Source organism: Manacus vitellinus, unplaced genomic scaffold (assembly GCF_001715985.3).
Source record: "Manacus vitellinus isolate BGI_N305 unplaced genomic scaffold, ASM171598v3 scaffold_7_pilon, whole genome shotgun sequence".
NCBI lineage: Eukaryota > Metazoa > Chordata > Aves > Passeriformes > Pipridae > Manacus > Manacus vitellinus.
In genome coordinates, this window is record NW_021940813.1 from 3,498,227 (window position 1) to 3,642,405 (window position 144,179).

The following is a 144,179-nucleotide window of genomic DNA, read 5'->3' on the forward strand; positions in this document are numbered from 1 at the left end:
GAGGGAGTTTAAAATTATTAAAATGGAGCTTCTTCTCATGGGAGAGAAAGCCTAACATCCTTGGCTGTTGGCCTTCTAAACCTGATATAATTAAGTCCCAGGAAAGCTCCTTCTCAGCAGCAGAGGGTTTGATTTTAATGAATAATGCTATCTCTTTAAAGACTGATGTGTCTCTGCAATAGAGGTCTTGGCTTTATAAAATGTGGCCTTGGAGAGCAGAACCCACTTGAACCACAACCTCACCACAGGCTGTAGCTGGATGATGCTTTGGTATAACAAGGGCAACCTGTGGAAACATGTTCCCTTTGTACTTCTCTAGCAATTTTCCCCTTTTCAGCAGTAAATACTGTGACAGACAGACACCACAATGCTCAGAGCCAGCAGAGCTTGTGGAGTAGTTACACAAGCTGCTCCAGGCAGAGCCAGCAGTCTGCCACAACCATGACCTTAAATAGCTTTTCTTTCTATGCCAATTCAAGCCATGCTTTGACTATGCAGCAAATCTGGCTTCAGGGCTACTAACATAGGAGCAGAAATGCTGTGGCCACATAATGCAAAGCATTGATCCAATATAAATTCACTCTGCCAACTCAAATCTGCTGAAACAACACCAAGAGGTTATGTTCATGCAGGCAGGATTCGTACTGTAGATGTACTCACACCACATGTGCTCATGAAACAGGGATCAGGAGCCAGCAGGAAGCCAGCGTAGACCCATGGCATGTGCATGGACTATCTGAATAGAAATGCAGTCATTCACCTGTGCCAAACACATCTTGTCTGTAGTACTGTGTCATTCAACAGTGTCTTAACCAGCATCACAGGTCATGGGGGCTCAGCTTCACTCCTCCTTAGTCTGGAGACCCTGATCAGAAGAGACAGACATTCTTACCCTTACCCTTCCCTTCCCTTTCTTTTCCTTCCTTCTTGCCTCTCCTCCCCTCCCCCTTCCTCTCCCCTTTTCTCTCTCATTTTAATTTCCATGTGTTTCTGTCTGCCTGTATTTATTTATTTAACACAAGCCCCTCTTTCCCCACGAGATGATCAGGCACTGCTGTCTCTCCCACCACCAGTAAGTAAAAAAAAAAATCAAACTCTTCTGATCGTTTTCACTTGGACTAAAACATTGGCCTGAAGAATTACTGCAATGGTATAGTAACTGCAGGGCATTTACAAATATTTAAAGATTTATCACTTACATAGAGTCACTTAAGTGATAGTAACCATCAAGCACATAGTTCAGTGCTTTCATTTTAGCAAAAACACTGTCTTACATCCAGAATAACATTAGCATAATTTCTTGAAAGAATAAACCCACTAGCACTAATCAAAGAAAAAAAAAGCCTAAACCCTAAACAAATCATAAGATATGCATAGTTCTTCAGATGCAAGTCTTTGTACAATAAAAAAAACCCTTGAGCAGTAATATTGGAAACATAACTCTGCACCTAAAGGCTTTTTATTCCTGATGAATTATTTAATCACAGAGAAAAGAATGATCTGAACAGGGTCCAGCAGATCTTCTTGTCCTCTTTAGAGGTCCTGCAGTCTTTCCCTGTTAGGTGGCATTGGTATTTTTCTTTCTGCTGCCACTGCCCCTTCTGGTTCATTCCCTTGTTAGAGGAAACGTGTCTCAAATGTGATTGAGAACAAAAGTTTCTCAGCACATCTTGGAATGAAAAGTTCAGTAGTGTGGATTAGGAAGACACAGTCATGTCCCTTCTTATCACACAGATAGGTATCCCACTGCTAAGTCCAGCTGTATAATACTGATTTATACCCTTGATTTCAGAAGAAAAAGGGAGCAAATTCAGTCGTAGCAGTCTGGAAACATTTTCCACCATCGAAATACTAAAAACCTATTTTGATGACAGACTTGTGTCCAGTCACATTAATATTTCTCCATGCAGACCATTCCCCTGAATAAATATTAACTTTTCTGCTCAAGCATCAACCAATTATTCACATAAGCCTCATTCCTAACATAATGACACTGGCAAAAAAAAAGATAAAACACAAACCAAGTATTTTCAAATCCATCCTGGCAAACACTTTGTGTTCTTTATGGGAAGATTTGCTGTGGTTTGTTACATTACTGTAGTACCATTACTTGTTATATTACTACATTTGGAACAGACTGTCAGCAGCAGATGGACTATTACTGATATGCAAGTAGGTGAGATACAGTGGCTGTGCAAATTAAATCATTGTTTGCAGATCTCTGTGCTGGTTTCTCCTCGGTAGAGGGCCATAACTAAGTGGTAGGAATTCCTCAATATTAAATCACCACTGATTTTTTGTAATACAATATAAAAAGTAATGCAAACAAGAATCACTGGCAAATCAAGGTTGTGAAAGCCATTTCTATGCATCATTAGTGTACATATTTACAAGAAGATACAAGATGCACAAGGATTTAGCTGTGAAACTCCCATAGGGGAGACATATGTGGAATAAATCTATGTACATCTTACTGCAAATTTACTTAAGTGTTAGGGTAACTTTATGACTTAAATTTACATGTAGAGTTTTAGTGGCTAGATCTGGCAGATTTTAAAGCTTTAAATTAGACTGGAGTATATTTTTTGTCTCAAACATGCAGCCTAAATAGTATTTCCCTCTACAGCTGGCTTATTAACGAAACTATGCAAAACAGAGCCAATTATGAGTCTTTTTCTTCCCTGATGTTGGTTGCAATGGGGTCCTCTGGTCATATCCAGTCTGTAACAAGGAAGAGATGGGATCAGCCTGTGGACAAACAGCATCCTCACAGATGGTAAGCAAAGCAGCAGCACTTGAGTAGGCTGTGCATCGTGTGCTTGCTAAGATGGGGTACCCAGCCAGAATGCACAAGCAGCCCCTGCTGAATTCAGTCACCTACAGGGAAGGGAAGGCAGCTCGGTGGTCTGGCTCAGGATTAATTATTAGTGTTTATAAATTGCCATCACACACACTCATACAACTGGGGAAAGGTGCTGGCTCGCAGAAGTGTCAGTAAATTCCTGCTGTCTCTTCCACCTTCTCTTATTTGTCTTCTAGAATAACTCTTGAATAAGTTTTTTAGAGATTATACCTTCATGGCAGCTTAGCTTGCCATCTGCCCTTTTCTCTACATCGCTCAAAATCTGAATCCCAAGATGTAAACAAAGAAAGCTGGGTGGAGGGTCCCAGTGGATCGTGGGAAGCCGGGATGAATAGGCATGTAGGCAGCACAGACACAAACACAAACACAAGCCTGAGCATCCCTCTTCATGTCAGAAAGTTGTGGAAGTGGCTCATCACTGATAATGCCTGCACTGCTCATCTGGGTGTGAGCACCACGTCACGATGATGCAGAAGGCGGGTGCAGCTGGGAGAAGACCATCTCCCTGTCTTTTATCTCAGTCAAGAAACAGCCCAGCTGTGAAATGCAGCACTGCATGCCTCATTGTCCAGGAGAAGGATGCGGCCCTGGGAGTCCAGCACAGCCAGTGGCAGTGGCCTTGAATCCTGGTGGAGAGCCCTGAAAAGTGTGCATGGGCATGTTGAGCAGTGAGTCACAATCACTTTGTTTTGTCTCCTCTAATGGGCAGAGATGATCTGTAGGTCTTCTGCCTCCCACTCTGACCTCTAACTGAGTCAGAAAGCTGACTCTATCGGCCTCCTGCAAGCTGTATCATGGGGGAGTGATGACAGCCATCTTCGTGATAGTTGAATTCTTCTCAGAGCCATGGTAACAACACTCCTAATTAAGGGACACAAAAAATGAGCAGTCTCCTCCTCCCTGACTTTCATATGCACATGTACACACACACACACACAGAGAAAACCCAAAAATTAATGATGCAGCACTCCTCCTGACCTGAAGGATATACCAGCTCTGGAGAGTGAGGATGCACGTGTGGGCCACCTCCAACTTTCTCCCTGCCACAGTGTCTGCAGGGTTTCCCAGAGCCACATGGCAGCAGGACTGTACCAGTAGAACTGCATTTCCACAGACACACTAGACTGAGTTTTGCCAATGAGGATGCACCAAACTGTAAAATTTAGCATCTTTGCCTCTGTAATTTCCTGTTGCTTCACCTGCAAGGTGCTCAGTCAAAGTCTGTCTGGGAAGTGACTGCAGGGCATCATCACTGAAGGGGTTGAGGTTTTTTATTTTAACTTCCAGACAAGGGGAATTAGTTCTGTGCCAACCAAAGTGAGCCAGGCTCAGTTTTTTCTTATCCCTCTGGATTACAGAGTTGGGCAGATCCTACAGAGGATTTTAAAGTGTTTACTTTCTCCTTTCTAGTTAACATTTTTTAGTATTGTTTCTACTGTAACACAGCCAGGCTCTGTCCCTGCTGTAATGTGCTGCACTAGATGACACCACAAACTTCTTCATCCAATGCAGACTCCATGAACTGAGACATTCTCAGGTACTGAAACTTCTCTACCCTCACACAGAAATGCAACAAAGCCCACACAAGCTGTAGTATGCTGCTTTCTTCACTTCAGTCCCACTTTACGTAATCATCACACAAATTTAACCCCCCAACACCCCACACTGAACTCAGGTCATGCCTTGTTTTTAGCCAATTCCAGGCATCAAATTCCCTTTTCCCATTTTGATCACCCTCATATATATCTTGTCCCTTCCTAGGGTGAATAATTAATTTCACCAGCAGGCTCCTGCCTGTTTATGCCGTACATCCCATTTGAAGTTAATTAGCCGTGTTAAAGTTTTCAAGCTAAAAATAAAACATCCCCAAAGATGCTATCTCTGCCCTTAAAAACACTATTTGTGCTGGCATGCACAAATTCTCTCTTTTTTTATCATGACTAGCCAACGGGCTCGTTTCCTCTCTCACAGTTTTCACCTCCCTCTGAATTTGCATCGCTGCAGGAGCCCAGGGGCTGTTTAACACACCACAGCTCCCCTTAGCCAGGACCTTGTTGTGGCAGAGCACAGAACACCCACTCAGCTCCAGCAAGTTCTTATTCCAGTGAAGCCACGTGGGAAAGTGATTTCCTGGAGGATGATGTAACTTAGTGCTGCAGTGTCAGTTTTGCAGTAAAAGCAATCACTTTCTGACAATAGTTGGGGGGGGTCCCTATTAAAAAAAAAAAAAAAAAAAAAAAAAAAAACAAAAAAAACAAAAAACCAACAAAACCAAAAACACCATAACTGTTATTTTGAACTGTTGCAAAAATAGAACTCTCCTCCTAAGTTTCTGGCATTTGAAAAGAACCCCGAATGGCTCTTTTTCTATGAAAAATCGTTCATTTTCCATAAAGGTGCAGCACATTCTTATTATTATTAAAGAAGATATTATAAATAATATAATATGTTACCATTCAAAACCTACAGTATCCAGCATTTCAACACTGACTATTATGATATTTGGAGATACTTGGGCATGTACTCCATTCTAAACACTGGGGGGAAAATCCACAGCTTTTCCAGATAAATCAAAACTAACTTCTGGATGACACTTAAATAATTTAAGGTTCTTGCCTTAGCCTTATGAATATGGGTAGGATTTTTCAAAATGTAGATGATATCTGCTGTATGAAAGGCCATTCTGCCTCAGGCAGAAAGTCTATTTAGTCCTGTCTCCAATAGCTGCTTTTCCCAAAGGAAGCATAAGAACAGGACAAGGACATGTGATACTGTCCTCTCATATTCTTCCACTCTCCAACTGTTTTCAAGTAGAGACAGTTGCCATGCTGGAAGTGCTTTCTGTTTAATTAGTAACACACAGTGAATTTATTTCATGTGTATTTGTCCAGTCTTGCCTTGAACCCGTGTCAGCCTTCAAAATCTCTTGTCAGGTTATCCCCAGCAAATAGGAAAGTTGACTATTTTTTTCTTTTTCTTCTTTTTTTTTTTTTTCTTTTTTGATTTGTTTATTTGTTCAATTATTTTAAGGAAAGATTGGGATCTAGTAAGAGAAATGCATCGTCAGGGCTTCAAGGACACCATATACTGTGAGAGCTGGAAACATTAGAAAATAAAGAAAGAACCTTTTACATCACAGCATAAGCCAACTACTGACCTGTGAAGTCTAGAAAGAAACTGGACTTGCAATCCATTCCATAACTCTGTACTGACCTGTCTCTTGCAGTTTTGTTTGAGGCACTTGGTGCTGGTCATCATCAGAGGGAGGCCCCCAGATTACACAGACCTTAAACAGGAAAGTTTCTGTGTTCACATTCCAACAGTTTGTTTTACTTATTAATTAAGCGAAGAAATATGCAGCTTTGACAAATGGTTGTTTCCCTTCCAGAACTAAATTTCTGCCATTCAGACAAGCAAGATCTATTGACTTAAAGTATGTTACTTCTCTTACTAATCTGTGGCAGGGAAGTGCACATATCTTCCCATACTTGCTCCTTTGTCTGTGTGTTTTTGAGCTTTCTCCAATCCTGCTGGCTGTTCTGGAAGAAAAGAAGCCCTGATAAAGCATTTTTAAACACTAGTATCCTCTTTGCTCCTTTTTTTTCCCACCTCTCCCTCTTTTTTTGCTACTTTGGAACAAGGAACTGCCCAAAGGCAGCTGGGGCTGGGGTAAGTCTTTGACCTTTGTTTTGCAGACACACATCAAAATGATTCCTGCTCCAAAAATCAAAACTTAATTCTCAATCTTACTATGTAATAGTAAGTAGTTATCTTACTATGTAATATTCTTACCAGGGGACTAACTTAAACATGCCACTGGAAACACTTGGATAACACTTAGGGTAAATTACAGGATAAATGCCCATACCTTGTATTTCCTGCGTGGTCTGACAACCATCTGCCTGACTCTACGTGAAGCAGCACACTCATGGAGGGGATTTTCAGGCACAGGTTTTCACTGTGGATGATCACAAATGCAGCTTCTCACAGTGGGACCTCAGGGGCAAAATGTTTTGAGGTGCCACAACTCAGCCAGAGACCAACTGAAGGGGCAGAAGCTCTTCAACCACTGGGTTTCTTGAGGTGGGTATTAAAAACCTAGAAGGCATCAAAAATGAAGGTGTTTTAACAGTTCTGCTACTTAATTATCTCTAAATTGGCAGTATTAAAACTCATCTGCTCCACCAGGTTGCTGTAAAGGTTAATCAGTGTCATTATTAAAGTACTTTAAAAAGGTAATTAATCAGCATTTTTATTTTTACAGCCAAAGCCGACCATCAAAAGAAATTTAAAAGATACATGTCATTTTCCTGGCACTTGCCTACCATTAATTCTTTAGGAATATCCATTTCTCAGGACTCCTGCTTTTTTTTACCTACATCAGAAATACTCAGTTAATGCATGCCCTATCGTAATAGTTACAATTTTGTGTCATTTAACACATTAAGTGTCTGCCAAACTCTCTCCCAGGCTTACTCTAAGTGCAATTGAATTCAAATTGAAGCAGCTGAAGCACTTCTGTTTGGAGCAATTTCTCTTCCCTTTTCACAAGGTGAGTGAGTGAGAAATAGCCAGAGAGATCATCGAGCTGAGAGAAAAACCACAATTTCTGTTCTTTTGGAAAATTCCAATATTTTGTTGTTTGTCTGGTGTTTTTTTAATTTCTGATCAAAGGAAGGGGTAAGTAAGAGAACTTTCTGTGCGACAAAAATGCTCCTTAATTCTACTGTAATTTCAGAGAGCTCAGATGAATTATTCAGTTTTTGAGAAATATCAAGTGGTGTAATATTAGGAGGGAGCCAGGGGTCTCAAGGAAGTTGTACTACATCCATAAGGAAAGCTGGGAACATGAATTATGCCTCCTTTGAGGCACCTGGACTTCGGTGCTGAGCACAAAAAAAAATGGCTCCCTTTTCTCGAAAAAAAAAGTAAACACTGTGATTTGATATGAACAGCAATGTAATATTTCACTTTGATGGCTTAAAGAAAGAGTAAATGTTTTGGTCTAAGTAGAAAATTCCCTTTGGACACTTTTACATTTCTGTAAAATCTTTTTTTTCGACAGCAAAAGGACAAACATTTAAAAGAATCAATCTAATGAAAAGTTTTAGAAGCTGCCAGCACAGAACTACACAGGAGGGTTTCCCAGCAGCATTCAAAAATTTTAGCCCTTAACCCTTAATCTTATTCTCTACAGTGTTTTCTACTGAAAGTTATTGTTTAGGAAAAACTTCTGTTTTCATAGGCATCCATTACTTCTGGCACAGCTAAGTGCTGAAAAGTGAAACTGTGCAGAATCTTTGCAGTACAGGAAACAGAAAAAGCTACAGACTTGAAGTTGTCCTTTCTTAAAAAGAGCTCTGGATTTGACCTGTAGATCTACTGTTGAGCTCACTCAGCAACAGGAAGATTTCAGCTATAGCAAAAAACATTGATTTTCATAAGTAACTAAAAATTAATTGACAATTACAAAGCTTATTGACTTTTTAATAGAAATTTTAGAGGTGTTTCAAAAACCATCAAATAGAGACATGAAGATTTCTTTTCAAGCACTCCAAACCTGAGATTACCACAATGTCTCATAGGAGCTGTGCACTCAGGACTTTGCCCTCATTCAGTTCTGTGGGTCAGGATCTTGGACTGGGATGGGTTTCCTTCAGTTTATCAGATCCCAACTTTTTGGAGATGAAGCAAAGTGAGTTGACAATTAGTAATTTTAGAATGACATGATGAGAGATAAACTGTCATCACAGCTCTGAGGGTATGATGAGCACCCTGTAATTCCCAAAGTCATTACAACAATCTGTTTTCTGCGTTTGGGTAGAAATTCCCCTTTTAAAATATGAATTTCGGGGCATATTTCTCTACAATTCTTCACGAAGAAATGGTGTTTGCAAAAAGATCTGTATTATTAAAAAAAAAATCTATTTACTGTAGGAAAGTTTTATGAAAGGAAGATGTTCAACCAGTCCTGGTTTTGATATGACAATAATTTCAGTGTGCTTAGTGTAAGCAGCCTTCAGACTGGTGCCTTCACTATGCCAACCTGAGCTATTCCACATAAATAGATAACATTCACTGACAACAGTGAAAAGGATGGAACAAGTGATGACACCTCTTCTTGGAGGAGATGAGTGTGGGTGTTTATTAGCAGTCTGTGCGTGAATTCAGTAATGATATACTCTGTGTTTGCTATTAGCAAAACTCATATGGGAGCCGCTCAGGCTGCTCCAGCTCCCAGCACGAGCAATTCCCACGCGGAGCTGTGGGACAGAGGCAATGGCCCACATGGGTCGAGGGCCCGCAGAGGAGGCACCTCCCTACGGGAGGAGGAAGACACAGAGAAAGAGCTTGGCAGGGACGTGGGATCTCAGAGCAGGGAAAAGGCAGCAGAGCATGAAATAGGAGCACAAAAGAGCAACTCTCATGCTCAAAGTCTCAGACTTGCCAGACCTGCGCAACAACCAATCACTTGTGTTATTCCCATTTGTTTTCTTTAGAGGTGACTGAGAACATAAGCAGAGGTGAAGGTCAGCACTTAGGTACAAACAATCCCTGCCCTCCAGGTCTCAGACGGTGAGAGGCCAGACACATCAGTCGTGTGAAGAGAAGTTGTTCCTTTAGAGACCACAAAGATGCGCTGATTCACACCGCTTGATTTCCTGAACACTAATTTCTTGCGGGAGAATACCTGAAGTCTTATTCCTCAGAGACTGAGGGAAGGGAAACTTACACCTTGTTCACAGGGCAGTAAGGGCAGCCCTGTTATCCTTCATTTAAGCTTGGTCAGAAGTGCTGTTAAATGCCTTTCCAAACAGCCAGATGAAACACAGTCTCTGCTAAGCCCGTCTTCTAAGCTCTCTAAAATCAGTGATGTTTAACATGGCTAAAGGAGCAGTATTCAAGAAGACCTGAAATCTCTCCACTTAAATTCTGCTGCAGAGACTGGACATCCCTCCAACTGTGTGTCTGGGTCCAGTTGTATCATTGTTCCTTCATATTGCTTTATTTTAACTTTTTGGTCTCCACTGTCTCAGTCCTCTAAACTGAAATCACTGAGCCTTCTGGGTTTTGGCAGAGGTAGCAATATCAGGTGACAGTCTCTAAACATCTATTCCCACGCACCTTAACTAAGTGATTGCTCATGACACTCACTTCCCCAGTGGATTACCCCTTTAGTTTTTTTCAGGTTTTTTTTCCTGTTAAGGATTGCACGGCAGTGTTCAGATATGAATCCTGTCCAACAGGGACTGGGGAGGAGGGGTGATTTAGCACAATTCTGCCTGCAAACAAGGACATAAATACTATTAAAATAGAGCTTAGCTATCTCAACGTAATGTCCTACAACCAGTTTCTGTTTAAAATAGTTCCCAGTAGGAAACTATCTCACTGCTTGACAGATTTTGACTGAGCAGTAGCACCTCCAAAGGAGAGAGCTGGGGTTTTGGGAGGCCAGGGTAGAGTGACAGGGACTGAGCCAGATGGGCAGGCTGACTACATCATTGCCCACCCTTACACCTGCCTTGAGAAAGGCAGCTCAGACCTGCAAAATACCCTATGGAAACTTGACCATTCTCTTTTTTCGGTTGGGGTTTTTTTGTTTGGTTGTTTTTTGCGGTTTTTTGGGTTTTTTTTTAATAAAGTAAAATAAAAATATTTTAGAAGTGGGTACTACCTCCTGTAAGAGGAGCAAGCTGCATCACCCTTCTCCTGTCACTCACCTTCGGTGCTCCCCTCAGGAAGAGAGCAGCAGCCATGGATGGAGCCTGGCATGGAATGACAGCCTTTATCTGTGTCTCCAGCCCCCTACTTTGCCATTGTGCCAGTCCACAGCTGATGTGACCCATGTGTTTGACTCACTGCCTTCTTTTGCTTAGCACCCTACGCATTTTCTAAGGATCATCTAAGGACAAGTATCATATTTCTCCACTTTGTGACTCCATTCTTGGATTTATCATAGATTTATTTTTTTTAAGCTGAGGATGAACAGCTGCCTTCTAGTAACACCAGCCCCATGCCAGACTATCTCCAGCACTCATTCCTCCTCGCTACTGACCCTTCTCAAACGTTTCAGGGAAGTACTATTTTGCACAACCCTCTCCTCTCTCCTGCTCCCCACTTGATAACTAGGCTACCTCAGGACAACAGAGCTTTAAGACACTCAAATGGGAAGCAACTGATATGTCTGCCCTGCATTTAACTGGCAGGGTGCAAGAGCAAGTGTTTGTCACAGCTTTTGTAATCTCATGGTTCCCTCCCCAACAACCTGCCCAGAGCCAGCAGACTCTCTCTGAACAGCCCTCCCTAATATTTATATATTGATCCTACTGAATTTTACCAAGTCCAAATTCAGCCTTTAAAAAACCCTCAAACTTAGATATTTACTGTCAAAATCTGATCCTGATTATCTTGTTTTCATAAGATTTTCACCCCCTATTGAAAAGTGAACTGGGCTGGTTAGCACACCTGGAAGCAGAGTCAGCACCAGGCTTAGCTGACCATATCAACTTGAAGCATTTGCTTTCTTTTTGGGTTCTTTTCCTTAAAACGTAAAATCTTGCTTCCAACATCAACATCCCTGTTGTTGCAGTTGGTCCCAGAGCCTCCTTTTCCAGCTGGAGAGCTGATGTTTCCTGAAGCACAGCGCTGTGCACACTCCAGCTTGCTCGTTACAATTTACGGTTTCCTCTTCCGCAGCCCTGGGCCACTGCACAATATAAACAATAGTTGTGTCTTGAAAACCATCCAAAACAAATGGGTCTCGCTGCCTGTGCTGCTCTCAGATCTGTAAAGAGAGCTTACTGTGTGCACAGTTGGTTTAATCCTGTGAATAGTCTGGAAAGTATGATATAATGCTCACTTCTTAGTAATCAGTCCTTTGTTGGAGTCTTGCTATAGAGAACTTACCCCCAGATTATTCTTTGCTCTCTGTAGCCTACTGAATAGCTGAGATGTATTTCTAGAGCTTCCTTCCTTTTTCTTTTCCCCCCTCACAGTAAATTTAACCATCTAGGAAAGATAAAAAAAAGGAGAAAAAAAGAAAACAAGGAAAAGCAAATAATCCCCCTCCATCATTATGAGTTGGCAATGCAGTGGTAATAAGCAGCTAGAGCTGGAGTCAATATTTGCCAATATTCTGAACATTCAGAGACATGCTGTGCACCTGGGATTTTCACTAATGTTTCCTGGATACTCAGATTTTTCTTTTTGCCTCCAGCACAGTTTCCTGCTGTCTGAGTAAACTCCTCAGAGATGCTGTTTTTGCAATCTCCTGTGTTTTACAATTCGATGGCAGTTTATCACTCCTTTGAGGAATCCACAGTGGAATACACTGCAATCTTCTGCTACAGGGCTGTCAGATGTGGGATCTTCTCTACAACTCAGAGCATCTGGTTTGCTGACCTTGCCATGACAGAACCTCAGGTCAGAGTGGAAGGATCTCAGCGAGAGATTAATGCCTCCATGGAAGGGTAGGCTGTAATTCAAAGGAGTTGACCTGAGAGAATAATCTGAGAAAAGAGTCAAGTCAGGTTAAAGACTTACATTTTTTTTCTCAAATCACTCTAGGTCATATACAGTCAACAAGATTTATTTTGAGGTTGTCACCTGGGGTTTTCTCCTTCTCATCTGTTTTCTACTTATGAGAGAGACCCTTTTGTACAGGAAGCAGACTACATATGAAACCCTGAGGGCATGGCTTTTCAATGTGTATTATTACATTTTGCTGTATTTCCATCATTCTAGTCTACAAGGTTGCCTTATTCTTCTATAAAAGATCTTGATCTATCTCTGCATCAACAAAGCCTCCTAATTTCCTTAACAAATATCCATTCTTTTGTGCCAAGGTAATCTATACAAGACATTGAAATTTCCTTCTCAAAAACAGTCCCCCAGTCCAAAAGTTTTCAAGAATTTATTCGATCAGATGAAGGAAATTCCCACTGGGACTACCATACAGCATCAAAATGCAAGGGATATGGGATCAATTATTCTGACTATTATAACTGAAAAAGTTGAGTGTCTGTCACTAAAGCAGCCTTTGAACAATGGAGTAATAATCCCATTCAATCTGGATGATTCTCCTTTCATTAAAAGACTGTTATATGCCTTCCAGTACCTGCTTTATTCCCTTATAAGCATTGCACATATCCTTCAGCATAACTAATAACTGCTGTGGTACCATGTGGGAAAAAAAAAAAAAGACAAATCCACTTCTTTTGTTGTTTAAAAAAGAAGTTATTTGACCAAAGAAATATGTGAGGCAAGTCAGCTCCGAATTATTTTCCATGAAATCAGATCGTATTTCATGATTTTATCTTCATGTATTTGAGTACTGCCCAGGTGGGCAAGAAGGCCAATGGCATCTGGCTTGGATCAGCAGTAGTGTGGTCACCACCTCTGGAGGTATTTAAAAGATGTGTTGATGTGACACTAAGGGACATAGTTTAGGGTGGACTAGGCACTGCTGGGTTAATGATTGGACTTGATGATCTTAAAGGTCCTTTCTAACCTAAATGAATCTATGATTCTATTCTTTCTTTTAAAACTTGTTCTCTTAATATTTTATGCCACTGGATTCAGACTAATGGGCCTGTGGTTGCTACAGTCACTTTTTCCCCTTCTAGTGGTGTAGACATGGTGATAGTACATTTACTATTTCCTACTTATATGGCAAAAGCTTTCAACTTCCTAGTTTCATTTAAGATTGTCTTCAGCTCCCATGTATAAGATGAATGATGGTCAGTCCATTTGATCCATCTGCATTAACCTCCGTGAGTTTTAACTCCATTTTGCAAATAGTAAGTTTTATTTTCTTACACTCACTCCACTAACCAGCATCTGTGCACAGAGTTACTGAAATGGAAACCTTTTTCCTTCTGAAAGATGAGGTATTCATTTAGGTGTAGGACCATAACATCCTCCTGGGAAAATGGCCCCATTCGTTTTTCCCTTAATTGGTTTTCATAATCTCAGATGCTGTTCGGCTATTCCAATACTTTATGATCATTGAGTTGTAGTTTTCTTTGTTGATCATTCCTTTTCTCTACTCCTGCAGGGGTTTTTTTCCTACAGATTTTTCTTCCGTGAATATCCAACCAGGAGGTTTCAAGAATTACTCTTTCTTTGCCCTTGCTTTGCATGCAAGTTCCAAAATATTTCTCCACTCCTGTAAACAGGAGACTACAGTGAAGTAGAGGTTTTTCCAAAGGGTTTCTGCAAGGACTGGTCCCTGGACTTAGGGTTTTGAGTAGTTTTTTCAGTCTGGATAGAAAGAACAATTTGTGATGACCCCATCCTTAAGGGGAAGGAAGCACCTTATCTTCAACATATGAAGATCACAGGAAAGTAAACAGATAGCAAACAAGGAAGAGGAAACAACCTGATAGAATTAGTGTGATCCTTAGATGTATAAGCAGAATAAATGTAGGGATTTTGTATTAAATTTGTATTTGGAACTGATGATACTGCTTCTGAATCCAGTTGTGCTAGAGAATATAATGGAAGTAGTGCATATGGGAAAATCTGATAACTTCAAGAATGATACAGGACTGGAAGATTTTCCTTTTTGTGGTGACTGACTTAGGGTAGAGCCAACCTGTGGGACACACGTAGCTTCAATATCTGAGAGGAGTGCAGAGCCACAGCTATGAGGCTTTGGCATACCAGTGTCTGCTGGTGCAACAGGCTATGATGGAGAACGGGTCTGGACTTGGGACAACACCTTGTGTCTTTCTTCTTTCTACTTTGTCCTGCTTTTTCAAGTCTTAGTGCACTTTTGCCTCTGTCCTTCTCTGCATTGATCTCCCTTTCCAGAGAAGAATCATTTCCTCTGTTTGATCTCCAAAGGATCTCTGCCCATCCAGATAGATGCCTCTGCTGCCCATAATGTATCTCACTAGATGCTACTGCAGCCTCCCGTACAGAGGACTAGTTCACCCTCTTGAACTCCTTACAAGCTTTGGAAGTTCAGATTCTCACCTTTTCAAAAACAGAAAAGAATAAGTGTCAGCTGCTAGTAACAGTCTTTTAAAAGGCAGAGGTCCTCCACGGATTCTGTGTGCACCAGGATTTTCAGTGTTCTGAGATGCCACGAGGCAGCTCCATTGATCATCACATAACCCATTAAATCATTTATTGTTGAAGTCTCTCTACAAAATCCCTTTTAAAAAACAGAGAGTATTTTGTATTATTTATTACAAAATCCTCTTCTGCCAACAGCGAGACTCACTTCATACAGAACTTCAATAATGGTAAACTAACTGATTTACTGCAAAGTAACTGATTTACTGGAATACCTCTTACATTTTTAATAGCTCTGTCTGTGTGCCTGCTGTTATTTGCACCCTGCAAAGGCGGTAAATTAAATACAGGACAGATGTTCTGAAAGCTGAAAGGAACACTACAGTTTTAATGAACAGCTACCTGTCTGGGACCTCTGCTGGAAAAAAAAAAAATCCTGTTTTTACGCCACTTCTGATGAATAGTGTTTAAATAGGCTAGAAAGGATTATAGCTACTACTGTTGTCATGGCCATTTTGAAAGGCAGACCCCTGACTGGTGATAAACAGGGATCTTTTCCAGCAGAACAAGGGTGTATCAAGACTCAGAGATTAATTTTGTTCTACTGAAGATCAAATCTGAGAATTCATTTTGGACAATAAATTTCACACCTTTTTCAAGAAATAGCCATCTCAGATTTAATTATGTTTTTATGCTCTAATGCCCTAACAAGAGTAGTCAATTTTCTCTTCATAAAGTAGACACTTATTCCAGTGGACTGGAGTAAGAACATACTTACCCTTTTTGTAGCAGAGAACTGCTGACCATCTTCATTTACAGAATCACAGAAAAAATTAGGTTGGAAAGACCTCTGAGATCATTGAGTCCAACCTTATTCAAAGTAACTAAAAAGCATCAGAAGTTTAAGTTTAAATAAGCCTGTAGGAGAAAGTAGAGTGTCGGTACTATATGGTACAAACGTGCAACAGGTCAAATTCAACCTAAGTGCTGCTCCTCTGGATCCCATAGCTCAGTTCAAATTTGGCTTGATGTACTGGAAGTGATGGGAATCAGCTGCAGACTGGTAGCAGGGATTACTGTTTATTCATGGCTCACATATTCTGCACAGTGCAGTGGAAGCAGTTAATGCTATCTGATTCCTTGAAATTCAAGGCATTACAACTCCAAATGTGCCAGATTTTGAATGTGTCCAGCAAGAATAAACAACAGACTGTTTCTACTGAGAGCTGGAACCATTCTGAGCAATACATGAGGAACAGGTACCTCCCAGCCTGATGGGAGTATTTAAACGGTCACACTGTTGAATTTGGTGGGTTTTCCCCTCTGTAAATCCCCTGCAAATCTCATGGACACTGCTGCTTTAGGTGCTTAAGAGTTCTGCACATAAAGCCCCATGAAAACAGTATCTCCTTAAACTGTTTTGTCTCAGCTGCCTATAGACCCTCTTTCTAACCCCATTCAGTTCCACACATGACACATGGATTTCAATTCAAGCAGCTTAATCTCATTTTAGAAAGTAAGTCCAGGCAAGCATGGCAGAGAGCTGCCAGAAGTGTGGATATTTCTCTTTGCATTTTGATATAAGCCTATTCCAATGACAGGCAATTCCACATGAAGGTTTTGCTTCACAGGGATACATACTGCCATACTACTGATGCAAAGAAGGTCTGTTGAAGCAGGCTTAATGCTACTCAGTAATCTACACTAGGAATTACATCCTTTTCTTGTAGCTGCCAAGTCTCTTAAGCTAATGAATAAGGAAGGAGAACAAAGGGGAGGATATTAGAGCATTGGTTTGTTTACTATCTGACTTAGAACTTGTAGTTAAGGGCTGTGTAAATAAAATTGATAGGGATCCCTTCCCCCAAGAGGTAAGACCAAAGTTTTAGACAAGAAGGAAGACACACATGATTATAGACAGGCAAGAAGAAATTTTTTGCAGTGAGGGTGGTGAAACACTGGAACAGGCTGCCCAGAGGGGTGGTAGATGCCCCAACCCTGGAAACATTCAAGGTCAGGTTGGATGGGGTTCCGAGCAACCTGATCTTGTTGAAGAGGTCCTTGTTTATTACAAGGGGGTTGGATTATACGGCCTTTAAAGGTGCCTTCCAACCCAAACCATTCCATGAATCTCTGATTCTGTGAAAGCAAAAGGAAACAGGCAGAGAATACCAGTCAGTCCATAAGCAGTGCATCCACAGATGAACCATCCTCAACCTTTCATTTAGCTCACAAAATGATAGCAAAATCCTTTTCCCTACCAGCACTCTGCAGGAATACTGTGATCACATATAAACATGGGAATCAGGACTCCATCCTTCCCACCAGCCTTCAAAAGAAGTCAACTTAATGTGGTTAACAACTCACACTTAAATATGAATGAATTGGAGCAAAATGCAAACCTGACAGTTCAATTATAAAATATGTCAAGGTCCTCCAGAAGTGATTAGCCCCATAGCATTGAATACGGTTACCAGAGGCATGGCTGACTAATTGGCAACATGGCATTAATTTTTAAATACCAAACAGCATCTTATTGATGTGGGTTGCTAAAAGGACAAAGTGTAGCATTTGGTAACTGGTGGCACATGTATATAAAGAGTTCATCTGTAACTTGAGAAAAAAACAAGTTTTTACAGCTTCCTGGCAGAAAATTACAACTTAAGAAGTTATCAGGACTAAAGCCTCCTTTTTGTCCCTGATGAAGGACTGCTAGCTGGCAACATGGTTAATAAAGTTAAGATACTTTTAGTTAGCCAAATATATATATATTTTTTTTAATGTAAAATAGTCTTTCCAGATGCTTGAGAGAGACTGTAAGGGTCCCAGCACAAGGGAAGTTGAAACAGAGGAATGGGTCACTGGCTTGGCTACCATGGAAATGTGGTAGCTGGGAGCTGTTTAATTCCACTCCTTCAGTTGTGTTTATGATTTTATTTTCCTATAGAAGCATCTAACCTGAGCTTCCTGACATGTAGGGTGGTGCTGTCCCTCCCTTTAGGGAGACCCTCCACGTACATCATCCAGACACAAAATACAAGCAATCTGGAGAAACAGAAGGGGCACCACATCTCTAATACAAGGGTAACACTGCTACTGTTGAACTGTTTAACAGCAGGTCTTTCCAAGTGCTCTGCCTGTGTGAGGGGTGCAATAAGTCATGAGAGAACAGGGGGAAAGTAAGGGAATTCCTCTAATGAAAATTATATAGGATGTCTAACAGCTGCAGCTATGAGCTGCATCTGCACTTGCACTGGAGGGTTTCAGGGGAAGGTGTGGTGATGTCCCACATTGGACAGGGGCTTCAAGTAGTTTCTCAGCTCATCTTCAGTGGCAGCATCCACACCTTCACAACATCAGTGTCATCCAAATGCCTGTCCAGGAAGATGTAGTAGATGAGGCTTTGTTCAGACAGCTGGAAGAAACCCTGATGGAAGAGTGGTCATTGTAAGGCCACTCAATTATCTTTGAAAGGTTGGGACAGCCAGGGAAAGGTCCTCAAGGGCTGGAGGAAGGTGTTCTAATAAAGCAAAGAATAGACAAGTATATGTATTTTGCTATGATATAACAATTTTTTAGTATGTTTTCATCAGTGTACATATATTTCTGTGTGAGAGCGATGGTAAATGAATTTCTCCAGTCAGCTGGACAAACACTCTCCCTACCCAGCAGCAACTGCCACCCCAACACATGGTTATAATCCTGCCCCTGATTATAACACTTTGAGTCTGGTAGTTCGGCCAGTTTTCAGTCCATCTCTTTGTCCACTTCCCTAGTCTACACTTAAACAGGAACACTTAATTCATGTTCCTGTGGCAACACAGGAATTATTCTCATATTTCAAATTTTTAAAAAGTTTAAATGTGAAGTATGAGTACTCATCAGCTTATTTAAAGTACTTGTTTTATACTTTCATAACTGCTAATAATCATTCTTGTCAAAATAAGTTTCAGAAAGTGTAAACCTTTCATACTGTGAAACAGGTGCATTGTAAACTAGAATCAAGCCTGTAGTAATTGCTGAATAAAGTTCTTTGCAGAAACTTATTTACCCTGTTACTGTCCATGGGCATGGAGAAAATGGCTTATATTTATTAATTATAAGCAGCACACAGTCATTTTTCTAGTCTGCTTTCTGGATTGCCTTCTTTTAAATATACAGTACTCCAGTTGTGTATTGTACACACAACCAGCGTTTGCAGTTAAAAACTGGAACAAATACATGCTTAAAGGCAAAGTTATTTTTATAGAAAAACTGCAGGGTAGAGTTAAGGCTATTTATTTGACACCTGGAACATACACATTAGGATGTGTTTAATTTTTCTTAAGTGTTTTCTAAATTCTTAGATTACAAATCAGATTATTTATTTTGGGAATGATCACAACAGTAATTTCATCTTTCACTATTAAGGTACTGAATTGTATTTTTAAATTAAAACTCTGTTGATATAATTTGTTATCATGAGATTTATATATAGAAAACCTTTCTTACACGCTACTGCCTAGCTTTGACTCCCAAATCTCTGATGAAAAGAAAGTTTCTACATACCTTTTGAAAGAGGAACTTAGATATTAAACACCTTGGTAAGTTACAGCCAGGCTCAGAACAGGATTAGGTTAAAAAATGGATTGTATCTATTAAAATCAAAGACTGGTCTGAATGCATACAAACTTTTTTTTCCTGTTTCTTAGCATATTTTTGGGGGGGATTGGCTATGGATTTTTCTTGTTAAAAATCCTGTGATAAGCACAGCAATCATGATCCTCTGCTTCCAAAGATTCAAATGGAGGAAGGAGTTCAGAAAAAAGGGTCCTGGCTTAAATAACTGAAAGTGATGCTTCTTTCATAAGAATGGTCCTTTATGCAACCTCAGTTCCATAGTCTGGCATTTCCAATATAAATTATTTTGATCAACATATGCCATAAAGAGCAAACACATGCAATGGAACTGACAATATGACGACAATGAGTAAAGCTCCTTGAAATGAGACTTTTGTGAGGTGTGATCCCAAGATCCCAAATCACTTCAGTGAGACTTTATACATTATGGAGAATGTACGATACTATAACATATGCTGGGAATTTTTAGTATTGCATCCAACAAAACAAAACAGAAAAAACAAACCCTTTAAATATTAATAAGAACCTCATTTACTAAGATGTCAAAGACATATGAGAAATAAAAATTGAAACACCTGGCAAAAAATGCATTAAAACATAGTGACTGAAAAGAACAAAACAAAACATAGCAAAGCAAAAAAGGAAATAAATAATGGATGAATTAGTGGTTCCTTCTGCATTGTTAAAAACACAACAGAGGATCAAATGACATTAAAAAAAACCCAAACATAAAAGCTTCTTTCTGGAAGAAGTGTCAACATTCTCAGAACCCATCTTTAATACAGCAAAAACATAAAAAGGAAAAAAACCACAAACAAACAAACAAAAATTCGCATTGCTTATTAAAGAAGGTTTAGAAGACTACTTTTTTCCTTCTGGGTTGATTTTTTTGTCAAGTTAGTAAGCCTATGGGGTTAGAAAAAAATATCTTTGTTCACCTAGGGGTTGAAATAGGTGGGTAAACACTGTATAAAACGCAAATTAAGCAAATACATACAAAATATATGCAAAAAAAGAGAGAGAATTCTATAAAAGCTATTCATCTTGCATGCAGTCCCACAACAGTGTTAATGTTTTTTGGTATGTCTGGTGATTTCCAGAGTGATGTTTGCTCAGAGAGTGACTGATGTCCCTCACCCCTCTGTTTTCACTTTATTTGATTCTCATAGCAGAGTCGTGGGGTCTGTTACTGCTTTTATTAAGGTCTCTGGGAGTTTTGCCATCTCCTCAGGTTTCACTTTGATAAGAAAAGATTGGGCTCATTCTGCTGAAACCCAAACCACGAGGAGTTTCCAATGTGATCTTTTCCACACAGTCATTTCAGTACCTGGGCACCAGAACAAATGGAGGAACACATAATCCAGTCTCTGTTCTCACTGGTGAATAGCTGTGTGACAAATCCCATTTAAAAACGACTGAAATACCTAAATCAGAACTTTTTTTTCATCCCTATTATTTCTGTGACAGGGAGGTTTATTGGTCAGACTGACAATTATAGTGAACTTTATTGCCCTTCTGGAAATGAGGAAGGTCTGGGAAGGTGCAACACTGCAGCCTTTTCTTGTGCCAGCAGGTCAGATGCAGCCATCCTCTGCTGTGCTCTGGGGTGATTTGCTGCTGCTAAAGCAACCAGCACACCAGACTTGAGGCTTTTCTCCTATTCTTATTCCTCTTTGCTTCCGAGGGAAGGATTCAGCTGCATAAATGTATATGAGATTTTAATTGCTGTTTGGACGCCCCATCCAGCCACTGGCTGTATCTCCAGAAAGTATGGCTTGGATGAAGATCCATATAATGTCTCCCAGCCCTCTGCAAACCATATATAAGGGTATCTGAAGTGACCCTACATGTTTATACTTGGGCAAAGAAATTGTGCTGTCGTTGACAAAATTACTTTTTACTCTACAGTTGGCTCTTCCCAATCTCCAAGAAAGACCTTGCACATGGAAATTCATCAAGACTCAACTTTTGGTTTCAGCTGGCTCAGATGGAGCTGTCTGGAAGATTATGATCACAGGCAGTCTATGACTTACAGAGTAGGAATCAGGACCCAGAACAGGAATGGGAATCTAATAGAAGCCTGTGCAGAATATGGGCTGGGGAGCAGTGATTCCCCAGTCACTTTTCCCTGCTGGTTAGGCATAACTGCTGGAAGTTAAGTACTTGAAACCTTTGGGTGCAACAGAAGTTAATTTTAGTTGGAAGCAAGAGATTGCTACTTTGTCATGAGATCAAATGGTTGCATGTGGTCAGATTCATATCAAATGTAAATTATTTAATTATGGAAAAGAATTGACTCCTTTTCTATCTAGCACTTGCAATCACAGCAGCTGTGATATCAGGCTGAAAGATCTTTTGTTGTTTTCATTGTCTCAGGTTTGATCAGCTGTTGAGATCTCCTTCTAAACAAAAATGTAGAAGGGCATATCAAATCAGGTCCATGTAAATAGACATACCTATATTTGAAGGGACAAAGGGGTTGCCGTGGTAGGCAGTGTTGGTTATAAAACCCTCTGTGTCACCAACAAAGACAGACCCATATGTCCCTACAGAGCATTAACATTTATATGTTCATGGGGCATAAGACTAACATTTGGGTTTCCTCAGGGAACTTGGGAGCTTCTTGCTGACTGATCTCCTTAACTGAGCTGCTGAAAGCCTTCAGAAGAGCAAGACAGGCAGGGGATTTGGAAACGGAAATAAGTGAATTATCCACAGGAGTGGAGGAAGGTGGCCTGCTGGGAAGGTGTGGAGGCAAAAGGTAGTCATAGTCTTTCCCTATGGGAGAAAGCTCACTCACCTTTAAACACCTCAACTTCTTGAGAGTGGAGTTGTGCAGTACAACTCTGAAAGAAGTATTTTTTGTGACAGATACACCGAATCTGTTGAACTGTTTCATAGAGGAATTTGTAATATCAAATACAACTGCAAAGCGTATTTACTAACAAAAAGAACAAAGTTGTCTGCTTGCAAAGTTAACTAAAAGTCGTGTTTTGTGAGTAGGTTTCATACATCACTGTGAAGGCCAAAAATGGAGAAAAAGAATTCAGATTACATAATGAGCAATGGCCATTACTGCCTCTGTGGAAGACAGTGATGGACAGCGGTTATGTGCCCTGAGGTGGGCCTTTAAATAGGCTTCCCTCTTCATAGCTGCTCAGAGGGTTCTTTCTTCTGCTTTATCAGGAGTCAGCTCAATCCAAAACCTTAATGCATCCCTTAATCAGGAGCAGCTGACAGAGCTCATGAGAGGCTGCCAGGGCTTGCCAGGAGTCCATGATTCCTCTAAACTCTCCCTACCCAGCAGCAACTGCCACCCCGACTTTCCTCAGAGGATTTCTGGGATCCCCCCACAAACCCAGAAGCAGCTACCCAAGGATCTAGAAGGTCTCAAAGCACATCCAGAAGTGCTGTGTCTGTTGTCTGCCTCACTTCACTCCTCTCAATTCAGTCTTGTGACCCAGCACTACTGCCCAAGAACAGCAAGGAGTGGTCCATATCTGCCTCAACCACCCCTCCAGATTTTGTAGTTCTCTATCTCTGAACATGAGGGAGGGATCTCTGGCCTTTCACAGAGACACATTTGGGCTAAACATTGAGCTTGCAGAAGCATAAAGCTGGAGGACCTGGATTCCACATGGAGTAGTTCCCAATCCAGATAGCAGGACAGGCAAAGGAAGAAGCATCACCTCTGCTTTACAGATGGCCAGCTGCACCATAACAGGAATAACCAATATGAAGGTTTAGGTAAGATAGGAAGGGTGTAGGAATCCAGTGAAGAACAGCTCAAAAGCATGTTATGCCACTCAGCCTGAAACATATTTCATTTATCTTGTTCATTTGTTCTTTTTTTGTATTCAGACAAGATTGCTAAGTTAGCTCATAAACTTCACAGGTATATTTACACAATATATCTTATGTATATAGAAACATATTAAAAGCTACTTCAGAAATACCTTCCACGTATCTCTGTTTTCATTATGCAGTGTCAGTCTTTGTTATCCTTTTGCACTTGTCATGTCTAAACTCTTAGAAATCAAAATTGGTTGGCTTGGCAGTGAGGGGAGAACAGCAGATATTGTCTGCCTAGACTTCAGTAAGGCTTTTGACACGGTCTGTCATAAGATCCTCAAAGAGAAGCTGATGAAATGAGAGACAAATGAGCAGATGGAGAGATGGACTGAAAACTGGATGAACAGCTAGAGAGTGGTGATCACTGACATGATGTCTAGTTGGAGGCCAGTAACTACCATTGTAACCCAAGGGTCAATACTGGGTCCAGTCCTCTTCAACATCACTAGTGATCTGGGTGATGGGACGGTCTGTACCCTCAGCAGGTTTGCTGGTGACACCAAACTGGGAGTGGCTGGTACCCCAGGGGGTTGTGCTCCCATCCAGAGAGCAATGAGCTGGCAGGAACCTCATGATATTCAATAAGGAGAAGTGCCAAACCATGCACCTGATGAGGAACAACCCCAAGCACCAGCACATGCTGGGGGCTGCCTGTCTGGCAAGTGTCTTTGCAGAAAAGGCCTGTGGTGGCCCTGGTGGGCACCAAGCTGAACATGAGCCAGCTGTGTGCTCTCGTGGTAAAGAAGGGTTAATGGTATCCCGGGCTGGCTTAGACAAAGCCTTGGCAGCAGGTGGAGGGAGGTGATTCTTCTCCTCTATCAGCACTGGTGAGGACACACCTGGACTGCTGGGAACTGCTCTGGGATCATCAGTACAGGAAAGACATGGAGCTACTTGAGAGAGGCCAGCAAAGTGCTGGCACTGTGATGAAGGAAGTGGAGCATCTCTTCTGTGAGAAAAGGCTGGGAGAGCTGGGATTGCTCAGCCAGAGAGGAAAAGGGCCAGAAGGGATCTCACTGATGTGTACAAGTATCCAAAAGGAGGGTGCAAAGAGGACAGAGCCAGGCTCTTTTCAGTGGTGCCCAGGGACAGAACCAAAGGAAGTGGGCACAAAGTGAAACAGAGGAGGTTCTACCTGAACACCAGGAAATATTTTTTCACTGAGAACTGGCACAGGCTGCCCAGGGAGCTGATGGAGTCTCCATCCTTCAGTAATCAAAAACTGCCTGGACATGGTGGCCTTGCTTGAGCAGGAGGGTTGGATCCAGAGGTCCTTTCCAATTTCTGTGATAAGCTATTTGACCCTAAATTTTGCTTGAAATGTATTTATTAATCACCTTTTTCGATAGGAAATCTCCCTTTCAGAGGTTTTAGAACACAAAAATTAAAAATATGAACTTTGTGATTTTTTTACACATTTCTGTTCAATAATTCCTACTAATTTCCTCTAAAAAGGTACTTAAAAATTAAATGATTCATAATTTTCAGATTATCAGACCTTGAAAATTTTCAGGATATCAGTTTTCTTTCTGCTGCACAAGGAAAAAAATAAATATCTCAAAACCTCCTCTGGGATAAAACAAATAATTTCCTTCCCACTCCCTATCATTGAGTCCTCAAGTGAAATACTGGCACCAACAGAATCAACAGAAGATTACCACTAACAATCGCCTTTAGGCAAGGCAATATCCTTATGGATTTTATTATGCTCTCCATTTTAAGTATAAAGAATTTATTTTTATACTGATAGAATCTTTCAAAGCAGTGAGCTTTCTGAAGTTCAGGCTCTGTGAAGTTACTAACATTTTTAATTAATGCCATGAAGGCACTCAAATCTCTTTTGTATAATACATTGAATTTAAATAAGTTAAAACAACAACAAAAAAACCCCCAATCTTTCTAATAATTTCTCATTCTCTGATTCCCATGAATTATTAGCAGACAGTCTGCTATATATGATAAAAACTCTATGGTTTTATATCCACCAAGCCTGCCTTTAGCACCTTTGGATGGGGCACAACTTCCTCTGTCTTCATTGCCAATGTGCTGAGGTCTGTTGGATGTTACTGTACATATTTTGAATAGGGATGTGAAGTAGAATTCAGTATATTCTTGAAAGGATAGCATTCAGTCTTCATGCTGAATTTTCTGATGCCAGGAGATTCAAATTAGGCTCTTCAGGCTATTTTAACTTTATTTTTGACATGTAATATAGACATGCAAAATAACACAGTGTTAGTTATCTTGTCACAAGGACTGACAAGATCACAAAGCATATGAGCTAAGTGGTGTTTATCTCCCCACCCTTACTCACTAGGGAGGGACTGGTAGGGTGAAAACCACAGCTAATGTTGGGTTCAGAGACCATGACTCAAGGAAAAAGATTTGCCTAATGTGGGCCTCTGGCTTATTGAATAAAGAGACTGCAACAGGTAAAGAAGACTTAGGAGTGAAAGGGAGACAGATTGTTGCAATACACTCCCTGCCCTCATAGCAAAGACATTACATTGTGCAGACAGACTGCCTGTTTAAAACAGTGGTTGTAGTGCAAAATAAATATTCAAAGTCAACGCTGGGCATGTAAAAAGAGGGCCTGCAAGGTGACTGGACACAATTTTCCAAGAGAAGACATTTGAAAGGTGCTGTGTAATTACATATGAACAACAAGAGAGTGTCTGATTATTTTTAAAACCTTACAGAAATAGGCTTTGGAGGACCATATGGTCTGCTGCTCTAAAACACTACTGTCTATTTTGAAACAAAGGTATATTCTCAGCCCTCCTGTTGAAGAATATATTGGGTGCTGGGTGTGCAATACAGCTCTTCTGTCAACATACAGAAAACATAACCTCCTAGTGAAAGAACCATGTGAGAGGTAGGAAATGGAAAGCACCTGTTGCAGCACATAATGCAGCACAACCCCCTGCACCTCTGCAGGCACCACTCACAGCTGGATCCAGGAGGACATACAAGAGTCTCTGGTACTCAGAACTGGACAGCAAGAAGAAATACAGCCCTGCCAGCCTGACTCGAGGTCATGGAGCATCTCGAGTGGCACATGCAGGACAGCCAGGGAATCAGGCTCAGCCAGCAGGGATTTGCAAAAGACAGGTTCTGATTGACCTACCTGACCTATTTCTATGACAAGGTGACCCGCTCAGTGGATGAGGAAAAGGCTGTGGATACTGCCTACCTGGAGTTTAATAAAGCCTTTGACACCATTTCCCACGGAATTCTCCTGGAGAAACTGGCTCCTCATGACATGGTCAGGTGTCCTCTCCACTGGGTAAAAACCTGTCTGTCCGAGTCCAAAGAGTGGTGGAGAATGGAGTTACATCCAGCTGGCAGCTGGTCACCAGTGGGGTTCCCTGCAGCTCAGTCTTGGGGCCACTTCTGTTTTATGAGGAGCAAATGAGGGAGCTGGGATTGTTTAGCCTGGAGAAAAGGAGGCTCCATGACAATCTCATTGCTCTCTCCATCTTCTTGAGGAGGGAAAGCAAAGGGGGAGGGGCTGATCTTTTCTCCCTGGGATCCAGGGACAGGATGCATGGGAATAGTCCACCAGCTCTATTCTGCTGCTCCATCCTACTCACACTTGTCACCTGTTCTGTCATGGGGCCCCTTAAAAGGGCTGCTGTCTTTCAGCATAAACTTTGTGTTTCAGGGGCTCTGCATGGGCCACAGTTTCTTCAGGAAATGTCCAGGTGCTCCAGTGTGGGGACCTGTGACCACTGGTGTGGATCCTTGCTCTATTACCTGGAGCACCTCCTCCTCCTCCTCCTTCTCCTTCTGCTTCTCCTCCTCCTTCTCCTCCTCTCATATTGTTGGTTGCAGAGCTGTTCCTTCCTCACATTCTTTTCCTCACTCTTCACTCTGCCAGGCAGCATTTTGCATCTTCTCACACAGGCCTCCTCGGCAGCTCCAGCGCTGCCAAGCCTGGACACCTGGGCTACAGACACAGATTCGCTTGTACCAAGAGTGACCTTCTCAGCTGCCTGGGAGATATAGACAACACTCCCACTTTGGAGGAGGAGTGCAGGAAAAAATCAGGAGGTCTGTGGAGGTCTGTGTATACACGGCCATCTCCCAGCAGCCATCAAACTGTGTTCAGGGGTGACTGAGCCTCCAGCTGTGGTCAGAAATAGGTAATGTGATAGCCTTGGCAGAGCTTTGGGGTTCACTTGATGGGACCACACTTCTTAAAGGAACAGCCCAAGGAGAAGCAGCAAGACCCCATGATGGAACTACTGATTTCAGCATCTTTTGAAGCAACTTGAGTGGTTTTCCAAGACATGGGGAAAGATGTAGGGAGGAGATGTCAAGAACACCAGGAAGAGAGAAGACAGGGAGGTGTTAAAGTGTCTGAGTGTAACCACTGCAAATGTAAATTGTAGTGCAAACTTCATCTCTCTGTTACAGAAGGGAGATGGAGCCAAGGGGTATCACCCGCAACACAGTCTTGCCCAGACACTCAGAGACACAGGATTTCTTAACACAAACAAACAGTTTTATTAACATATTTACAAAGGGCAAATCCCTCCTATGCCTCCTGGAAAGGGGGCATCACAACTGGGAGCAGGTGCAGAGGCTGTGTAGGAAGCAGGCTCCTGTTGGGCTAGTCAGGAGGGAGAAGAGGTTTTCAGGCAGATGTTCCTCGTGACCACAAGGTTGTCTCACTGGCAGATCCACTACAGTGTCCAACTGGGGTAAAATTGGATGGATGGATGGATGGGTTTAGAGAGCACTGGGGAATGGAGTTACATCCAGCTGTCAGCCAGTCATGAGTGGGGTCCTCCAGCTCAGGACTTGGGTCAGTTCTGTTTGATATCTTTATCAATGATCTGGAAAAGAGGATCAAGGGCACCCTCAGTAAATCACAGATGACACCAAGTTGGGCAGGAATGCTGATCTGCTGGAGGGAGGCTCTGTAGAGGGATCTGGACAGGCTGGATTGATGGACTGGGGACAATGGTAAGAGGTTCAATAAGGCCAAGTGCCAGGTCCTGCACTTGGGTCACAACAACCCCAGGCAAAAGCTCCAAGCTTGGGCAAGAGTGTCTGGAAAAGGGTCTGGGGGTGCTGGTTGTCAGCAGCTGAACAAGAGCCAGCAATGGGCCCAGGTGGGCAAGAAGGTCAATGGCACCCTGGGGCCAGCAGGACTAGGCAAGTACATCATAACCCCTTGCAATCACTTTGTTCAAGGCAGGACACACTCTGTAAAGGCTTGAATTATCTGCAGACTGCTCAGCTGTATTGAAGGACATGCTGGGACTGCTCTGTCAGTTTGTTCTGCATGCTTATACTTTTGTGCCTCTTTTCAGCCGTTTCTAAATATTCATATTGTAAGTGTAGAACAGATCAAGTACTGCTGATCACTTTAAAAGAGATAGCAATAAGATCACCCTGCCCTTTGCATAAAACCATAGCAACCACATCAACTTGCAAGTCAGTGAACTATAGGAATAACATAAGTCATTTTAAGGTCAGATCTTAAAAATTCTAAGAAAGGGAGCCTGTTAAATTCAGTGGGAAATTGAAAACCTGAGGTGAACTAAAAGAAGAAAGGGACCAGCTCCTAGACAGGCTATGTAACTGCAGGCATTGCTAACCCTGCCATTACAGAGTCCTGCCTCAGCAACTGTGAGAGTCATTCCCAGCTTGACTGTTCTTTTGTATGTGCTTAAGTAGAGCATGGCAATGGAAACAAATGTAGTAGATGTCACAATGCCTTCCAGGGTCTGTAGGCAGCCTGTGCAGCACCTTTTAAACAACTCTCTCACCCCAGGTTTTAAAGCAAGACCTGCCCATTACATTCCTCCTTTAACAACACCCCCACTGTAATTTCTGTCTGGCAAAAGAAGCCACAAGCATCAACATATCCAGATATGCTATGTGGCCTACCCAATTCTGGGAAGAAAACCTGGTTCTCTGTGTCTCCAGACCACATGTGTGCCCTGGACATTTCAAAGAGGAAAAGCAGTCCTTCCTGAACATGCAGCTGAAGATAAGCAACAACTAGAGGACAACAACAGATAAAAGGAAACAGGTACTGTAGTGATAGGACATGGAGTAATGGGTTCAAACAGGAAGAGGAATAATTTAGGTTAGATATAGGGAAGAAATTCTTTACTACGAGGGTGGTGATGCACTGGAACAAGTTGCCCAGAGAAGTTGTGTATGTGCCATCCCTGGAAGTGTTCAAGGCCAGGTTGGATGGGACTCTGAGCAACCTGGTCTATTGAAAGTTGTCCCTGCCCATGGCGGGGGGTTCAGAATTGGGTGATCTTTAAGCTCCATTCCAAATGAAATGATTCTCTCTGATTCCATGAAAAGACAGAGGCAGACAATGTCTCACGGCTGTCACATCTTCCTCTAGGAAGCAGATCAGCAGCTGATCAGTCCTAAACCTTAGACCTTTGACCTATACTATACAGTTCTCATCCTTAGCTCTAGGGTCAAACCAAGATATTTACAATTCCATGTCACATTATGCTGAAAAAGAGCTGTTGCCATATGAGATAAGCATTTTGAAACTACCTAAATGGAATTGAAAGATGACAATTAAAAATAGTTTAACTATATTTTGTCAATCTAACAACCACAATCCACTCTGTGCAAGATACTACATCTCCAACCAAGGTGTCGAATCTTCATTTAGAGTTTATAACTGCAACAACCAAAGGTATTAGTTCACGTGGTCAAGTTCTAAGTGTTTCCCATAGTGCAATACCCTGGAAGGATATTCCTTTGGCACCATGGAAGCCAAAGGAAAGAGAAGAGGAATGAGAGTGTTCCCTAGAGCAAACCTAGCGAGTTCACTATGGGCTACTCTCCTGCCCACCCACTACCTGCAGGAGGGTGGCACAGCAGGACAGTCTTCAAGACAGGGAGCCACAGGGGACCCCACAGGGCTTTATCAGCCAGAGCCCATCTCACCAGAAGGCAAACCTGGAGATGGTGGCCAGGCCCAGCCAAGAGTCCACATGGTCACGCAAGTTCACAGCAACAAGAAGAGTTCAAGATCAATGGAGGAAGCAACCTTATTAGCAACTCCTAAATAAAGACCTTTTAGTGCCTCAGGACCCTGACACTAAGTGCAGTTAAGGGTAAAATTTCTGCAGCGATTTTTGCCAACACTGTGTGCAAGTAACACAGAAAATTGTATTTTCCTAGCATATTCAGCGCATTTTTTCACCCCAAAGGTGGTTGGTACAAGTCATGCTCTATTGTCAGAATGACTGTCAAAAGTCATCCAGGAATAAAAAATTCTTTTTTCTTTTTTTTTTTCTACTTGGAACACATGGTTTGTGAGCAGGGAGAGCCAACAAACTATCATATTCTGGTATAGCCCACCTAAATATCAGGTGCCTGGGTTTTTTCAACAAAACTCTACTTTTATTACTCAGTAATTTATTAATTTGAGGTTTAGAGCCTACTGTCTGCATGTTCCATGTTCCTGCAATATTAATTGTTTTTTTTAGATAACATGATTTTTTAAACACTCATTTTTCTCAAAACTGCTGCTCAGATAAAAGAGCAAAACCAAAACAAGATGTGAAGGGGGAGAAAGAGAGAAGCTCTCCAGGCAGTAGATAATTTTTGCCTTAGCTCATTAGTAATTCAGAGAGGTTTTTAACTCCTTTTGGATCTCGTTCTTTTCTTTCTCTAGGATCTCTTCACTGTGTAGAACACAGCTCTAGGATGTTAACTGGTCATATAGTGTTGTAGCAGCAAACTGTTTTCAGCCTCATTTTTAAGCTTGTGTAACCATGCTTGCTGCCTGTGCGTCTTCTCCCTCTGTCCCCAGTTACTTTTGGAACCTTTGTTTCACAGTCACTGCCACATTTGACAGAACTGGACAGATCAGCTTTCCAGACACTCTTGCCCAAGCCTGGAGCATTTGCCTGAGGTTGCTGTAACCCAAGGGCAGGACCTGGCACTTGGCCCTGTTGGACTTCATACCCTTGTCCTCAGTCCATCATTCCACCCTGTCCAGATCCCTCTGCAGAGCCTTCCTACCTTCCAGCAGATCAACACTCCCACCCAAATTGGGGTCAGCTGTAAACTGACTGAGGGTTGACTCAGTCCTCTTTTCCAGATCATTGATAAAGGTATTAAACAGACTGAGCCCTGGGGAACCCCACCGGTGACCAGCTGGATGTAACTCCATTCCCCATCACTCTTTGGCCCGGTCATCCAGTTTTTTACCCTGTGAACTGTACACCAATCCAAGCCAAAATATATATACTCCTCTACACACACCATATAATAACCCCAGGAAGAATAAAAGTGCCCATGAACACTGTACTTCTGGTGCAGGGCATAAAACTAAATGGTCAGGCTGAAAACGTCAAGATGAACCAAAACAGAATTCCCAGAGCTGATTTCCTCACAGCACAAAGGTAATAGAAAGAGAAGAAGAAGATAGTTAGATTTGCACAACAGTTCAGTTACTTCTAAAATTACATTGATTTCTATGACAATTTGTTTTATTGACATTGATAAGTTTTTCCTGGTCACCTTGAACTGAATTGCAACTTCATTCACAGAACTAGCAGCAACCACTACAGTTATATACCATGGGCCAGGCTCTCAGATGGTGTAAATCAGGGTAACACCAGGCCTGAGAAAGTTTATAGTTGCTGTTCACCTCTCTCTGTGCTAACTGTGGCTTCTCTCCTTGTGATCACAGTGGTATCAGCACCTACTTTCCTGCCCATATTCACATTTTATGGAAATACTGGACTACTGAGTTTCTTGGCTGGTTTGCTTTATTTTTATTTTTAGGCAGTCAGCTAAATTGTATTCTGCTGTTTACTAAGCAGCAATTATCTTCTGACTGCTATTGCTAGGCAAAAAATGAGCCACTCTCTTGGAAACTGTCTCAATGAAAACATATCTGTGAAGGATGCACAGTTACAGTTAATACCCTGGAAGCAGCAAAACCCCCCGCACAACATGCACAGGACTGTCCTGCTGGGATGGCCATGCCATCTACCGAGGCCCTGAAGAGCATGAAACTTCACTGCTGTCACCATAATGTCATAACCACCCAATTATCTCCTTACCAGGAGGCCTGAAGGCTTACTTTTATGCTCCCTTGTGGATGTTTCGCACCAGCTGCAGATGATTAATCCTTAAATATGGATATTAAGATCCACCTTCTGTTTCTTAAATAGCTTTAAGGACTCACGCAGCTATTCAGCTTATCTGTTTCGGAGCTCAGTTTTGCACCAGCCTTAGTGGAGTCTCCATCTTCATACTGCAATTACTTCCTAACAGACTTGCTAATTCAAGTAAAAGAAGTTTGATATGGCCCTTCAGATTTCCAGGCCAGTTTCTGATCTGTTTGTGGAGATTTCCTGTATCCATTGTTCCTAATCCCTGTCCCACAAGAGCTGACTTTCCTGTGACAGCCTGAAAATTACCTTTTCCCTGCTGCAACTGAATTCCTCTCTGAGTATCCCAGAGGATCACAGGAACCTTCTTTAAGACAGTAGGTGCAAAATAAAACCCTTTAAACTGGGAAGGCAGCACTTAATCTACACATAATAGGAACTGTTCAATTGACTTTATCAAGTCTTATTTGCTGATACTTGTCCTTTATCTAGTCAATATTTGTAATGTGTAAACCTGCCCTTCTCAAACTTTATCTAACGCTTTTCCAAACAATTTAAGGTTCATGTGTCTTAAACCTATGATACATTTTCTTCACAGGTTTTCTGGAATCTTCTAGAACGTGCTAGAGCACACACTGACATCAGCAGTGAAAAATATTCCTCTGTTAGCACCAAGTGGGCAAGCTCTGAATCTAAAGGTGCTAATAAATGCATAAGCCATTTAGCCATGGATGAAATACATACCACACAGGATCTGGTATCTTGAAAAAGGTCACCTTTCATGCTGAAGACTTCTTCATGGCTTTCTAGGATCTCAATTCCAAAAATGCAACCATGAAAAAGGAAAAATTAAGTTGAAAATATGGTTTTCATACAGGTCATTGAAGCTGCTTTTTTAGTTTTGTTAGATTGCAAGTCCCATGTGCAGCACAGAACACAGTCAACTGCACAGTGTACATATAATATATTATTGCATGCACTAACATTATATAGCATGCAATAATGAATATATGCCATAAGTAATTCTACCCATTTGTTACTGTAATATGAGTCTAGTGTACACTTAAAATAATACTTGTTATTTGTGTTTTATTCACATCTGAAAGTAGGAAAAAAGTACTGTAAGGTGATAAATTGCTGATAATGAATGACTTAGAAGTAAACAGCTAAGATCTCCCTAAAACATTCTTGAAATCATTTAAGAATTGTAAGGGAGGAAGGGAAAATGCACCAAAACCAATGATAGATTCGAGGCAGTGGAGAATAAATCATTCCTCATCTAAGGGTATGAAAACCTATGGAAACCTGAAGGAGCTCTAGAAATCACACTGGCAATATCCCTGGAACAAAATATTAAGGACAAGAAACAAATTTTGCAGGGGATGTGCAACAACATGTTTTATTCAAACAACAGCTACTGTTAGAAAAAATGGTCAAGCCTTTGTGCACACAAGCCATACTTCAAGAGCAGCCTAATGAGTAGTATTACAGTCAGCATTACATGTTCTTGGAGAAATACTTACTATGAAAGAAGAAAAGAATACCACAAGTTCAGCCATTCGTGGCAGTGTAGCTGAAGTTGGACATCTGAAGTGTGTAAACAAGCCCCTTACGTTTTTTCACTGATTACAGGAGTTTCACATCATACAGCTGTGACTCCCTTCCAGAAAATATCTTCTAATTAGCTCGTGTATGTCTTAAAACTGCATGTTATATGGGCAATGAGACAGAGGAAAGGTAAATTAACAATGAATCAGTCTTAGCATGGCCCACTGAGTTACAGCGCATATCTAATACAGGGCAGAAGTGTGTCTGATGGGGCCTGTGATGACATGGTGCTCCTGGCCTGTCCTGCTTCATGCTCCAGCAACCCCACTTGCCCACAGTGTCACACAAACTGTGTAAAATCTCCACCCTGTGCCACACAGTCCATTCTCTGAGTCATTCTGTTTCCCTACCTCCTGCTTATGCCTCCTGAAAGCAGTCACAGAGGAGGTACGTAGCAGTTGTCCACAAATTTGGGGCAGAAATAGATGGGACTAGAGGAGTAATATGTTCTCTCTCTCCCAGACACACATACTCCTTTATCTTACTCATGTGGGTCTCCTGAGAAGGAGGAATTAAAGACCCCTTCATAATTCTTCCTAATTTTGATTGTTTGCAACCAAAATTGAATTGAATGCACAAAATCCGTTTACATTTCACAACTGAAGTCAGCTGCCCCCAGCAGACTACCCAGAAATAGGAAGGAAGGGCAACATCTGAAGCACTGTATTGAGTGCCAGGAGCATTTCCTATTTAAAAAAAAAAAAAAAAGAAAAAGAGAAAATTTTCTTATTGCTACTTAAAAAAAGCAAAGAACTTGCAGAGGCAGAGCTTCTTAAGCTGATGTAAATCACCACGGTGTTTCCATAGCAAGACAGGTATTTCCCTATAGTTCCTCTCTTTGCCAGAAAGCACTGCTTAGGGATATTAGAGAGCAACAAAACTAATCAAGAATGTCCTCATTTTAGAAGGTCCACAAAAATAAACAAATAAAAAAGCATCCAGCTCAAGCATATGCTCTGTTCTTTCAAGGACATTCACTCACATGCGATTCCCCATCTTGAGCTCCCCCTTGCAGCTCCCCTTTCCCTTCCTCTCTCCCCATCTTTGGAACAGGAGGAGACTCTCTCATTCAGAAAAGCCTAATCTTACAACCATTTTAACCCAGCAGATACAGGCACCAGCTCATGGTCTAGGAGAACAGAAAGTCTCTCTCCCCAGTGCCCTACATTACCCTGAACAATTCTCACAGGAAGGAGAAGTAGCCTTTCCTTTGAACAGGATATTCAGTAAGTCTGGGAAGTGTTTTTTCCCATCTGGGGACTTAGAGTATCTCTGCACAAATCTGCTTGGAAGCTGAAGTCCAACCCGCCTTTGTAGGGGTCCTTTCATGACAGTTTCCATCCATCTGGGAGGGCAGGAAGAGGCATTTTCTCTGCAGCTGCTCCCCATGAATCAGCTGGCAGCCACCGTGCCCATATTCTTCCTCCAGGACTTTTAGGACGTGGCATCCACAACACTGTGAATTTCTAATCATTCAGAGAAATCTGAAGCTTTGTTCCCAGTCAACAGCCTGTCCCCTGGCAGCAAGAACCTGGGTTTCTGCACTTTTGTTGTATATTTACTGTAGGTCACTGCTTGTAATTTCTCAGTCCCAGTGCTCAGGCTTTGGTCCTCCACAATGTCTCGCTTTTCTCACACTTCGCTGACCTTCTGTGTTTTATATTAGGCAATCAGCAGGATGACAAATACGACAGCAGTCTCCAGTTCAGCCTCCTGAGTGTTCTCAGCCAATACGCAAAAAATGTAATGACTTTTCTTTTTTTGTTGTTGTTTTTAATAACATTATCTGGATGGCGGCTATGGGCATCTGTTGAGCTTGCCATATGCTCCACATTTCCATATAGAAAGATGATGATGCTAATACAATAATTAGTTCAATAGCTCTTGCTTTATGGTTTAAAAGGAGTTATTTGATGTGCACGTACGTAGGTCCAGACCTGGAGCTATTACACGCAATTAAAGCCTCATGCACTTGGGCACACAGGACAGTTAACACATAGGAGCAGCAGATTTATTGGTGTTTTCAACCTGGTCATAAAACTGAATCACTGTTTGTCTCCAGCTTAACCCCCTTACAATTGAGTGGCTGAAGCAAAACTACAGACGAATCTAATAGACTAAATCTCTTCTTTGAAGAGACTGTACATGTCCCAGCTAAATTAGATAGGGCAATTTTCTGTCTCTGGCAGTTTTCTGCTTTGCTTTATCATGCACTGCTGAGTGTCTCAGGGAAACCAGAACACTGATACCCTTGTGCCTGCCCCATAAAATTACAGATATAAACACTGGTCCCTACTTCAACTCTCTGGGACAAAGAGCATCTCTTTGGCTCATGCTGTCATTGTGAGTATAAACAGCAAAACCTAACACAGAACTAGAAAGAAATGTCATGGTGAAAGCTGGATATACCAACACAGAAGAAACACAACATTAACTTTTTTAACAGTACTGGCTATTTATTCTTTGATTTTAAAATCTGCAATTCATAAAAAGCTCTAATGTGTAGCAACAACCTTGTCTTTACCTGGCAGTCCCTGTCCAAAGGACCAACTTTCCATGTTGACCTTGGCAGTCCCTTGTCTCTATGGACCTGCCTGACATTTACTGGATCTGACCTTTGGATTGACTTCCTGGCTTGACCTTGAATCTGCCCCATCACCACGGGCTTGCATGGTGATCTGGAAACTTGATTGAGCCTGCTCCCTTGCAGAGGGCGGTGAGATGGGGCCTGGCTGGTGAGACCCTGCAAGCCCCTACGGAGACTCATGTGATTCTTTGCTTCCAGGGAGCTGCTGGCCCTTGCTGCACACTAACATCATCACTCTCTGAACCAATGCTACAGTATTTCCTTAGCTAGTAATGAAAGCAGAATTGCTTCTGGGGTTGAATGAAGTCAAGCAGAACCTTTAACTAAGGGGAGTGAAAAAAAGCCGCCAACTGGAACTTAAAAGGGGAATGCTGCCAAGCATAGAGAGTGTCTCCAAGCTTCCCAGAGCATTGACTTCCATAGCAGATGACTTCACCTTGTTAATAAGTGTCCAAGTCAGACTTCTTCAGAGTCGATGATCAAAAACGGAAAATATTTGTCATTTGGTACTTGCACCCTTTCACGAATGTCCCTGGTTCTGAAATTGGCCAGCACTTAAAGGAATAAGGCAGCAATACTGGAGAATGGGAGCCCCTTGGTGTGTCTTAATCCCATCAGGCAGAATGATGAAATGTGTAGCTGAAGTGCAGCGGGATTTTAGCTGGATAAAGAGTTAGTTTGGTTTGATTTTCCCGTGTTACCACTGTGTAATCCCCTACTCTCTGCAGAATGATTTGAGGCCTGTTGTTTCCTCTCCAGCATTTGGGGCTGGAGGCCAGCAGTTACATTAATGAAAAATGTATCTCAGATCATCAGTCATGTAAGGTCACTGCCACCTGATGCTTCCTGTGATCTCTTTGAAGTAAAATGGTTAAGGCTGCATTTCAGCCACCTCTAGTGTCCACAACAGGGGAAAAGTTACATTTTAAGACCACTAACAATTTTCACAACTTAAAAAGGAAATTCTGGGAACTAGTAACAGTTGCCTTTCCTTCAGTGCCTAGAATCAGAAGGTTTAGCTTTCAGATCCTTTCTTTCCTGTATCTTACATAAACTGAGTCATGCCAGGGGTGTGCCCCGATGACCCATTGACTTTATTGCCTCAGTCCTGTGGTCAGCTCCGTGCTGCACAGTATGATATTGGTGGTTTGGAGTTCTTCCTGCAGAAGAGGAAGGTAAAACAAAGCATCTGTTTCACTGCTGGTTGTGACTCTCACTGGAAATGTGCCCATCCTGCACCAAAATCACTGTCAGAAGGCCACATTCAATGGCAATTGTGGAAGAAGGGGATACACAAACATGCAAGTACTTCATGGGATGGTTTATCATTTACCTACTTGGGGGAGCCACCAGAACAGGGCACAGGGGTGGTCACAATTTAGAGGGCACAGGGCTACAGATGGCCCACAGGCACTGGGAAAAGCTGACATGGGGACACTGAACAGAGAAGGATTTATTTGAGTTTTGCCCTTTTAAAATAAAGAAGCTTTGCAGGATTATCAATCAGATATATTGTAATAGAGTGTGGGCAGACCTATAGGGATATTTAGCTATTGACTGATAGGTTGTTGCATCCATGTGAGTAACTAGGACTCTCTTTGTTGCTAATAATATGAAAGGTTACATGGAAAAAATATCCTAACTCTGAGTTGTTAAGTAATTTGGAGATTCACTGTCTAGTCAATGCATTGATTTGTATATAAGTTGCTCATAGTTTGGTATCCTTATTAGAGTTGCAGTATTTAGGACAGAAATATCAATATTTTCACTAAATATTGTAAGTTAAGTTATTGTGCACTGTGTTCATTTTTATCTTTTCTTACTATGTTGCATTTAAAATTGCTCAGTACTTGAGGTTATGAAGCAGCAATTTTTGCATATTTTTGGTTCTGTGTATTAAGGCATAGCTCAGTTTTGTAATTTCAACTTCCAAAGATCTCAAAAATCACATTGGCTTTTACGAGTTCTCAACGCCTCTGAAAATCTGGTCATCCTGAATGTCTGCAACTACATTTTAATCAGATATTTAAGCCTTTATGGTCAGCGCGGACACCACCTTATCCAGCTCAGGAGGAATCATTTAAAGGTGTCTCCTGACTCCCTGTTTCTGAGGCAAGGAGGGATTATAATGAGATTGCCCACCCTCCCTTTTTTCTCCTAATATTTCAGTGTTTTGCAGAAAAGGGAAAAGATCTGCAGTGCCAAGTTTTCCTGAAGGCCCTGCTGTCAGAGAGGATGTATTTTTTTTCTCTGGTATAGGATAAGCTCGCCTCTCCTGTTCCTCACTTGTGCTTCCAGGCGCGCAGCAACCATCTGCCTGAGTGCAGCCCTACAGCAGCAAGACCTGTAGAATGCAAATAGAAAATGCAGCAAAGCCTCACAGAGATGGGATGTTGTGAGATATGTTGTCATGACAAAGCTCTTTGAAAGGGGAATGCAGCTCTCACATTCCCTGACATGGCCTTCTTGGACCTGCTCTGGTCTTCTTGGACCTGCTCTGTCCAGAACATTTCAGGCCAGGGAGTGCAACCCAGCTGTGAGTATGTCTTATGTGGTCTCCTCTATCCGCTAAATGGATGAGTGTCTCCCAGCAGGCACAGAGAAGCACTGCCCTCAGCTTTCACACACCTCTCAGCTCCCAAGAGACCTGGTTCCAACATTGGAACCACAGTCAAAAAGTCAGCACCCGGACAACTTGATGCTCCACAGGTGTGCAGAGGTAGGAAACACAATAAAAGGCCTTTTGGCACAGTCAGTCACAGTACCCAGAGCAGTTTCTCCCCCTGTATCATCATGGGTATAAAATCCCATTCTCAAGACCTCAGTTACACACATGGCATTCAGATTTCCACAAACTGGGCCATTCTTTACTTCCCAAAGCAAGGTGCATTCCTCAGTTGTTGATATTGAACCTAAAGGTATTCCTTGAGAGTTGAAAACATTGTATGAAAATATCTTTACCGATATCTTTTCGTGGATATTGACACGCTCTACTTCCTTCAACTGGTTTTAACCAGAGGATAATGTAGTGTATTTCTACAATACCCACAAGATACTAGACGATGAAACAGCAAGCTGGAGGAAGAAAAATAGAGAGATCCAATAGCTGACATCCAGGTAATTCTGTCACATGTGCACTAAGCACAGTTTTGATTAAACACAGCAAAATCTGATCTACAATATGACCAAACACTCCTCTGGGGAGAGGTGAGACTATTTGAGCTGTTTTAACATTTTTGCCAACACACAGGTTCAGTGATAAAATGGAAGTATTTGTAAGAATGTAAGAAAGTAAGAATGTCAGTTAAACCACAGCTGGTTTATAAAGTGCTTTGGTGTGCTTCTGCACTAGGATCAACTTTCTGAAAATAACTCCAGCTGCAGATCTGGACTATGTACCTGGCTGGGAAGGGCACTTTCCCTCAAAAGCAGCTTTCTGGCTGGGCTGCAAGCAGAGAGCAAACCTGAGAGCCTCCTGGGCACACCTCTGTGAAGCTGCTAGAGAAGATTGGTTTGAAAGACTTGCTTCACCCAGGTTGACCTAGAAAATTAGGTAAATCATGTAAAGCAGTTTTTTGCCCAGCTAAGCATCCTTTTGACTTTCCTGCTATCTGTTAGCTCTGTGCCAAGCATGTCTGCTCTAGCATTGACTCAAGGAGGGAGAAAGCAGACATTCATTAAAAAATAACTTAGACTCACTTTAAATTCAACTTGTACTTCCAGAGTGAAGTTCTGAGCTGGAAATACAGAATCAGCATTTGTGACACAAAATCAAGGAGATTTATTTTCCACGAGGAGCAGAGATGATGCTACATTCTCACTTCTTCCCTGTGTCTATCAATCTTGAATTGTCTGAGAGTCCCCAGTCCACTAACTGATCAAGCTCAGGAGTGGCTCATTTTTCTGTAGGCCTATAGCTACATACATAGCAGCATTCTCAATATCATATGAGGGGTTTTTTAAGCAGCATTTGAAGAAATTCATGAGTCACCAGATGATACCCTTTGAACAATGAGAGCTTTATTCACCAGTAATGTAAAAATACAGCCAAAGCTCATAAAATACACTCCACAGAAATCATCTGAAAAAGCAATAAAACACCTCTGCAATACATTTATTTCCTTGACTGTCTTTGTCTTCACACACTTCAAAACAAAGGAGTCTTTTTTTCTTGCAGGTTACACTGTTTTTGTCTCCATGTCTGATTGGCCTCTTAGCTGACAGACCTTGAGTTTTCTGCATTTGATTCAATCCTTTCCAGAGAGAGGGACTGACATGATTCCTGATGTGGGCCTGGACTCCCAGCTCCCACTATACTTCATGGCGTGGTGAAGCCAAAGTTTTGATTCAACTCCACTTCTAATAAGTACTTATTAAAGTTTGCTAGCACACTGCATTTTTTAGCTGTTAGTCATGTTTGTCAAAGTTTTCCTTCTATTATGTCTGTTAAAAAATTCAGCCAGTGCATACAATTCTTTCCCAGGTCATGGAGACCACGAGTGGGAGTTATGCTGCAACCACTAAAGGGGTAATTGGACACTCTTATAATTTATGTTTTCATTGTGGCAACAAGGACAAATCATGGTTTAGGAGTTTCACAATCTTGCAATTGTGACAAAGAGATTACCCTGTAAAATATTCCACAAAAACCTGAAAGGAACTTGAAGTCAGATTCAGTTCAAATTTCAACTAGATAAGCCAGATGGAAAAATGAAAGATAAAAAGGGGAGGCTGGGGGGCAGGGGAGGGAGTAGAGGGACAGGATGCCAGCATATTTCCTCCTCAGTTTGATTTCTGGCAGAAAACAGTTAAGTTTTCTAATATTCCAAGCTTTGGCACATTTCTCTTTGCTATTTCTCTGCATTTATCATCGTATTACTAGTGGAGTCACCCCAATTACCTGTGTCTGGAAGCCAGCTGGCTCTACTCCTGAAAGACCTTATCCCTCACATCTCCAGGCATTCCCAAGCCACTGCAATCTCTCTTAAAGTCTGGGGGAGGGTAGGTTTCCCCATTGGGATCATACGTATATCACATTTGATGGTTGAGCAAACATTCTTTCCAGCATGAAGAGGCTGGGAAGAGAAGAATGAAGGACAAGACTCTGGCCCCCCTTGAGTCTGTGGGAATGCTGCCATTGATTCAGGGGGGCCAGCATTTTAGCCAGAGCTTTCCTGCAAAACCAGCATTGGTGTCACATCTTTAACATGGACATTACACAGAAGGAACAAAAGGAGGGAGATGCTCTTCCCTCAGCAGTGGTCCCTTCTCAAACAGGACCTATGACAGGAGAGAGAAATTGCTGTTTATCCAAGGTTGTTATCCAGGGAGGTTTCTTACCCCAGAGCACAGCTCAGAAAAGCAGAGTTAGCAGCACTGGTCAGTGGTGGGAGTACCAAGAGTTACTTGAGAGCCTGGGACAAGGACAGTATTTCAGTCCTCCCCTTCCCTGGCAGCCTCCAGGCAGAGTCACACTCCACCCCTGCCCACTCCTTGCAGGGCAATACTGACCCAGCAGCTCTGGCTCTGAGGGGCCACAGCAGCAGGGAACATCTTTTAAGTCTCAGAAATGCTGCAGTTAACCACAACCTTCTGGATGGCTCTTACCATGAAGACACAGACCTTTGCTACACATCAGAGGTAACCACGTAACCAGTGATTGGCACAAACCACTCCAAGGGCTTTTAACTCCCAAGCACCTGTAAGAAAGTCAGAACACAAGTCTCTGGAATCAGAGACTTCAGCCTTTAGGAAATTTTTGATTTAGCTTCAAAACCTCTGGCCCATCTTCAGCTTCATTCTGATTGCACCCCTTTCATCCATGAGCTTTTGAATGTTTCCACAAAGCAAACCCACGAGCCAGCAGACCAAACCAGTCAAGTGCATGAAGTGAGCAGCAGCATCTGCCATTAGAGAATGTGTAGGTGTTAAACAACAAACACCACTGAATCTACAAATAGCTTTTATCCTATTTGCTGTATGTCATACACACAAAGAAGTGCTTCTGCTTGATTTTGTTTTTATAAAGGATTAAAAACAAATTCTCACTTTAGCTCGCTGAAAAAATAGGGTCAGTATCTTCGTTAATCACCGTTCACAGCCTGCTCCATCTTTGATCAGAGCCACAAGGCTCAGAAGATTCACTACAGCACACCTGCAGATGACATCGTATTTCAGGTTAGCAATATGGTACAAAGAAAAATGCACCTCAAATTAAATGTTGCCCTCGAGATACACAACATAATGGATGTGGTATTTTCAAGCTCACAAAATATTGAAAACAAATATTTTTATTTGTCAAATTGATTGTTAAAGTACTTTATGATCAGTATGCTTTCAAACATAGTAATAACATTAAAGAGGGTTTCCCTTCACATCTCCTCTCAGTGTCTTTGCAGTTTGAAGCTAACTCTTTTCCATGAGTCAGTTGTCCAGCTCCCACTCCTCTGAAGTCACCTGGTCACAAAGTAACACACTCTCTGGCTATAGGATCTTTCCAATTCCAGCCTTATAGATAGTCAGGCATTTTCCCTACAATACTATTCCCATTAACCTTACGGTGAAGAGTAATCTCCTGCAGAGTACTCAATTTGACTTGACTGCTCTTCTGAAAACATTTTTCGTGAATAGGCAGGAACAAAAAAGGGAAAAGAGAATTATTACCACTGCCTCTAACACTGGTGAGGGCACCAAGTGAAACCTGCAGATAGCAGGTTCATGTAGAACCAGAGCTGGTAGTTCACGGAAATAAGCTTTGGAGTCCTTTTCTGTGGGACACTGAGAGTGCCTAAAACTTACATGAGCTTTTCAAAAAGGGATTAGGTATATTCACCAGGAAAGAAATTCCATGAAAAAATGTCAAACAAAATGTTCTCTTCACAAAGTGCACTGCTACCTTGAGTATGCTAATTCCAAGAAAAAAGAAGAGAAGCCTATGCTAATAGCAAGTTATCCTTCCTATGAATCTTAGTAGGTATTAGAGAAAAAATATCCAAAATGTATCCCTGATTTAATAGTATTTCATTCAGATCTGACCGAAAAGTAAAAAAGAGAATGCCATCTGCATGATTAAATATATTTGCTGCAGGAGTATTTTAAGAGGCAAGGGCTAGCATTAGTTTCTTGCATTTTTATATCTGAACATATTAATTGCCCTTTTATTATATTTGTTCAATAATTTTTACATTCACCTTTAATTATATTTTTTTACTGCGTGATACTGGGATCAAATTTAGATGAACTGCTTTAAATGAGAAGGATTATAAATTCTGGCATATGGCTGGAACATTAAACTGAACACTGTTCTTTTAACACAGAAAACTTCTGCCTGGAAAATCTATAAAATGCCAAGAGAGCTCTTTCTCAAGACAATCAGTCTGTGAGTGCTTGTTGGAGTCAGCAAGAGAGGACAGTGGGAGCTAATGACCACATCACCAAGTGTTTTGACCACTTCATCCTGACTGCCAAGGTTTTCCACATTTTGTCCCTCTCTTCTTAGGGGAAAGAAAACCCAAGATGAATTCCAGACTTTTTTAACTACATGGATGGTAAAACTCCTTCAAATACAATTTTTGCTTTTGAGATAGGCTGATAAACACGTGCTGCCTGTAGCCAGTGGTGTTACCAGCCCTCCAACCGGTAACCTTCTCCATCAGAGTGGGATGTCTCAGAGAGGAAAACCCCATGCCCCCCTACCAGTTGTACAGCATCCCTCAGTCCCAGGGCAACACTCACATTAAAAGGGGACACAAACCATCCGTCAAAATTCAGAAAGTGCTTCCTAATCAATGTTAGAAGAGGTTGTTCACATCTTAGTTTTAACACAAGTATTTCTTCACCTTTTTTTCCTTCTTTGGCGACAACTCAGTCTCTCTGTCTTGCATAAAGTGCCCATGGCACACAAGTCTTTCTCCACAATCAAAGTTCATCACACTCCAGCTCTTTGCCTTCCAGCTGGGAAAGCTCACTTCCCCAGGAGACAAAAGCCTCACCCCTCTCTGAGCAGTGAACTCTTTGCCCATGAACGGTTACTAACTCAACATCACACGTGGCCTGAAGAGGTCTGAGGCTTTGTAGCACACTGGATGTAAACTACAACAATTTCACAGAAGCAAGAGCTCTTAAAAGTTTCATGACTAGTTAGGAGTCTTATTAATTAAACATGAACCATGTTATTACAGCTCTTGTACCAATTAAGCACTGAATTGGTGCCCTGCTATACAGAGTGACAACACCGTTGTCCTTTGGAGCTTACATCAGTGTTTTGACTTATTAGTTTGGTTGTTTAATCCAGATTTTTAAACATGAAATTAATAAAAACTGAAGGCTTCCATTATGTAGCCGTAGCACTGGCTACACTTACTAATTCAATCACTTCTCATGGGCTTGTACTAATTATATCACTTCAATTTTATTTAAATGCCTTTGAAACATTTTGATTCAGAAAGGAAAAAAAAAAAAGGCACAACAAAAGAAGAACTTTATATTCAGCTCAGTAATGCATCAGGCTCCCAATTTGACCAGCACTCTAACTGCCTGCTTTGAAATCAGCAACTTTTCATTTTCAGCTTTACCCCAAATTTTTCTGCAAGACATTTGATGTTTTTTTCTCTGCAGGGGAGGCAGTGGGTTGGACACAATATATATGATCATTGATTAAACAGTAGCATCAGTTTCAGCTGAATACAGAAATCTGAAGCCAAAAGAAAAATACAATACATTATTGCGTGGGCTCATATGATTAAAATTCCATGACTGGCTCCTGGGCTTCAGGTAGGAGTAGCTTCCTGACCTGGTATTTTCTCCCTGAAGTTATGACAGTTTTTCAGTTAAGGAAGAAAATAATTTATTTTCCAGTGAATTTCCTTTCTATGCCTTTCATTGCCCCTGCTTTTTCTACGTGAGTTAGTAGAGGCATGGTAGGCAGTACTGGAGTGATGCTCATGAAAGCTGTAGTGGTATGAAGGACCCATGACAGTCACACACCAACAAACTTTTCTGAGTGACCCTGAGAGCAGGGAAGAGTCAAAGTCTGAGGCAGTTTTGCTTCCACAGAGGCCAGGAAACAGCAAGAACATCCCTCTGCTTCTGTGAGCAGAATGCAGTCGTTTGGCCCCTTTTCCCACTGTTTTCTTCATGGCTGCTGGGATCTAATTTTGGTTTCAGCTCCAAAACAACAAGAACCTTTGCTTATCAGAAGAATAATTTTAAGGGTTTTGCAAGGAGTAGCTGAAGTGCCTGTTTCCACAATTTCCACCAAGTGCTATCACTTGACAAGGGGTTTTCAAGAGGCATAAGGGCTGATTCTTTTTGGTCATATTCTTTTGGTACAAATCCAGGATTAAAGATACCTATCCACATTTAGACAAGAGACTGGCCTTGTAGTCTAAAGAGGTACCCACTGATGTAAAGTCCTCTTTCCTTCACTTTCCCCTGCTCATGTGGGGTGCACAGCTCAGCCAGAGCATAGACACAGCTCTTCTAGACTGAGCTGGCAGCCCACCTCAGGGAAGACTCATAAACACCAAATTAGCTACTGCCAATAACTGTGCTAGACTGTATTTTACCCGCTACTTATACATCTGCACCTCTGGTCAAGTAAGGGAACTCCTTCCACAGAATATTCATACCAAGCCTGTCACAGCTACTGACCTAGTCCTCAGAAAAAGTTCTAACTATTAGCCATTTTATGTAGTGCACCTCTTTAGGAGGCACAGCAACTCCCATCCTTGTAGTGGCATTTGTAATGGCCAGAATAATCTCCAGACATTCACCTGCCTATGCCCATGAGAGGTGACATGTCCTAAATATGCACAAGATTCCCTGCATGACAGTTAGGGCAATTAGAGCATCAGAGGGACAGAGTGCAACCCACAGCAGGAGCAGCAAGGATCACATATTTCCTCAGACTGCAACAAATACCAGGCCTGAACACCAGGCAGGAGTCAAGATTTCCAGAGCTTCAACAGATGGGCTAGTCCAGTGCTTATCCACCACTTCAAATCTGGGACTTCTCTTCTTAAAATTAGCAGGCTGTCTTGCTTAGGACTGTCAGAGCAGTTCATCAGTTTACAACCAGCAAAGATCATCTGAAACTTTGAACATTTATTAATTACTCTTCCGCAATGTGTTCATTTGGCATGTGTGTGGAAATGCCCATGCATGTTTTTCCTTGACCAGTGTTCTTGCTTTGCAGCCATTCCCACAGGACACGGGTAGAGAAACTCTGGTCCAATGCAGCTGAAGTGCAAAGGAGAGTCAGCTGTGTGATCCCTGACAGCTGTTTTTCTACACCACCAAAAAACCTGCTGGGATTAACAGTGTGAGCTGTCAAATTAGAAGGAATCAGGGTGTCTCTGTTGAGGAGATGAGAAGTTTTTATTGCATTTTTTTGGGAGCAATCCCACTGTCCAATACAGTACTCCAGGTACAATAACCAGGAGATTTTAATTTAAAGAAATAAAAGGAGTAAGACTGTTCCCCTACCACGCAGATATAAAAAAGACAATTTCACGTCTGGATGATTGACTCCAATTTACAACAATCTTGTAACAATAATCATTTCAATAACGTGGCTTGCCAAGGGTTTTAGGGCAGCTAACTGAATTATAGCAAATCTTTACAATTACAACGTTTGTAATGAATGCAGTTAGTGAAGCCTCAGCGGCCTTCCCTTATCATTTACCATTGACTGATTGCTCGTTGGAGGAGGCCACCCTTCAGCAAAGAGCAGTGGAGCAGCACACAAACCAGCCAAGCCTCAGCTTCACGGCTTCAAGGAGACAGAGCTGCAGGGGTGGAGGGCATGTGTGATGTGCAGAGGCTCCCTGTGCCACTCTTCACCATTTCTGCTAAGGACTGTCTGGAAACTGAAAGAGGGTAAATTTATATCAGATATTAGGAAGAAATTCTTTACTGTGAGACTGGTGAAGAACTGAAACAGGTTGCCCAGAGAAACTGTGGATGCCTCATCCCTGGAAGTGTTCAAGGCTAGGCTGGGTGGGGGTTTGAGCAACCTGATCTGGTGAAAGGTGTCCCTGCCTATGGAAGTGGGGTTGGAATGAGATTATCTTTAAGCTCCTTTCCAACTGAAACTATCCTATGATTCTGTAATTTATTTATTCCTGCTCTGGCTTCTTTTCTTCCATCACCCCTAAGCATCTCCACACACCCAATGAAGAAGCAGCCAGTTGTGTTGCTGCTCCTTTGCACAGGGCTTTGTTGGGAAGCAGGACTGGCAGGAGGCAAGGGGGCCAGCTGACCTGTGAGGCCTTGTTACAGAGAGGGTACCTTTGGGGTAATTCTGTAGCATAAAACCACCAGAACAGGAGGAAAAAGCAAGTCTGCCATTTCCTTCCACGCTGGACTCATTGAGGGTCCTCTTGAGAAAATACTTAAGCCACTATTTTCCCTTTATGTGCTATATTCTTGTTAAAGGGCAATGCCCTAGGGGGATGCAGGTGTCCGTGCTCATGACGCTGTGTTTTGGGCAGAGCACAGGGCTGCCCACAGCATCCAGTTCTTACTTTTGCTTCTCTGTGGTTGTGTTGCCACCAGCAGAGCCACAGGCACGGGTCACCTCTGCAAATCTCTGCTCACTGTCTGGAGCACAACAAAGCAGAACAGTCCCAGCCTACAGGGAGGCTGGAGCAGAGAGTTCCTCTCCTATTCCAGGTGATGCCTCTTTGTGCGGCACTGACACTGCCTGAAGGGGAAACCAGACCCGGTTGGGATCCTGGGGGGCATCTGAAATGCATCCTTTGGATATGACATAATTTCTCCCCAAGCAAATCCAGTGTCTTTTCAACCTCAGCCAATTGAGTTCATGACTATAAGAGGAAAACTAAAAAGCAACCAGAAATACGTTTTGTCCGTGACAAAAGTCGTCAACAGGAGACTCACATGGCTCTTCCCTCCTTAACATGCTGAATAGTCCATGTCCCTGTCATGAGGCCAAGTCAGCTCTGTGAGAGACCCCAGCACCTGTGGGTGGCCAGCCTTGGCCAGCCCTCCTCACTGAGGCTGCTCACTAAGGCTTTTCTGAGCATGCAGGAAAGATCTAACGTGGAAATCATCAAAGCAAATATGTAAATGTATATCTACATTGCTGATATCCCCAGAACTTGTAGCTGAGGTTCCTTCACAGTCTACAGAGATGAAAAACAGCTTTGCCTTATTCAGAGGTGGCTTCTAAAACAGTTGAGAAATACTGTACCCAAGAACTGCCTGTTTCTCCAGTCTGCCTTATAGTGAGCCCAGGGGTGATTGAGGCTGGGGCCGATACCTATGTGTGACACAGTTAAATGATGTGAACTCAACCCAGCAACTAAAAGAAGTTCTTTGTCTGGCACCCAAATGCCTGCTCAATGTACCCTGAGGTGCACTGCCTGGTGCCTTGCAGCTGCCCTGGCTGGCTCTTAAGAGGTGTATGAATTTGCTTGGCTACAAATGCACCTTGTGGCATTACTACAGCAATAAATTACACTCTGGGCTTCTGTCTGGAATACACACGTTAATGTTGACTTCTGCAAGCAACCAGTGGGAGCACAGGTCAGCAGAGTCTCAGATTCACACTACATTACAAAAATCAACCATCTTTTGTCTTGACACAACGTTCAGCAGTTCCAGCAGCAGCCAGTGAGTTCACACATGCTCTCACCTGTTTTTCCTCATGAGCATAATATGTGACGTGTGACTGTGTCTGAGACTTCTAAAACTCAGTTGTCATTACACAAATAAACAAGTAACAAACAAAGCAAGGAGGTTTTAGGGAGTCCCCTGTAGTAGTACTGCACCTGGTCATCTCCGTGCACTTGTGCTTAAAAGCACAAGTTATGTCCTGTTGAACTCAGTGGGATTTTATAACTTAGTAGTGGAGTCTCACCTTTTTCATCACTGGCAATGAAAGTCAATGCTTCAGAAATTCCTGGTATGCTGAGACCACCATTTCTCCTGTTGATAAATAGTCTTTCACTCCTCCTTTACGTTGCTTCATGTCCTGACTGCCTCTGACAGCTGCCTCTGATTTTGATACTGAACATTTCCTGAGAAAGCAGGCAACTTTTTCTTCCAGGTTTCTGGAGCACCTGACGTGGTAATATTGACAATAATAAGGATTCCTACATTTCCAAAGGAGGTACATGGTGACATAGAGATATCAGCATCCTCCTATAAGGAGAAGAGCTGAAAGACCTGAGTGCTCCTGGCTCCCAGCTTCAGGACTTGCTTTGCTACTTTGCAGTATTCATCATTATAAGCCTGGGATATTTATTCTGCTGCTCTGGTTTCTTTTCCGGTTAGAGTTACAACTAATTCGGTCAGACAAACCTACAGCCCCCGTTAAAACTTTACTCTTCTGCCCTCACGACTTGACTCTCAGGGTTCTTGGCAGATGGAACTCCTCATACTCAGTCTGCAGACAAAGCTTGGTTTTCCTAATGTCAGTACAGCGAGCCAAGGCAGTTCTGCATTGCGCAGGTGTGCAGCACCCTCGAGAGAGAGAACAAAGAGCTCCCTCACATCCGTGCATGTTATACAACCATGGAAGGAAACAAAAATACATCCCCAATAAAAATTAGGAGGTCTTTTGTATTTGAATTATTCAGATGGGAGTTTGCTTTTAAACCTCGGGCTCGAGGTAGTTTTCTTCCACAGCATGGCCTACATTCAGGATATTGAATATATAACTATATGTACAGCTGAATATATAACTGTGCTGAACAAAGGGGAGAACTGGCAAAGACCTGCCACTGAATTTCCTGCCCCAATTAGCCCTGCTCCTGCGTGGTGCTGTAATTGACTTCTGCTCTTTATTAAATGCAGAAGCACTTAGTCCATTGCCTCTGCTCCCAAGCTTAGCAAACTACCAGCTGAGCCTTTTCTTAACCCCCTCAGAGGAACAATAAGGCAGCAGTGTGAGCTGCAGCTCAGCCCACTCCCTCCTCTCCTGCGGTGCATCCACGTTTTGAGGAGAATGGTAGAGCCTATGTGGGGTGTGCTCTCAGAAGCAGAACCAACACTACCAGCTGCCCCATCCTAGTCACAAACACATTTTGTTTTACGGGATTTTTGCGCAGACTATCTGAGTTGCCAGAAGACAAGCTATGTGTTTGTGACTCCAGCAGGAAAAATCAAAACTCTCATTCTAAAAGCAAAGAAAATCTTGTTCCCTCCGCTTCTCCCTGTTAATAGCAGCTGCATTCTTCCAACCATTTCTGCTAAGAGAAATCAGACTTCATACTCGAATGGGTAGAACCTTCACCAGGCTTTGCTCGCTGGCAAACCCTCAGCAAACTGAAGAAACCAAAATTTCATTTATTTGAAGGACTTGATGTATACACACAGGTCTGAGCAGCACTTTTTCCACTGGGTGGGGGTACCTGTTGTGAAGAAGGGTACAGATACTACAGCTGCCAGATGAACCATCAAGGGCATTTACTGCAGGCCTTGAAATTGCTGGACCTGTTTTTTTTTTTTTTAGTTAGCCATGATTTTGTGACTGAGCTCTTCTGGCCATTCCACATGAATGTTCAATCAAGCAGATGCAACAGGTTGTGTTTCTAAGCTGAATATCCTTGGAGATCTGAAAAGTAAGCCAGTTGTTTCCAGCTGGCTGTTATAGTCCAGCCCATCAACCCAGTAATAAGAGTTTGGCTCTTCACCAGCTCCCATATGTGTCAAAATGACCTGAAGTATCTTGTGAAAGGATCGCCTTCCTTCCTTGAATGGATTTTTCTTTTTCCACAAGGATGTTGTTAATTGAAGAGAGGGTAGGAAAGGGATTCAATAGCAGTGAAGAAAAGCAGTGAAGTGATGCCATCAAGTACAACAAGCCTTGCCACTTTTCCCTCCCTTTGTGAATACTGGCTTCAGAGAGACAACTTCTCATACACCTGGTTAAGAAGTACCTTTGGTAGCTCCACAGGATTCATTTGTCACCTCCCATCACCAACAAAGTTACCTGTTTGTTCAATAAGTTCAGAGGAAAGGTCTAAATATGCCCAAACTACATGCAAAAGGATCTTCAGAAGTTCTGTACGTGTCAGAAGGGTCTTTTTACTCAGCAGGCTGCACTTTTCAATACTGGGAGTATTTTAATAAAAGATACTCTGTTCAGATCTGCTATACATAAAAAGAGCACTCCAGGGTGAAAGATAATTAAACACCTCAAGTATCACTTTTCTAATATTCTCATTTTTCTATGCATATTTTTCTAAATCTCATACTGAAACAATTTGAAGAAAATATAAAATAAAAAGTTTTATTTATTCTTTTGTCAAAGAGAAACTCCTGGTCTTCAAAGCATGAAAGGATTTTTCTACAATTTGTCTACTAACTTGCATATCTATCAGATTTGGAAAACTTGTATACCCCTTCATCATTTTCTATTTTTCTGTAAGAGAAGCATTCAAGGAAAAAATTCCCAATAGTCATGTTCAAAATCTGCTCCTGCCCATTCTGTCAACATATTGATTTTCAACATTTTCCTATGATCAATAATACTGAAAACAGAGAAAGCAGAGAGTAACTCCTCAGAGACATTTCTTTTTTCTAGTGCAATGGAAAACATTGAAGTGTTTTACTTCATCCCGTCCTAAATTAAAAATAAATAAATAAAAAAAAAATCAGTAAAATGGGTCTGACTATGTTTTTGCCCGAGACCTCCTAAGAAATCATATTCAAAGCCTTTGTAGAACATTTTGACCATTTGCTGCACTATTTCAGGTGACCCACAAGAAGTTTATTTTTCCCAATCTGTTTATCATGTGCTGCTTATTGGTGTGCCCCTGCAGACACGGGCTCTTCTTTACCTCCAGCTGCAATCTCCTGGGAGGTGTGGTCTGCACAGCAGCCCCTCCCAAACCCCCAGCTCCCCAACCTGTGCCTCTGCAGGGGTTAGAAGTGAATAATGCTTCTCCCTAATCCCAGATTAGGCAGCCAGATGTGATACAACCACTGTAAGAGAAATCTGATATACATTACAGAGACTGACAGGCAGCCGTGTGGCGTGAGTGATGACTTCTGGAGCTGAGAAAGCCTTTGTATTCAGCACCCATAGCTCCCTCTCTGAAGTGCTTGTTAAGACTTTCAACACAGGTGCCAATTATGACAGACAGCCAAACAGTTGACCTCTACAGCTTTAAATTTTGTAGCTGATCACAGAGCGGTCGAGTGGGTGATGACTTTTGGTCACATCAACCTGGACTGAATTTAAGGCCTAAAGGCAGACTTGAGAACAGAAAGACCATTTTCAATTACCAAAGTCATAAGGCTTGTTTGAAACTGTATTGACATAAAAAGGGAGGCTAATAAGAGCATTTTAGCTTTGTGTTTTCATTACTAACTTAGAATTTCTTATCTAGAGCTTACATTATAAATGTTTAGCCTTGCAGTTCAGGTTTAAGTTTCATAGATTAGATCTAGGAGCAGTATCAGATATTCTCAAAAGTAGTTCCCTGCAAGACAAATAAAGCCTACACAATTAAATGTTGTGCAATAAAAAGGCAAGAAATGGCCACATCAACATGATGAGTTGCCAAATGAGTTCATCCCATGTAGCTCTCACCTCTGTCTCAGCCTCAGAAAGATGAGGCACGGACTGATATATACTCCTTGTGTAAACTACCTTTATATTTATCCAAAGACGTTTCTCTAACCCAAAGGTTAATACCAGAGGCAAAAGAGGACAGTTAAAAGAATACTGGGTTTAGATATCAAGGCAATGAGCACTCTTGTAAAATTTCCAGTCAGGCAGACAAAAGAAACAGAAGCTAAAAAGAAGAATGTGTCAACATGCATCTTTGGGACATCATTTATATTGTCCAGGGTAGCACAGTCATGCTGAGTTTCAGAAACCAGTAGTTAACACTGAGAGACAGAAGTTGCACACAGGTTATCCCACTAGTATATATTTAATCACAGATACATCTTTATAGGAAGTGGTTGTACAAACTACCGTGAGGAGCTTAGGCTTTATAAATGTAAAAGAATATAGTAACAGACATTAACTTAAAGAGCACAGATTCCTGAAAATTAAAAGTTCTTCTTCTCTCAGATGCAGAAATGTTTGCTGAATAAATAAGCAGGAAAGAGAAACTGATGGTATCTTTAAGAAAACCCATGTAATATATTGATGCATATGAAAAAAATCAAAGTAAGGGTTGTCATCTTGTCAAAGCAATGCAAGCACTCTGGTGCCCAGGAGCATAAAAGTAGTGTCTGTGTCCCAACATTCAACTCCCCAGTGCCAGTAACAGGACGAACTTCATTGTGTTGTTCTGTGAAGTCTGGAGGTGGTTTTACTTGTTGCTTTCCAGAAAAAAAAAAAAAAAATTAATGACAGAAAGGAGAACCTATTTAGGAGCTCTGCTAAGAGTCCCAGCTCTTCCCCTGAAGTGTGGAAAACTGTGGCAATGGTAGACAGGAGAAAATATATAAAGGTGACACTGTTAAAGTAGATTACTCTTTAATCATTTGCCCTGGGCAAATAATGTCATCTTTTTCCAGCCTTCATTCTGCTTCTCCCCCACATCCCTGGCACTAATGTAAAATTTCAGGGTTTGACTATTAATAAGCTGGTAATGTTATAAAAACCTTACATCTAGTGGAATAATATTGAATTACCAGCTTAACTACTGATCAAATTTATTTCTGTGTAAAGGAAGAATAGCTGCTTTGATATCAGTGGCACTGTTAGGTTAAACCTATCAGAGTCACTCTCAAGATTCCTGTCTAGGGCAAAGCTTTTTTTCCTCTCCTGTTCATTCATCTTCAGTCTGAGGCCAGTTTAATTTTCAAGAACCATATTGCTCAAAGAGCAGGCTGTAGGTGAATTTCCACCAGTTTGATTGAAATTTTAAGCCGATGCAATTAAGCAACAGCAAAATATAAGATGTTTTGAAACTTCTTTCCAGGAAGATTTTTCAATTGGTTTAAGAGTGGTTCACACAGACTTAACCTAAGAGGCAAAGAGCTTGCACACCTGTTCCCAAGGTTTGTCCTCAGCTCGAGGTTGCAGTCCATCAGCTGAGGAGCAGGAATTAACTCAGCGCCCACACTTAGTTCTTTAACACAAAGGGGCAGCAGCTTCACAAACAAGTCCAGCCCAAATGTGAGCACCTGTCTGACCTTAACTGAAGTCAATTTGACCTAACCTGGAGTAATCCATTATCCCTCTGAAATACAAATATCTATACAAGCTTTAGGCTTGTTGACCAAATCAAATACAAATTGACTCAAGTTGCATCAATACAATTTACTTAAGTCTCCTCACTCGTACCACACTCCGTCTCCTAAGCTCTGGCTTTTGCCCGTGATCTCAATGCAGATTTAAATAATCTCTTGTTAACCAACATATATGTGCTCTGCCCTACAGTGAGGCTCCCAGAAATCCATATCCCTGCTTTTGTTGTGCCTGATCCTGAATCTGCTATGAATTTTTCTTTGCTCCCATGGCTGTGATGTCTGGTGACACTGGGAACACTGAGCAGCTTGAAGGATCAGTTTCCAAAGCCCTGATTATGATGGATACTGAGAGACATGCTCTCATCAACAGCACCACAGTGCCATCCTGCCCATTACTTCTCCTGGCCTTAGGGGTGAGACCTCTAGGAAAATATAGTTCATATTTTCAGTGTGTGCCTGCAACCCACATTTTTCCTTTGTTCCATACCTAAACTCAAGGCTTCACCTGCACACTGAGTTTAGCACACAAGAATATCTTGTTATTCCTCCTTTGAATATCCCCTCACTTGGTCCTTTGACTTTTTTTTTCAAACTCTTCTTTTTCAGTCTGTAGCTCTTTGATATCAACATTGTTTTGCATCCTCACTCTGGCCTCTAATTTTCTCGTAGCAGCAACTTTGTTTTCCATGCAGCATAATCTAGGAACAGCTGCTGCTCTTCCACCAGGATCTTCCTTTCTCCCTCAGTCTGGCTGTTGGGAGGCTGCAGGTATTCTCCAGCTCCGCAGTTTCTGTCTGTCTGTGCCAACGGATGACCCAAAACTTCCTGGGGATTCCCCACGTTCAGGTGTGCCCAGGAAGTGTTTCTGCAGCCTGTACCAGCCATAAGAGCACAGAAGAAAGTCTGGTTTCACAACAGGATTTCTAGGAAGCCTTCCTTTATTTTAATTTCAGGGAACTCAACCATGGCAATGCTGCAGTTATGGTATCCTAAGTCTGCTTGGCTTTTAGGTCCTCTCTTGTTCCTAGTTGTTACCCATTTAAGAAGACTCTGTAAAAGGCCACCTAGTGCCCCACTGAATCACAGGGTATGCTGGCTGGAGCTTGTCTCAAAGGATTGAGCTAGTCCTTGTGCATCTCAAAGGGGAGATCCCCCTACCTCCTCAACATTCCAATCTTAAGTCTAGCTGGGATTCACAGGAGCAGGCAGGAATTTGGGATCAACATTGCTTCACGGGTGGAACGGTTTGCCAGTCAGCCTCCAACTCTTCTGAAAACTAGACCAGCGTTCTGCAAAGAAAGAATAAGCTTAATAAAACCATCTTGGAACAAATTTATAAAAATGAAAAGGAAGCGCGCTCTCTCAGCTAACTGCATCCTGGCTTGGCTCCAGTTGCTGCTCTCTTTATTTCATCCAGCTAAAATGCTGTCGGGGCCTGTCTCAGCTGCAAGAGCCAGAGCCAGAGCCTGGAAAGTCTGAGCAGTTTATGTTGAACTCAAACACTCTCATTGCTTTCCAGCTCCTTAGGCAAGGCACAGAGCAGGGATGCTGCCCTGGGGATGCTCCCATTCCTGCAGGCTCCTCTCTGCAGGTTGTACAGATGCAGACATCAGAGTGTTACCTGCAGCTGATGATGCATTTTTATCATGCAAACTGTGTGATTTTTATCTCTTACAACCTGCCTTTAGGAATGTGGATATCCCCTGGCACAGGCCAGACACAGCCTGGCATCACCATTTGAGTGGCCACTGAACTCCAGACTTTCCTGACCATAAACATAGAGAATAACAACTGGGTTAGTAATTTTCCCTGTGAGCAGCCCATGTACTTCCTGTGGATGAGATGCTATCTGCACTCCAGCAGGGTGACATTTAATCCTAAATCCACTGCAATGAAACATCTCTGCTGCAAAAAAGGGTATGTCTACCCTCCATCTCCCCAGCAATACTTCTTCACCATTTTCCCCACAACCAGCACTGCTGCGATCATGTGAGCAGCCAACTCAGGCTTTGCTTGCTGAACTCTCTGAACCAGCACATCGTGGGGTTGAACACACAGCAGTGCCAGTGCAAAGGAAGCAGCAGGAGTGAGAGGTCTTGCTCTGTGGACAAGGGGAAGGGGAGTGGGGCCACTCATTTCAGCAGCAGCCCACAGTTAGGTCAGCTTAACCGTCTACTTCATGCTCAGTCCTTACACCTGAAAGCTACATTTTGTGCAAACACCTAAAATCACTGTCATGTACTGTACAAACAAAGGATGTGACTGCAGACACAACTAAAAGCAGAGACTAACAGGAAGAGAATGCAGGGCGAGTTCCTAACTTGACTGACCGAGTACTGGTGCCAGCCTTTAGAACCTTCATTGCTGAGTCCGAGGAGATGTGGCATGCCAGCACCTTAGCAATGCAAATCTTTAACACGTGCACAGGTTAGACATTTATTCATTTCCCGTGCTAAATGAGGAGTTGGGCAACTCTACAGCTCCCTTGAGGCTCATCTTCTTCCCATCACACTTAATGTCACATCACCATTCAACACGGCTTGTCTGAAAGTTGCAGCCTCGAAGGCTCTGCTCCACATGCAGCTAGAAGCAACACTCACATATATTTAGGACTACAGGTTTGTAAACCCACACGTGGCATTGTTACAACAGACTAGGAAACATCTACCATGCCTGACTTTGGTAGTTCCATGTTTGCTTTTGGTGAGAACAGTGAGGGCTTTCTCAAGGAGGTGTTCTGTCATCTCTGTTACAGGGATTGATAAGAAGTAAGTGGTAAATGTCACTTGAATCTTCACTTACCAGACAGCTGAAACTCAGCTTGATACCTGTGGACTTTCACTTTTAAGTGCTCATTTCTCGACAATTTCAACAACTTAGATAAGCTGGAAAAATGCATCAAGGACACACATCAGCCTTCTGGTAATGAATTGGCTTCAAGATACTTGATGATATATGGAGAGCAGAAGCTAAATCTAGCAATGACTGATTCTGAAAGCTGCCAGCAGTGATGAAGACCTCTACTTACAACAGTGTACTAAGTTTAAAAGTAGGCCTGAAACATGCTGGGTAGCCAGTAAGTAAAGTGTTGGCATGTTATTTTAAGAACCATGATTAGAGTGGAAGATGTTGCCTTAATAAAATATGTTTTGTACCTACTCTTAGTAAATCACAGGCAAATCAACAGCCCATACAGGAGAGGAAGGCTGGAAATCAGCTTGCAAGCAGACTGAATTATTTCTCACTACAGATTTGAGGTTATTGGCAGACATCCCATGTTGCCATTTAGTCCTCATAGCAAGCATGTTTTATAAATATTTTCCATATAGACAGACACACTGTAGCCATTGAGACTCCAGAGAGCTGCCATGTAGGCCCTCCTGCCCTTTGGAGGCTCCAGTTTGATTTCCAGGTAATACAAATCAAAACCAAAATTGCAATTACATCTGTAGCAACAATAGTTCTTCATGCTGCAAATAACAAAGAGAAGGGCAAAATGTTCCCAAGGAATGAGGAGATGCACACTGCTTTCTTTCCTCCCAGGAGCCACACTTTGACCCCTCTCAGGCTCAATGATTTTGTCCCAGGCCAGGATGGCAAAAAGCTAAAGCCAGCTCTGTAACTTCTCAGAGTCCTGAAATTTGCTTAGACTAGAAACTACTCTGTCCTTATCAGAATAATATCTTCAGTTGTAACTGGGGAAACGTTAGGCAGAAGAAACTGATAATTGTAATGTTTGCTTATACTTGATTAGTATTTATCCTCTTGTCCTTCTCCCTTGTATGTTTTAGACAAGAATATGCTCATGTTTAAATGTCATTAAAATAACCAATGAAACACTCCCCTCACCTTCCCCCGAAAAAAGAAAAAAACCCTTACAAATCTACTCATTAAGATACCTTTTTACCTTTCTCCTCAGGGAGAAGGAACACTCTATGGTCTATGCATATGTGCTCACCTATGAGGTATTTTTAGCAATATATTATGGCTGTGTGTTAGTCCCTTTTTGTACAGACCCTTAGGCTATTGCTGTTTTGCATGATCAAAATAGAATTGCACCAACTTCTGGGTGACTAATTGATGCAAATTATACTGGCATAGCTGGTGATTTTCCTGCTTTAAATTAGCAAACATTTCAATGGAAAAAGTCATTTAAAAAGAGGAGGACTAAGTAAATAAAAATGTTGTTTGTTGTGTTGTTGGCTAGGCTGAATCCACTAATGCTTTTAAAGCACTTTTTAAGTTATTTTCTTTTAATCAGCTCAGCCAAAATTCAAAGGCCATTGTTTTAACATTACTGTGTCATCCAGTCGGGGTTTTCTGAAATTGTTGCTGGACAAGAATTTGCACAGTTGCAAAATCTATGGTGACATCCATACTCAGAATGGAGGGAGAGAGGGAAAGGGCAGGGAAGAGAGCAGGCAGGGAGGGAAGGAGACAAGGCGTTTTATTACAGACAGCCATCATATCCACATTCAGCTCTAGGATTAGCCAGAACTTCCTTTTCTTCTTGCATTTTTTCATTTAATTAACAGACTGCTTTTCAGAAGCCAAAAACTCAGAAAGAAGATCCAGAAAAACGTGCCTGTTTTAATAACAATTTTCCTCTGACTTTCACAAAACATCCTCTTTCTAGTTTGCCTGAAAACTTTTAGCAATACCCTCCTTTTCCCACTCTCCCTCAGACAAACCCTACTATTTCCAGTGCAATTTTGGCAAAGCAGTTATTTGGACTTTTGTAAAGGTGGTGAATGGAGACCTTCGACCAACTTTTGCCATCTTCACAACATAGGCATGAACTGTAGGTCAGCACTGAACAGTGACCAAATTTCACTGCTCAAAAGTGAGACTCTGAGGAAACCTGTAACTGAAGGATTTAAAATGTGAGTAGTTCCTCATCCACAGTCTTTTGCAGCAAGACTGTGCATTGGAGAGCAAGAAGCTGCACGACCACCTCAGATGCCCGGGACAGCTTTGGGTGAAAGACCCAACCACCTATTCCTGCCAGTGCAAGAGTGGCCTCAGGGTGGGAAGGCAGCAAGGATTGCTGTCCCAGAGACTCTGCAGGAGCAGTGGAGGGTGAGGACCACATTGAGGAAAGCTGCTGTTTGTCTCTCACTTCAGTTCACGGCCCAGAGAATCACAGAATCACTTAGTCTGAAAAAGGCTTCTAAGATATCAAGTCCAACCATTAACCCAACACTGCCAAGTCCACCACTGAACCATGTCCCTAAGCCATGTCTACATGTTTTTTAAATACCTCCAGGGATGGTGACTCAGTCACTTCCCTGGGCAGTCTGTTAGAAGCTGGCAAGTCCTCCGGTGTTGCCTAAAATAGCTGAAACATGTAAACGTCTACTTCAAAAAAAGTGCCTAGGGTGCTCATGGGATGGGCACTCCTCTTGGAAAACTCTAGTCACTCTCTCCTTACTCAAAACACTTTCCCTTTGAAGTTCACACATTGCATGCCAACATGGGAATGTCTTCTAATCTAGTGTTGGCAGGAGAAAAAAATTATCCTAAATCTCATATGATTCCCCCAGAAAAACTGGCAGTCTTGTAGCTGTAAACTTCCTCTTCACCAGATTCATACTGTGCCCCTTACTCTCTTAGTGTTTTAATCTCAGTAATAGACTTGTGACTAACATAACATTTTAAGAGCTTTGGAGAAGAGATCACAGCAATTTCCTGGAGCTAGGATGAGATTACAACATTCAAAGATGTGGTACATTAATAAAAACAAATTAATCGCTACAACACAAGGAATATCTTGAAGCATATTTATCAATTCCACTGGGATTATATGAACTGCTCAGATCCCCAGGAATTTCTCATATTGTGCTATAATTTATGCTTCTATGCTAGGGAGACTAGACCTGGCACCAGCCTGCTTATCTATCTGTGAACAGGTCAAGGATTAAGTGTTATCGGTGCCTTAATAGACTTGCCTGGAGAGAACAAGGGTAAATGCATCATCAGTAAAGGCAACCTTGCTGAAGTTAAAAATTGTTGAGTTTCTAAAGTCTGTTGCAAAATATGTTGAGTGCATTGGCCCTCAGCTTTGTGTACTTCTGAAGGGAGAAAGTGTAGCTGTGCAGTGACTTCCAAAGTGAAATTCTCTGTGGGATGAGAGCACAGGGCACCTTCAGGAAACCTGTTCTGCTGGTGAGTCCATGGGCAGCTGGGTTGGAGCATTCCCCCTCCATGGGAGGGTGGCAGAGGGAGCCTGTTCCTAACAGGGATAACAGAGAGGCCAAGAGGGTGTGCAGTGCCACAGTCTGTTTACCTCTGGGGTGTTCCTGGGGTTTGGTGGCAAAAAATCTTCTCTGTGAAGGTCCTGCAAGGAGATTTCCGCTAGAGTTGTGTGAATATAAAGATCTCTGTGGCTTAAAAACCTATTTACATTGTGTTGTTTAAAGTCTTCCCTGCTCTGTTGTCTGACCCCCCAAGACGCTGCAGAGCAACACACCTTTGGCACCTGTGACCACCCATGTTTGGATTCCAGACCCCAGGGGGATGGCTGTAATCAGCACTTCCTTAGGCTGTTGGGTTTTTTACCCTATTCATAAGTATCAACAGTGTGTGCCTGGTCTATATATTCTGTACTTTGTGCTTTTATAACTGTATTGTAAGTTGATTGATTCCTACAACCAGCTAAACTTGGGTGGCTGGGGATGGCTGATATTCAGACATGCTGATTAACTACACAGCTTTATATCTGTCCACACAAATTCTCATGTCTTGTTCACCAAGTGCAAAAAAAGGCATCTGGAAGCAAAGCTTTATTCACACAGAAAAAAGGTTTGTTTAACCTAAATAGTGTCACTTAATGCTGACACCGGAAAGTCAGAAACCTGCACATCAGCAGGTTTCTTTTATAATCTCTTGAGGTTCTACTTCAGCTGTTCTCTGCCCAGCTTGAATGTCTATTTGTCTCATCACAAATGATTGCTGATTTATTGTCAAGGGCAAAATTACCTGCTCTAAATCCCTGCTAACTACTTCGCTTACAAAAAATGATGGAGAAAAAGACTAGGCGGGGGTTTTTTTGTTCCTCCAGGACTTTGCTGGGCTAATGTCCTTCAACCCCTAATTAAGGCTGAGGGAAATTATATTACAAAAAGCTGTGTTAGAGAAACATTAAGAATTTGAATTGAAGCTGCAGGAATGACAAATTTCAAAGATGGATCTGAAATTCCCACCTAGGAGTCTCTCCCTACTGGAGCCTTCACAAAATAAGAGTGTACTGCCTACAGATTGGAAACCCATGAGCTCCATCAATCCTAGCCAACCAAACAGGGCCTGGGCTCAAACACCACGTGTGACTGCCCATAGTGCTCCCACATTAGTGCACTCTCTGGTATGGTTTAGGTTCATGTCCATCAGCACTCTGCCATTCAGCTTCTGTTCACGGTGTAGAAGCAGCACTGAGCCCCAGCCACCCTCGTTTGGCTACATGGGCAAGGAAACTCACTCTCTGGGAGAAGAAAACACAGCAGTATGTGAGCAGGTAGTGCCACGTCCCTCACACCCCTCAGTGAGAAAGAGCTCGCTCCCATCTGTTTTATTTCCTGAAACAGTCATATCTATTTAGTAATTTTGTAATTACAAGAATGACAAGCCCTGGGACTTATACTTTAGATTTGGCATCTGGAATTCTTTTCATTTTTTCCCCTTCTGTCCCTTCTGCTTTGGATTGAGCAGTATCCTCAGTGCATTCTTCCACTTCCCTTGGCCTGTCAAGAAACCTAACTGAGTCTGACTGCACTTGGATCAAGCACAGCTCCTCAAGGGATCTGCACAACACAAATAAAATTAAATGTAGGGATTAAGATGAGTAGGGGAGGATGTGATTAACACAATCAATTAACCCAAGTTCTCCTGTGTGGAATCAGACCTACCGCATCCATGGTAAATTCTCATTAAGTTACTAATTTTATCATGGATGAGCACACAGATAACCTATCACAGCCCCTTTTTGTAATAGATGTTCAAAAGACATTAGTGAAAACACGTACAGCCAAGTTGAGGTCTTGTGCTCTTGTACTCTGACAGACAAGGGAGCTGATTTGTCCTGTGACAGGACCAGCAGCTGAGTTCAAGTACTCACATTTCCAGACCTGGACAAGTCTGTGCAGGCTGATCATCCTGTTTAAGCGTGTTTGTGAGAAACTGTGAAAAGGGGGAGGAGGAGAAGAAACATGCCATCTCCTATTTTAAATATACATTGGTTCCAGCATGGGGAAGTGATGGTTCAGCAAACACCAAGTGAGGAGCACCCAGAGCCATCACAGAGTCCTTGGGACAGACCTCAGCCTCCAGGAACTGAGTGTGGCCAGCTGGGACAGTAACTTGTTTTCTTCAACAATTATCTGGTTTAGAGAGGACTGAAAAAACCACTTTGATAAGCCATTCATAGACCTTCTCTGCGACAGGGGAACATGGAAGCAGAGGAATTTAGGAATGACAAGAGGCAGCCCCAGACACCTTCCTGGCTACTGTCAGTCCCTGGACCCTTGCACTTCTCCATTGTCCCATCTTCCTGGCGTGCAGTTCAGCAGCCTGCATTAGATTAAATGCTTACACAGTAGACAAAATGAGTTTTCCCTCTCTAACAAAAGCTATGGAATTTTATTTCTTTCCTCATTTACTTTTTCAAAAAGACACAGGGCTTTTAAAACTTTGTGACAGTTACGTCCTCTAAATATGTAACACTTACTGTAATCGCAGGTTCCTGAGGAGCCACCCCACACCCACCACCTGGGAGACCCAAAATGAGCAAAGTTCTGTCTGTCTGGGCAAAGGTTGCTCCAGGGGTTGCCATCGTGGGGCTGAGGTAACAGCAGGTGCTCCATGAGCAAGACACGGGGGTTCAGTCCTGACTGGCTCTAGAAAGGGCCATTTTTGAGTCATGACAGTCCTTGCCCACCCAGACACTTTCCATCCCACAGTATTTCAGCTATTCAAAATACGTGATAGCACCTAAAATTAACGCCAGTTACGGAGTTATTCACAGAGTTAGACACATTTATTTCTGTAAACTGAGATCTTAATCAAACATGAAGGTGTTAGGAAATACCTTGAGCACAGGCTGTAAGGGAGCCAGTCTCTTCAGAAGGATTGAAGGGAGGTTAAAAGCCAGGTACATATTCTTTCATAAGAGCAGGTAGATGTATCAAAGGAGGATGAGGCTGTTTTTCTGCCCCTTTGTTTGTGTAGAAGCTGTTTGGCATCTATATTTTGTGGTTTTGTTTGTTTGGCAATAGTCTGCCATGTGGCTTTTCTCTTTTCTTCCAGCTGAAGCTCTATGTTTTCTAAGAATCATAAATCACAATGACAGGTAAAATAACTAAACCTTTGTCAAAAACATATGCACCTCTAGTGTTTTAAGAGCATGTGGATATAGCATGCATACATTGTGGTTTTAGGGAGAGATTGGAGAGAGATAAATCTGCTTCCACCTCTCCACAGCATGGTAAACCCCTGTTTCTGTACCCAAGGTACAGATTTTCTTCTTTCTGTCCCTTCCTTTCTTTCCAAAATGTCAGTCTTTTAGGTACATGTCCAGAACACCAACCTCTAATATGCTCAAAAAAGGAGACATAAAAGCTGACATCAAAATCACACGCCCTTCTTTCTTTGTGTGTTTTCTTTGTTTTGATCTCTGTCGTTTCCCTCAAAATAAGACAACTTTGTTCCTCCAGCTATTATTCCTTGTGAAAACAGCCTAAAATATTTTCCTCAGTGAAACCTGGACACCTGTCTTAGTTCAATAATCTCTCAGTGCCTTAAGTGAAGCAGATGCTGTTGAGTCAGACCTGCAGAAATTGTACTCTTCCTAGTCATTTTTGTTATCTAGATTATCCCTTCTGAAAAAGAATAGTCTTAATCTGTATGTCACCTAGTTCTCCAAGGGAGCTGCACAAGGCCACTGAAAAGAAAACAGTGCAGAACATCTGGAGGCTGCAGAGTCTGCTCTGCCCAGGCTGGAGTCAGCTGTGCATCCTGCTGACTCAGATCCACCACGCTTTCAGAGGAGTAAGATATGACTAAAAAGTGCTAAAGCAAGTGTTCATCTATAATTAAAATTTGCCAGCTACATCTAAATTAGTTCAAAATACCTTTTCCAGAAATCACTATTCCTATAAAATGAGATTTTTCCTTTTCAGATCAAAGGATTGTTTTAATAAACGAGGACAAAATTATCTGTGGAAGCATTTCCTGCAAAAGACGGTGATTAAATTGCTTCACTTTCTAACCTGATCCCTTTGACTTCTGTGAAGCATTTCCTGGGGAGGTGCTGGCAGCAGCCCACTCCTCATGGTGTTTCCCTGCTGTGCATGAACCCCAGGTCAGATCCCAACTCAGCTTCACTGAGGGCGTGACCCAGGGCTGTGACCCCTGTGATCACCTGAAAAAGCAGCAGACAAAGTCAGTGCCTCCTTTGTAGCTGTCTGTTGGATTATCAGTATTGAAGAGATGGTCACGCAGACTCAGAAAACCCCAAAATGTGGCACCCTCACTCCTTCAGAGCTCTCTCAGTCGATCCCTCTGGTTTTCTCCATCCCAATGAAAGCTCTTGTCCAACCACCCTGCTCCTGGAACAGCAAGGGGAAGGGGATGCTGCAGCACAGCAGCAGTCTTGCTCCACCAAAGACAAGACTTCAAGCTGAGAGATATTTCTGGGGAGGGTTCAAAGAGGCTGCTTGCTACTGTGCAAAGTGGTCGAGGTCCCCCTGGTGCAACTATCCCAGCCAACTAGTTTTCCACACACCTCTTCTAAAATTATTGAAATTTCTATTGACCTCCAGCAACACAAAAAATTTTCCTCTATTTCACCATATTTACTGTGTGCTGAATGGCATGAAAAGCAGACAAATGATTACAGAGGGAATCTCTGTCCTTTTGGCATCATTTCAACAGAGTCAGAGGAAAATCTCAGTATAAGCATTTTCTCAGGTGTCCAAGAAGCTATATTAAGAATATGGCCTTGGAGGAATAAAATAAATAATTCTGTTTTATTTCAAGTGTGACAAATTTTTTTATAATTGTTCTTATTGCTTATTACTGACCCAAAACTCAGGGCAGATTAAAATATCAAGAGACAGGCCCATATGGCAAATATTCATGGTCATGCTAAGCATTAAATGGATGGATGAGCAGAGGGAAAAAAAAAGAATGGCTGCAGACTCTAACACTGAAAAAGACACTAGGTGTATTCTCTGGGTTGAAAGGAGGGAGGAAAACTATGAAAAGGCTGAATTGAGAGTCACAGAATCATAGAATGGCCTGGGTTGGAAGGGACCTTAGAGTTCATCTCATTTCAAATTTCAGGGGACACCTTTCGCTAGAATGGGAGGTAAGAGCTGAGTTGGGACCTTCTCTTCTACCTTCTGTTTTTTAGCGAAGAAGAAAGGGGGTCTGGGACAGTGGCTGTGCAAAGAGACAAGGCAGCTCAATCCCACGTGTGCCCCAAAGAACAGAGCTGGAAAAGCAAGTCTCCAGGTCCAAAAAGCAAACTGATAGGTTCCACAGAAATCTATGGAACAGGCTTTTGGGAGCCGAGTGGGGTTTCAGCCTCAGCTCCTTGAAAGCTGAAACTCTAGGTTTCTCCATCTGGTGCTCCTGTGCCCACTCTGAGATGGGTGGGAGCACTTTAGCAGAGGAAGCTCCACCTTGCACAGCCACCAGCCAGACATGGCTGGACAGCAGGCCCCTGAAAGTATGCATAGCTTTGTTCACTTCTCAACAGCAAAAGCCCTAAAGGATTTAAAATGGTTAAGCTACATTTTTTCACATGTTTGAATCATGCTCTATTTCTCCATGCCTTCTGTTAATGATGAAGTGACTGGCCAACAAGACAGCCCTGCTCAGGCAAACCCTTAAAAACCGTGATCATATTTGCCTACAGCTTGGCTTGCAGAGATAAAATAATAGAATAATAAATCCTCCTCCCCCGTCACTGAGGAGTTTTGATTTTCCAAAATTAAATAACTTGGTGGATTGTGGCAGTGCACAATTTACCCTTTCAGCATGTGAGTCACAATCCACTTTAATTACTTAAGTAATTCAGTCCCCAAGCCTCGTTTACTGTGGGCACCATTTCACTGGTTGGCATCCAGCCCGTGATTTGTAGCTGCCTCTGAATCTCCCACATGCGTGCAGCGCTCCCCTACATAAAACTTTATATATTCCTGCACTCCTTCCAGGAGCTATATATTATTTACATCATCTGTATTGCAAACATACCAGAAGAGTGCTAGAGTTTTCTCTGGAGTTCAGCAGCCTTTTCATGTTGCCCATGCCTGAAAGTACATTGAACATTCCTGCTTCGTCCTGTATCTCCACTTTACTGAGTACACAGCCTCTTTCTTGCAGACCAGTACTCCCTCTCTAAGTAGGTGAAGGTTTGTTTACTCACACAGTGCAGGACAGCTCCTAAGCCTGTAGTTCTGAAAAAAGCAGCTGTAATGGCAGTGAGAAACAACAGAAGGAACTGGGTTGCCATATTTCCTCCTCTGAACATTCAAATAGGTTTGGCTAGAAGTGAAGGAGAACTAAAAACCACGAAGTTAGGTGGGATCACCAGTGAAGAAACAAAGTGAGAATGCCTCTGCAGTTATGGTAACTGGTAGGACCAGTGGGGAGAGGCAGCACGGAGAAAGAGGAGGGAGGCAGCCTTGCAGAGTTCCCATGTGCACGGCTGATCTGCAAACTATCTCCCCTGCAACCACCTCGAGTTCTGGGAAATCATTTATGTGGCTTTTGGAGCCTTTGTTCTCAAATGGACCCTTTGTTGCTTCAGACGCTGATCAGCTTACAAGCTTTTCTGGGCAAACACGAGAGGAAAAATATTGTTTGGGAGAAAAACGGAATATTGCAGAAAGTAACGTTTCTAGAGCACACATTAGAGCCAGCTGTTCCACTCGAAAGTATTTGTGGTCAGGGACTATGCCGAGAAACCAACTGCTGTAAAGGGAAAAACCCAGAATTGCAGCATGCTGGATACAAGAAAACATTACACCAAGAGAAAAAAGAATATCGAAGAAGGATATATTAGGTGTCTTACAGTCTGACAGCTGTAATTACAGGTTACTATCCAAGTCAGAAGAGGGTTGGATCCAGCTCCCACCTCTTCCACAGATGTGCTGCTGGATTTTGACCAAACCACGTAGGCTTCGCTTCGATGTTGACTAAGGACTTGAGGGCTTTGCTGCACTGAGGGGTTTTTTTCCTCTCTCACTGTGCCTTAGTCATAAGGACTGGATGCAGCCCAGAGGAGGCAAGTTCTGGGAGGACTGGCAGGAGAAGGGCTGGCATGGCAAGGTGCTGCATGGCCATTTCTCCAGGGCACCACAGAGCATGGGGAGGAAGAAGGTGGCTGTCAGTCCCTCAGTGCCTTTCCCGTCCCAGTAGACCCTTCCTAGGACAGTGATCCCCTTGTAAATAGGGATTTGGCTGTTTCTCTGACATTTTGAAGAGCTGTGAGGGACAGACACTGATACGTTTAGGGCTCCCATGTCAGACAGAGATGGAAGATGTGGAAAAGCCTACAAATAAAAATAAATACCTCAGTCATATATTTTAAAAACAGAAGAACATCCATACTGTCTCCATATTGAAAAGCAAGGACTCACCTGGCTCCATATCCTGAGTGTGGTCAGAAGGAAACACTCAAGTGAAGCGTATGAGAAGTAATGCAGGCACTGAGTGGCCCTCTCCTGCTCCTGGTGACACATTAACTTCTGGGGTTTCATCCTCAATATAATTTTGAACGGAAAATTATGGCCTTATTCCCTGCCAAACTGCCCCATCAGCTTTTGAACCCATTTATTATTTTGGTCTCCATAACATCCCGTGGCCATGACTTGCACAACTTCACCACATGCTGGGTGATGAAGTGCTCCCTTTTTAAACGCCCAGCTGATTATTTCATCAGCCCTTATTCTTATATTGTCAGGAATGATAATTAATCTCTTTCCTCAACTACCCATTACCATTCATGATGTTATCAGGCTTCATCTCTTCACCAAGATGAAAATACCCAGTATATTTTGCCTTTTCTCACAGAGAAGTCATTCCATTCACTGAGCCTGCTTCTTCCTTTTTCTGGGACACTTTCAGCTCTCCATTCCAAGCTGTGGTGATGAGTTCACTGCACAATATGCAGAATAAAAATAAATCATGAATTTATGTGGTAGCATAACTAATTTTTTCTGTTTGTTCCCTATTCCTTCCCTGACAATTCCTAATAATCTTTTTGATCACCGCTGAGCAATGAACTGATTTTCACAGGGACTTATCAGTAATGACTCCAAAATCTCTTTCCTGAACATCAGAAGCTAATTTAGAAACTCTCATTCTGTATGTAGCTAGAGTGCTCTTTCCCCCATATGCACCATTTTACATCTATTGGCATTGAATTTCTTCTATCATTCTATTGCTCAATCACTAAGCATTGTAAGACCCTTCTTCAAAGGTGCAAATCAGAAAATTGATAGTGAAATTTGGCCAATTTAATGTTAAATGTATTTGTAATTTCATGGTAAGCATAGTCAATATATGAAGAATGCAACTCGGTGAAAAACATACCACTTACTGCCAAAAAGCCCTGGGAAGTTCGTTTCACAAAGGATCTGATTTCTAGAGAAAATAAAGTCTTCTTTTGTGGCTGGAGGAATTACAGTTTTCCAGTCCAAATTTCAAGTCTGAAAGATCTATGACATAAGGTTGCATTTGGCAACCAGGCAGTCAGCATCTCTTCATTGTCTCATTGGGCTACATAAGCCTTTCCATTTCAGAAAGTATTGACATCCCAGTCAGGATAGCTACATCCTGACAAGGCTGTGTCAGGTCTGACAAGGCTGTGAATTGGTGTTCTTCAGTGTCCTGAGACCCTGGTGCAGATGCACCACATGCTTTGTTGTTTGAATCCCCGGCCCCTGCACCACAGGTGGCTGCTGCTCGGATGCTGCATCCCCCTGAAGGTACACTTTGAAAATTGTTTTCATTAATAGCTTTCTCTAATGATTTTTGAGCCACCCTTATAGGCCACCTACAAGCAGTTGTCTGTGTCACCAAAGGGCACATCCCACTTTTAGGAGAACACAAATATTCTCTCTGTGCAATGAGAGAGATAAAGAGGACTTGTTACCACTACAATGAGTGAGTTTAAGTGTGGATAAGGTGAACAAGTCCTGAAATTTGTATGTGGGTGCCTGCATAAGCCATGAGGTAACTCTTTGGCCATGGATTTGCAAGCACAAATCCTGCCCATGAAAAAGGTGACAGGATTTGGGAGAGATTTGATGCAGCCTCCTGTCCTCAGGCAAAATGCTTTGAGCTACCACAGGCTTCCTGCCCTCTCTCCCTCCCAGCCTTCCTCACCCCTCCCCATTGCCTTGACTCTAGGAACTTTAATTAAGCAAATGTACAGGTTTGTGCTTTAGCACACACAGTCTTTTGCCCGTGTTAAATGAGAGTTTGCTACATCCAGTGTCATCACAATTCTGAAATTCCACATGGAGCACTTTTCACTGAACTGCGTTCAATTATTTATTCAGGCTCTGGTTCTGTCCCCACTGAATGCAAGAGCACTGACTTCAACACAAGGAGTAGCAGGCATACAGCTGGAAAGAGAAAAAATGTGAATTAAAAGCCACTTAATCTCACTTAATCACATTTCCTCTCCTCCTTGCTCAAAAGAATAAGATTTAGAACATAAATAAACTCTCTGAAAAGGAAAACTATTAAGTAAGTTTCAAAGTCAAGATCATGCCAACTAATATTATCTATTTCAGGACTTCCTGCCCTGCTTATCTCCTTTTAATTAACCTATTTCTGACCTGGACCATGTGTTTGTCTGGCAGACACAGTCCCATTTTGCAATTGCTCTTGGCTAAATAAAAGAGTCTGTAGTAATGTTTGTGATCAACACTGTGCTACGTGTTTCCTGCAGCAAAGCTGAGAGCAGCACACGAGTGAGGCCGGGAAGCAGATGTGGAACAGGAGCAACGTAGCGGGAAGACAGGGTTTCACTCAAAATACTGCACATTGAAGTGGTTGATAAAACAACGTGGTCAATCTGCTTCTGCCTCCCTGTTTCTACAGCTCAGATGTCTGGACAAAATCCTGGAGCCAAAGGGAGCACAATCAGCAGAACTTCTGTTCATTCTTATCTTCTAAAGTGCAGATTTAAAATCCTCCTGTGCACAGTGACAAACAGGCCATTGAGGGTGACAATAAATTTGCTTCCCAAATGGAGTCTATCCCTTTATTATAAGTCTGAAAATAAATCCGATAAAACTCTCAGACCTCAGATAACAACTAGAGGTCCCAAGTGTGTGTTATGCAAAAGGCAGCAGTTCCAAAAATATGTAGTTTTAACTGCCAAAGGTTTTATCTCTTATGATTTGAGTAGCAATTTGATGAAGCCCTGAACAGCACAAAGACAGACACTAATCCACTTACCCAAGAAATCCTGTCCTCCAAAAAGTACAGAGGCTCAGACTAGACCAAAACTGAGCTTGAACTCTAACATCCTCTTCCAGTTCAGTAAATTGCAATAGGAACATTACATAAATAAAAGAGTTAAAGGAAGGAAGCAAAGCAGGATTCTGATGCAAGAAAACAAATAAGAATGAGTAGGATAAAATACCTTTATCTAGGTGAGTGAAAAACTTGGTAGACACGGGAAACCAATGCTGCAAATAGATAGTCTCACAGCTTGTTCCTTTTCTTCCCAATTCTTTTTCTTATTGTGTTCCAATAATTAAAATAAAATGGTGGTTATTCAGTGCAGGAAAGCCGTAGAAATACAAACTAATCACAGCCAACTATGAACAATTGCAATGGAGATTTAGAAGGAGAAAAGCAGATAAAAGGCAGTTTAGAAGAAATTCTTCCAAGGAAGGCAAATGGTGACAGGATGAAACCACATGCTCTGGAAGAGGGCGTGTCTGAGCTGCCTTGGAGGTGATGCTGTTACACTGTGGAATGGTGTCTGTGTGGCCTCACAGCAATGTGACTCCCCAGAAGTCCTTTGTTGGACCCAAACACCTTCCAGCCCAGTCCAGCTCCAAGCACCGCAGTGTCTTGGAACAAAAACAACTACCAATGTGAAAGCTGAAGATAAAAATAAACACAAGTTCTTCTCTTCTGTCACAGGCTCTGCTGAAATATAACCCAGTCCCAAGCAGAGAGGAGATAATCTTAGATGTTGCCGCCAACTTGTTTACTTACTTACTGTCAGATGATAGACGCTGGCAAGCCTTCATCTCCTGTTTTACTCCTGAAAATGCTGTTTTCCAGAGTTTGTCCTGTCAAAGTCATGCTAAAGTGGACATCAGCTAAGGTGAGTGCACTGGTAGTGGTTATGAGGTTGCTCCAGCATCATTCCCCCAAGCTGCTGTGAGGCTCAGCATGATTTCCTCACACTTCCTTTCCTTATTCAGGGTAATTATATTACCCAAGGATGGGGAAATATACTGTGGCAGACAAGGTGAATCTTCAGTGCTGTGAACAGGCTGGGCCTGAACACAAACATCACAGCTTTTGCCTCTAGACAGTGCCGTCACAAATGAAATTAAAACATTAGAACCCTTAAATGCAAAGTGCACATCTCTGGCAACAAATAACTATATGCCAGCTGCTACACCAATTAGCAACACAGGTCTTTTGTACCTCTCCTCATATCTGAAAGATAATAAACGCTAGTTCCCGGGAGTAGAATATAGAAGAGCATCATCCAGCATCACTAAAGACCATTTAATCACCAGATTCCCTCCAGCACCAGTCAAGGAAGAAGGATTTGCTTCTCGAAATGTTCTTTTGTCTCTAACTCTTTTAGGAAGGATTTTCTGCTTATTGTCTTTCACTGACCCAGACCAGCCTCTGCCTCAACTGGGCAAAACATCCCTGGGAACTAAAAAGTTTGTTGTGAAATAGAGCTGGAAAAGTACTGGGAATATTACACCAAAACACAGTGTTTGGATGCTGCTTGATCAATGTTTCATTTCAGAAACACCTACATCTTCTGTCTGACAACAAAGCAAGCAATTTCTCTGAAATAACACTATTTATCTAAACAAATATAGAGCAGAAAAAGGTTTAAAGGGTTAAATACTCCCAAAATGAAAAATCTCTTTTTCATTTAAGTAAAGCATTTAAGTTTCACCAACGTATCCTTAAAAATACCCTTTTTGGCTCAGCATCAGATGAACATTTTTCCATTCTTTTGGTTCAATTGACATTCTGACAAAACTAATATTCACCTCTCTCTTCCACAGCACAAATTCAAAGCAGGAATACCCCTATCTTCCCAGACAATACTGTGTGCTGTCCTCAGAAGAATTTCTTTGAAGTCGAGATGTCTTGAGCACAAAATCTATGAATAGATACTGAAGAAGGTGACTTGGAACAGCTGTGAGATGTATAAAGGGTGATTTGCCCACTCAATGAGAGCAGCAAAATTGGATTCATTTTATTTCCATGCCAAAGACTCATAGCCATGTCTCCATATGTCCGTAATTTTTTTTGTCTGTAAAATTACTTTCCTACAATAAGTAGGAAAGCTTCTGTAGGTCAAGGCTTAGAGACATTCATAGAAAGCAGAAGGAAAATGTAGTAGCTGTAGCTTTGTCATTGAGTTATTTGTGATAAGTCTATATGAACATCCAGGTATGAGAGAAAATGACAGATTTTAAATCAATCCTTTAGCTTATTACCAAAAGTAAAAGCATCTTTAATTTAAGCTTCCACTTAGACATCATACCCACACTGTAATTTCAAATAAACATTTAAAACTGCAGCTAACAAGACTGAGAGTTAAAAGCCTGATGATTAATCCATCACTTCACCTGTCTTCCCAAATCATGCATGTTTAGCCAAATAAAGTATTAACATTCTGCATTTTACATACAGCAGCGCTGAATAAAATAATCTACTGTGACAAATGTTTCCAGAGGGGGGGATATTTGTAAACTGTTGATAAAGCTGATGTAATGCACAAGGAGCTCTCAGAGATTTCATAAGCAAAAGGCTGAGCCTTCTCAACAACACCTTGCACCTATTTTCTGAAGGCACTTTTTCCTTGTACTGAATGACACCACTGTGTGTCTGTGGCTGTTGTTCCTGGCAAGGAAGTGGAGAGAGGGACACTGGGAAGGTTTGTGCACCTTTCCCCATTACAAACGGTTTCATATCACGCTGCAAAAAGACACAGCTAGAGACAGGAAAGGGAAAAATGAAAAAGTAGAGAGAGCTTAAAGTCATGCTCCATCCAGAGGTGTGGTGTGGGGCTGAAAGAAGCTGCCCGGCGTAGCTGTGGTTTCTCACAAGAGGAGCCTGAGACTGTGCAGACTGACTGACTCAGAGCAGACCAGGAGAGAGAGTAATAAAATGCAATGCCAGCTTGTGAAACACAACCAGAATAGCACAGAGTGCTGTGACACATAGTCAGGGAAACAGGCTCATTACCTCATGCATATGTTTGGAAACTGTTTTCGAGGGAGCTTTTCTGGTGATAGGTACAGTTTGTTCCTCATTCCCATTTAGCTAGGTAACATTTTCACTGATTAAGGAGAAACATAAACCAGCTAGAGCAAGACAGTGACACATCCTGGCTCATGTCTAGGCTTGAGCTGGGAGGATGAAACTACGTCACCAAACCCATGAGCTCTTTCTGGGGTGTTGTATGTGACCGAGTCAGGCTGCCCACTGAGGAGGACCTGAAACGACAGGAAAACCAAGATATATTTTTAACACATTTGCACAGCATGTCTTGCACTTCTGCCACAATATACTTGTATATAAAAATCTTAAAACCAGGAAGGGATGATGTACAAGAGCATGACAGGAAGGCACTGAGGGAAAGATGGTGTTTGTCGAGGGAAGACTGCTCCTTGGGCAGGCTGTGCTCTACTAAGTCATTCCTTGGCCCTGCTTATGCTTTTTGCCTGTTGTCATGATGTTAGGCTTAAGAAGAGCTCAAGTTGTTGCTGATTTTCCTCCAATTATGCCATCTATTAATGTCCTGTTAGAAAGCACTGTCACCAGCATATTATGGTGATGTTAGTATTCAGGAAAGGGGTGGAATGTGCCGTGTTCTGGCTACTCCCCAACATGGCCCTTCTTCTCAGATGGGGCTATTGCCATCTTGGTGGGCTCTTTAACTGAACACCATAACCTCAGAGGAAAAGTGTGGCAAAATTTCAGCCCGTGCATGACCAAGGGACCAATAATCCAATTTTCCAGTTTATTCTGGCATCAGTCTTTTGAGTCTGTTACAAGGCTTAGTAATTTGGAGTCCAGGTTTTAGTGCCAACATCACGCAGAGTTTACACTGCAGAATGAGCCGGAGGTGCTGTCATTGTATCTTAGTGCTCTTGATGGAAATTTTTTTCCATTCATTTATTCAAGCACCTTTGAAGCCCCAGGTAAGATTTCAGCGTCCTGCAGCAAGTCCCACCATTCAGATAAATACTGAATGGCTCCTCGGCTTTTCTGAACGTGCCAACTTCCCCTTTTCATGTATTGTTCCCCTCCCTCACAGTTTTTACAATGGTTGAATGGTCTTCTCCACACAATTTGGAGCAATCCCTGCTCCCCTTCTCTGTACTGTTCACAAATCCACGCTGTCATAGCTCCCACTGGGTCCTTTCCCTTCCAGGTTGAAGAGTCTCCCTCAGACTCTGAAGCAGGACTGCCCTCCCTGCCCACCACGGAGCTGTAGCAATGGGCACAGAGGAGCAGGGTTTGCCAGCCCAGGCATGACATGGTGCATTTAGTGCACTCTGTCAGTCTCTGCTTCCCATAATCAGACATCCCTCAGACACTCAGAAACCCCTGCCCCGCTGTCAGAGTTCAGTGGGTTGTCACCTGGCATGTTCTTGTCCCAGAACCTCATGTTTCAATGGGAAGTGAGAGAGTGGAGAGAGTGGCAGTGGCTTTCCAGGCAGCCCCTTTCAAAACTTCAGCCTTTCTCAGGCGTGTTTGTTTTGACTGTTCCAAAGTTTCCTCTCCCTTTAATAGATGGCAAATGCATTAACCAGCACAAACAGGGAGCGCATATGATCGGTGGAGGGACAAAACAGATGGCACATGAGTCACTCCCATTCGCAAAGTCGGTGATGAAAACATGCTCTTGCTTTAGCATCCTGCTGGAGTCTTTTTGCAAAAGACAATTGAGGAGCTCTGCTTGGCACGGAGTCTCCGCAGGTTTCCAGGTGAAAAAAGGGATTGCTGCTAAAGTCCTTTCTTTGTACCTCAAAAGCAGTCTAGGGAAGGGCTTGGGACTGTGGCAAACCCCTGTTTAACAATAGTTAACTCCCCCACAATGATGTGGGGACTGAACGATGCCACTAAGCCACCAATTTCAGTGTTCCCCAGGTCCACAAGCCCTCCATACTTCTTCAGTGTATTAAGCTTCCTTGTTGTTATTTTTTTCCACCTGCTTTGCTTTTTGCTTTTAATTCCTTGTGCCTCACAGCACCAGGCATGTTCCCTGTTTTCCCCTCTCCCCCCCTTCCCCCTTCCCACAATCCTTCTATGGGTAATGGATTTTGTATGCTATGTCACATCACTGGAATATCATGAATGACATAAGTAGGAGTAGAAGGCATTGGTTATGCTCTTGCCAGGAAAGATCCTCAGCCTATTGGAAATAATGATTATTTGCACTGTATAAATTGGATTTTTGCCATGAAAAATATTAGAAGGAAAAGGCAGTGAGCAGTATTACTCTGCTGCTGAGTATTCACTGTGTTAAAACAAAAGTAGACATAATATCAGATAGCTACCACGTGGAAACTGCATTATATGTTTGGGGGAGAAAACAGTCTCAACCTGCAAACATATTTTCATATGATTACTTTTACATATTGCAAGAAATTTCCTTCAAATTCAGTGCATGTGACATTAATAGTCTTTATTCATGTTTGCAGATGACGGTCTTGGCTTACAGGAATAGGCACAAGATAATTATTTCCAGCAAGCAAGTTTAGTTAATTTTCTCTCATAACTCAGGGAGGGAGGATTGTTGGAATCAAAGACATATAATAAATTAACATATTATTAGTTATTTCTAATTTAACTGTCCAAAAGTAGAACTCTTTAGACAGCAAAAGACAATTCACTTCATATATAGAAGGGATTCTTTTTTCCAAAAAAAACAGCCAGATTTATTCTCAAAACTGCCTGAAAATTAAAATTTGGATTTCAAAGAAAAAATACTTCTATTGCAAATCAGAATCTTTGGAAAAAAGCTCAAATGTGAAACCTGACAAAATCAAGATACATACACAGAGAGAGTCTTTCTGCTTTTTTTCCACTTTCCTTTTCACACTGATGCTGTAAAATTGATAACATCAAAATTGTTCTAGTTTTCCTTTTCATTTTCCTTTTTATTGCCTTCAATAATTTTGAAATTTCCTTATCTTTGAAAAAGAAAAATAAAACAGTCCCTCTTTTGTGTCACACTTCAAGCACTAAAAAGACTTTTCAAAGTTTCAATAGCAACCAGCAGCAGAAACACTTGAAAATGCAAAAAAGAATTTGCTTGTGTGGGCAGAGGTGCCTGTTCAGCTTTCATTTTACTGTCCCCACTTTCGAAGAAATATTTGACACTGTTAAAATTTCAAAGCAATCAGCCTTTGGTGTTTTAAAAGTTTACAAAAAATCCTTTTGAAAAGCCGTGTAATGTCAGACAGAACAACATTCAGAAAAAATCCTGACTGTGGCAGACACTGGTTACTTGCATTGGAGTCCCAACAGCAAAGAGCATCAGTAGAAACAACCCTTCCAGAATACTCAGAGCAGCAATGCTTTAATAAAGGAAAATAACTTAAATCCCATAATTTACCTCTTGCAGTTTCTCCTCTTAATTGAGGAAATCTGATGAGGAGAAATACATATTTAGGTGGTCGCTGATTCTGCATGCCCTCATCTTTAGACATCTAACACGTGGAACTTTACAGGGATCTGATTTTCACACATCATGCAAAATCAAACCCTTCAAATGTGTTTCACATCCAAAGTCTTCAATCAGCACATTCCTTGGCCCATGCAACACGATATATGCAAACTACACCACAAGACAGATTCACATGCACACAATTTCACAGTAAACAGAATAAAAAAATTTAAAAAAATTACAAATTTGAGAGAAGAAATGGTAAAAATGGAATGTCATAGACGTGAAAGAAATGGTTTATAACAAAAGAAAACAGCCCTTTTCTTACTGCTAATGATGCGATCCGACTTTGCACCAGTAAATTGACTTTGATCCTTGTCTGTGTTCCCCTCCTGTGCACACAGATACAATAGTTGATTTCTGCTGTGCCAGCAGTGTTTTCCACTACCAGAGGGAAGGAATCACGTCCTCTCAGGCTTGGGCTGGTGCCTGGTCATGGATCTGTTGCCAGACTCTGCCTGGGAGAGGGACCTGCAGGAGTCACGTACAGCCCCTGCACAATTCAGGACTTTACTTGCATGATTCAGGTAACTCAAGTAGAAGTGAATGTACTTTTGCAGCTTCCACATACTTTGCACAGAGTTGAGATGGCCTGAGCCTCACAACCTATGCTGAATAAGCAAAAGTGCAATTTTAGAGTGGAAAATGTGAAAGGAAATCCTCCTTCAGGTCACAGGTTGTGAGCAGGTGAAGGTGCATCCTTCAGTTAGCCTGTTGCCCAAAACAGGACAGAAAAGTTGCCAAAATCAGAAAATATCCCAAATTTTAACAGACTTGGCTAGACTCATCTCAGAATGGCACTGTAATTGCTGAATCTGAGGAAAGCTTTTCCAAAAAAATGGAAATGGGACAAAAATGTATCTGGATGGCTTGCATATAAATAAATACTGACATAGATGTACCCTAAACCCACAACATCTTTCTGCAAGTGGCATGAAATAACACTCTAAGACACACAAGTAACTTTAATATATCCTCTTCAATATATACAACTAAGGCCCTGACATCTGACTGAGTCTGAAAGTATTGGTCCTAGCTATATGATCTGTTCAACAGATCACAGAAAAAAAACATGTGGCCACATGGTGAACATCTGCACTGGTTCTTTGGATGACTTTTCCTTCTTGACTCTGGAATGGGAAAAACTTGGTATTCATACCATCATCACTAACATTTCCTCCATCTGATCTACATATTAAGAATCACAAGTTGCCACGTTAATATTTTTTTTTTCCTTGGGGAATGTTTTTTGGACAATAAATCTTACTTTTCTTTTCATGTTGTTCCTTAGGAAGAACACATTACAAGCAAAAATAGCATGGCTTTGTAATGCATCTGAAGCAATGAAATGTCTGAACATGTAATCCTGCATCTTGAAACTTTAGCACTTCAATCTGAATGTGGAGAAATGCAGTCTTGAGTCCAGGAGAAGTGGACACCCCCTGTTAAAGGGAAGCTCCTGGCTTGAGACTTTGGTGGAGGGCAAGGACAGGTTGGGTCAGAGCCCATTTTGCATCTCTATTACGGGAGGTTTTGCGGAGGTGGTGTCAATTTTGTGGTGTCAATTTGTTAACTTTTCTTAATCACCAATTGGCCACTTCTTGGGGGAACACGCGAGGAGATGAAGCCCACAGGTCCCAGAAAGGAGACAGTATGGGGTGGGCACAACTCCCCCACACACACCCTGTGTGGCACCATGTAGCAAACAATCTGTGTCCTCTACAGAGTTGCAACCTCCTGGTGCAACCCACACTTTCGTTTTTGTTCCAATGCTGTTTCAGGTTTCTTGGGAAGAAGCTCTAGGTCATGGACACCACCCTGCTTTCCTGCTGACATCGTCTCTTGGAAGTGTTTCACATGTACCCATTGTAACAGCAAATTCATTAGGTTTGTCCATACACAAATTCCCTGGGTACCGACAAAAGCGATGTCAGAGAGGGATGAAGTCCAAATAAATTTCAGGTACAAAAACTACATCTGTTATTCTGAGTGCTTCTCACCAATAGGTTAATGCAGCATTCAATTTGCATGTCCAATGCTTGGCTTCACTTTACAACTCACTTTCAGTATATATATGGTCAAAACCCACATGAAAGGTTTTAACTTAGTAAAATGTCTGTTATCATCAGGATTTACTTATGTGTCTTCGGTTTTACAACCTGGTGCAATAGGGAACAGATCGAAGGATCACTGAAGTCAGGACAAGTCTCTTACTGACTCAAACCATCTGGCAAAAGTGATTTCTCTGAGTCCAGGGCATGCATCCCACAAATCTCTATAAACTAATAAAAATGTGCAGCCTACAGAAATACAATGAAATACAATAACAAACTCAAGCTGTTGAATGAATAGTAAAGCCAACCACCCCCAGAATGGCTCGTTGATTAGTCAACACCAATGCAGAAGAGCTTGACGTGGATAATTTATGGTTCACATAAATATCACATTATTATAACATTTTCCTGTTCAGTCAGAGATAATAAGTGACATACTCCAAATCAATATTTATTATTTCAGTTTTCCTTCCTCCTCACTGTTAAACTTGACATCCTTCTCCTCCCCCATTTATAGCCTGCCATTGCTAGCTGAACCCCTTCACAACCTCCAAGATAAGTATCTGTAAGGGATCCATATATCATGCTAGCAATAAACCAATCCCTCCAGACACATTTAACCACAATGCAATACTGTCAAGCTCTGAAGACAAGTTGTTCCCTGAGGTGCAGAACTACTGAACCTTGATTTCCTGCAGTTCAATGTCCCAAAGCTTTCCTTCTTAACCCCAAATAACATCTCTCTGCTTCTGGCATCATAGGTGTCCCCTTGGTCCTTTCATCGTACCCTCCATGTCCCTGTAATATTTTGCCTTGCAATATCTCCAGTTACCTTCACATCTCCCAGGCTTTCTGGTGACTCCATTCATTTCTCCTTCATGCCCTTGCTGCCCTTTTCCATCTTGTCACTTGGGCAGGAGATAACACTGGGTCTAGGTTGGAAGCACAGTTTGGAGAGCTGGTCTGCTAGAAGGTGCCTGCCACCTGACCAGCTGTGGGGCTGCCAAAACCGACACTGAGCACTAATTTGTTCAGATATGTCATGAAGAAAACCTCTGTCCTTTATCCACCTGCCAAATGGAATTGATAAATGAGGACTGCTGGAAAACTTGTGCATTCTCAGATTCGGTTTGAAGTGTCCAAGAGGGTCACAAGTTACCAAAGGGCCTTCACACAGGCAACAGAAACCCCTCACCTTCTTCTCCCAATGCCACAAAGCCAACAACTTGCTGACCCACTCCACACTCCACTTTTCAGATTCAGTCGACTGACTCACAGAACTCCACATGATCTTCACTAGACTGACCAAAATCTTCTTGAAACAGCTTTACCAGGCACCAGCCAACACTTTTTTTGATGTCTCATGCTAAATTTACATGAAATAGATCCGTTGCTTATTACTGTCAGTGTTGCAAACCCTTATCTATGATAATGTCAAATTTGGTTATGCTGCCAATGTTTTATTCTCTCTGAGGTGCAGCGTTTCTTTCATTATCATGTTATTTATGCAATTTTCTTCTTCAAAAAGAAGGAAAAGAACACCAAAAATTACTTGGTGTATAGGGAAAGCCTAACTTGGACAGTTAAGAGAAACAAGGCTGCAGTATACATATTTCCTTGTGCAGCTCTTATAAACAAAGTTAGGCTGCCTGAATCCTGGTGATTTACACTCTTTAGGCAAATATTGAGCTAATATCGTGATTCATGTCACTAGGCACACTCCAAAGCAGCACTGTGTTCCCTCCACTGTGTTTTAGATGTGTGCAACAGAATGTTACTGTTGGATCCAAAACATGTGTTACAACTTGCTTCCTTTTCCTTTGGTATATTAGCAGAGGTTTTTGGCAAGCCTGACACCTTTTCAAAGGTTACCAGAACAAAATGGTCAGATTCTAATTTCATTGACTTGGAGGAAACTGAGCAGGTGGGGAAAATATATTTTACATCCCTCTGTGAGCCAACAGCTGTTCCAGTGGGCAGTCTCTGGCCTTATCTTTTCTTCCGTGACAGAAGTTCCACCTTTGACTCTTGGCTTTCACCAGGAAGAAGTGAGAACTTATTGTTAAAGACACTTTGATATCAATTGATCACTTTGCTCACCTAAGACTGTTATTTATATGCTAACAGCATGTTCAAGGCTGCCATTCAGCTGCCAGCTAGTCCCCAAAGGGGTTCTGAAGATTTCTTGGGTCACCTCAGACTTAGAAGTGACTCCAAGCTGACAAATCAGTCAGGGCTCCTGCTGCAGTTGGGCTTCTGGGAGGTAAAATGCGGGCTGGTCTCACCAGCTGGCTCCAACATGGCAACCAAGCTTGGAGAACGACGAACAGCAGCTTTCTGCCACCCCAGGAGGGCCCAGCCCCACTGGTCCCTGCAGCCACCAGCACAGGGCACATGCAGGACACAGGAGAACAGGAGAGGTATGACAGGGTAAGTGGGGCGTTCGGCTGCCAGGTCTGGAGAGATCTCACATGATGAATTTATATTCAGGGGACTGTTCACAACTGGGTGTCTTGCACATCAGAAAAGGAAGAAGGAATGCACAGCTTGGGTTCAGGGTGATGATCCCACAGTGAAAAAATAGGCACAACACCCTTTAGCAACTTGGGTCAGGGCTAGCTGGGAGATTTGTACATCCATCTTGACCAGAAGAGACATGCTGTCACTATGCTCACTGTGTGGTTCTCATCCTTCACACTGGGGATCCTCCACCTCACACAGCATAGAGGGAAGGAATTGACTGAAGGTGTTGACAGGGACCATAAAACTTCAAACTGCATAAGGGGCAAAGCACACATAGACAGAGCTGAGGCAGCACCAGCTTTTCCAGCCCATATCCAGCATGGGAAGCCACCAGCCCAGGAAACTGTGAGGGGCAAAATGTTGCCGCCCATGATGTGGAAGAGCAGAGCATTGGTATTCTCTGCCCTGCACAAACCTTCCTGCTTGTACTCCAGTTGGAAAGCCTCCTTCACAGAGCACACCACCTCCTGAAAGGGGAGGCCTGATTCTGCCTCTGCTTCTGCTTCCTGACTCCCGAGGAACCTGTGGATGTCAAAAGCTGCTCGAGAGTGACAGGACACATAATGCCACTAGCTGATGATCAGGTTAATTGCTGGAGTGAGATTAAGGAGAAAAATGGTAGAAATGGCTGAGGCCTTGGTCTCACAGACAGTGGCAGATCGACTTGACCCAGCTAAAATCATTCCCTCTCGTATGCCCCCGGCAGCACAGCTGTGTGTGGTCACCCTGGGAGACACGTCACGGAACAGATCCAGATGGAAAGAGCTAGTTCAGATTACTTTTCAGATCATTAGACATTTTTGTTGGCAGCGAGACAGAGGGCGACAGGAAAGAGGAGGCACAAAGGAGGGTCAGCAGGGAGGAGTGGAACTGCTGTTGAAATGGCATCATGCTCAGATGAGGGCACACGGGCCAGCAAAGCCTAAATGTTATCTTTAAGTCCTTTGGCATTCCCCAGATCTCACTGGAAAAGGGGATCTGGATTTCACAGGCGCACAGATTTTTTTTTTTTAATATTGCCCAGATCCCATATCCCTACATTAGTGTAATTTCATTTCAGCTTTTGTCCTGGGGGGGCATAGTATGTATGTCTGTGTGTGTGTCTGTCTGTCTGTCTGTGTATGTACACATATGTATATGTATATTCTTGTACAAAATGAGAGATGAAGGAAGAAAACAGACAGAGTCAGACTGAAGCTTGCATCTTCTGTGTGTTTCTTCAATAAATCTATCAATTTTTCTGGTAGGAACAATCCTTAGTTGACTGCAGTTCGTGTCACAGTATTACTGTATGGCAGATGTTTGACTAATGTGTGAGCAAGCTGTAAAATACACGTGATTGTCTGTCACTTATTCTTGTTTAAAAATATCTCTACATCATTGAGAAAAGAAGGAAGAATCTACATTTCCCCTGACATTGCATGGTGCACTTGAACTGTGACCCTTCCCTGAGACTTGTAAGATGACTTTTTAAGAATTCCAGTTATTGAACATCCTATAAAACACTTTCTTCAGTTTTAAATAAAAATAAATCCAAGTCTCACTCTCTGCAGAACAAAATGTGAGAGAACACATATTGTGCAGACACATATTGTACAGTACTGCCAACAGCTGTTGCCATAATCAAAGAGCGTAGCATTTAAAAAATAATAAAAATTGGAATAAAATACTGAAAATATGACTTCTCATTAGTTTCATTCTGGTAGGCAGCTTCATGTGGCACACCTGAAGAGCTAGAGGCTTTCAGCACTGAAAGTTCTGGCATTCTGAGCTTCAGCAACTCTCATTATCTTCATCTTCAGACTTTCACTATCCTTTATATTGATGTGTTTTGGAAATAGATTAAACTATTGTCACAGAAATATGTCTTCTTTTCTGATAAAACAGAACTGCCTCCATGCTAGATAATATGTGTTGCTGATGCAGACTAGTAAATACTTATTCTTTTATGTAAGATTATATAAAAAATAATGAGTTTTTTAGTTGCTGGATTGTGTTGATTAGGTTTGTCAGAATAAAACAACAGCACTTACATTAACAAATGAAAGATCTAACAAGTCCTCACAGGCGTTTGGTTTGGAATGATTGTGGATATTTTTCCTGCATGGGATCACATGAAAATTTTTGCTGCTCTAGTGAAATTGCCATATAAAGTCTTAGATAACCATACCTAGAAAGTAAAATTACAGTCTGAATGTCTTATTCAGCCTATGATCTGAAATTAACTGGCGTTCAGCTACTGTTGTTTACGGACTACAATGTCCCGTTGGTCTGAATGGCAGATTACAAATATAAACATAAAAGTCTTTGCCCTGGGGAATGTACAGTCTACTAGATGAGTTATCTCACAAATGCTGACACAGTGTGACCAACAAGGGTTAGACTTTTCCTTATTCTAGTATTTGAGCAATAAAACATCACCTTATAGGTAATAGGAACTTGCTAAATTTTAGTCACTACTAGGCAAACACCTAACTAGAGCATCTGAGAAATGGCTACCATTAAAAAAAGATATCTGGTAATTAAAGGCTATGATTAGCTCAAAAAGGAGAATATGGCATTGTCAGCCAACACTGTCTGGATATAAGATTACTCATTTTAAATGCCATAGTTTTCATATGTAATGTTCTCAGTTACCAAGGGATAATAGACTCTTTATTGAAAACCTACTCAAATTTTCCCACCCGGGAGTTCTAAATGAATCTATACACACTTTGTACCTTGTTTATATCAGCTAATATGTATTATTCAACAAGGACCAAGGGCAATTCTCCAATGTCTGAGAGTTAAGGAGACTTATCATGTCAATTTTTCTAACTCAGTGCTTTACAATACAATCTCACTGCTGTATAAATCACCAATAAATAATAACTTCCTTAATACCATTTTCACCTTCCATTAACCAAAATGTTCTTAACTTTAAATTGAAAAATTAAATAAAGGAATATTGCTCTTTTCGGTATTACCTGCACTGTTCATCATTTTACTATTCAATAAAATAGAATATAACAACAGGATTCAACCTGTAGGTTCACTGTTAGAGAATTCTAATCAACTTCTATGTTGCACTATTTCAGCTGGAAACAGGGGCAGATGAAAGTCTAGAGATAAAATTTATATTTAAAAAATGTTTCAGGATACAACCACAATTTTATTAGTCTAATTATTTTGGAAATGCAATTACCCTTTAGAAATGTAAATCAATAGTAGCTATCTTTTTATACTATTGCTATTTACGTTTCTGTTACTTTTATTAACTCTACATCTATTTCACCTATGCCAGTTATATATAATGTGGGCATTATTTGCAAGAAATTGTAATAAAACTCCATGTACCAGCCTAGCAGAAATAAGGCAAATAACACAGCTCGAACAACAAAAATATACATCAGAAGCTTCAAATAGGCCTGCCACAAAAAAAGTAATGGCTAAAGAGCCTGTGTTAGCCCTCCCTCAAAGGCCAGTAGACTCAGCTCCTTTGATGACAGAAAGGATACAAAGTTTAATCCTGAACCAAGGTGAGAAACTTCAGCCACTTTCACTATCATGACAAATAATAAAGTTCTTGTTTTGATGTTAATTTTCTTTATAGATTTCCTCTAGATATATACTTTCCTAAGTGATGGCTTACTCATTGTGATAATATACCTAATGACAGCATCAGTTCATTTGGTCATACTTTTATTATTTCTTTGGTTTTCAAATGTATATCTCAAAAGAAATTCTTAAAAGATATAAGAGACTACCACATAAAATTCATTGTTTACACATACAAAAAAACCCCACATATTTCACTTAATTCCCACTTTATTTTTCCCATCTCCACCTTCAGTGCAGTTATTCTGAGCTCCGTCTTGCTCTAGATAATTTGTATTTCAACTGCATCCTCAAGTTTGCACCTTCTGTATTTTTTTTCCACTTGAGTTCATAACGAAGGTACAAAGAGTCCTTGCCTTGGCAGCAAAGGGTGCAACTGTATTTGTTAAGAGCCATTGCAGAGGATGCTCTAGTCCAGGCACTCCCTGTTTTATTTATCATCAGTGTTAAGACAGGTGACAGTGGCACAACTGTTGCAAGGACTATTTCCAATCTTGTGCTTGGCAGAATATTTTCAGTTCAAACTGGAGTAAATATTTTTCACATGGCAGAAGCTAATCAGGACCTGTTTCTCCCCATTTGTCACAGCAGACTTGCAAATAGCAGTCATTGATATCTGCTGATGCAATTTCCGGGGTACACAGATGACTCAAGAATTCCTACAGTTTTTGAAAGCTGTGATGAAAGCTCCCATGTTTGCCCACGCTCATCAAAATTCTGTTAAATGTATTCTCTTGCCATAGGTTTCAAGTTTCTAGAACTCCTCTGTCTTTAAAAACATCAACAGTGTTGCCTCTCTGAAAGGCATGCAGACACCTGGTGACTTGTACATATGCAAGTACCATTCCAACATATACTTTATTATTCTATGTGAATCTTTCCCAGGTCTATGTTCCAATTTTCCAGTGCACTGGCAAGAAATAAATTTGCTGAACTCGAAAAAAGACCGTTTTTCAGCAGTGATTATAACTGTTTTTATCCACCATTCCAAACTGAGAGAACAAGCAAAATCATTTTTGCACCTGCCTCCTCACTGCAAAGTTTGAGAAGTTGAGTTTGTCACAGTGGTTGCTGGCTAGCTTGAAGTAGAGACATGTGCCTGTACTCCAGACAATTATATGATTTACTTTCCAAACACATTTTTCTCTGTCTTTGAACAAGAATTAGAGGAGGAGTGACTTATTCAATTGAATTGACTACTGAGTCTTGCAAACAGTATCCACAACCATGGACTATGAGCTTGTACCGGATGCACCACGGTATTCCTCACCAGCCTCTTGCTTTTGGTAAGTATCAGACATTTTTAAAATGTCTCTGGCAGCTGGCTGGCTAATTAGTCTTGCAAAGCAGTTTGATATACAAAAAAGTCCAGATAATCAAAGTTTTGAATGAATTTTAGGATCACATCTGGTCTGCTTCTCCAGACAATTACGTTCATTCCAACATATTACATGAATGTAAGAAATACAAAACACTATTAGGTTTCCATTTTCAACACCTTTTCCTTATCTGCCTTATACTCTAAACTGATGCATGATGTATAAAAATGAGTAATTGTAAAAGACTCAGTCAATGTTCTTGGCAGATATTATCGAAAACATTGTTGATCCATTCAAGCAATTCCAAGCGGGCAACATCAAATATGACTATTTTGTAGCCAAGAAAGGAATTAATTCCGTACTAATCTAAAGAGGTGCTTCATCTCTAACTATGTCAAGCCTGGCAGAACAGGTATTATGCCATCCCTCCAGCAACTGCTGGATAAAGCCTCAAGCTATGGTGCCAAATTCTACACATATTCCTCACAAACATGTCTCCTGGAAATGTTTGCCAAGAGTAAACAGAAGATTGCAAATGGTTTTGGAGTCACCATCCTGGGTGTGTTTCTGTGTACCCTGTGCATTTATGCACATGGCCTTCGCACAGAGTTTAATCAAAAACATTTATACTGGCAGCTTCAATATTTCCAGAGCTGTTGGTACCTCACATCCCTGCCTATTGCAGGGGAGATGGCAGAGGGCAGGTGGTTTGCACAACAGTCACTTACTGCTGGATTGCTTTTAATTGGGCAACAAATGAACATCTTTACCAGGTGCTCCCCTGCATGCACTACACCCCTGCTGTGCTCTGCTGTGCTCTGCTCATCTGCAGCCTGAGAGGATCCATCCCATCCCTAACCCTGCATGCTGTCCCTGACATCGAGTGTCCCCTGTTTACATCTCACAGCGATAAATTACAGGTTTTCTGTATATAGTCTTAGATTTTCTGGATATAGTTTTACAAATGGCAACAGAACAGCAGCTACATTTACACAGTGTCAGGTATCCTCCCCAGTCACCTCCTGAAGGCTCTCAACGTTCTCACAAGCCATGTCCTGTACACAGAGGGAAGTAACAGCACAACATCTTACTGAGAAGTCCATAGTAGGTTGTCTACCAGGATTCAAGGGTTGTCTTCCTCTCCTGAGCTACTGAATGAGACACATGATGCCCCAGCCTGCTTAGTATTTAAATACAGCTCACATTCTTCATTATCCTCATAACGTGACTTCCTAAAAAATAGCAGTAAATGAGCTTTAGGAAATTATTTCTTCCAGATGTGACTGTAAAAACCATATTAACTGAAGAAGTCTATCACATGAGGACAGAAGACACAGGAGCCATGGAATTTCTGAAGATCAAACTGTGGATCTGCTGACACTCAATGTTATAAACTCAGAGATTACTCTTCTGAGAGCCATCTACGTGTACAGTGGTGGGAACTGTTAGTTTATGTGATGAAGGGATAATCACCATAAACACAAAGGCCTGGAGATGGGCAGAGGACAGTACCAAGCAGAGGAAGCCCTATAGCACCTGGTCCTGGATATTCCCAGGGACCTCAGCAGAGAATACAGTCTGGGTGTTGGAGGAGTCTGCAGGAGTTGCTCTCACCAGGCAGCCTTGCAGACTGAACAGGGTTATTGCCTGCAGGTGTTCAAGGCTCATTATGGAATGGGCATTTGAGGAATGGTGTAAAACTTACTGCAGGATGTCTTTAAGGGGTTGATGGGAATGTGTGATACCTATGGGCTATTAAGGTGAGAACAGGAGGATGAAGTTTGCTTGTGAAGGAACAGATGTGGAAAATACAGAGATAAGTGCATGTAAATATGCTGCTGGTCAGTGTGCTTGATTGGTCATGCCCTGTTCACCACAGTCTTCTTGTTAAACTGCATTTTTAACTTCTTTCCTGGGTGAGGGACCCTGTTCTGTGTGCATGGCTGTGTGTGCATGGGAGGTGCATGCAGCAGCTGGATTCAAGCAGTGGATCAGAGGGGCCATGAGTCTGGATGCCAGTAACTGGAGAAACCAGTGTGTGTTTGTCTGTGTGTGTTTCCCTAGGGAAGGTATGTCCTGTGAGAGTGCATGTAGGATAAGGGGTCTGGGAGCCAGTCAGGGAGACCATAGGTCAAGGGCTGGATACCAGAGGGAGACCAGGGGTCTGGTAGTCAGATACTGGCTTGGCCATAGGTCTGCACAAGCTCCTGGAGAGACCAGTGTGTGCATGTGTGTATGTGTGTGTGTGTGTGTATGTGAGTGTCTGTGTGAGGGCCTGGCTGCAGCAAACAAACTGGAGTTGCGGACCCATAGCTGCAGTCACACGGATTTCCCAGTCTCCAAATTATCAGCCAAGAATAAATCAATGGCAGAGAGGCAGAGATCGGGCAGAGCATGGAACAGTGCCATGTGTGACCTGAGGACTCACGTCCACCCCTTCCAAACCATCAGCTCAAACCACTCAGCCGAGCCAGGCAGAGGAGGCTGCAGGCAGGTGCCTTGGCAGACCTCTGTGCATGAGGTTTTCAAGGTCCCAGCTCACAAGGAGCACATTCACAGACTATGTCATGTTCTCCCAAGACAGAAGGAGCAAGATCCTGAAGCAGAGGTGGCCACACAAGAGGAGTCCTGTCATGGAAGACACACGTGAGAGCTCGAGTGCTTTGCAGTACTGCACGGTCTAGAGGCATCCTGTGCACAAAGGGTACCCACGAGACAGTCTCAGCCTGCCTGACAGCAGGGTCATGGGAAGTCTGGAAGTGGCACAGCTGACTATGCTGTGCCCCAAGGGTGTGGGCTGCAGCAGTATTTTGGCTCCTGCCTCACAGTAGAGTGCACAGCTACGGACCAAGGCCGTCCTTTCATCTCTGGATGTAAATGGTACACAGTCTCCTGAGTCAGGGGAAACCAGCAGGGCCAGCCCTCCTCATCCCGCTGGTTGTTGCTACAAAACAGAACAGTGGGAGACGGGCCCTTAGGCTGCAACTGCTCCTTTGCCATTATACTGAAGTCGTGTATTTGCGTTTACTTGTAGCTGAGGCACTGCTGCCAAATTCTGAATGGAACAGATTCTCACAGGTTGCAACAAAGATGCAAACAGATGGCACAAGGCTTTGAGTTCAGCTGATGTGAAGAGCTGTCAGAAGGAATGGGGGGGTGGGTCCCACCACCCCAAAAGGTGGCTGTGGGCTGTGCCACACAGCCTTGCCAGAGGCATCGCACCTTCCCGCTGATGCAGCTGCAGCACTGGGTTCCCAGGGAGCTCCCTTGGAAGCCAAGCTAGGGGGATCTTTTAATGCATGAAAGGTAAGGGGCAGAAGAATCACTTTCTTTAGCAGCTGGCCTCACTCCAAAACTGCAATCTGATCCAGGACTCTGTTTCTAACTCAAGAAGGATTATAACAACTGCCCTGAATTTTGCATTAAATGGAGTGTGTTAGAAAATCCTGTACACGTCTGAGAAACCACAAGCCTAGGCACTAAAACACCATGTCCCTTTAAACTTCACAAAAGTAAGAAAGAATATTCAGCTTTGAGCTCCCAGTTACAAGCATTCAGGGGCAATAGAGCTGTGCAAGGAACAGGCGATTTGTAATTGATTTGATTTATTAGGTTCCTTTTCTGCTCTCTGAATATCTATAAACACGCTGCAACCGTTACATGCATTTGTTTATTCAAATGCATTTGACTAACAGTATTCAGAAGCTTTGACAAGGTGGACTGATCATAAATAATCAAAATCTGAATAGTGTTGCATAGCTGTAATTTGCTAGGGAAAAAGAAATGTTTTAACAAATCAGGAAAGCACTGAAGTACTTGTAGGTAGCTGCTCTCTATGTTTATTTATCTGTGTGGCTTCAAAATTTACTCTTGCCCAATATTTATGCCAGGATGAATATTGTTTCTATAGGCACAGCATGCAAACCTTGAAGTTAGTAAGCATGTTCACTCAAACCGAATTAATTTAAAAACTCAGCCACTGTTTACATACTTTTAATTATATACCAAGAACCAGCAGCGCAAGCAACAGAAAAAAAATTCCAAAGAGAAAAGTCAGACATGCCTTAAAAATTAAACTCCTTGTTCAAGCCCCAGCAGACAACATCAGAGCTGACCCTGAAGAATAAAGAGCAGAAAAAAGAAAACCAGAAAACAGTTCTCATTTTTCCAACTTCCCAAGTTGCATTCAGTGAACCTTCTCTGCTTTGCTCTTGCTTTGTGCAGACCACTACTGTGTTAGCAAAGCCATTTTCTTTGCCTGTAAAATGGGAATATTCCCTCTGAAGAGCACTTGAAGCATAGCAGGGGGAAATACTGCAGTGAAGAGAGGTTTCTCTGAAACCAACCATAATGGATTTCTTTTCATTCCTGCGCTAAGGGACTTGCTTCAGAGCAGAAGAGTAGCCTGGCTCTTTCAGAGATAATGTTCCCTTTTCCTTTGGCCTGGTATCAAATGGAGACTGAAAGGGGAAATATGTTTTCCTTGGGGTACCCGTCTCTGGTCCTCAAGGGCTCTGCATTGCATAGGACCAGGGAGGATGAGGGATTTGTGGTCTAAGAGTTAAAGCAGGAGGAAAGAGAGATAGGACCCTTGGATTACAGTCTTTGCTCTGAGATAGAGGTAAATAGTCACTTACATTCAAATAAAAACTTCCCCCTTGAATTATTTTTTCCATTCCCTACCAATCCCAGCTTATCTCCCCAAAATGGTCTTCACTTTTAAAATCAATTTATAACCGATCAGACAGCTAAAATAGCTTCTTACAGTAGGTGTCTCTAGTCAATGACTGATTTGCATTAAGAAAGATATGACAGCCAAGTGTGAAGAGAAAAGAATGATAGTTTAATTTTAGAAAAATTCCACATTCATCTGAGAAATGATTACTAAGCACTGTGTATGTTCATACATAAATTACTTCTAAAAATGCGAAAAGATATTAAAATGCTAAATATTTTCTTGCAGCAGGAGCAGGAAAGCTCCAGATCAGACACCGTGGCCTTTTGTGGGAAGGAACGGAGCAGACTCACACCCTGGGGAGGCACCCGGTGCTCCTGTGACGCTGAGCAAGGAGGAGAGTAAACAGCTCAGGGGAATCGGAATAGAGGGATGCAGGAGGAGACAGAGGCCAAGAGAGAGGCCAAAGCCCCTCTGGGGAAGGGTGAGAAGCCTTCCCCTCATGCTCCATGTGCATGAGAGCTGGGACAACCATTCTGCCAGCACGGCAAGCTCCGCTCAGCGTTAGACAGGCCTGGGGACAGCGGTGCATGGACGTGTAATTATGGAAATAAACAGCAAGGTTCCCAGCCAGGCAGGCTGGGAGCGCCAGGCAGCAACTTCTGCAGAGCCAAGGAGCGTGACACAGCCGTCAGGGGGACGTGCCAGGGAGCCAGGTGCCAGCTCCTGAAATAAGTCCTACAGCTTGTCAACAGAGCTCTGTCATCTCTATCCAGAAAAAGACTAATAGTGGGCTGACGCCTGGCACTGACAAATTACCAGGTTGCTAGAGCTGGGATTTGGATTCGCTGCCGAGGTTTGTTTCAATTTTTTTAAGTATATCTTTATTTTACCAGGAAAAGCTTTTTTCTTTGTCCGCTCTTGGTCCAAGCTGGCAAAAAGCAGCCTGAGATCTCCCACAGAGGAGACCCAGACCCTGCCAGGGCCTGTGCGCAAGCATACGACACGTTCAGAGGCAGCAGAGACCTCACTGCAAGATAAATTGCAGGCTCAGAGCCTACAAGGGAAGGAAGGGAAAGAGTTGAGAGGTGAGAAAGGTATGTATGGAGGGAGAAAGACAAGAAGAAGGTCACTGCAAGACCATTAGAGTATATATTATATTTTTTACTAAATGTGTCTCATTTTTCAGTGTCAAGAAGAGAATGTGTGTGCAGTGTTTGTCCCACGCTAACACACCCTGAGAGAACAGACATCAGTCACTGGCTGTGTCACGTTTTTATTAGCCAAGTTTCACAGAAGCATCTCGCCAAGTAGGGAATAAATCCATGCATCACAGCTCAGGTTTGACAGGAACATTAAAGGCAATATGTACTTTGATATATCAATCCAAATTTGTAGGCAGCAGAGGTCAGACTCGATGCAAAAAATTATTAGGATTATTTTTTTATTAAAAAGCAACGTTTGTGGCCTTCTAATAAAGATCTCACTATCTTACTAAAAGGTCTATTTCAAACATTCCAAAGTTGTGTTATCTGACATCTTAATTAGCTTCATTTCATTGCCTTGAATACATCCTGTCTTCTTTCATTATAAGTCCTAGAGCATTTGACACTAATGTATAAGATCATTTTAGAAAGACGGCAAACTTTTATTAGTGTTGACTTAATTGCTATACACTTGAACACCATTATTTGACGTATTCACTCTGCACATCACCTAACTTCCCTGAAATGCAACAGCCAACTCTTCCCTGGCTTCGTTCAGAGGAAGAAAATTACAGTGTAAGCAAATCACGTCACGTGGAGTGCCACATCTTTTGAGGACTTCTGTTCTTAGGAGACAACATAGAACAGGAACTTTTCTTTCCAGAGCAGTATATCCACAAGTACCAGCAGAATGACTTCAAGTTCTCTCACAGACTTCTCAGTGGACTTCCTACCAGAGGTAGGATTAAAGTAATTCTTTCAAATGCGGATTGGTCTGAAGACTGAAAGGCAATGGGAATCTTCTCAGCAGACTTGAGAGCTCCTCTTCCCTCTGAAGAGAGAAGATAACTCCAGCTCCATAAACACCAACCTCTGCCCTCAAGTTGCCTCTTCTAATCTCAGTGAGAGATTGAGAAAAGCAGAACGCTTCAAAAAATGCTGCATTTTTTTCTCTTTTTTTTTTTTCTTGTTTTTGGTGTTTTTTGGTATTTTTTTTTGCTTCACTGCTGGGATCTACCCTTCGTTGTGGCAGAATATCAACCCTTGTTTCATGTCACTGAATTCTCATCAAAACATCAGTCATTATTTTGTGCTGGTCTGGACCAAGCTCAGCTTGTTCAGACTAGCATGCTTCCATGATCCCAGAACAATGCAAGCACACTACTCATTCCTTTGCAAATACAACACCGTGTAAGGGATTTCTTTGTCCCATGAAAATAATTTAACTAGCCTACAAAAAAATTACACCATTGTAGTATGACACCAAACCATTTCAGCTCTTTCAAAAGCACTTTGAAACCGTGCAGAACTCAAGAGTTTCCCACCCAAGAGACTAAAGACTAGGTTACTTTATTCTGCATGATTTCCTTTTAGAATTTTCTAAAAGATTTGTCCAAAACAGGCAAATACCAATTTTAAGCAATACATTTTAGACAGCAATTTCACACACATACAGAGCAGTCAAAACACTATATAACAGAATGATTCAGTGGTAAAAGGATTATACTGGCTTACGCCAAAAGCTCTGTCTAATTTAGTACTTACACATTCTGAGCAATAAATTAAAAAAATGGCGGGAAATTAAATTTTTTCGGCAGCAGTGCCGAAGGTTCACAAATGAATTTGAGTCAATTGACTGAAATTGGAGTTGAAAAGCACCATCCCCCATCCAGAAATGGCTTCAATTTTCCATCGTTCAGGGCAGAGGGAGGTTCCAGGAATTCAGCTCTCCAGATTCATGTTTGTTAAATTTGTGTTCTTAGCCACAGCGTATGGGTTTTCACCCAGGACTTCTGTGCAACAGAACACCCTCACTGCCTCCATTTCTGCTGATCGATTATTGCTGAAATTACATTCCAGTGCTTTTGAGAGCAGCTCAGCTGGCTGAAACCTAACAGGAGCCACGTGCCAGAAAATACCTCAAAGATTTTCCTTCTCTCTGGATGAAGCTAACAAAAAGAACACTCTTCCTTTCTTCCACAGGTAAAAGCTTCTTCGTTCACCACGTGGAAAGGAAATTTAATGATCTCTTTTCTTTTTAGATGGCTTGCTCTTTTTTCAGGGCTGCTGCAGGACTAGTTTGCTCCAGGCTCCTGGCCCCCCTGTCTGCAGCAAGCTGGCAGTGCTGATTTGATGGGCTATGTCCCTATGGGAAACAAATGGTCCCACCAGGAGCATCTATGGGATGGACTCTTCTCCCCAGGAGTCTCAGAGAAGGACACTCAGGCAGGAGAACTGATCCACTTGTCTCCACGTAGGTGCTCTGCAATATTAAAGTGCTTTCACTCTTCAGTCTTTTGCTGCTGGTCAGAAAGGCGTGTATAAAAAAATATAGAATCTGCCTTAAAGATCTGTGTGATTCATTTTTGTTCCTCATCTGAGCACAAAGAAACAAGGCAAGACCAGGTCTAAACCCCACCAAAGAGTCCCCAAATGTTTCTACAGGACACACACACAGAACAGGACTGCCTGCAGGCTCAGGGAGGACATCTCCACTGGCTACAAAGGGTAGTCCTGCGAGGACATGGAAATATAACACAGTCCTTGTTCTGCTCCATGTGTTTGTAGCTGGGGACAAACAAACCACTGTCCCCAGCCACAGTGTGGTCTCTGCTCGGTGCTCAGTGGAGTCGTTGCTTTAGAAGCCTCCTCCTCTCCTCCCCGGGGCAGTTCTGTCACAGCCACTGTACAGGCTGAAATTCTGGTCCTGAACACTGTCTGGGGTCATCACCTTAAATAACTGTCTGGCACAGCCAAACAAACTTTCCCTTTCTAGGCACATCTGAGCAAAGCTATACACTTCTCCCATGCAAGGTGACATTCTGTTATTAACACATGACTCGGGGAACCAAAGCCCTGCAGGGCCCCGCTGTGACCATGAATGGCACCCGCCTGCATGACAGCCGGGGGGGAAAGCAGCACTGCTCTCTCATTTACCCAGCTAAAACCCAAATATTTACTCCCAAATTGAGCTGAGCTGCAGCTAGGCTGTACCAGCTGGTTATCCCATTGAGCAAAGAAAGGAGGGAAATGGATTTCTTCCTGTTTTCCTTATCGGTCAAAAGATTAAAAGCAATATAGTGGTGCTGGTCCCTAGGTATTGTCTGATTAATATCCTGCTAGCCTGCTGGCAAATTGCCAAAATCACTTCTCTTTAAATGAGAGACTGTTCCATGAGCTTAAATGGATTATATTAGCATAACACCAATAATTCAGCACTTCAAACTCAGAGAAAATATAATAAGTAAATATAGGCATGCATCGCCTACCAAGGTTCCTTCCTGCTTTCTTTCCACATAGGCAAGGAACTGCAGTGCCTCAGATATTTCATCAGTGCAGTCAGGTCAGAAGGGTTTAACTTTTACAGGAAAAGTGTTAGAAGCAAAAAGAACAGAAGCCCTAGGAAATTCCTTTCTCCCAGTAACATCTAGAAACTTGGCCCTACCAGTATTTAATGGTGTTGATCAGGTACGATGTAACACAGAGAACTCTTCTTGCCTATCTTTAGGTTTCTTGGCTACCACTAGGACTTTCCCAGCAAATGTTGTCTGCTGGCTCACAAATCACCTCCCTCTCGTCTGACTCTTCTAGCATATTTCACATTAATAACCATCCTAAATTTCCCAGCATGTCATTTCCTTTGGCCTTCTTTGTGGCAGAGGTTTGTAGCCAACTTCAGTTCAGAAACCCCCAGCACGAGACTGGAGTCATCAGCCTATGTGGTATCTGGGATTTCTTCATTTATTCAGTGTTATTCACATGTTTGGGAATGCAGTTATGGCAAGCATATCTTTTGCCTACTGTCTGTATCAGCCACTCATGTCAACAGGGATTCCAGAGGAGATAACTCCTCCCTGTCACCTCGAGCAATGGTTGCTTCCCAAATAGTGCTCCCTGAGGGACTGACATGCCACAGAAGAAGATAAATGTTCTGAGGACACTCACTAAAAATACCATGTGTTAATTCCCCAATTAAAAGTCTCTGGAGGAGAATAATGAGTGATCTGCCAGCAGTTCTGTAGGTTTGCAGTTGTCTGATATCCCACATCTGGGAGCTACTGCCCTCGGGTAGCAGCTAATTGGCCCCAGTTACCACAGTGCCTTGCAGTCCTTAATGTATGTATCATCACTCCTGCTCAGTAAAGCAAAAAAGGACTGATTTCAGCTCTACAGACTGGGAGCTGTGTTTCAGAGAAAGAAGGGAACTGACTTTACAGAATTGTACTCCACATATAAATCACAGAGCAAGGCAAAATCCAGGTCCTGACAAGTACTTTCTACCCAAGGGAGAAATTGGCCACAGAAGATGATGATTCTTTGAGTCAAATACATTTATTTACAAGGACTGCAAAAGTGCTGCTTCCCTGTCAAAATCAAACAGACAGCATTTGCTTCACCTAGCCCCTCTTGGCCATCTCTGTAACCAAAAAAAGCTGTAGCAAGGCCCTTTCTTGAGCCAAGACTCAGTGACTGCTCTCCTTGGTTTTGTGTTACTTTCTGCCTCTGTGGTAGCCCTGCTCCTTCTCTGGCAGGCACACAGGGATCATTACCTCTCTCTCCAGGGCTTGCTCTTTTATTCTCACAGGCCCACATAATTCAGCTTTTGTGGGACCTTAAGAACTTGCTCCCATGGTTTTGGAGACTTGGTACAACCAGGGAGCTCTGCTATTTGTGAGGCTTATCTTGAACAAAACGTGGTTTTGAGCCCACTCACCCCCTGCAAATGCACCCAGGCTGTAACACTGCTGAGATACCTCAAGATACTTTTTTTTTTTAAATGCTCCATCAGCATTGATTTCAATAGGACCTGGATGCCTAATCTGCTTATACACTTCTGAAAATCCTATTAAGTGCCTCTTTACTTCTCTAGGTGCCTAAATATACTTTTCTTAATTTGGGTCTAAGTGATTTGCATCCGTCATCAAGATTCCTGAGAGCACAGCTCGAGGGGAGAGGCCTCCCTGCAACAGCCCCTCCATGAAGTCTGTCACTTGTTCAGATACCTAAACTGGGAGCCAAGCTCTTGCAAAGATGCTGTGACAGTGTGAAATACGTCTATTAGACTGTGAACACTCTTCATGCTGTTGCACCCTTGTCTCTCCTGCACTGCCCTCTCCCCTAGGGAACCCTGACCATGGGGTTATCACAGCTTTGTCTCCCTTTACATTGCTGCCCCAGACCTATAAAATGTTTGGCAGCAGGTCCCAGCTGGGGATGGTGATGCAATTCCTTGTTGAAAGTGAGGAAATGTATTTAGGGAGGGGGCAGGAATGGTTTGGCTGCCAAGGGCAGCAGCAGTGTCTCACCTGCCCCCCTCCCAGATAACAAATACACTGCTTACAGATAAGTGGGATCAGGCAGTGTATATAAACATTTACTTCTAAGGATGCCCTAGAGAATTAAATGCCTGTGGCTCAGGAATGACTTTGCTCAGCTGTTCTTATCTTCCTTGGCTTGTTATTCCTAAAAGGCAGACACAGGCAAGAAAACTGTGAGGGGAGATGGACCTGAGAGGCTCATGAGATCTGAGGTTCAGATCTAGGGTGCGTGCCAAGCACTCCTCGACCTGGAGAAAGGGCACTAAAAAAGGGTCTGTGCCTTTAGAACTGACACTGGATGCTGCTTCCTGCAGCCAAAGGATTAGAAGCGAGGACAAGAAGAAATGAATCTGGCTGTGACTGGGGTGGTACCCACTTATGGACATTTTCTTGGAAAAGTTTGGCCCTGCTGGGATCCTCAGGAGCCCTGCTCTGGCCCCACTGCAAGCCTCTATCAGAAAGGAGAAGAGAGGAAATTAGCACCTCTAGGAATTATGGTTTAAACAGTCCTCTTAGCACCTTTAGCTGTTCTTAACAAGAAAGGAAGCTTTAAAAGGGGGATTAAAGGTAGGATGGTCTGGTTTTGTTACAGAAGAACAATTATTTTAAAAGAGTGGTGAAAAATGGAAACATATTCCAAGGTCTAGAGAAGTGCAGATATAGCAATGCTCTCAATCTGGTCAGCTATTTCTCCTCTTACAGGCCCTATGCTGCAGCCCAGAAAGCTTTGATAAACCAGAGCTTAAAAGTCCACTTGGCCTGTGCCACAGATTTCTTTCTGCATTAATTCTCTTTGCTCTTAATCACAGGGCAGCAGCTGAAGTGCACCAACACTCACAGCAGCCCCGTGGAGGACTCAGCAGTGCAGGGTCCAGCCTGTGAGCTTCAATCAGCAACTGCTGCACTCCCAGGTCTTTTCTTGCACAGTGTCAGCTTGGGCAAGTCTTACAATACATCTGTGCTTCAGTCCCTTGTCTGCAATGCCACAGCAATAATGGGGGCCCTGTACAGTTCTTAGGAATTGATTAGTTACCATTTGCAGTGGATACCAACTGCTGACAAATCACCTTTCTGGAAAGAGTGAATAAACGTCCATACAAAAAAATCTAGCAAGTTACAGTTTGCTGATACACAACAAAGAGGCAGATCATCCAAATCCAGGAAAAAAATTAAAAACAATAAAAAAACCTGATTTGCTCATCCTACCATTGCATCTGTGCGATGAGCAAAGGCAGAAAGAAAGGGTTACATTTGTTCTCGGCAGAAAGAGATGAGAATATTCTTGCCCTTGGATCTGCCAAGCTTGCAAGGAAGATCCCCAAGCTGGATATCCTCAAGGAGCAAATGTTAACTAACTAACAGAGTTGGACAGACTCTCTTTCTTGGGAGAGGAGCAGGGCTTCCCTCAATGCTGCTTTGCATGAGACCTAGAGCCAGGGGCCAGAACATAACCTAATTAGGCCGGAAAGGGTGATTAGCTGTTTATTTTGAGGATGTTCAAACCATGCACTCACATTATTCACTGCCCTGGGAGAAAAAGGATGCTGTTTATACTCCCAGACCTACGGGATCAGCAGAGTTTATTTTCCCCCACAAATGAAGGCCTGTTCTACTTACATTCTTTCAGCTGAGATTGGATCTGTTTATTTTCACTCATCTGCAGGAAATGGGAATATTTCAGTCTATTATTCTGAGTCCAGGGAAGCAGTTTGTATTACTTAACCATGGGCAAAGGCAAATTAGTCACAGCCTTCACATGCTACCTCAAAAGATTTGTTTAACAGTAGTACCATTAGTGGCAAAAGGATTTACAGAAACCCATAGTGCAAATTCTGCTTCTTGAACGATTTCTGGAAGGCATGAGAAACTTTGCTGAACGACCCAGGTGACTGGTACTCCATCATGGGAGATGGAGTTGATCAAGTTCTCCCCCTTCCCAGCAGGCACCTCCATGTATTGATGCTGAGCTGAGGGGTTTAATGTAATATTTTCAAGCTTGCTGCTCTTTTACTCTGCTAAATTTAGCTGCAGATTTGAGAGGGTATCTGGAAGCATAGAGAAAGGAAAATGCTGGTGGGAGAGAAGAGAGAAGTGGTGTAATGATATTCCCCACACATGGCTTCTGGTCAGACCAGTGGCAACAGGACAAAGACGTCTTCACAACACTTGTACCTCACCCTGCCAAAATCTACAGTGGGATCCCACTTCAGTGCTTCCAAATATTTGCTTGAGTTGGCTTCATATTTAATTATAAAACAACTCCCTTTTGCTAGTTTGTTAACAGGATTTGTTTGCATGCTTTGATCTTTTATTTTTAACCATCTCTCGTGTTCATGAAGCCTTTGGTAAGATTCTCTGCTGATAAAAGTGCTCAAATTATAGCAAATGGACTATGAGGTTACAATATATCTTACAGGGGGGTTTAATTCCTTTGAAGTTAAGCTTTTAGACAGTCAATAAAATTATTTTGCTTGTAACTTATTTTAAATTTAAGACAGGTTTTCAACAACTGGAATTCAAAAATTCTGCAGAACCCAGGCAACTGCAAGTGCTGTAAATATAAATTTCATCTGTTGACTACATTCAGCAGAAGAAACAATCAAGAATGCAGCAAACATCAAATACTGTGATGAAAACAGAAATTACTGGCAACCAATTATAAAGATACGGAACAGCAGAAGGTACAGTGTGTTACATACATTATGGGGCTGCCAGAATAGGCTACTTAGGGATGTACAATAATAATTTAGATTGTTTATCATAATAATCTCATGCTGGTCATAACTGTCTGGCTGTTATTTTATGCTTCCCCAGCCTGTTCGCTGAATCTGTTTGCTGATTTTTGTACTTGTTTGTAGTTTGCAAATTGTTTGAGGCAAGTGAATTTTACTGTTTGTTTGCACAGTGCCGGCTCTCGAGAAGAGAATCGGAACCTCCGTGATCTCCTTCGCTGAAAATAATTAAAAAATCCCCATTGGATGCACTACAAATTCTTCTCCAGGAAAAACAAACTCAGCTGAACTCTAGCTAAATTAACTGATATCCCTCATGATCCACCAATTTTCATGGGGAAGATTTATGAAGTTCAAAAATACCATCCTGTTCCTCCCCCCTCCTCCTCATCGCAGGGTCCTGCTGGCAATCAGAAGATCGATCTGCCGCAAGCAGAACTTCCCCACTACAATGAACATAATCCTCCAGTTCACTGGCTTAAGTGAGTCTTGAGGGATTACTTTTCAGAGTAATGAGGGCTAGATGCTTCCCAAGATGCTTCCCAAGAAGCTAAACAGCCTTCACGGGTTTTTAAGATGAGCCAGTGCATGAGAAGTTACAAAGTGCCGTAGCCTTTACCTGGGTGTTTTTCTGTTTTCTTGCAGAAGAGGCCGGGTGCTCAGAGACATCCATCTTCCTTGGAGCACGTTTCTCATGCATATCTATGAGGAAAAAAGTTCCTGAGGTGTAGATGTTTCTCTCGTTTGTTCGGGTTTTCTGTGTCCTGGCACTCTGTTGCCATCCTAAGAGGACTCAGTCCCTAAGAGATTTCCACAAGATTTGCCAGAGTCCAAAACCACAGGCAGGTCCTACTTTCATGGATCTTTGTTTTCATGGACTCCTTGGCCAGTCTTTGCCTCCTGTGCCTCCTGTGACACGTGTCCTGGTGAAGTGGTTGACTCATGAAGTGGGGAACCCAAACACTCAATAGCTGTATTTTCCAACATAAGAATGCCCCAGTCTTGCTCAGTGCAATGCAAGTAGCAGGTACTGCCCCTGGAGAAGTTGAGAACAAGCAGCCACAAAAAGCAGCTCTCCCATCCCCATCTACTGTCCCTTGACAGGAAAGTCCTTGAAAAGAGGAGAGAAGGTCACAGCAGAACAGCAGCAGCATCCTATTCCCCTCTTCAGGCAACAGTCCCTTTCATCCAAAGAAAACAGGCTTTATTATTTTTTTGTATTTTTATTTTTATACCCTCACGAAACAGGCTTTATTATTTTTGGTTAAATAAATCAACACATTTCTTGTAAAATTTTGGCTGTTCATTGTATATGACCAAAGAGTCCAACAGAGACAGTAATTTAAGCAGAAACTTGGTGTCAGCTCTCCCGGGGTAGGAAGATTTCAATATTTCAAATTGTTCTATTGTTCATAGGAAAAAAGCAGTTAGAATCTGATCAGGTAGTTAATACTCCTGCAAGACATGACTCACAGGCACAAGCATTCCTAATATTTACTTCAGATTATGAAGTAATTTCTAGCCTCACTAAAAATTTTCCATATTTCTGTGGAATTTACTTGTAGTTTTTTTGAGACATTTTGGAACAACCCATTGGAGTATAGCTGTTTTCTCCCAATACACATAGGAATCTATGCTAAATTGGATAACAAAGCTACTTGGATTGGAAAACAAATTAATCCACCCAGTCATATATAAAATGCCCAGAAGAAACAGAAAAATAAAAGCTTTTTTACATTTTACTTTGTGAAGAGAGAATGAAACATTCTCATCTCCAGGGATTTTTGAGTCCCTACTCTCATCCTTCAAGTTTTATCTTCCCTACTCAGATTCAGATTTTTAAGGAGCCAAATTAACTGTTTTTATGAGAGGAGGTGATAATGGCAAGAGGGGATACTGTCAATCAAGGACCAATTCCCTGCCCACATGAACATCCAGGATGAAATGCTTGGTGGGTAACAAACCCATTACAACAACCAAGCAGGATGTCCAGGGGCTGCTGAGGGACAGTGCCCTGCATGAGGCTCCCCTGCAGAGCTGATGCTTCCAACAGAGCAGATATATAATTGATAGCAAGCCAATCAATACAGTGATGGGGGTCTCTGCTGGCTCTTCATCTCAGGCAAAAATAGAAGCTTAAATGCAGAAGTTTCTCTCCAGTGACTTGGACCTCTTGCTCACGTGAAGGTATCCACATTTAGCAAAATGAATTCCACCCTCTCTTAAGGCTGCTTGCATTTCCTGAGCTGCTCGGGAGGGAACACTCTTTCCCTTCTGCACCCCAGGTGCTCTAGAGGAGGGTGGGTGCTTGAACTCTGTTTTGAAAGAGCAATGCTTCTGATGGTGAGAGCTGGGAGCAGTGGTTGCCAGGATGAAAGGAGGAAGAAATTGCATGTCTTCAAGTGGAGAGTTTCTAGCAGAGTCCAACAGAGACTCAAAGGCATCAGAAATTTACCTCAGGGGAAATCCTGGGCTGTATTTTCTCTGAAAAAAATACCCAAACTCTACATCACGGATGTGCCTGACAAAGGAATCTGACTGGCAAAGTTCATCCACATCTGCTATCTTTAAAGAAAGGGGTAAAAGTATATTTGATGCAGCATTCAGTTATTTGCTCTTTGGAAATCCAGCTCCCTGGGAGTTATTCTCTCATTCTGTTTTATTAGTTTTCACTGTCTCCCAAGATCTGTGCAGTTCAGCTCCATGGCAACTCAGGAACTCGCTTAGTCGCCTTACATATTGATGTATACAAGGAAAGCACAGTGCTAATACACTGTTTGAGCATCTCTAAGGTATATTTAAAATATCTAAGATATGTGGCAGAGTAGGATTTACAGAGGATATGGAACAGTGCTGCCTTGCCTTAAGTTGTAGCGATTGTTTCTTAGGGAGTTCTACCAAGTCGCTCCTGGCTTTCCAACAACTAAAGTCATGCTAAACTTCTATCCACACTGTTAAGCAATATTAGTTCTCCCTGTTCTCCAGAGATTACAATAAGAAATACAAGGTGATTAAAAAGGGGCAGCAAAACAGAGCATAAAGGACTTGTCCTACGGTAACTAGCTGTGTCTAGACTTACTAGCTGGGTGCTACTGACTAAACCCGGGGTATGAGCCCTGTAGTCCTCATGCTTTGCTGGTCTGCAGCCCACCATGACTCTGCTCAGCCTGCCAGGCCTGTGCCTTTTTACAAAGGACAGAAATACAAGAGGGATTAGTGCATGTCCATGTTTTGCTCTGACATGTGCATCCATAATAAGAAGCACTTCAGGCAATAAGAAACAGAAAAGTCATAACAATTTTCACATAGACCTGAAATCAGATCCCTGGTTCCTAAGCTTTCATCCCCATGCCCAGTCAACAGCTGGCTAGTCCTACATGACATAGCTACATGACATAGGTTCAGTTACTTTGAATATCTGTGTGCTGATTTTCATGATTTATGATGGGGTCCAGACAAAAGGTTTAGTGTCAGCTGCAGTTCTGGAAGTGCTGTGGATATTCATTAGTTAATGCCACAAGGACCTAGTGTGGATTCTGCTCCCTCTCACTGTTAGCTTTGAATATCATTGGGATAACTTTTTTTGATACCTCAGGGAAGATGACAAGAAAAGTAGGAACAATTACCAGATGGGGAAAAAATGCTTTTTCCACATGTTTTGTGAGAGAAATAAAGCTGCATGTTACCCTTCTGGTATTTGCATTGAGAACAGGAGAGGGATCAGCTCCTGCTGTTTCAATTGCAGTGAGTGACCTAGTGGTGCTGGGAGATTAGACACTTCTCCAAACACAATGGCAAGAAGCTAAAGACATGTGTTCTGAGATCCTCTGGAATGGTTAATTTTTCACACAACAGTTCTACATTTGAAAGCCCACCTTTGAAAATGGGTAATGCGTAATCAGTGATGTCAAAACACAGTTCCTGTTGTGCCAGTGGGCTTTTCCTACTGCCCTTTGGATTTAATGACCTTCTGATGTGTATCAATGCAAAGCAACTCCTGTCACCAACCACCTGCTTTAACTGTTGCTTTTAACTTACAGGACAAGCCATTGAAGAAACTAATCTCTCCCAGCTGGCAAAACACATGAGGCGAATGTCAAAACAGAGAGAATAAACACTGAAGCGCTTCTCAGGTCTGTGAAGGCATTTTCACTGGAGGTGCCTTTGAGCAGAAAAGCTCTTTCAGTAGTGCTAAAGGGTCAGCAAGGTGTTGGAGAGGCAAAAAAGACCTTTGTAGCTGGCTGCACTATTGAACACGTCAGAGTAATCACAGGATCCCCACTTCCCCCGCCAGCAGCAGTCAGGCAAGCATCGTTCTCTGGCTTCAGATCTGGAGATGGGGGTCTTCACTTGGTAGCTTCACAGAATTCCATCTAGTTTACATCATCCTTCTACTCTGGAAGTCTTTCCACCTGAGAGACACTGCTGTACAACATCAGGGTTACATAAGGTGAGTTTCAGTGGGTGTAATGCAACTTTCTGGCCGGTGCGTGTTCATCTGTAATCCCATCAGCTAATTTCTGAAGTTGAAACAAAGCCAAATGCAGAAAAAGTGAAAATGGTTGTCTTTTATCCGCATTATAAAGTCTCTATGGGCCATTAACATGAAGCTACTTATTGTTATTGGTATTACTATTGTTATTATATTCTTCATTTTGAAGCACCAAATATAAGAAAATAACTATGAGTTCATAATTACTTTGATTAAAAGAAGGGAAATTCACTCAAGTATATATGTTATATATGTGTAATTGTACCTATTACTACAGAAAATCCATTTACATGGTCAGGATCCAGATCCAGCCTATGTAGATAAGACCCTTATAAGAAAAGTTACTTTACTTCTGAAGGCATCTGTTGTCTGCTACTAAGTAGGGAAATGATTTCTAATTAGATAGATCTTATAGAAAATGTTTGGCAATATTTGAAGCATCCTGCATTCTGCATCTTGTTTCAGCTACCTGACTCATCAACATTTTCCTTTTGCAGCCAAGGAGAGCGACAGGATGTTAAGGTAAAAATAAACAGTCATCTGATCTGTAAGTAAATAATAATACAGTAACAGGAGTGACCTATTATTTAAGGTTCCAGAACAATTTTTGCTTTAAAGTTCATTTCATTAGAATGTTTCAGCACATTTCTGTCTGCACTGCTCCCAGTGATTGGTTAGGTCCCAATCAGAGGAAAATATTTGAACATTGCAGGTTTCAGGAGGAACTGCTTTTTCAGAACAAAAAATCAGCAATTGGTAACCTTTCATACTGAAATTTTTACATATTCATAGCCAAAAATAGGCAAAACTGAACAGAAGTTTTCTCACTGGCCATGCTGACAATGAAGACATGGGATATTTTTTATCAAAAACCCTGCAGAGGAATTGGTATTAAAGTGAACCTCCACACTCAGTATAACCCCAGGAGAAGTTTAGGGAAAGGGTACAAGTACATCACCTGTCCTGTTTCTAATTCTATCATACTTTGATGGCTGGAGATACATTATATATTGTCTGGGGGCTTATATTAATCAAATTTACATAAAAGTCCCCTAGATCTGCCCTTGTATCCATCTAATGGAAAGTGAAGGCCAGAGCCTCCAAAGATCATCCTGAAATCCACTTCTAGCCTATCTCCTTTTATGAATATTCTTGGCAGATGCTGGCAATGAACACACTCAAGTAGTCATTTAAATTCTGCTGCTTTCTCAGGAAGGGAATTCGTTATAAATTATATTTGGTAGCATCTACTAATTCATTCATTCTCCTTCAAATGCCAGCTATAGCCTGATCCTGTACGAGTGTTCATGAAAAATACTTTCCATTTAAACATTGAGACTCTAAGACTCAGCAGTGAAAATAATTGAATTGTTGATTTTGTTTTCTAAAAAAAATAATTATGTTGAAAAGAGCACATTCCTATGCAATGTTTCCACCTTGATTAAATTATACACTTTCCACTGGAAAAAAATAATCTATTTTCTGCTCTCTATTTATGGAAGTATCAGTCCATCTTTCTGAGGTTTCTCTGCAGTTCAGACAAGGACACTTTGCACTTTGCACCAATCAGCTGTTTACTGCCTTAAAAATTTGGGCTTCTATATAACAAATCACCAGGCATGGGAGATTCAATGATCAGTTCCTGGGTCCCAACTAAGGGAGCACTTAAACTGTGCTTAACTTAATTGTTAGAGTATATTTAAAGGCTTCTCTGGATTGGAGTTACCAGTTTAGACCACAGCTTGACATTCAATGGACAGAAAATTTCAGTGCAAATGCCATCATGCAAAAAGCAAATGTACATACTCTGGAGTGACATTTCGTGTGACAGCTAGTTAGGAACTTCAGCTGATGGATGGTGAGCATGGGTTAAAACTGAAGACATTGCACACTTTGCCTGCTTCCAGGGTCTTAGTACTTGTTTCATTTTTATTAACTAGCCTCATTGTTTTGAAGGACAATAAATTGTTACAATTAAATCTTCTTTACAGTTATCTTGTTTGGGAAGTTCTTTATGGATCACAGTCTTTCCTGAAATTACACTGTGCAAATATTATTACTTCTGAGATGAAGTTATGCTTAGTGAGTAAACCAAATATATGAACAAATAAATAAGCAACCTTCACTGAGCAACTTATTGCTGAATATGTTTGGACATCTCCATTAATTTGGCCTTCTGCTGGCACTGAACAATAATTTCACCACCTCGATAACACAAAAAAGAGCAAATGAGAACACAGTCCCTGGGTTTGAGAGAAGATTGTACAGAGTAGCATTTGACTACAAGGCCACAACATCAGATCATGGTCCTGGCAAAGACTGGAAGGTCATATTCTCTGAAATTAATGGCTGCCAATGCTGAGACTTTCTTCAGGATGACTTTTACCAGAGTTCGTCCCTCTAGGTTCAAGTGGTATATTCATGGCTAGGCTTTGCGAACGAAGATTTGGAAAGAATATTAAGGAGATGCTATTTCCACCAGTATTGGCTCAAAAGATCACTGACAGACGGAATTCACTGTAGAAGGTCTCCACCTTACACTGGCAAGTTGAAGAGAACCGTAAATCAGAAAAGGCAGATAGGAGTCTGCTTTTAGCCACTTCAGTGGCTAAACCTGAGCCCTTGGTCCTGGCTTTGCTGCGTGGTTAGCCAATTCTGGACACTCTGAGGAGCAAAAGGCTTCAGCATTCCTTAGGCACCTCGTGAAAACATCCATATTCTTAAGCAGAACATGAAATACCTTCTAAGCAAACTTTTCACCACGGCTAATTGCAGGCAGTTGTTCAGAAACATCCATGTGGTTCTCATCTTGTAAGTGCAGGGTAACAGGTAGTAAAAATCATAAAAACTTATGCTCTTGCATCTGCTGAATTCCTAAAATTACCTAATTGCAAAGCTAGTTACAAAATGAAGAGGGAGAAAGTTAAGGAAAACTACAATAAACTCGAAAATCAACACTGACACAAACAACGTAGCAGGTGTCAGATTAGATAAAATAACTTGTGATTGCATATCACAATGTGACTTCATTAAAAGTGCAAACAAATTTAAGCCTGAGGTTATGAAATTGACTTTAATTTGTCTTCTTAGTGACATCTAAAAATTTCAGAAAATGTTGGCAGAAAAAGAAACTAAACACAACTGTAAAAAAGCTCTATTTTTTTGTAAATATATAATCTGAATTGAAATAAGCCTCAGGTTGAAAATCAAAAATAAAATCTGGTTTCTAATTAATTGGGTAAAATTAAGTAATTAGGTAAGAATTTATTCATGGTACCTTGAGCTTGAAAGAAAAAAGCACATAACTAAGTGGAGAAAAAACACTTTATCTGCTGTGCTCAGCGTGTTCTTTATACGTTCAAAGGTGTTTATGTTTTTAATGTGAACCATGTCAGAAATGGGAAATCTTTATTTCTAAGTAAAAGATACCCAGGGGTCCAGTGCAATCACTGGCATTCATATCAGCTAACTCTTAGGTCGTTGCCTTGCAAGTTCTGTTTTGGGCTGTTCCAATCAAATATTTCCAACATAGATCTGCTGCCAAGGGACTAGTTCTTAGCATTATATATTCAGGCTATTCCATGGAACTCAGCTGCAGTGTCCCCTTGGTTTTCTTTCACTGATCCACACGGGCACAGCCTGGGTACCCTGTTTTACTACCTCAGCCCTGCTGCCCTGCCCTCAGGTTTCTAGCACAGCACCCCCACACCCCACACCTCTGCTGTAGCTACTTTTCAAGGACACATCAGAGAGTTTGCTTCAAAGAGTGACTAGAACATGAAGGCTACACCAATAAATATCATACAGCATAGGAATGCTGCTACATGCTAATTTTGCTTGGGAAAGTTGAGCTACAGGAAAGTTTCCAGTGTTTTTGTTTTGATATATTTTGCTTTGTTTTAATCGAGTTAAGCTTGATTAAAGTTCAAGTTTCACAGCATAAACACTGGGGTTTCTTCAGTTCATTTCCATCTGTTGCACCGTTACCCTTTTGATAACCTGATTTTGAGAGCTAAAACCTTTCTCCCTGACTGCTTTCTGTCCTAGACAAATTCCACATATCTGAACACAACAATCATCCTAGTACAGTTCTAGATATGAGACTTCATTATTGAACATTACCAAGGTGTTTAATCTCTGTTTGACAAACAAAGAATATTAGAAAAGACAAACCACAGTATCTGAGCCGCACAAGGGTCTAAAAAGGTTTATTAGATAAAAGATCAACAGGAATAACTCCTAACCCCAAAAGATAATAGCAAAATTGCTTCTGTTGGCATTTCAGCTGGATTTTTTTTTCCCCCAGATTTCTCTACAGGTTAAGAAAAAAAGACTTGGAAACAGTGACTCCTTAAACAAACTGCACCGAGATTTATATCTATTTGCAGAAATATTAGTTCTCAGTGGGTTTTCCTGCATTCAACATTTTCTATATTATTAAATGGTTTCAGAGCTGCCAGAGCCTGTTAAGTTACTCTAAATTTTTTTTTACTCAAGTATATATTTTATTGCTGTTGATGGGAAAATCTGATTCTTGTAACTTTCTGGGCTACGAATTCATGAGTGGCAGTCAGACATGAGCAAAATTTCTCTCTCTCTTCAGCACAATAAACAGAAACACGGAAATGATACTTCAAATGTAAGCATAGAATACTGATGTTAAAGAGTTGTTTCAAAAACTGCCAGAAGAAACAATGAAATTCATAAGTATTCAAAACAGAAAACTGAGAAGGGAGACTGAATTAATCTATTTTCAGAGAGAATATGGCACACATTAAAAGGCCAGCAAAACCGAGCTCATGAAATAGGATTCCTCTAGATGGAACTCTTGAATTTGAAAGATGACAGTCATGTAACAAAAGCATCAAAACTTAGGAAATTATTCTCTTCCTCCACTGATTATTTCTCCTTCTGAAACACCTCCTAAGAGGAAAATGAGTGTATCTCACCTACTCAGTTCACAGTGTGATGAGATACACCTCTCCTGTGCAGAAGACTTGAATTCAAAGGACTTGAATAATGCAGTAAAATAAATAAAATGATGACTACGATAGAGGTTTTGACAGGTGTAGAGAGCTCTGTATCTGTGCAGTTCCTTTTAGAGTAGCATTAAAGCTGCTAAATGAGGATTTTTAGATTTGACTCAGCTCTTGCCATTAAACTTCCTACTAAGGCTTGCAAACCTGCCTGGACTACTGACAGGATTTTTTTTAAATATTCTTTTAATTATTCTGTAAGTGAAACAATTACATGAAAATACTTGTGAAGTAATGGGCAACAGAAAATCAAATTCACTTATATAGAACATGATTCTTTTAAAATAATATGAAGTACTGACACAGCCATAGAAGAATATTCTGCAGCAATTTCATCAGCAGCATTAGAATAGTTTTGCAATAATCTTTCAGACAAGTGTGATATCTTTTAAAACTAATCATTAAAAATATATTGGAGTAAAAGGAAAAAGTATGTATCTACAGACCTAAGTGGTATCCTTCAGCTTTAGAAAAACACAAAGACACCAGCAGTAACACTCAGACCCAACAATTATATGCAACAAGAACACAAGTGGAGATGAAGCAGAAGTGCTAAAATGACAAAGAGCTTTGCAGGATAACACATCTCGACTGAAGCACTTGCAAGGTAAAATAAAATACTATGAGGCAGCTGCTCCTAAAGCCTCTGCACTCACACTGAGGAACCAGGTAGTAGCTGGATGTCAGGGCCTTGAACCCTTCATCAACACTGCAAGGAAAGGAGCTGCCATAACCAAGATCTCTGCACTCCAGCACAGCACACGCTGCAGAAATAATAGAGACACATTAGAGAGCACAATGTGCTAACAGGTACTGAATGCTGACCTCTGCCAGTGACTGTGCAGTTTTTATTCTTTGCATTTTTAGCTCCACATCTTGACTGCTGTAAAACACGTTTTCTTGAAGCTATCTTTGAAAACACATAGAGAAATCTTGCCTGGCAGAAAGCGTAACGTGTGTGACCTACTGTGGTGCACAGAAGCAGGCACTGCACTGTCTCATAGCTGCTTGCTTCTGGCTGTTCCTGGAGGTTCCAGTTACCCTCTAAACCCCTCCTGCATATGTAACACATTTATCTTCAAAAGATTGCTTTTCTCATTGAATCTCTCACAGCAGTTACTATAAAGTCCTTGGACTTACATGCATCTGGAGATGCCAATGGCCAGATAAACTCCACACGTGGGCCATGGTCCTGGAGCTGCCTTTCCCCTTGCAGGGCTGCAGAGAAGGTCCCAGTTCCTGCAGTCAATGAAAAACACAGCTCGTACACAACTCACAGCAAAACTTAAAAACTATAAAAATACATGCATAACATCATTCCATAGACACCCCTGCACAGCACATGCTGTGATGCCGCCCCAGCCCGGAGGCAGCCCAAAGCACAGTTCCCGAGAGGAGCAAATTGCCACATGTAGGATTATTGCTCCAACGAGCAACAAAAAAACTGCACGCAGGAGAAAATGATGCAGCAGACCCAAAATATATTAACTGATCCAATTCTTTTTCTGACATGAGCAGTAGGAAGGACCAAAGCCACCTACATCCCTCTGAGGTGCAACAGAGATCTCTGTTACTGCTGCCAGAGGAAATCATCCCCGCCCATGGGTCCCATCATGTGCCCTGGCACAGCAACTGGTCCCAGCACTGGTACAAGCTGAGGCAGAGTGTGGGGTGGGCCCTGGATGGCACTGATCCAGCCTTGGGTGCTCAGCGGGTTCTCCTGAGCCTGCAGGTGCCCAGCCAAGTACCCTGCCTGGTGCATGACTACCTGCTACCCACAACGGGTGACAGGGGTGGGGATACTTTTTCAGAAGACATTTTGTAATTGCGACTGTGTGTTTCATATACAGCAGCCAGATGCTTGGGGGGAGAGGGAGGGGGAAGAGCTATAAATCTATAAATAAGTAATGGAGTGTTGGGCTATGAAATTCATAGATTAACACAGGAGAAACTCTCTCGGCGGCTGCATTAACGCCAGCACAGTGTGCAGCTGTTTATCGCTCTGAAACAGCTCCTGCCTCTCGCCACAAAGGCTGTGTGGTGCTTGTCTGGACTCCTGTACCTTTTCCTCGTGTTCACCTCCAGCCATAAAGAATTAACTCACCACTGAAACTGCATAATCAGGATCTCGGGCTCCACTAACACTCGCTTAAATAATATGACTATGCCTCAAGTGACACCAGCCTCTCCGGTTTCAGAGTGCAGCTTGGTCCTCACTGCCTGTCTGGGAAGTTTTGGGGGAACAAGCGACACAAGGGACGGCCACAAACCTATTTCTTCTCCCATGCTGGGTCCACCCTTGGCATCAGAGACCCCAGGGTTACAGCAACATTCCATGCACTTGAGACAGGTCTGTCAGAGGATTTATTGGTCTTGGAGAATGCCATGAGCCACTCCTGGTTGTCAAGCAAGGACTGATTTAACCTGCAGCCCTTCCAGATACTGCATATTGAGGGAGGAATTAAAAACTCCTTAAAGAAAGCAGCACACAGCTGTACACTGTGCAGGCTCAGCAAGTGCTGGTACTGCACATCCTGGACCACCCACAGCAGAGCCACATCCAACTTCCCAAAGCTTCCTTCCCCTGTATCCCCACCGTCTAAAGTACCACTGAATTTGCAGGTATCCCTGGGGTAGCTGCTCACCCTGGTGGGTAGCTCCAAGCCTGTTTCTAACCCCTCTCATGCAGGATCAATGTGCCCTTCACCTTGCCCTGCTGCCCAGCTCAAACAGGGCCTTACCTCAGGTTTCCCTGCCAAGGGTAGACTCCATGGGGTTTGAGATCTTGCATTGTACAGGAAAGGTCCCTCTCTTCCCAGCACCTCAATCCTACAGCTTCTCTCCACCTATGTTTATCCAATCCCTTATCCATCTTTAAGTGCTTCTCCGACTGATTATCATCTCCCATCATGGAAGCATCTATGTGCTTTGTAGTTAGTCACTTTATTTCTCTGCCAAGGATGCTCTCAAACTCCTGTCACCAGAAGCACCCTGTGTTCTCATCATGCCATAGATCTTTAAATGCAGTAGTTATACATTACTTAGGCTGCACATATTTATTCCTAAAATAACACAGGCGTCTCTACAGACCTTCACTGGGCCTTTGAAGCACTTCAGGCATCTTGTTTTCCAGTCTATTATTCAGTGGCACAACTAAAATAATTGGTACTTTCTAAGACTTGACTGTGTTTTCAGACTCCTAACAGAGTGAGTGGTCAGGTGTGATACAGAGCTCAGAGGAAGCTGAAAGAAAGGAGAATACACAAGTGTGTTAGGAATTAAACTACTTCTTGTTGCTTGCCTCTGTAGAGGGGTGTAAGGCCCTGCAGGGGAGAAAGTCATAAATAGTACCATTCTGAAAGCAGGTGAAGAGGGTGAATGAATGGGAATAATGTAAGTCAAAGCCCACAAAACCTGTGGAGCTCCTGAGGCAGGATTTCATTTCCCTCAAAACAGCAGGTAAAATCCCTGGAGATTCCCGCCTCGAGCAGACCGGCAGGGAAGTCCACGTGCGGTGTATGCAAGACAAATTTTGTTCTAAGTGTTTTGCTGGGTGCTGCCTGATCTTGGGCAGGAGAATTCTGCCAGGATGCACAAGGTGCTCAGACAGGAGTCACTGAGATATCCATGCTGTCCAGGTGGAGCAATCTCCATTTTCAACCACGGTCCCAAAATCCCGGTTGCCCACAACACGTGCATGTAATTCTTTTCATCTAGACTCTGCTATGGGGCAAATTAGTCCTCTAGACAGGGAAATCTGAGTACAGCTGGGAGGCTGGAGCTGGTGGGGACTGACCTCTCGGAGTACATGCACACTAAATGTGATGGTTTTGCCCTGTTCCACTTCTGCAGGAGCACCTCAGCAAGGCCCTCATCCTGCTATAGCCCCCCCCACACACTCACTGTGCCTCAATTCTGTGGCTTGACAAAAAACTGTGGTAACACCAGGCTGCCAACTGACCTTCTCATTTGCTTCTAGAATTTCTGTCTACACTTGGCACGGGCACAGTGTTTGAGATCAACATCTGGAGAGGGCAGGGACCTGCTTCTTTGTGGGTGCCACGTTTATAGACGTGGATTTGTACGTGGGAAAACACGTTCTGAAAAAGTGCAGGTATCCTGGACTCGTGGGATGTGCTTTGCTAGGACTATCCTCCACCTGGGCAATAGGGCCCTGGTATATCAGTGAGGAATATCCTGTGATGTACCTGTTGTCACCATTTTCAAGTGCCCTTCCACTGCTACCAGAGCACAGGTGGCTTGGAGTTAACTGTTTATTAATTAAATGGAAGAAAGTCAGTACATATCTTTTTAGTGCAGTCAAGATATGACATATTATAACTTAAGGAGATGCTATTAAAACACTAAAGAAGACACTGAAACACTAAAGAGACACTGAAACACTAAAGACACACAATTAAAACACTGGAGAGGAAAACCACAAAATATCTGCTAAAAAGGACCCGTGGTGTGAAATAGGGTGTACTGGTTGAGATGAGCAGACTAGCAGTAAGGCCAGATGGTCAGAACTGCCCTGGAATCACCTCCTCTGCGATCCCACTGAAATCAGTAGGGTTGAACTGGCTTACAAATCAGGAGAGCAGGATGCCCACTTCTGGCTGTCGATGTTGCAAATTAAACCTTACGATCACAGCCAGAAATGTGTAAGAGTTTGGTTAAAATGTTACAGAGAACTCTAGAGATGATGTGGCAAATGTTCACGGTGGTTGCTCCAGTAAATCCAGAGCACTTCTGCTTATGTAGTTTATTTTTCCTCAGGTTTAAACAATCAAAACTGAAATAGAGTTTGGAACAAGAGATCCAGCTTTGTCCATGGTTGGGAGATACCTGAAGTCAGGAAGTTTTTGCTGAAGTCATATTAGTTAGGTAAGGGGAGCTGGGTGAGGCCATAGGATGGTTCCTTGACCAAAATGTGGCACACAGTAATATTTGAAGCAAAAAATGTTCCATTTTAAATTAATTAAAAAAAAAAAAAAAGAAAGACGGAAAGAAAAAAAGAAAAAAAATAATAGCTCTGGAGGCATAGTCCTGTTTTATTAGGTGTAAATCAGATGTGATATTAAATCCATATGTTAAAGGTTAACATGTAAGAAGCATTGCATATTGATTGCAGCACTTCAGAATTGGAACATTTTCCATTAACATTTTCTCAGCTTCACAACAGGCAGCCACACAGATACAGAATGGCTAAGAAATAACCACAACAGTAAATGCTAATGCAAGTTTTATAAAGATAATAATGCCTTCCTTACATTTGTGATGATAGCAAGCAACAGAGATCCCTAATAGCAGCATCAATTCCATCTCACAAACAAGGAAAAACTAACATCAGAAAAAGTAACTATGTAGGTCTACCAATAAAATCATATAGCTGATAGTAAAATGATTCAACAGCAGAAGAAAATGTAACATCAATATAAAATACATTAATTAGTACCTTTTCCATTCCATTGCAAATATGTCAGACTCCAGTGCTTGCAAAAGCAGGAAAGCTTGTGGTATCAGGGCTCCAGACTCTGAAGCTCATCTTTCTATGACTGAGCAATTGTCCCTGAAGGCCACTAAATTAAACAGAGGGAGACAGAATGGTAACATTTTTTTCCCAAGGACATAAGTGGATTGTAAGATTAGACATCTCCCTGACACTCCTCTCAGTGGAACCGTAGCAGCCTGCTTCCCCCTTATCTCTGAATGTTAACATCCCAAACCCTCCAAAATACCTCCCCAACGGGCAAACCTTTGGTAGTGACACTGCACAGTGGCAGGAGTGGGCTTTGAACACCCCTCAGCCTCTTCAAGGTCTATGCTTCTCATGGCAGGGAGCAGTGCCTGGTCCCCATCTCTGGGAATTACCCCTGCTGGTCCCTGGCTCTGGGAATTACCCCTGCTGGTCCCTGGCTCTGGGAATTGCCCCTGCTGGTCCCTGGCTCTGGGAATTGCCCTGCTGGTCCCTGGCTCTGGGAATTGCCCTGCTGCCGGATCTTGATCCTCAGGCTCATGCAGGGGTACCTATGTTGATTTGCATCTGATTTGCATTTCATGGGCATGCCTGGGTAAATGCAAATAGCTGGGACTGTGAGCACCAAGTACAATGGGCAAGGAAGGAATGGGTCAGTGAAACCACAGGCAGCAAGTCAGCCTGCACATGGATCTGGGCACAGTCCTACACACACAACCAGTGCTGGTCCTGGCCAACAGCACGTGCTCCACAACACCCCAAAATCTGCACACCTCTGAGTCCCACCAAGTAGCCAGGGAACAGAGGTGCTTTCTGAGCTATGGAGAGCACAGGGATGGTTGGTGTTCCACAGAGAGCCAAACTGAGGATTTACGCTGCAGCATAAGAGCAAACTCTATTTTGTTCTATGCTCCTCTGCCAGCAGTTCCAGGCAGACTCTATTCTTTTTACCTCTTGGCTGCTGCTGAACACTGCTGTTTTCATAAAACTGCCAGTTACAGCCCAAGCTCTTTCCTGAGCAGTAAGAGTTAGGCCAGGCTGTGTTGTTTTGCTTGTGAAGCTTGGAGAAAACCTCCATTTACCCTTCTTTCTACCCATCAGCACCGAATTTCACCTGCTGTTCCACTACATGGTCATTCAGTGTCACAAAGCCCTTCTGCCACACTGCAGACAGCTTTCATTTGCACTGCCCTCAGTAACTCAGTGCCATCAGCCAGAGATGAAGTTATCTTGGCAAGTTATCTGAAACGTCTTCTTCTGCCCAGCAAAAAAAAAAAAATCATTCTGTCAAATAAACAATCCCACTTCTGTGAGCACACCACTCCAATTAATGGAGGTTAATTGTCTATAACAAACAACCATTCAGTGTATTCATTACACTAATGAGATTTCCTTTTTAGAGGATTTATGAGTTGAAAAATACAGTTCTGTTCACTCAGCTTTTAACTGCAGGAAGGAAATGTGCTTGAATTTGGGAAAATCTTTCATTCCAAGAGAAAATGACAAACTGCTCTTAAAAGAAAATGGATATTCCCCCCACAGCTGACACTTAGATGTACCCGAGCAAAAGACCCGAAGAACTGCTTTCAGATGCATTAATTTACTAAGTGCTATGTAATATAAACGTGTGATACTACAGTTGCACCCACTTTTTACACTGACTATAAAGATTTTTAAAGCATAACTGACCCTGATGTCTTCCCACATCACCAGCAGGTTACCATCAGAGAGCTAGTTATCTGGGTTTAAGAGCAATGTGCTGGAAAGCCAGTGAAAAGTAACAGGTAAGATATTTTCAGTTCTCTTATTTTAAAGATTTCACAGTTAAAATATTTTGGCTGATTAAACACCATTAAAAGGAGTGTATCACTGGAGACAATGACACTGGGCCTGGCACAGTTACAGCCAGATCACCACGTGTTGTTAACTTACAATTGTGCTGTGTGTTGCTGTTCTGTTCTCCACTCATACCCATGTTTTCCACACAGACTATACCCCAAATAAGAATCTAGTGTTTTCAAGTTTACTAAAGGTATATTTAAACTAGCCCATAATGAAAGAATAATAAATTTTGATACAGGGATATTAGCAAGCCCTTAAAGAAGGAAAGTAAATACATTGGCTATGATCTTTGTATCAGCAATACTGTGACAAGCAGGACCAGCACAGTGACTGTCTCCCTGTACCGGGCACTGGTGAGGCCACACCTTGAATCCTGGGTTCAGTTTTAGGCTCCTCATGACAAGAAAGACATTGAGGGGCTGGAACGTGTCCAGGGAAGGGCAACAGAGCAGGGGAAGGGTCCAGAGCACAAGTCTGGCCTCAAGTTGTGCCAGGGGAGGTTTAGATTGGACTTTGGGAAAAATTTCTTCACTGAAAGGCAGTCAATCACTGGAACAGGCTGCCCTGAGAAGTGCTGGAGTCACAATCCCTGGAAGTGCTCAAAAAGATGTGTAGATGGGGTATTTGGAAACACGATTTAGTGGTGAACCTGGCAGTGTTAGATTAATGGTTGGACTCGATGATCTTAGAGGCTTTTTCCAACCTAAATTATTCTATGATTCTACATCCCTTAGCCCACCCACAGTATTTTCACATCCTGTGAGCATTTCTGCAACTCTCACTTCGCTTGAACAAACGTTTGTGCTGATCGGTGTGTGCCACATACTAACCCACAACACTGTGCCTCCTGACCAGGTGTTTGTTCTGCAAAGGCCTATAAAGACATTCTATCCAAGACATTTGAAACTCAGAAATTTGAAAAGCGACCACAGTGGTAACAGCTTTCAGTCTTATGCACATGACTTGGGTATTTACCTGGCACTGGTTTGGGTTGTGCTTGCCCTCACATCTGGGTCAAACTCCACCTTGAAGGCAAGTTCCTCCAGTGAGGCTGTGCACACAAAAGTGGACATGCAGTCATCACTTGTTAAAGATGAGTACAAGCTACACGATGTTTTTGAGGGAAGTGCTCTACAGTACTCAGAGCAATTTCAATTTGATGATAAAAGTAGGTGTATATATAGCATGGCAAATATGAAGAGAAATGGGAAAGATAATGAGAAGCACCACCAAAATGACAGATCAAAAGCCTCAGGTACTCCACCATGCCAGAGGCCAACTCATTCTGAGTCACTTCCACAAGACCAGTTCCACTTATCTTTTCCAAATAGCGTCTTTAACTTTCAGGAAAGGTTTAGCTGTGGGGACTGAAAAATAGCACAGGCCACAGGGCAAAGAATGGTGCATGAATGTTTATAAGAGCACCTATTTAAAAGTAAAAGCTCACTTTCATTGTATGTGCAGGTTCATTTCTCATATTCTCATATTCTATGAAGAATAGATCATTAAGAGCAGAGTCGCCAGTTATGAAAATATTTGACTGCAACTAAAAAGATGCTAAACTGAATGAGATGTGATGGGAAACACATCTCTTGGCATGGATTCCCCCACTGCTTCATTTGGACTGAAGAAAGCAAATATCAGCTTCAATTCAGCTATTTTGCTCCAGCAAAAACTGCTGTGGCCTTATTCATTCTGTTCAATTTGCCTTCTTTTCATGTCTCACATACAACTCCTCCTCCATGAATAGAGAGAAGAGCCAGATGCCCTCTGTCAATTGAATGATACCATGGTATTTTTACCAAATATAAGTTCCAATATGCTGTTCCAGACCATTCTGATGCAGAAATAGCTCTAAACATAATCCAGTTCTCTCAGCTCCCCTTCCAAAGTCTCCCAATTAGTCCCATAATCAGCCAGTAAAACAAATATGAAACATTACTGTATCTGAACTCATGCTAACAGATTACATTCTGAAGGCCTGCTGCAGCCCTGGGTAATTTTTCAGAGGTGGCACTTCCAAATCGAACCTTGATCATGTGTCTTGGATATGCAACACCTTCTGGGTGAATGAGACTAGGAATATTTTATTAATGGCAATTAAACAGTAAGAGTAGAAAAGTCATAAAATGTTCCAAAAACAAAATATTTAGTAAGAGTAAATAAAAAGAAAAAAAACTAAAATAAAAAAATGAACACAATCTCACTTGATGAGGTGATACTGCTTTAATCAGCAAATTGCAATCTTGTTTCAGACTGAATATTGTTGCCACAAAGAGTGTTAGAACAAACTAAAGGATCTAACACTTATTTAAAATACTGCAACACCAGCAGGTTTATTGTAATATAATAGAGTAGTAGAGCAATTACACTCTGAGATTAATATTTATAGAACATAATCAGGTTTTGCTTATTTAAAATTTTATTCAATAATTTTTGTGCCTTAAAAGCATCTTCAAAGTCGAAATAAGGTTTGAAATAAGTCTTTAAGGAAAGGTTTCAAAACCCTGGCAGGAGCCTGGAACAATGTTCACTGCTCCTGGGACATCACATGTGGTGTGGTCCCAGCAAGTCTTGCACTTCAGGAGTGAGGATATCCCTTTCTGATTTGAAGGAATAACCACGGGAGAGATTAGGGGATGGATTATAAAATGGCATGAACTAGGTGCTGTGAAAGGGATTTGCAACATTGCCTGGGACAATGGCCATTCTGTGGCAGGAAACAGAAAAATCCAAGAGGTCAGATGCAGAAACTCACCAGGAGAGGGGAGAAAAGGGTATTTTTCTGATCTAAAAGACTGTGATAGTGACATACCAACAGCCTCTGTGAAGACAAAGCCTTAGATAATTAACTGGTCAGTGACACAAAGACACAGTGACACAGGTCTCCAGGTTTCTTTCCTCCTGGCTGGTACCTCTCTCAAGCAGGAGCTATTGGTCACCATGAGTATATTCTGCACATTCTGCACAAAGCCCAGCTGTGACCAGCCTGGGCAAAGGTCTCTGTGGGCTATTGCAACACAAATTGTGTGCAATAATTACTATTATTTCTGGAATATAGTTAAAAAGTAGCACTGGAACACTTAAACTACTTACTTTCAATATGTGAAAGGTATATCCCACCATGTCCTTATCTGAGTCAGAGCAAGAACTGCCCAGATTAAAGAGAGGTGGAGCTACCCGGTAACAAAACCCTTACACCCACAGCACAGGGGATGTCTGCTTTCCATCAGCAGGAATTGACAGTATTTTAAGGTGTTAATTGTTAGTACTGCCAATTCTGAACTCAACATCTTCTGCTGTAACAAGCCCTGCTTCAAATTCCAAAATGCACGTACACTTTATAACAGGGTGTGGGAGGGTTGTTAATTGCTTAACTGCACCCTTTGGAAAACTATTTCTTACAGCTGAGTGCATATAAAATCCTGATCATTTTAATTTTTGTCTAGTAATTTTCACTTCTTTCTACAGTATAGTAAATTCCCAAAGTGCTTTATAAACTTTGCATCTAATGCAACCGATGAAGACATGATTTTGCTTTACAAGCACGGTGGGGAGTCCTTCAGCTTCCCTGTCTTCGAGGTACATCCTGTTTATAGCCAGGACAAAATATCACCTGGTTCTGGAGTGCTCAGCATCCAGTTTCTCTGATTCTACTAGAGATTCTCAGATCTCACTGCTGGGACATCTCAGTCTCACTCAGAACCCAAATGCTGCTTGTCACTGCCCAGTGAAATCTGGGTTCAGTCCAACACCCCCCTCAGACTGGCCTGGTGAAAACCCCCCTCCTCTTGTCTCTGGATAAGGTATAATGAGAGGTTACAGCAGACACATAGATTAAGAAAGCAGAACTCTTGAGATCAAATGAATTAAATCAATTGCTGATACAGCTTCTGGCTTCAGCAAACTTGTGTTTTCACATCTCACCGAACACACAGTTGCCAGCTCTCCCTTTTTTGTCTTCAAATTGTGAGAAGGTGACATTTCTTGTTTGTGCTATCTGGTCAGCTTCCTGGCAATGACTGTCAGCAGTGGACTTCTCTTGATGTCTTGTGATGAATGGGGACAACTTGCAAAGTAACAGTGCAATTCAGAGCAAAAAATCTTATGAATTTCATTTTAGAAAGTACTGAATAGAAAATAGCATCCACCACATAATTCCCCTGTACAGTCTCTGTTAACTGCTCAGAGGGGCTCAGTACTTTGGAAATCATTGAAATAAAAGGGCATTTCCCTCTTGTGACTTGATCCAGAAAAGTCCAGGCTAATTGGGTCTGCTGATAGAACTGAAAACAGTTTTGCCCTCTGCTTTTTTTGAAACAGCAGCCAGACAAGTCAGCCCGGCTTTGTTTGTGACATGAGTAGAAGCTACAACCTAGCCACTTCTATTGTTTGTTTTTTTTAATTTCCCTCCATCAAACAGTACTTTATTTCCTTCGACCTTCATATCTTGCCTAGAAATCCAGTGTTTCACAAATGTATCTTTTTCATATCTTTTGCAAAGATATTTTATTAAAAATATTAGCTTGACTCAGGTGAACAATGCCGAAGTGTACTTCCAAGTGTAGGTCTGAATTGAAAATCAGGGATTTCCTTTGATATTCACAGTGCCTTTGGTCCTTGTAAATATTCCTATAAGGTTTTATTTCTCTACAAAGGCAACCAATATGTTTGCACATTCATGTGAAGGCACTGGCACTTTTATAAACACCAACAAAATCGATGTCTAACTACTGAACAAAGTAAATGGCAGGGAACTTAAGTGGCTATTCCAGCATTGAAAACAATAAAGTACAAATGGATGACAACAAAGCTATTAACACATGCAGGAGAATAAGAATGTGACTTGTCTGCACCTCTGCCAATATTAATCCATGTTTCATATGGGTTCTTGTTTTGGTTATTTAAATAACAGCTGTATTTCTCCATCTTTAATGGCTAAATTGAAAAGAGAAGATTCCCATTCTCATACCTCAAATGGATGAAACTAGAGAAGAACAGAGAAAAGGGGTTGAACTGTGCCAGATTACTGATTCCGCACCAGAGCTCAACATTTCATAGAATCACAGATCATCTCAAGTTGGAAGGGACCCATGAGGAACATCAAGTCAATTTTCCTGCTCCTTGCAGAACTGCTTAAAACTAAACCATATGATTAAAAGCACTGTCCAGATGCTCCTTGTGCTCTGACAGCCTCTGTGCCATGACCAGTTCCCTGGGGAGCCTGTTCCAGTGACCAACCACCCTCTCAGTGAACAACCTTCTCCTAATGTCCAAGCTGAAGTTCCCCCAATGCATATTTAGTTCTGTATATCTCTTAGTTTTCTGTTTAACGTTTAGATTTAATTCCTTCTTCTTTCGGATTCCTTTTTTAATTTTCCCTGTCTGAAATAATCAGTCATGCTTTGCATGCGAACCTGGAGGCTGCGTCAGCCGGAGCATATTCGTTTAGCAGTTCGACTGGAAAAGTGCATTCTTGAACGTAGACTCATGCCAGAATGTCAGTTCCTGGTGCCCTGTGGAAGGCAGGGAAAACACTTCATGGTTTGTGACTTGCATCTTGAAGAGAGAACACCCGCAGTGCCCAACACTTCTGCGCTCACAAGAAAGGCACACCAGGCTGCAGACCCGGGAAGGGCATAAACTTCTGCTCTTCACTTGAGGTGCATGAAGCAGGCGAGAAAAACAAAGCAGCACATGAAAGTGCTGCTGCAGCCTGCTCATAATGTCAGTCCCCTCTTCCTTCCCCCATTCCCACAGCTCAGTGACGAGCCAGCTGCTCCAACAGTGCAGACGAGGAGACTGATTTGTGACATTTGAGACATTCTTTTCCTGTGTGTTAAATGCTTTGCACACAGTCTTTTTGACAGGTAGAAACTCCCGTGCACTCCAAAGCTTTCTTTTCTCCTTGTTTTTTTTCCCAGGAATTCTTGATTTTAACAGGAGAATATTGACTGTTCCAACCATGAGAAAGGTTACATGGTGTCAGTCTCAGATATGATGTAGAAGGAGCTTGCACATTAAAGACTGGAGGCAAATTAAAGCACGCTGTCAATCTAAACTCACTGTTGCCAGGCATTTATAGCCCGTGTCTAAATTATATTAATTTTTGACTGTCCATACTGTCAGCCTGACAGATGACTTATTCATCTAATTGTTGTCTTTTCTTCTCATTAAAAGATACTTCCAAAAGCATCTTAAAGCAAACACACGAGTTGCACAAGAAGAAAGCGGTATTTTTCTAGCAACCTTTGCTCTGCACTTTTCTGATAGGTTTTTTCACCACATTCCACATCAATAACGCTGCAGCAAACAAAAGACCATGTAGGCATTTAATCTGTGAGTGCTGAGGGCACACAGCTACCGGCCCAACACTCTGCAAACATTCTCCATCATGTACTTCCACTCCAGGGAGTTGCGATTGGAGACTCCTCAAAGTCTAAGGTAGATTCATTTTAAAATAAAGCACTTTTTGACACTAAATAAAACAAACTCCTAGCTTTATTGAATTATATGGAGTTCCAGAGAAAGAAGAAGAAAAATCATGCCTTTAAACCATATTCTTGTCTTATCTGAAAACAGCTACCAGGAGCAGACTAAAACTTCCAAGTGATGGCATGTAAAATCGCCCTTTGCCCAATTTACAATTTGTACATATCTACAAAAATGTAAATATCATCTTTCATACTGCACCCAACAGAGCCCTTTAACACATGTCAGCAGGAGAGAAGGAGCAACAAGAGACAGTATGAAGAAAGGGAGTGGGGCTATGGAATGAAAAGAGTAAGGGACAAACTCCATATCCACTCTCATCCAAGGAGAATGGAGAGTAAATAATACAAATAATACAAATTATTTTCTCCAGTGCTGTCTTCCAGACACAGCTGAAGGTGCTTTGTTTGACCTTGTCCTATGCTTTGAGATTGTTCACTTTGTTAGACCAACACACAAATCCAGAAAGCAATTCTTTTTGGGGAATGTGCTTCAAATAGTAAAATGTAGTAAAATATTATTGACTATAGTTTGTATCCCATTATATACACATTGCTAAAGTGCAATTAATCATATGCAAACATTATAAACATTATAGTTTTCAACATTTAAAATCTATATAAATGCTTTTCAAGGTAATTAATACCAGGAAAGTGTTCCCTCAGTAAAGGAAAGAAAACACCTAGGGAGTAGTATGGTAATCTTATATTTTCTCAAAGGCAAAACTGTAAAGATTTTAGTGATGACACTCTCTCTATAATAAATGTGGGCTGCCTGAGTTGAACACAGGAGAAAATAAATATATAGCATGACCTTCTACTTAAAAGTTAGATTGTTGCCCTCAGAAAAATAAGAGATTTTTCTCCCTTTTTTGCTTCTTCTGGTACTTTCTGACTCCTGAATGCCAGGAAGTAGAAAAAACAATTAATAGTAAAAATTACTGTCATTGCATAGCAAATAATATAATATATAATGCCTCTGACACTAAATCTTAGATAAAAATCCAGTCCACAAGAGGAACCTATTGGAAATGTTACTGTGCAACCGCAAAAAAGAGACACACAACCCTTGGTTTTACTTCTGAGTCCCAGGGGTAGAAATAAAAATAGATACTCCAAGGGGAGCAGGGACAAGACAGCTTGGAGGGCAAGGAACTGGACAGCCTTCACCTCTTCCCTCCCTCAATGCCACAATCATGCTGTTATCCTAAGGATGTGTCTATTGCCACTGGAAGGTCCTTGGCATAGCACAGTTTGAAAAAAACACTGTGGTTTACCAGAGGGAAAAGAAACTGAGAGTAATGAAGTGAAAGGATAGTCCTTTCTCCCCTTGTATATATATCCTTATACTTTATCTGCAGTATTTCTAGGACACCCAAGAACTTAGTCTTTGCATACTCCTTGAAAAAGGAAGTGTACATAAACATATGGCAAACATGCTCCCAGAAAGAAAGATATCTGCTAATAAATGAGCTCTGAATTAGGTGACAAACCCACTGCAGGGGGAAGCACTGGAAAGATCAAGGTGTAACCCCACTGCTGTTGGTGATTGATGGAGCTGCAATTGCTACTGTAAGTGCAGCAGTGCAGATCTGGCTCTGCTTCTCGGGTGGGCTTGGCAGCCCCAACTGTGCCCAGAGCTGCTGCCACCAAGGTTCAGGCAGCAGCTGGGAGAGTTAATTTGGGACTGGCTTGAGCATCCTTCCAGCCCTGACTTCAGTGTACTGTTTAGGCACTATTACAAAGCCATAAAAGCATTATATATGAAATAATGATTCATGTACAGCAGATAGATGGATGTTCCTTGTTTACTTTTTCACATAAACCAGCCCTAGGAAAACAGAAAACAAACAGACTTGCATGTGAGGCATAATCAGCTGATGGAGTTCCTCTCTAGCACACATTACTATGCCCAGCAAAACAAAATAATTCCACAAAAGGGTAGAGATTTGTATAACCTGAGAGAAAAGAGTAAAAGAGACAAATCACACAGAAACATTGAAAAACACTAATGCAAAGCAAACAGAAAAAGCTCTTTTAACTGTTAGGATTCAGGAAGCCTACAGACAACATATTTTGTTGTTGTTTTCTGCACCATTTTTTAAATTGTTTGGCGTGGGCTGGTCTCAGAAACTGCCAGTGTGCTGGAATAGATGAGTTTCCACCAAGGGACTTGATGCGGGAAGTGCTAATGATGCTGGGAATGATCACCACAGTTGCTCAGCAAGCATTCCCGACGCAGAGCGAGTCTACAGATGCTGGTGAACGCAGTTCTCCTGTTGTGCTGGGATGTTGAGCAGTGATACACTCAACAGCTCACTCTTTTACTGTATTGTTTTTATAGTCTTTAAAGGTCTGAATATGACTTTCCATCTTTCCGGCAGTGCTTTTTCTTTATTGCTTGCATGAGTTGTTCCATTTCATTATCCAGCAGCATAGTATATCTTCCTTGTTTTGACAGTGACTGCTCTGTTACAATTACCTGCTGTCGTTGCGGTTCAGGCGAAGGTGCTGCCAGCTGGACAGAGCTGTAAAGCAACATGAGTGAATTTCCCAGTGTTAAAGCTTTTTCGAAAATCCAGGAAGCAATTAGCAATTTCTATATTTGGAAGACTTCTTGCATTGCAACGAGACACTGCCAGCCGGAGGTTGGGGGGCAGACACAGCCTTGATGCCTCCCAAACTTCAGAGATGGTTGACTTTCACCACATTTAAAAACCCTTCATCTCATCTGGAAAATTTATAACACATAGGAACATGGGATACTTCTGTCACAAAATTACTGCGCCAAACCTTTCAAAAATGGTGTTACAGATCAGTCTTAAAAGGGGAAACAACAAGTTCATGATGGGCAGCAGAACTGGCAGGTGTGTGTTCATCTGATGGGCTGAATAGGAATTGCTAGGGAACAGAAACTAGGGCTTATCAGTGGAAAAGGTAAAGGAAACATGGAAAGGAAAGGGAGAAGATGTGGGAGACAGCAGTGTGGGCTCCTACAGGTCATGTGCTCCTTTTCCAATGGACAAGGAAATTCCTCATGCCCCTGTGCACTCTGCTGGAAGGACGTTCTAAGACCAGAGGTGACCAGCAGACCTGGACTCCTGGCAGAAAGACTTAGGACATACAGGACACCCACCAATCACCTCTTTAAAGGTTTGTTCACACTTTGCAATTATGAAAGAAAAAATTAACATGGCCTCATTCTAAGAAAGGAACAAACACAGCACAATATTTCAAAGCTACTTTTCAAAAAGAAGATCAGAAAAAGTTTGGAGGCCACAACAATCCCAAGGCGTTCTACCATTAAACCAGACTTTGCAACAAAACATGAAGCTTCAGCAACAGACCAGAAGGCTGGAGCCATACGAGAAGCCACACTCCTACATGTGGGAGAATAATCTTCATAAAAGGAGAAATTTCAAGTATAACATGATAACTGAATCTAATAAAAATATAGTACATTTAGCTCAGCACTTTTTGCCAAATTAACCTTAGTTATAGAAATTATGTTTTTTTGCTTTAATGTCTTTTTACATTTTTGTGACTAGCTTCTATTCAGCTAATAAGTATTGAAATAATCATTACTATTTGAAAAATGAAAATTAGCCTAACTTGTAGTTCACTCTAAAAGTTTGTTAATCATAACTGCAATATCCTTTCCCTTTTGCAGAATATACAGTAAAAATTAGGAAATCTTTTCCTTTTCCAAGACAGCTTTGGTTTCATGGAAACCTAGAGAGATTGCTGTAATTTTCCAGATATTACAGTCCCCAAACATTTTTACTCTTGAACACGATTATTAGATCCACCAGTTTTGTCTTTCATCTGTGTGTTCCTAACAGATGAGCTGGTTTTGTGCCCCCTCATAAGCTTACAAATTAAACTCCTACATGCTCTCCTGCTTCTTAATTTGGTGCTTTGGGACAGCAGTGCTGTTGGCTCACTTAAGAACAAAACCATTATTCAGATGAGTTACAACAACTCATCTTTAAGCAGCAAAGTGCAACTTACAAAATAAAATGGATTACACTCAATATTTAGCTTAAACATTCAGCACCGCACAATACAAGCTCAAGCACATTCAGTTTAGTGATACATGGAAGAAATTCTTTCCAGAAAAGAAAATTGAAATTTCCATCAGAAGATTTGTGTTAAGGAAAATTATTTTGATGGGTCTTTTACGGTCAGATTCATCACTGCTTGCCCCTTGTAGCACTAACAAGTGTATATGGGCAACTATTCTCAGAAGCAGAATATATCGCTTCATACAGCATAAATAATTGCTTAGGCAGCAAAAATAAATAGTGAACTGTTTGTTCCCTAGACTTTAAACTGGACTATTGCTTTTTTTAAACCTAGAGAGACCTCTCAATGAGTGTGTGATTTAGTAATGTGGTGTAAGAATAAGGTGGCAAGTTAATCCATAACTCCTAAAGGCAATTAGGGTACCTAAAAGTGCCAATTACCAGGATGCTTCTAGTGATGCTCCAGTGGTGCTCACTAAATAGAAAATTCAGGGATAGCAGGAGCCATGTCTTTAAAAGTTCCTGTATACTACAGGCCCAAAGCTACCAGCCATTTTAGGGAAAAATACAGCGGTATTGGTGTCCTTAGTTAGATGGCAATGAGAGCGTGCAGGGTCAGGTTGAACCTTGCTCTTTCCCTAACCCTGCACACTTGTTGAGTGCAGTCAATAGCTGTTCTATAATCTTTAGCTCCATTTTCTAACACTTGCATGACAAAAGCAATAAGCAATAAGAGACAAGCAATAACTATTGCCACGGCAGCAGCAGCTGTGCTTCCAGAAGGATTTGTGTGCCACGGGGAGGGAAGCTATGCTGGAAAAGGTTTGGTCCTTCAGCTTCTTCCCAGAGCTAAAACGTGGCATTTAACAATCTGACATGGATCTACAAACTCAGAGATAGGAGTAAACTTGATCTCCTGGTGGTAAAGATCAGAGGTTAAGCTAAGGAGCCATACAGCCAGGGCAGCCAGGATGTGAAAGAGATGTTACCTGAATAAAGCCTCCATTTCTTTAAACAAGATTTTTTTTCCTTTCGGGAGAAACCTGAGATCCACAAACCTGAGTCCCCAAGCTCAGGTCCTGCCTCAGACTCATCAGAGAAATTTCCCCTTTCCAGCAGACCAACAAACCTCTCCTGTGTCCTGGCAGGATGACATCTGGGCAACTCCTGATGCACAAAGGTCAGAACAACACCAGGCTGCTGAAAGAAGTACAGTAATGAAAAAACAAAAACACCTCAAGAAAACCAACCAGCCTGGCATTTGTTGCACACTCCAGAGGTAAATAGTGGAACTTCAGTTACAGAACTGCTCTTGTTAAAATCTTTCTCTTTCCGTTTCAAATGATTCTTAGTTGGAATGCAGGGAACTACATGGAGATTTTATAAACCAAACAGCACTGCATTTATGAGGGCTTATGATGCAGCAATGCCATTTTAATAATAATAATAATCACGATTATCATTTTAGTTTTGTTAAAATTATCTATTAATATGATTTGCAACTTAGTAACTAAGTCTCTTGTCTAGATTGAAATTTAATTTTTCAAAAGAAATTACCAACTGTTTTAGAATTTGAATCAGTTGCTATTGAAATATTCACAGTGCTTTAAGCACATTATTTTTCACAGGATTTAGTTTCATATGAGTATGTATCCCAGGGAAACAATGCCTTTTGTCTCTTTGGACTGGTAGGTGATGGGTATGGCTCCCAGCCAGCATCCCCATCCAGGTGAAACTAGGTAATCAAATCACTGTATCACAAGGGGTCTGGGTATCTCTGGTGGGTGACCATGGTGTCCTCCTACAGTACTTCCACCCCTTGCCTCTGTGAATGACATATTTAAGAATTATCATTAAAATCCACATTCATCCATCAACCTTCACTTACATCAACAAAACTAACCAAAACACAAGAAAAAAATTCCCCACACAAGAAATCAAAATAACATCATCATGATACCAAACAAAAACAGACAATTTAAACATCTCCACCTTGTCCCTTCACCACAACTACAACAAAAATTCGCCACAATCATTCCATTCTATAACATTGTTCAGTCCATGTTTTGCCCAATAACTCTCCCAATCACTACCCGTATCTCAAATTCCTCAGGATCCTAGGTTTTGGCACCAAAAAGGCTGTGGTGGGTTGACCTTGGCTGGATGCCAGGCACTGACCAAAGCCACTCCATCACTCCCCTCTGCAACTGGACAGGGTAGAGAAAATATAGTGAAAGGTGCATGGTTTGAGATAAGGACTTGGATAGATCCCTCACCAAATGCCATCACAGGAAAAAACAACTCAAGGTGGGGATATTAATTGAATTTATTACCAACAAAATCAGAGCAGGATGAGAAGTAAAACCAAATCCTTAAAACACCTTCCACCCCTCCCTCCTTGCCAGCTCTACCTCCTCCCCACTCAGCAGCACAGGGAGCTGGGGAATGGAGGTTATGGTCAGTTCATCACATGTTGTTCCTGCTGCTGCTCAGGGAAAGGAGTCCTTCCCCTGCTCCAGCGTTGGGGTTGCTCCCACGAGAGACAGTATTCCACAAACTTCTCCAGTGTAAATCCATCCCACGGGCAACAGTTCTCCACGACCTGCTGCAATGTGGGTCATGATTCCACGGAGTGTAGTGCTCCAGGCACAGGCTGCTCCAGTGTGGGTCCCCCACAGGGCCACAAGTCCTACCAGGAAACCTGCTCCAGTGTGGCCTCCTCTCTCCACGGGCTGCAGGTCCCTGCCAGGACCCTGCTCCAGCACACATTTCCATGAGGTCACAGCTCTCTTTCAGGTATCCACCTGCTCTGCTGTGGGTCTCCTCCACAGGCTGCAGGTGGATCTCTGCACTCCCATGGACCTCCACGGGCTGCAGGAGCACAGCTGCCTCACATGGTCTTCACCACAGGCTGCAGAGGAACCTCAGCTCCAGTGCCTGGAGCACCTTCTCCCCTTCTCCTCCACTGAACTTGGTGTCTGCAGAGTTGTTCCTCTCACACGTTCTCATTCTGCTCTTCTCTGGCCCCAGTTACCTCTGCACAATAACTTTCTTTTTTCCTTCTTAAATATGTTATCACAGGGGGGTTACTGTCATTCCTGATTGCCTCAGCCTTGGCCAGTGGCGAGTGCATCCTGGAGTCGGCTGGCATTGGTTCTGTTGGACATGGGAGAAGCTTCCAGCAGCTTCTCACAGAGGCCACCCTTGAAGCACCCCCATTATCAAAACCCCCATTACCAAGATAACACTGTCATCTCAACCATGCCATGAAATTGTTAATTCATTTTCCTGGAAGGTACAAGATATTTGAGAATGTGCACTCACTCACAGAGCAATTGATGTCCATAGAAGTACAACTCCTTGCCCTGGCTCAACCTTTACCACCCTCAGTTCCAAGAGACCCACTTCTACCCATCTCTGAATTAATATTATATATTGGATGCATCTTTCTACCTCCCCATCCTCTGTCTCTGTGTACTTATAAGCTTCATTTTGCTGACAGCCCACTTCTTATTCCTGGGATGATAATTTGTAAGGTTAAAGCATTCTTTTGTTATTTCAAGTCTTGGGAAGAGTAAACACTCCTAGACTGGATGAAATCAGGCATGTGGGTTTGGGTTTTTTTCTCACTCTGCTATTTTTCCTTAGGGAATAATATTTTCCCCATTGTTTCATCTCCCATGTAATTTTCCTTTACTGCCCTCTTCTGATTTAAAGCTTGGATATTACATAGGTTAGTAGTAAATAGATAACCTGCAAGTTGTCCAATATTGTAAATATTTTCTAAATATTACTGGCACTTCCCTTACTCTGTCCATTAGCAATATTCATCATTACATCTTCAGTGATAGCATACACATAAAACACCACCAAGGTTTCTAGACAAAAGAATCCCTAAGTATAGTGGATAAATCAGAAAAATTTAGACAATATAAACAGGAACTTCCATACTTTCTACAAACTTCCATTACTGCCAGCAATACATTTTGAGGTGATGTCATAACATATATATCACAAATACCCAGATAAGCAAGGCTTGTAGCAATCTTCCTCCCAAACAGTCAGACAGCATACATATATGAATATCTTTTTGACAGTATTTGGGCCGGAGAAGAAAACAGCATTTTTTCCAGGCTCATCAAAAAGCAATTGACTTTTAAGCACAGGGTTTCATACATGGCGGTTTATTTAGGAGACTTTATTGGTTTCAGCATTTTGCCATTACACATTGACACAAACAACTTATTCTATGTATATTTCAAATTTTTTCTTTGCTTCTTATGAAATTAAATAGCCTGATATGAAATTTGAAATTACATGCTTTTATCTCTGTGTAAACAGCATTTCCCAATAAAGTAACCTGTAATACAGTTATGGAAGGAAATTATTTTAGAAATGGCAATTCTCAGTTAAATTTGTCTGCCTTCTTTATAGATTGAGTCACCAAATCTTTATAGACAAATGTTAGTTTTACTACTTTTTGCTTTTGCAAGTACTGAGTACACTTCTAGGAGCCTAAAACTGGGGTGTCTTTATCAATCATTAGACTCCAAAATCTCAATGAAACTCATTAACTGTGTCTCAGTTCAGAGCTCCTGCTGCTGTTCATTCACAAGCTAAGGAGAAACACAATCTTAATTTGCAAGATACATTTGCTAAACTGGTATCTCACAAAGCAACCAATCTGACACAAAAATTACAGGCAGGCTGTCTGGAGCCCTCAGTCCCCAGTTTTAGAGTCTTGTTCCAGTGTGGAGCTGCAGACTTCTAACAGCATTTTTGGCCAGGGGTTTCTTGAATGCAAGACAGCAAGTCGGTTCAGATCACAAGAGCAAGGCTGAGCAATTCCTAACCCACCCAGAAACAGGGGACTCAGGACCTGAGTCTTGCAAATCCTCATCAAAGCAGCTGGATTTCTAGGAGAGGATCATCTGAAGTCAGCCCAGACAGACAAATGGGAGATCCTCTCCCAGTCTGCCAGACAGTGGTTTAAGAGGCTGCTTTAGCCTTGCTGAACCAGATCTAATCAGAGCGGGTGAAAGTCACCTTCTAATCACTCAGTCATAAAAAAGACTTTGTGGCAGCATCTTAGAAACTCTCCTGGAAGAGGAGAAGACAGGTAAAGGTAGAGCTAAGGGGGGCTGAACAGCACAAGCACCGTGGCCTTGAAGAGGCTGAAAGGTCTTTACCACATCCTCACACCAAGTGACTGCCTAATCACTGTGGTCTGTGACCTCATGCTCGTGGCATTTGGCTCTGGCACTGCCGGCCAGCTGCATTGAGCCACAGCAACCATCGAAGCTGAACCATAGGAGAGATGTAATTGCAACACACCCTGCTGCCACCCTGACAAAACTCCTACACTGTAGGCTGGAGTGTTTCCAGGGCCCCAGGCAGTGTCTCACTGACAATACTTCTTATGTTTAGAAACCACTCTCCTTTAATAGCCAAGTTAAGATTCTGTATATTACCCTCACAGCTTTCACTCTCAGACTTTTTAATGGCTCGGCTATTAAAACCTACAGACTTTAATACAACAAAGGTATAGCTTAAAAAAGAATCCCCAAAGCCCTACTATTGGTAGGTGGCAATGGCTGAGTTAAAAGGGGTGGTATTTCTCAGAAAGGATCGCTCAAAGGGAAATTAGGAACTTCTGGAAACCTGAACTGTCCATTAAAGAGAAGGATCCAGCAGCAGGAGTAAAGTGTGCAAGACAAAGACTCTGGTCAAGTGAGGTTCATGCAGACTGTAAGATAAACTGAACAGAGAGAGAATGGACTGTAAGCAGGTACAAGAAGAATGTAATAAATTAGTTAAAGATCACAATGAGGCACACAATAATATGTGAATATTCTCTAGAAAAGATTTTAAAGATTTTAAAGTCCTTTGATCAGGACTGATATGGACTGAGTGTCATAGACTACAAGATTAAGAGAAAAGCCTTTTTATTTATAGGTACAAGTAAAGAATAAAGCCATACATTTTTGGATGAAAGTGAGAACAGAGAAAGCTTTGGAGTACTAAAACCTGAAATTAACTCTGAAGAACTGTAAGTATTGGTTTTAAAATAAAGAACTAAGAAAAGTGTCAGTATAACTATAAGCCTTGTTTACATAACGAAAGACCAAGCTCTCAGAGTAGAATCCCTTCATATTTGAGGAGTTCAGCTGTGAACATCCTATAATAAGGACTTTCATCAGCTTATGCCCAGTCAACTTCAGGTCTCTAGAGCAAGAATTATAACATACGTAGAGGATGAATATGTTTCTAAATAAACTTTAATGCCTGGGGAGGTCTGGAATGACGCTTATGGCTCCAGGGATGCCGTGGAAACAGCTAACTGGGCTTTTGGCAGAGGTAGACTGCACTTATACAGTATGCTTCATATTATAGAGCAGCAAATGGCTGAGCAGAAAAATACCCATGTCTTCTCCTCTGCATAACATTTCTTTTTTTCTTCACCCTAGTGGAGTCTGAGCAAACTCCACTGTCTTTGGAGTGCAGCAGTGGAGCATGATCAGCTCTGGCAGGAGGGCAAAGGGGTCCCAGTTCAGCTGCCATGGTGTAGCTGTTAGCTGAGTGCTCCTGCCTGGGAAGCTGTAACATCCTCAGCAAAAGTCCCTACCTACAAGACAATATAGCAGAAGGTAGGAACCAGTGGGTTTTCAGGAGAAATGGAAAAAAGAAAAAAAGGTTATAGATATGGACTGAAGAGCTACAGCAAGCTACTTAAATGCAACTCTTTAAGTGCTAGTAGCTTCATGTTTTAAAAACAAAACTCCACAGTATTCCTCATTATGAGAACAATGTCAACTCTTCAGTGCACAGCAAGGTCTCTACAAACTTTGCTCTCCATTGGGTCCATGTGTGATGCCGTTCTGCTGACACACAACCCTTTCTCAGGGGCAAAGTGACTGCTTTAAATAATGTGTTTAAATAATGGACAGAGGGGGGAAGGTTTCTATAACACTCAGATTAGGAAACTAGTGGTTATTTACACCCAGATACACTGAGACAGAGGCAGCCCCAGGCAAATGGGGGTGCACAGCCTGCAGCCAGGGCAGCCACTTCTGCCACCAACTTGAGGTGCTGCTGAGTTGTACATGACCAAGAGGAGTCAGGTCACCATACATGTCCCCTTAGTTATGTATTCTGCCCTCCCAGCACCCATGACATGTGAATCTCTTTCTGAAGGGAATATGTGCTAAAAAATGTTTTCAAACCGAACCGTGTACTTGGCATCCTCTCACATCTGTACTGCTTAATTTTTTGCCTCCACTCCAATTACATCAGAAAGTGAAAGCTGTCTTCCAGGAGGTTTATGACCTTTATATCACACTGCATCGAGCCCATCAAAATTTAAGATCAATTGACAAGAGAGACTTCTTAGTTTGTGGACATCCACACTATTAGGGAAATGGAAAAGACATAAACTCAGCAGTACAAAAGGACAAGACCATGAGCTCAGACACACCTGGGGCACCTTCTGGTTTTTACTTCTGCAGGATGGAAAACCCAGCCATTAAAGCAGACAGGAACAAAACAAACATGGAGACAGGAGTCTCCATGGTTCTATGGGATAACCTGTCATTTTGCAAATGATTGTTTATTTTAAATGAAAATATTTCTGACCTCTGATTTGTTCGGATAGCTACAGCCATAATCATGGTGCAACAGCAAAACCACTTTGTTCTGATCCTTGTTCTGATGCTTATATTACAGTTGAGCATTTCTGGTTATTAATAAATCAGCCATAGCTGTATTTCCTTTCTTTTATGAAGTACTTTACTGAGGCAGATTTACCTTGGCGTAAAAGATGGGCAGATGGCAGGGATATATAGGTCATGTGCTCTTCAGTGCTGATAAAGGAACTACTCTGTGCCTATACACTGGCTGTCTCCTGCTGAATAAGAATGAAAATAACTATAAAAGCATTCCTTACAAACTGAAATACCTGAACCTAAGGATAAACATACTGCCTAAGCTAATTATTATGTTCAATTTTATATACCCCCTGTGAAAATAAATTTCCCGATTAAACAAAACGAAGCATCTGATCATCCAAAATATGAAAGCGGTACAATTGGCTGTTTTTTTCTATAGTTCATATTGATTCCTCTAATTAGCACCTTTGGCTATCCAAATGGATAGACTCAATGACACCACCTCATCTAGGACCATGTCAGCAGCTGTTGACAGTCCCAGATGCTTCAGATGAGGAAGACAAATCCTCTTTTTTTTTTATGCAAAGAGAAAAACCACTCCATTTCCTTATTTTAATGTTTGTTTTTAAGTCACTGAATTATGATAATTTTTACTATCTTTTCTCTTCAGTCCTATGCATACTGTAGTATGTTCTAATTGAAGACATAAATATCTTTTAAATTCCTCTACCTGGTTCTACTCCTGGCTTCAAAATTATAGTCTACTATTGCATCCATTTCTACCTGTTATCCATTCTATCTTCAGTTAAATATGATAAGTTTTATCTTTTTTGTTTGATGTTTGGATTGACTGAACTTCTCATGTATCATAACTAAAAATACAAGAACATGAAATATCTTCCCTTAACTTCTTTTTAATGTGCACTTCTACAGCTACCTGCTTACTTCTTATCCAGATAATCCTAATTTCAAATTTATATAAACATTTTTCCATGTTGTTCTTCCCAGTTGCCTCTAAATTCTTTTCTGCTGTTCATTCTTTTCATGTGATAAGAACTGAAATGTTTCAAATAAACATCCCATGGATTTATCCAGCATATGCATCTATACCTTCCTCCATGTCACTCCTAGGTTTGCACTGAAGTTTTCACTCAGAACTTTCTTTTTTTACTGATTGTCATTAACTTCCACCTCCGACATCTGTACAAGCAGTTCAGGTAATTCTTCCAAAATGCAATACTCACATTCATTTTCATCTGAAGCTCAGTGACCTAGCTTAGCTATCTCAGTAGTGCTCTTTGGTCTTCTCTTGTTTTAATTATCCCAGAGAATTTTGTCATATTGTAAATGTTGCCACCTCACTGATCATTCTTTTACAGATTGCAGATTACATTAATCACTGAGTACTGGTACTCAGCCTCGGGCCATTCCACCACTTCTTTTGACATTTCTGTATCTGTCTCACCATATTTCCATAACAATTTTCTCTTCCTCTACAATAATTAGCTTTTTTCACATGTTCCTACAAAGAATTTTTCAGAAATAAAACATTTTTTAAAATTCATTTCTGCAGAAAATATTGCACTTTTCTTGATGGAAAAATGTTTGTTCCTTCCACATTACATCCTCTTAGGTGCCTCGTACCTATTCATAATTGTTTAATCCCATTTACCCAGCAGTTAAGCAAAGCTCACAAGGGCTGTAATCACAAGATTGTCCAGAGCACTTACAATCTGTTCAGCTGCCTAATACCTTTGCAGTGTCTCATTTCCCATTTGTGCTGTAGCTCCCTGGAATAAAAGCCAGCCCGGTGATGCAGGCACAAGGCTCAGAGTCAACACTGGATTCTTGCTCCAGCTCTGCCAGCAACTGGCAGTGTAACCTTGAGTAAGTTTTCTAACCTTTCCACATATCCCTCCTTTCTCCAGTGCAGGTGGTGCTTAACAGTGTCACGGGAATAGATTTATCAGGTCTCTGTGTTTGTCCCAGTGCTGATTTCTGGGGGCTTGTAGGATGCTTCCATCGGAGCATTAGAAGCTGGGGTACATGAGCACAGAGCAAGCAGGGTGCCTTGCTCCCTTGTACCCCTCTGAATACTCTACCAGTTATCCAAGGCTTTCTTTTCTGGGTGGGGCAGGGAGAACTGAGTGCAAGCTCTGCGGGGGCCAGACACTTCCAACCGCCCGCCGGCAGGAGCAGACACATCTGGAAAAGCTACATGTTAATTCTTCACAAAGCCTGACTATTAACATTTTGTAAAATGCTTGGGGATCCCTGGTAAGAAAATTTTACCACCTGCTAAGTATTAGTCTTCTATAAATATTTCCAAGCAGGGCACGCTTGCCGAATGTTGGCGTTCAAGTTTAACCATTCTAATGCTGGGCTGGGGGGAAATCGTCACGACAAATCAATTCCACTTGCTGAAGAACTGTTTTACACTGCTCATTTTTCTGCTTTCTATCTCAAGAGTTCCCACTGTTTCCTGTCCTAACCTGTCCCTTAAATGGTCCTTGTAATCATGGTTATAAACATTTTTTGTCAAAAGTGTATCTTCTTCCTCAAAGCCAGAACTTGATAGCCCTAGTACTAAAGAACTGATATGCTGCAGATATAACATAACTGCATAGCATAAATATAGTAATTAAAGAATTCGAATAATTTGTTCCAGTATTGTCATTTTAACACTGTACTGGTTTTCAACTTCACAAAGTATTGCACAGAACTAACTGCAGAAATTCTGAGACAAATTACACCACTTGAATTTTTAATTTATTTACTCAGTCAGTAGATTGTAGGAAAGTTCATAGCAGTAATTCTACTAGGTAAATTATGGTTGTAACTTTTCGGCAGCTTCATTTAAAATATTAGTTAAAATTAGTGAAGCAATTTAGTCCCATTCAAAATTATACAAGACCAATATGCAAATGGAAGAGACAGAGCTTTAAAAATGTATAGCAATTACTATTTGAATACATATGTATTTAAATAAATACACCACAGGGACACCAGCCAATGACAGCTGGTTATCCTACAGTGTAGGCTGGCTTTGATCTCCTTGTTCCACGTATTTCTTTCCTTATTTCAGCAGAACTTTTGACTTTCTCTCTGCCAAAGCACCATCTAAATGTCTGACTTCAGAGCAAAGTTTTTCTTTTCCCCATGCAGAATCAGAAAATATTATTGTGATTCTGTACTATATTTGTGTAGGACACTAGTCTTCCTTGCCTCGGTAGTAGAATTATTTGATCGCTCATGCTGAGTTCCTGGCAACAGCCTGTCATACTGTAAAGACAACTTTTCACTGAGCATCTCTCTCACAAGTGTATTAAAAAAAGATCAGAAAAAAACACTTAGAAATGTTTTCAGGAGTAATGATTTCTTCATGTTTATGTCCAGTCTACACGACCTGAAGATCTACTCTAAAGGCTTGGTGTTCTGCAGAAAGAAGCAGCGGCAATTTGGTGGGGGATTCCTCAGTTAGGATTTCCCCTGCATTATCTCCCCCTTGGAGAAATATCTTTTTACTGTAGTGGCTGAAAATGAGCCAGGCATGCTTTCAGAGTGTACTTGAATTTGATTATCACCATACAGAGGGCTGATTCAAGTAAACAGATGAAACAAAGTTTTCAGTCACTTAAACACAAAGTTAACCCTACATGTTAGAGATCCTAAGTTTAAGGAGCAGACTACAGATATGATCTTTTATTCAGCCACAGGATTGAATCCCAGGGCTTTAAGACTGTGTGGGAACAAGCTTTTTCTATGCTATTTCTCCTCAAAATGTTTTCCAGAACATTTTGCCTAGCTGTTGAAGAATTAAAAAGGTGCTTAAAATTGACCTTGAGTCAAACAAAGAGGAAAAAGAGAAGATTTAATTTTTAGTCAAGAACCAAGTTTAATCAATTATTTTAATAAGATTAATTTAAGAGAGTCTCATGAGCAATCTTCTGCTATATTTAGGGCTACTGTGTCATTTGTGTAATGTGGAAAATCAAAGAACAAAGAGGAAAAGCTAAAAAAAAAAATAAAATCAGGCAAATGCATAACGTAGTATCTAAGAAACAGAGCAAACGATGCTACCAGCCTCCTCTTATTTGAAGTGAGAGGTTAAACTTATGACAAAACAAAAACCAGAAGTTCTTTGGAAAATCTTAACTTTTTATTTCAAATGTAATTCTAGTAAAAGCAGGGTGTGCTGAGTAACAGCAGAGAGGTCTGCTGAGAGTAACAGGGCTGCTGAGACCTATGACATTTTCTCATTGAAGACGGAAACCCTCAAGTGTGGAAATGAAAAGTTTTTAACTATGATTACATTGACGGCATTTTCTGTCTGTCCACAGCAAAGTGTAAACATTTTCAGCATTAGGGGATTATGTTTCAGAAATGAGTGGCAGTTATGAGTGCCATCCATAGAGTTCAAAGTACAAGACTTGGACGTTTTCTGAGCCACAGCTTCTGTGAGCAGACAGTATCAGCTGTAAGGCTGGTCAGGGCAGGGAACCACAGATTTCCAGAGCTCTGGAAAAAGCCAGGAGCCGGTGCAGAGAGACAGGTTAAGCCATGGTGGTCAGTGAGACATCAGACAGGGAATGAATCACTCAAACATCTTGGCTCTGTAGGTTGACAGAATAAAGCCCAGAACCACAAATAAAATGAACTAAGGGCATAACTTCACTGAAGACTGCAATGGACAGTACAGATATATGAGCAAATTTAAGTCAGTGAGCTTTCAGTGGAGCAAATTAACCCATGCAAGCTTCGTGCTGTCACATACAACTAGCTGAGAATATGACCACACTCTCAGAAGTTTAGTCATAGCTGCTTTAGTTTATGAGGTCTAAACTAAGGCATATAATCTCACAACTGGGATGTACCAGATGCTTAGGGACCAATAGACATCCATCCTGGTTGTAGCAGTCATGGCAGAAACTCCTGTGTTCTGTCAAAATGAGCTGGGTAGCTTCAGCAATTTAAATAATAAGCCTTCATTAATCCAGCTCATTTTCTGGAATGGTTTAGGAAATGATCACACGAGGGAGGTTGATGTTATCATTAGTATACCTAGCCTGACAGACAAGAAAGGGTTTAAAGATTCCTTGGAGAGACAAACATTGTAGGCAAATTTGTGCCTGACAGGGCTGCCAGAACCAGCTTTCTAAGCCTGACACTCTGCAGAGCAGAGGGCACAGCAAAGCACTCGAGAAACAAGGGCCACTGCCAGTGACACAGCTCTTGAAAAACTGAAGGAGAGGCCTGTGAACAAAAAGTTCTCTGCCACCCACTACAAGAAAGGCGGTGGCACGATTCCTCTTACTGTGAGGGTGGTGAGGCACTGGCACACATTGCCCAGAAAAGCTGGGGAGGCCCCATCCCTGAAAGTGTTCAAGGTCGGGTTGGATGGGGCTCTGAGCAATCTGTTCTAGTGGGAGGCGTCTCTGCCCATGGCAGGGGGGTTGGAACTGGATGATCTTTAAGGTCCCTTCCAAGCCAAGCCATTCTGTGACTCTGTGATTCTCTTTGAGCTGTTAAGCAGTGGCGTGCTCGTCACAAGTGTCAATAAAATGCCAGTCTCAAAAGGAGAAGGAAAGAATGGTTGCCAGCACCACAACTAAAAAGGTTCCTGCTCTCATTCCCCAGCATTCAGTTTTAGCTGAAATTTACTGTCAGCCACAGGGACCTGGGAAATAGTACTTTAAAGAGGGATATTCAGGTGCAGAAACATGATTTGCAAGTTAAATGCAAACCTAGGAAAGTTTTGGTGGCTGGAGGCACACTTACTCATTGAACAACTAGGCCGTGGTTCAAGGTCCAGTCAGATTTTATGTGAATCAAGCAGATAAAAAGCAACAGTAAAAACAGAATTAGGCTATGCTCTTAGTGTCAGAGGGATGCTTAAAAAGACCAGAAAGGTAATTTTTAAGATGTTATTAAAAAATTATAAAATGGGCAAAGGAAACTCATTTAGGGATTGAAAACTCCAAGTAAATGTTCTAGAGATTTGTCCTGATCCTAAACAAATGAATTCTCTGAGGAAGTGGTAACACTTGTCACATGACACACAAGTACTTGTTCCCAATGCAAAGGAGAAACAAACTTGTACGTCCTGGCTGGAAAGGAAAATCTAGTCAGAAGTCCCTTTCTCCTAGATTTGTATGGAGTGTATTCTCATTTTCCTGGGAGAGCGTTGTTAGAAAACGTAACAGTTTAGAAAGTTGGCATCCCAAATTTGATCTGTTATGCTGGGCCTGGTATACCTGACATAGTAATGTCTGACATTCATCAGGGTTGTGCTTAACCATTCTGCTCTGAAATACAAGTTTAGTCGTGTCACTATCACCTCCATCATCTCCAGCCTCTGAAGGCTGGCAGCAAGTATGTTAAAGGAACAGATGCCAATTCTAATCTGTACTTAGTACTGTTAAATAATGGAGTGGTACTAACGTAATATGACTTGTTATTTGCTTACATTTTATTCAACAGAAAACTGAAAACAAGAATGCCTGCACTAGGAACTATGTCAAAGTCATAGCAACCAGTAGTTACATGCGAAAAAAGATGGGGTTGAGGGAAGGTAAAAAAAAAACATAATCTGGGGTACTGGGAGCTGTCAGCATTTTGTGAGAAACAACTGTGGAAATACCTATAATGAAAAGCAATGACTGCAAACAGCAGTAATGTCATAGTGAATATCCTGTGGTCAGAGACAAACTTGACACACCAGGTGGACATATGCAAAGGAATATGTGACACTTTCTCCAGAGGAGGAGCACCAACACAGCCATTTTACCTGAGAAATTCTGACAGCCAACAGCCACAGCAGGTTGAGATGAATTAGTTTCAGGACACGGCACAACCGGAACTAACAGACTTGCTGCCAATCTGACAGCAAGAGTATTGATACTCTGGGAGATATTTCCAATTCCATGAATCAGTGCAGACAACCTCAGAGACTAATTGAACATGTGCTTGTTCATTAAGTTAGATTAAGTTAGTAACTGAACTTCCTTATTATGTTAATGTTTAATTTCGGGATGCACAGGGAAGTTGCTGAGAACCTTGTCTTTAAGAGGTTCTGGCTTGAACCAGTTGTTAAATACAAGCTACAAAGTGAACTGTTCTTGTTAAGAGCTCACACTTGGAGTCAGGCAGATTCCTATCAAAATCCATGGTGCCTGCTGGTCGCAGAACAACATAGAAATATTGAGGAGACATCTTTTTCACTCCTGTGGAAGGTGAAAGCCAGACCAGGAAAAAAATTAATACCTTCCTAATTACTTTTTTAAAAGCTAGTAATTTTCCCCTTTTCTTTTTTAACATCTATTACTATATTAATAGAACAGTTTAAAGCATCCCCCTTTGAAAGATCAAAGGCAAAATATCCCTATTTTTTAAAAGGGAAACTTTTGCTGGAGATACTTGCTGCCTCTCCAGCATATCCAGAGTAATTATGCCTCAAAAATGCCCATATCTGTCGACTGGCTGTAAAGGAAGCCCAGACAACTAGACCAGATTAGACAGCTACAGCATTGAGGCCTAAAGTTAATGGGATGATTCATATGTGATTCTTTATTAGAAACTCACAAGATGAGAAAACAGTATTAACCATCACTCATCAAAATCTTGGTTTACCCGACCAGACGGGCACTGGTTGTAGCTACACAGTAGAGGTAATACTACTTTCCCTGTACATATTCCATTCCTGGTGTGAATGCTTTTCACATTCTTGAGCTGACATGCTTCTGGACAGGTAAAACTACTCTGAACCACATCTCCTCTGTGATTTATCTTCATACTTCCCAAAGGAGGGACAACACAACCTTCATCAGGTCTAGTACTGAGTCACAGCTTTTCCACTCATGGTAGGATTTACCCATTGATCTGACAATTACTGTAAATAAGTGCTTA

General features: G+C 41.9%; 2 long non-coding RNA genes across 3 annotated transcripts; both read right to left on the minus strand.

Moving 5' to 3' along the window:
* Positions 1-55,708: 55,708 nt before the first annotated feature.
* Positions 55,709-80,794, minus strand: LOC108641619. The gene is made up of 4 exons (XR_001922154.1): positions 80,709-80,794; positions 74,330-74,580; positions 56,012-56,142; positions 55,709-55,725 (listed from the first exon to the last, which is right to left on the minus strand). It is a non-coding gene; the product is annotated as an uncharacterized LOC108641619 (long non-coding RNA).
* Positions 67,711-72,276, minus strand: LOC108641618. Of its 2 annotated transcripts, none has more exons than XR_001922152.2 (4): positions 71,511-72,276; positions 68,851-69,008; positions 68,491-68,611; positions 67,711-68,403 (listed from the first exon to the last, which is right to left on the minus strand). It is a non-coding gene; the product is annotated as an uncharacterized LOC108641618 (long non-coding RNA). The 2 variants fall into 2 exon arrangements; XR_001922153.3 differs by lacking the exon at positions 71,511-72,276 and adding an exon at positions 69,446-69,907.
* Positions 80,795-144,179: the final 63,385 nt, after the last annotated feature.